Here is a 144,179-nt window from a genome sequence, read left to right on the forward strand (position 1 = left end):
TTAACTTCTTATTCAATTTTTTTACAATTTTAGCTAACATACAGTATAATACTGGTTTCAAGAGTAGAATTTAGTGATTCATCACTTACGCGAAATACCCAGTGCTCATCACAAGTAACCTGCTTAATACCCATCACCCATGTATCCCATCTCCCTCTCACCTCCCTCCATCAACCATCAGTTTGTTCTGTAGTTAAGAGTCTCTTACAGTTTGCTTCCCTTTTTCTTCCCCTTCCCCTATGTTCATCTGTTTTGTTTCTTAAATCCTACATATGAGTGAAAGCATATGCTATTTGTCTTTCTCTGACTTCTGTCACTTAGCATAATTATGTGAAAGATTTAAAGTCTGTGTATAGATTCATTTTATTTTTGCTTAGCCGTGAGTGCATAGTTGTACTAGTAGCAAATGCTGGATAGACTACTTCTTCTCCATTGAATTGCCTATGATTGGTAGGTTATTGTGTAGATCTATTTGTATTGTGTAGATCTATTTGTATTGTGTAGATCTATTTCTGAGTTCTCTATTCTGTCCCACTGATCTATCTATTCTTTTGCCAACATCACATTTGTCTTTTATTCGCGTAGTTTTATAGTAAGTCTTGATATTGAGTAGTGTCAGTCATCCAAGTTTCTTCTTCAGTATTGTGAGAGCTTTTCTGTGTCTTGGTTCAGTTTTTATCATGAATACTCCATTTGTTTCCAAAATTGCATTGTATATTTTCTAAATCACACTCTGTCAAATTTGAATATTTGCATGTTAACAATGAATTTTTCTCATAAGGTCATAGGATTGGATATTTGCAAAACTAATATACCTTTGCTCTGAATCACTGATAAAAATGCAAAAAAGGAAGGGATCTTATGCCCATCAGTGGATAAATAATTGTTGGCCCTTCCTCTAGAGAATAGTTCAATTCTCTATATTTAACATTTGTTGTCAATAGACTAGTCAGACAATGGAAATTATAGTCATCTATACATATTTGTGACATTTTTTGAAGATTTTATTTATTTCTTCATGAGAGACACAGAGAGAGAGGCAGAGACATAGGCAGAAAGAGAGGCAGGTTTTTTGGGGTGCCCGATGAGGGACTCAATCCCAGGACTATAGGTGAAGGCAGACAGTTAACCACTCAGGTGTCCCAGATTTGTGACATTTACCAAGAACAGTGTCACCCGCCTAAGATTCATGAAGCAGGGATCAGATGTGGTTTTGTCCATCACTCTACCGATAAGGCATAGTATAATTCATGGCATATAGTAAGTACTTGACGTTTGTTGAATAAGCAAATCATCATATAATTGAATTTTTCCCTCTAAACTGGGATATTAATGACTAATATCACAATAAAGTAAGTAGTGACTGGAGTTTATGAACATCTTTGTTGGTAGGAAGGCCTTCATGATAAACTATGCTTTTATTCAGTGCTGTATGTCATTTGAGTAACTTCTGGAAGACACTAAATCTGAGATTAGGTGGGTAAAAAAGAAAAATATAAGAAGCAAAAGACAAACCACTTGTCCTGGATTTTTTTTTTTTGTCAAAGCTTATGGGAAAATCTTATATATTAGTTACAAAGAATTGGAGTTTAAGAAGTTAACATGAGCAGAATATCAAAATATACATCAAGATATGCTATTCTTGGACCTAGGCAAATACATAAGCAAGCTACATGTGTCTAGAAAATAACATTGTTTAGTGGAAATAGTATGAGTTCAAGACGTTACTTGTAATTAATTAGCTGTGAGATCTCAACCTTTCCATCCTCTTCACACTTTGATCATATTATAAATTTCATGAATTTTTATAAAACTGAATAGGACAATGTATATGGAGTACATAGAGAAGTTTCTGAAAATTAGAAGCCATTCAACATGTACTTACAAGAGTCTCAAACTCTACTGACTGAGCCAGCCAGGCACTCCCAATTTATACTTGTAACTTTCTCATTGTTGGTCTCCAAAGTCAGATTTATGTCTCTCCAAATCAGATCTATGCCTTCCTTCACTCCATCACCCTACACAAGCATTCAAATTATTTCTGTTCTCTACCTTTCTAAACCTGAATAGTTATAATACTAGTTTACAGGAAAGTGAAACTTATTCATAATAACCACAGTTACAAGTAGTGTTCTAACTTAGTTCTGTTGACTCCCCAAAATATCCACAAGTGAATTATCCTCTTCCCCTGTGAAGTTTATATGGTCCTTTTTTTTTCTCCATTTTTCCCAATGTTAGTGATACCAATGAACTATGAAATGGGCTCTGAATCAGCAGGCTAAAGCAGATAGGAAGGACCTTAGTAATATAAAAAATAAATTATTTTCTGAGTCCTCAGAGGATATGAATTTTCCCAAAATAATATTTTATATCCTAATCTATTATACAAGCTTCTGAAAGTCCTGAAACTATTAAGTGATTAAAATCACTGATGTTAACATTTCAACTAATACGTAATAGTTGAAAAACATATACATAGTAACTGAAAAACTATTATGGTCACATAAAATAAATCACTCTTAATAGAAGTAAAGAGAAGAGAAAACATGTTCTTATTATGAAGAAGTTTCCATTTTACATTTTTTTTTTAATTTTTATTTATTTATGATAGTCACACAGAGAGAGAGAGAGAGAGGCAGAGACACAGGCAGAGGGAGAAGCAGGCTCCATGCACCGGGAGCCCGACGTGGGATTCGATCCCGGGTCTCCAGGATCGCGCCCTGGGCCAAAGGCAGGCGCCAAACCGCTGCGCCACCCAGGGATCCCCCCATTTTACATTTTTGATTAACAGATTAGGATAATTGATCTGAACCAATTATCAATTAAAAAAATTATGGCAAATGCATCAGTTCAAATTACAGATAAATCATAGTTGCTCTATTCAAAAGACAGTGTAGCTGAAACTTAGAGGAAAGAGCTCAGGTATTAAAGAAAGAAATACAGATTCTTAGACTATTCTAATTCTGCCACCATGTGCTGTGTGATATTGGATAAACTAGGTAACCTCTCTGAATAGCAGTTATAACATTCATGAAATGAGTACAGTCTCAACATGATCTCAACATGACCCCTGTAACTGCGATTTCCAAGTAATATTTTATTTATTTATTCATCTCTTTTAAAGCTTTTTATTTAAATTCCAATATATAAGTGATGAATCACTAAATTTTACACTTGAAACTAATACTACATTGTATCCAAGTATTTAAAAGTTTGTTTCCTCTTTAAAATCAGCTATAACACAATAATAATAATAATAATAATAATAAAATAAAATAAATCAACCATAACAAAGAAGGAGAAATAAAATCTGCATAATAGTCCTTCATTCACAAGGACATTGGAATTTAAGTAATGTTTGTAAAAATGTACTCTAAAATCTGTGACATTATTATTAATAAATCAGACTGGATTTTAAATATCTGTTCTTCACCAAGACTACAATGAATTTAATGGTTTATTGAAAGGCATACCCATTGGACTGAGATTTAATCTTTTTTTAAAGAAAATTGAGTAAAATATAATCTCATTTTATGTGTCTAACCAAGTTGTTGTTTTTTTTTTTAATTAAAATTTCCATGGAAGTGGAAAAGGAAAAGGAAAGGACAGAACTTAAATCACAGTTTCAAGCTGACCATGAATTTCTGTTTCTCTTGATTGTGTTTGTTCTTTTCATTTTGATTTGAATATTTACTAAAATGTTTCCTTTGAATCATTTTTACGGATTATAAACTCATCACAAACAATCTCAGTCTCTAATTCAGTGCCTGCTTCATTTCCCTTAATTGCATACTACGCTTTTATTAGGGCAGTTGGCTATGCCCTCTCTTGCGTTCTTTGAATCATTCCTGGAGAATTTCCAGATCATTCAGGCCGCCCTTCCCCAGAGCCTGTCTTAAGATTGCAGTTGTTCGCTGATGTGTGTTGGCACAAACTAACCTTTATTTTGGGAGCTTAGGCCAAGCCTATTTCTCATCCTTCTTTCAGGGATTTGTTGTCAGGATTGGTGTGGACTATAGAGCTTCCTTAACAAAGTTCAAAAAAGAGCCTGAACAAAAAAAAAAAAAAGAAAGAAAGAAAGAAAGAAAGAAAGAAACAAAATTGAACACTTCTTATGCAGGTGTCCCCCCCCCGCCATTTTGGTAAGTTTGGGGAAATCACGGTCAAACAAAAATTTAAGGTTTAGTCTGAGAATCAAGAACTCAGTTTCTTGATTTTTTATTACATGTACCTGACTTTTTCATTCCGGTGAGAGGATCGAAGCAGGTGAATTGCTTTGGTTTCATAGATCTTCAAGGAAACTTAAGATACGTCAGAGAACTAATAATGAAGCAGTAAAAATGGAAGGAGGGTATTATTCATCCTCATAATTTAAAATTCAGTGATATTTTTATTCAGGTGTTTTCAATGCACATTTAAATAAATGTAAGTAATATGACCTGAGGTATTTGAAGTGCATTTTCAGCTGGAAGCAGAGTGATTGACTATCAAAATTTGAAGTATCTTGTTTTACGATTCTCTGGCATTGTCATATTATTTTCATTTTGATATATCTTATACCACAAGATTTACATAGTTTAAACCTACTTAGAAAAAGAAGAGATATGTCTATGCTAGAGTATTTGACATTAACAGGATAACAGCCCATGCTCAGGTCAGGCTTATTATGGTCCAGGCAGTGTACGCCACGCTTATGCATATAGCAACTGTATACGGTGGCATGTATTCCAGATGCAGAAACTGAGACACATAGAATTTAAGTAACTTGACCAAACCATAGTCAAAAAAGTGGTCACAAAGCAGTTAAGTTCCTGATCACTTCCCAGCCTCACTTTTCATGACCACACACATACATACACAGAGCTGAGCATATATGTATGAAAAGGCTTATTATCTTCACATTTAATGCTTAAAATATAATTGTGACTGCAAAATGGTAGACACACACACACATTTTTCAATGACACACTTTCAATACCTATGGATCTTTCACATAACAATAGCATCTATGTGTGAGTATGTTTGTCCATACAAATGCATGTGTGTGTGTATGTATGATGGCTTAGAGCAATTGGTGGTGTTCTTTGGGGAGTTTACCCTTAATGAAATAACAAACATAATGTCCCCTGACAAATACATAGGCTCACACTCCTCTGGCTTTTATTCACTCTAAGTTTACCCCATGAGTCACTTTTCCTGCCATTCTTACATCACAGCTATTCTGGGATTTACTTGAGCCATAATGATACCTAGAGTTACACAAATTTGTTAAGGACTGAAGTAGATCAGTAAGGGGTCATTATGTTTGCTATATAAGAATTAAACTGCACTGTGCTGAGTAGTCATTTTGTTTTGTCTTCTGATTTGGTATATTATGCATTTTTATGAAAGAATTGCATTATTTTAAAGTTTCAGAACTTAATCTATTTTTGAAATAATAAACCTAGTACCTAGTGTGTAAAAATGACAGACATTCAAACCATTTTAATGAATACATTAATAAATAGAAATGAAAGTATGCTTAAGACAGTATTAAAAAGATGAATAAAACATAGCTTTATGTTTATAAGTACAGTCAATATCATTACTGGGCTAGGATGTACCTGGGCCAGAATCTTCCTTTGCTTATGTTCAGAAAGAAAGATCCAGACAAAAGCAGACATATGTAAACTCTGCTGTCTGTCTCCACTGGTGGAATGGAGTGACACTGGATGAATTAAGAGAAATCACTTACCAGGAAGACACAAAATCCAGGCTTGTGTATCTTCTGGTGGCCTACATAATCACATAAATAGTGAACAATGGCAATTCATTGCAGGTGAATACCAACCAATAAAGAATAATAGAATCACAAAGATACCACTTTTGTACCATCATAATTTTTCAGGCAAACGGTTTCAATGGACAGTGAAACAGGATAGTCACATAGTTTTGAATGTCTCCCCATAAAGTCACAACTAAGTATGGAGGGAAAGTGCAATGTTTCATTGAAGCAACTTGGTAGTCATTGCCAAAAGTGATCTATTGCAACACAAACAAAAATGCAATAAATTGTTATCTTGTATCCCCTGATGCAAAGTCCTAAGAAGAACATATTGGTTCTGTAATATCCTCCCAAACACAACTGCTTCCTCCAGTCATAAGAAAAAATCAGATAACAATAAGTAAGACATCTGGGCTACATTCTTCAAAAGTTACAACATAAGGCAATGAGTAAATAACTCCTCCAAATGAAGGAAAGACTCAAGAAACATGATCAATAATTAATATTTTATTCTCAAATAGGGGCAGGATCAGGCAAAAGCTTCAGCTCTACAATAAGTAAGTCATGGAGATGTAATGTATCCACAAAAACATAGGGAATTAGTCAATAATATCGTGACAACTTTGTATGGTGACAGAGGTCAACTAGAATGATCATGGGAGTCATTTCATAATGTATAAAAATATGGAATCACTATGATGCATCCCTGAAACTAACAAGATATTATGTCAATGATACTTCAAAGAAAAAGGATGAATTTGAGATAATTGAAGAAATAATGAGTTATATATTAAATAATATTACTGGGTAAAGGTTTAATGTGCTAAGTTAGATCATTTTATCACAGCTATAAAAGGAGTGTAATGTTGAATTATTTAGAGGAAAACACCGTGACATTTGAGATTAACTTTCAAATAGTTTAGGAAAATATAGTATGTACCTACAAATTAAAAAAGAAAAAAAAAACGAAATGTAATCTGGGTTATAGATGTTCTTTCTATTGTTATTGTTACTAATTTTTAAGCTTGTAGCTATTTAAAAATAAGTATTTTTGTTACAAATGAAGAGGTTATGATAAATATATATCATCTCAAAAGAGATGAAAGATAAGCATATTAGGGTACCAACGTTTAATTTAAAATGTATTGCTCATTTGTAATGAGATTTGATACAAAAAGATAATACCAATGTGGAATTGTCCAGAAATCCGTGACATGTTGAAATCCTTAACCTCCTGGCAAATGTGTTAGTAGTTTGCTTCTTTGGCTAGTCTTCATTGCAATGCCTTTCACTGTTATGACATTACATCATTTACATTTTAGTGCAGTCCACACATAAAGAACACTCAATAAATTATAGAAATGTGTAATTACCATAAAATTACTATAAATTCACATAGCACCAACTACCTTATACCAGATACCAGGAACTATGGAAAAAATGCCATAAAAATAAGCATTGTTTTTCTCCTAATTGTAGGAGATATTTGCAAGAGTACTTAAAAGCTTTTTTTTTTTTTTTTTTTTTTTTTTTTTTTTTTTTTTTTCCGGGTCTCTACTTAAATATCACCATTTCAAAGAGGACATTCCTAATCACTCCATCTCTATTGGCCACAAGTCTGGGTCCTTACCCACCTTTATTTTTTCTGAGCACACATCACCATTTGACCCATTAAGTATGCAATTCTTTGTATTTTTATCCTTCTTTTATATCCATTAGAATATAAGCTCTGTAGAGTAGGAATTCGTTTATTTTCTTTAACATTGTATCTTTGACACCAAGAATAATTGTCAGCAACATAGTAGAAAGTTTATGAGAAATATTTATTGAATGTATATTGAACAAATTAAATGTGTGGCAAGCAATTTAAATGTGCTATAGATTATTGTAGTTTAAAGTAGTCTTAAGATATAGTTGTTTGATAGCTATCGGAATCTATGTATGTACATATATATGTTTATATGTATATACATTTGTTTATATATTTGCTTATATATACATATATATATGTGTGTGTGTGTGTGTGTGTGTGTGTGTGTTTCTTGATATAGAGATAAAAACATAGACCAGAAATTATTTCCTTCATACCTCTGACTCTTCTCAAAAGTTTCTAGGAGGAGTGTCTGGTAGTTCAGTAGGTTAGGCAACCAACTCTTGATTTTGGCTTGATCTCAAGATGATAATCAAGCCTCCCGTGGGGCTCCATGCTGGAAACTGCTTAAGATTTTTCTCTCTCTCCCTATTCCCTCACCTTCATGCACAGGTACATGCATTCTCTCTTTCTCTTGGTCTCAAAAGAAGAAAAATAAGTTTCTAGGATTTTTTTTTCTTGTTTTCTCAAGCAGACTATATTATGCAAGAGAATAATAGAGAAGAACTAATATTCCTTGGCTGTCAGTCTAAAGAGGTATCTTGAGTTTCCATAAAAAAAAGTAAAAAAAAAGCATGGATGCAAACCATCTCAGTTTTGAGAACAGAGACAAATACTGACTACCTGATACATTCAGCAACAACTTAAATTTAAAAAAAAATGCTTAAATGTCACAATTCTTTAAAAAAAGTTTTTAAGTAATTATGAAATAGTTCTTTTAACTAAATTATGTGTATTTTACTTAATGCACTATACTGGCAGCTTTTTTTCCCCCCTAACCACTTCATAATTATATCACAGTACTTTCATCAAATTTCTAAGCATTCATTTTTCATTTATGAAAATCAACTTCTGTTATTTCTTAGTATTTCATATTCTCTGTGTTGATGCTTATTGAATTGGCAAAACTACATGATCTACTAATCCAGTTACTCCAGTAAAGAATAATGTTAAATAGAATGTTGACATGAAAAATATAGATTTGAAACAGAATTGAAAATAAATATTCTATCTGATACGGTAAGAAACACATGGCTCATGAAACTATTCCCCTAGCACTAAAATAAAGTTTTTTTACATTCTGCAGGGTGACAATATATTTTGAGGGTTAAAACTTAGTACAGAAGGCTGAGATCTGGAATTTTCTCTCTAAAATTACTTTCCCTTAAATGCTGACCTCTGTTTTATGGTATATACTAGTATTTTACATAAAGTGTCAAAGTTTTACATCAGTAAAACAACATATTAATCACATACACAGGCTGTTCAGAAACAGATCTTCATTCTACACTACTTATTTCAACTTTATAAAGTCTGGCTAATTTTTAAAAGATATTCTATTTAGATTAGTAGAGCAGATAATATCCATTTATATTGCTTTTCCTAGCTTCACAAATTCTATGTTTGAAGGGAATTCAGGAAGGCTATATCCATATCTTATGATGTTGTTCTGCTGGCTAAAATTTGATTAGAAAAAAAACTAGGGGGATCCCTGGGTGGCTCAGTGGTTTAGCGCCTGCCTTTGGCCCAAGGCGCTATTCTGGAGTCCCGGGATCAAGTCCCACGTCAGGCTCCCTGCATGGAGCCTGCTTCTCCCTCTGCCTGTGTCTCTTCCTCTCTCTCTCTCTCCCTGTCTATCATGAATAAATAAAAAAGAAAAAAAAAAGAAAAGAAAAAAAGAAAAAAAAAAACTAGGTTTACTTGAAAAATACTGTTTAATCCTCATATTCAACTGTATCTTCAAATGTGCATTGTATATTCTACTGTATATATTTTTTAAAATAAATGCATAGGTTTTTTATAATTTTCTTAATAATTATACACTTTAAAAATAATTAAATACTTGATAATTACATACATTAGTTGAATATCTAATACCAACCTGCAACAAATAAATTGATGTTTTTAATAAATGCTTGGGCTATCATTAACGGTCTGTGGTAGGTCACATTGCACTTTGAAAGTTCCATTGTGTGGAAAACCTTCCAGCACATTGCGTTATTTTGATTGTGTCATCATTAATTTAGCAAATGACTAAGTCATATGCTATGAGATAATGCTTGCTTTTAATATAGAAGGAAGGAAATAGCTATTTTCTTGTTTCAAATTATGTCAACACAAATTCAAAATGCATATACATATGTATACATGTTCTGAAGTACCCTGATGTTGGAAAACAAACAGCAAGTAAAATTACCCATTTTTTATAATGCCATTTCATATACTTACCAATAATCTTGTTACTCAAAAACAGTCATGTGTCATAAGTTTTATCTTCATTAAATAGAATTTGATGCTATGAAACAGGTTAGTTAGGCAATTTGACAAGTGTTCTAGACGGCACAACTGGACTTGACCCCAGGTCTTTTGAGGAAAATGTAATGACCACCTGTAATTCAACCAAAAATTTTGTTAGGTAGAAGACAAAAAATGAAAATATGTATAAGCAAAATGAAAGTGTTTATGTGTAATAGAAGCTGAATGTTAAGGATTGAACCCTAGTAGGCTCCAATTTGAGTTTATGCATGTTTCTGTAGGTATGGTGGGATAGGAAATTATTAAAATGAATACAAATGTTATTTTCTCCAAATTTTAATCACAATCAAGCTTCTCAAGGAACTTAAAGCATAATTCAAAAATTAATATAAAATAGAAAGAACAAGATACTCCAGCAGAACAACCAAATGAGAGGATTGTCCAGTTTATATCATAGCTACTTATAACATTATAGTAAAACAAATACTATTACAATGGTGCAGGAATGGACAACTTACCTATCCACAGAATCAGATCAGTACTTACTTATATGAAAAATTTGTACATATACAGCTGGCACTGCAGATTATCAGGGCAATAGTGGATTATTAAGTATATGGTGTTGGATCCATTTATTACACGTGGGGAAAAATAGGACACTCATTATAACATAATAATCAATTCTTATTGAATTACAATGATATATTTAAAAGGCAAAATTTGAAAACTTATGAATAAAATATAGAAGACAAGATTTATTAGTTCAGCAAATGAAAAGCTTTAAAGGTCCAAAAGCAATTAGGCAAAGAAAAAAACTGATAAATTAGGCAACTGCAAAATTAAGAAACTAAGAATGAGATTTGACAAGGAAAAAGTCTGGTCAATATATTAACAATATACATAATCAATACAAGATTTAAATACCAAAACTTTGAAGAATCTCTGCAAATCACTTACAGGAATAAACAGTTCAATATAAAACATAAACAAGAATCTTGAGGTGATTTTGACAAAAAAGGAAAAGCATATCATCAAAAAATATATGAAAACATCCTCAATCTCATGAAAACGATTGGGAATGAAAATTCAGATACTAGGTAGAAACCACACCCAATTGATTTGACAATATCAAAAGCAGAAAAGGTTGTGGAGCAATGGAAATTTCAGAGACTTCTGCTGAATGTTTAAATCTATGCAATAACTTTGGAAAACGATTTTCATTTTTCAGCACAACTGAACGTGCCTGCATTTATGGCACAGTATTGTACTTCTGGGTGTTAAACACATACTGAGATATTTTCCTGTGTGTACCAATTGTGATGTACATGGATTTTTGTTGCAAAATTGTTTTGCAAAATTGTCAAAGAAAATAATTGAAAACAAAATCCCCAAGCTATGACAAGTATGTAATACAAATATTCAGTGTCAAATCACAAACAGAGGCACCTGGGTGATACAGATGGTTAAGGGGACAGCTCTTGATTTTGGCTCAGGTGGTGATCTCAGGCTAGTGAGATGGAGCCTGGCATTTGGCTCTGGCTCTGTGTTCAATGTAGAGTCGGCTTGGATTTCTTTCTTCCTCTGCCTCCCATCCCCACTCATTCTCTCTCTATCTCAAACAAATCAATAAATCTTAAAAAAACAAAGAAAAGCAATTGAAAAGTGGTCTCTGAAACCCAACAGAATATATTATTTAGAGGTAAATAATCCAAAATGCAGGGGAATTTGAAGGAGAAAGCAAGATGCTTTTGAGATCACAAAGAAAACTAAATATTATTTTTTAGTGCCACATCATGAAACTTGAGTTTTTTGCTTTATTGATACATTTTGAACTTTAAAGTATGTCATATGAAGTATTTTGAATTTATAACATATTTCAAAGATAAAATGATTAAAACCTACGTATAGAGGGAGGGGAACAAGCAGACCCTGCTCTGAGCACAGAGCCTGACACAGGGATTGATCCCACAATCCTGTTATCATGACCTGAGCTGAAATCAAGAGTTAGAGGCCTAACCCACTGAGCCACCCAGGCACCCCTGTAACTCCTTTTTAAAAAGAAATGATGAGGAAGACATCAGCAGGAAGAGTAGGAAGCTCCTGACTTCCCCTCTTCTCACGGACACCCTGAGTAAACAGCTACACATGAATCAATTCCATCTGAGAGAAATCCAAAAACTAGTTGAGTGTTTCCTACACAAGGCGTGACTGGAAAAGTGCTCACATTCAAATGGGTTGGAAAAGCTGAGACACACTTCTACCTTAAACCCCATCCTTGGGTACAGAGCCTTATAAATTGAGAGGGAAACCTCAACCCCCAAGTTCTTCTGACAGAGCAAAGCATTTGGACTGCACAGTTAGCACCCTACCTTTCATGGCTGCCAGTCAAGGGACTGGTTACCAGTTCACCTGGCTCTGGGAGCTGATCAGGCTTTGTGTTTGCAAGTCCCCTGCAGATAATGGTAAACAGAGACAGTGTTAAACAGAATCCTCCAGCAGCACCGGGGCAGAAGAAGCAAGCAAAACGTCAAGGCTCCCAGTGTCTGCCTTGGATGGGGTTTGACTCTATGCTCTCCCAGAGGCTGTCTGAGAGTCAGGCTCCTAATAAGTCTGCACCTGGGAGCTGACTGGGATCCTCTAGGAGCCTGAATGGGTTTATAGTTACTTAGTCTGCCATCTTCTCCTTCCAGCTCACTCCAATAATAAAAGAGTCACCAGCTTCTCGTTAGAAGGAGACTGTCGCCCAGGGGAGAGCTCTCAACATCAATAGCTTCTGGAAGCTGATGGAGCTCTTTATTTTTGGGTCCCACAGAACACACTGCACAAAAAGGTGATTTTATATGAATGCACAAGTGGGTATTCCCCCTGGCTCAGCACAGGGCCAGTAGGAAAAACACCCAGCTCCTGGTTTCTCCCTGAAAGGAAGTAGGCTGTGTATCTGACATCTCACAACTGCTGCCAGAAACGCTTCCAATTAGCTCCTATCTAGGAGCTGACCGGGCAGGCAATTAGTTGTCCCCTGGAGGTCTAATGAGCTTGCAGGAATTTCCCTCTTCGGGGCACTGACTGCACTTGGTAAGCCACGGTCTCCTGGGGACCACTAAGAACAAAGGTTAGGATTTGGAAAAGAACAAAGGTTCTAGAAGCAACAGAATCCCATACCAGATTGAGGGATTTTGCATCTATATTCATCAGGGATATTGGCCTGCAGTTTTCTTTTCTTGTAATATCTTTACCTGGCTTTGGTGTCAGAATAATGCTGGCTTTGTATAGTAAGTTTGGAAATGTTCCTTCCTACTCAATTCTTTGGAAGAGTTTGAAGAGAATTAGCATTAGCTCTTTCTTAAAATATTTAGTAGAGGGACACCTGGGTGGCTCAGCAGTTGAGCATCTGCCTCTGGTTCCAAGGAGTGATCCCAGAGTCTCAGGATCGAGTCCCACATCGGGCTTCCTACATGGAGCTTGCTTCTCCCTCTGCCTTTGTCTCTGTCTCTTTCTGTGTCTCTCATGAATAAATAAATAGAATCTTTTTTTTTATTAGAAAATAGAAAATTTAGTAGAATTCGCCATCTGGTCCTGGATTTTCTTTGTTGGGAAACTTTTTAGTACTGCTTTATTCTCTTGATTTGTTTTTGATCTATACACATTTTCTATTTCTTCATGGTCCAGTGTTGGTAGGTTGTATGTTTCTAAAATTTGCCCCTTTCTTCTAGGTTATTCAATTTGTTGGTGTATGATGGTTCATAATAACCTCTCCTCGTCTTCTAAAGAGATTTCTGTAGTATAAGTTGAAAAGTTTCCTCTTTCGTTTCTGATTTTATTTGAATCTTCTCTTTTTTTCTTAGTCTAGCTAAAGACTTGTCAATTTTGTTTATCTTTTCAAAAACCAACTCTTAGTTTTTGTTGATTATTATCTTTTTAGTCTCTATTTCATTGGTTTCTGCTTTAACTTTGGTTTTAGTCTGCTCTCATTTTTCAGTTCCTTGATATATAAAGGTAGGTTGTCTATTGGAGATCTTTGGGGTTTTGTATTGTTTTGTTCTATAGACATTTACTGTTATAGATACTCAGAACTGCTTTTGCTGTTTTCCATTAGTTGTGATGTGTTTTACTATTTGTCTCAATATATATTTTGAATTTCTCTTTTGATATCTTCTTTGACCCATTAGTTGTTCAGGATTTAGAGTCCAAATACTCTCAAGAATCCATATTTGTCCCTGCAGTTCCATGAGACCAACCAAAGTTCTGTTAGGTTATTTTTCCTATTGGCAGTAGTCCTCTGCCTGGACCTAAATCAACGTTTTAAATTCTTGGCCAAGGTAAGAATCAGACAAACCTCCATGAAAAATAAATAAATAAATAAATAAATACCACCATTTAAACTCCAAGAGTTTCTACAATCATTGAAAATGTATGCCTTCTCTTCCTCCTATTCCTTTTGCAAATATCTTATGCCTTAAAAATGAATGGTTTTTATATTTTAAATTATTTTCCTGATTATTCTCAGTGTAATAATTAGCCTGTCACTGATTATACTATCTTATTTTGAAGAAGTCTCAAATCTGAATTTTAAAAACTCAACTCTGATAATATTTTTCTAGAACTGGATAATTTAGATCATTTACATTTATCACATATTTCTCATATATTAAAATGATTAATATGGATTAATTTCCATTACTTTTATGATTTTCTCTCTTATTCTGTGTTTAACCACTTTCTTGAATTGGTTTGTATTGCATCCTCTGTTTTTTGTTACACTATTTTCTTTCTCCTTATTCCTTTTTCTTTGGGAATTTCACACTTACTTATATTCATTAGTAAATTAAAAATTTAACACTCATATTAAACTTAAAATGTGGATGCTATTTGATAGGTGTTCTCAGTCCGAAGCAATATAATGAACTTCAGATTATTTTGTCTGAGTAATTTCTTAACATTCATACTTTGTTCTCTAATGTTTATTTTACATTGATTTATTCATGCCACAATTATTAGTATTAGTCAGTGGTCCTTTAAATTGTTTAGATTTTTTTTAATTGTTTAGATTTTTCAAACACTTTCTGTTTCCTTTGATCATGATTTTTCTCTCAGATTTCATGGATGAATTTTCTCTTCTTCTTAAATTCATTTTTCAATTTCCTACAGAGATACTTTGCTGGAACAAAAGTAGTAAGCTACTGTACATCTGGAAATATTTTCCCTTTTTTAATTAACTGTGCAATCTATTCATTATTGAATATGTTATTTTGTTGTTTATGCTTCCATTGTTACTGTTAAGGTATTAACAGTCTACTTTCTTTTTTCTCTAAGTAATCTATTACCCCCTCTTTTCTTTTTTTTTTTTCCTTTTTTCCAGGATGCTCTAAAGACCCTCCTGTCTAGAAAATATTTTTTAAGAAACCATTTTATTAGAAAAAGTTTAAAATGTATAGAAAAGCAACATCTACATGCACTTATCACTTGGATTTGATGTTTATTGATTTAGCCATCTTGTGTCATCTCTATCCACTTCCCATCTGCTATCCTCATCCATGTCCTTTTCATCTTCTGATTATTTTTCAGTTAATCTCAAATAATTTCACATAAATATTTTATATCCATGTCAAAAGCTAAATAATCTTCAGAAATATTTTAAAAATACCTTTGCCATCTAAAAATTTCACAATAGGGACACCAGAGTGGCTCCGCAGTTGAGCATCTGCCTTTGGTCAGGGAGTGATCCTGGAGCCCCAGGATAGAGTCGACAATGGGCTCCCTGCATGGAGCCTTCTTCTCCTCCTGTGTCTCTACCTCTTTCTCTGTGTCTCTCATGAATAAATAAATAAAATCTTTTTAAAAATCACAGTAATTCTTTAATAACACTCCTTAATTCCACAATAATTCCTTACTAACATCAGAAAAGTAGTCAGGGTATAAAATTTCCCCCAAATTCCCCATGACCATCTTTTTTGCTAACAGTTTGTTAATCCGTATCAAAATTCAAATTAGATCCAGAGATTGCAATCTTCACATTCAATGCAACCCCTATCAAAATATAAACACAACCTTCACAGAACTAGAAGAAATAACCCCAACATTTGTAAAGAACCTCAAAAGACCCCAAAGCCAAAGCAATTTTGAGAGATAAAAAAAGCTGGAGGCATCATAATTCCATATTTCAAGATATACTACAAAGCCTTATTAATCAAAACAGGATGGTGGTGGCACAAAAAAAATAGACATAGATCAATGGAACAGAACACAGAGCCTGGAAAGAAATCCATGCTCATATGGTCAATTAAGCTACACCACAGAGACAAGAATATACAATAGAGAAACAGTTGCTTCAATAAATGGCACTGGGAAAATTGGACAGCTACATGGAAAAGAATGAAACTGGACCACTTCCTAACACCGCACACAAAAATAAACTCGAAATGGATTAAAGACCTAAGTGTGAGATCTGAAGCCATAAAAATCCTAAAAGAAAATACAGATAATAATTTCTCTGACATCAATAATAGCAATATTTTCTTAAATATGTCTCCTCAGGCAAGGGAAACAAAAGCAAAAATAAACTATTGGGATTCCATCTAAATAAAAAGCTTTTTCATAAGTAAAAGAAACCATCATAAAAAAAAGTCAATCAACTGAATGGGAGAAAATATTTGTAAATGATATATCCAATAAGGAGTAAATATTGGAAATATATAAATAACTTATACAATTCAAAACTAAAAGACCCAAACGATCCAATTAAAAAGTGGGCAGCAATTTGAGTAGACATTTTTTTTTTCCAAAAAAAGAAAGACAAATGGCCAACAGACATATGAAAAGATGCTCAACATCACTAGTAATCAGGGAAATGTAAAACTAAAGATCCTTTCTTTATCTTTGGTCCCTTAAATATATCCGGATGTGGATGTCTTCTTTTTTTTTTTTTTTTTTTTATGATAGTCACAGAAAGAGAGGCAGAGACACAGGCAGAGGGAGAAACAGGCCCCATGCACCGGGAGCCCAACGTGGGATTCCATCCCACGTCTCCAGGATTGCGCTCTGGGCCAAAGACAGGCGCCAAACTGCTGCGCCACCCAGGGATCCTTTTTTTTTTTTTTTAATAATAAATTTATTTTTTTATTGGTGTTCAATTTGCCAACATACAGAATAACACCCAGTGCTCATCCTGTCAAGTGCCCGCCTCAGTGCCCATCACCCATTCACCCCCACCGCCAACCCTCCTCCCCTTCCACCACCCCTAGTTCGTTTCCCAGAGTTAGGAGTCTTCATGTTCTGTCTCCCTTTCTGATATTTCCCACCCATTTCGTCTCCCTTCCCTTCTATTCCCTTTCACTATTATTTATATTCCCCAAATGAATGAGACCATGTAATGTTTGTCCTTCTCCGATTGACTTACTTCACTCAGCATAATACCCTCCAGTTCCATCCACGTTGAAGCAAATGGTGGGTATTTGTCGTTTCTAATGGCTGAGGAATATTCCATTGTATACATAGACCACATCTTCTTTATCCACTCATCTTTTGATGGACACCGAGGCTCCTTCCACAGCTTGGTTATTGTGGCCATTGCTGCTAGACACATCGGGGTGCAGGTGTCCTGTCGTTTCACTGCATCTGTATCTTTGGGGTAAATCCCCAACAGTGCAATTGCTGGGTCGTAGGGCAGGTCTATTTTTAACTCTTTGAGGAACCTCCACACAGTTTTCCAGAGTGGCTGCACCAGTTCACATTCCCACCAACAGTGCAAGAGGGTTCCCCTTTCTCCACATCCTCTCCAACATTTGTTGTTTCCTGCCTTGTTAATTTTCCTCATTCTCACTGGTGTGAGGTGGGATCTCATTGTGGTTTTGATTTGTATTTCCCTGATGGCAAGTGATGTGGAGCATTTTCTCATGTGCATGTTGGCCATGTCTATGTCTTCCTCTGTGAGATTTCTGTTCATGTCTTTTGCCCATTTCATGATTGGATTGTTTGTTTCTTTGCTGTTGAGTTTAATAAATTCTTTGTAGATCTTGGAAACTAGCCCTTTATCTGATACGTCATTTGCAAGTATCTTCTCCCATTCTGTAGGTTGTCTTTGAGTTTTGTTGACTGTATCCATTGCTGTGCAAAAGCTTCTTATCTGGATGAAGTCCCAATAGTTCATTTTTGCTTTTGTTTCTTTTGCCTTCGTGGATGTATCTTGTAAGAAGTTACTGTGGCCGAGTTCAAAAAGGGTGTTGCCTGTGTTCTCCTCTAGGATTTTGCTGGAATCTTGTCTCACATTTAGATCTTTCATCCATTTTGAGTTTATCTTTGTGTCTGGTGCAAGAGAGTGGTCTAGTTTCATTCTTCTGCATGTGCATGTCCAATTTTCCCAGCACCATTCATTGAAGAGACTATCTTTCTTCCAGTGGCTAAGTGGATAGTCTTTCCTCCTTTATCGAATATTAGTCGGATGTGAATGCCTTCTTATTGACCATTCTTGGAAGTCAACTAGGCTAACAGATTGAGAGAATTGATATCATTCCATTTTGTATAAATCTTGGTCATTTTCTCATCAAATATTAACCTTAAATTAACTTTCTTTGAAAATCATGTTTGTTTGTTTTTTAGATTCAGTTAAGATTCAGGTTCATTGTAGTACATTTTTAGTATATGGAAAGTCCAAAAAATGCCTTTAAATATGACTCCAGGGACACCTGGGTGGCTCAGTGGTTGAGAGTCTGCCTTTAGCTCAAGGCATGATTCCAGAGTCCAGGGTGGAGTCCCACGTTGTGCTCCCTGCATGGAGCCTGCTTCTTCCTCTGCCTATGTCTCTGCCTATCTCTCTATGTCTCTCATGAATAAATAAATAAAATCTTCATCAATCAATATCCAAAAAATAATCACTGCTAACAGTTCAGTATATGAAACTATTTATGCTTTAATAACATTTTATAAAGAATGTCGTAACCAATGTAACACAAAATTATTTAGTAAACCACTTTCCAAAAGAATGTTAGTGACTTCATGATTTATATATCAAAACCAATTTAATCAGTTATCTATCTTTTAGAGATTTGTTTCCAATTTTCTATTCCTATGCTTTGTTATTAGGATATAATAGTGATAAAAACAAACAAAAATCTTTACCCTTATAGAACTTGCAATCTTGGTGAAAACCAACACAAATAACAGTATAGATGTAGTATTTTGTATTGTGCTAAATACTGAGAAAGGCAGATACAGATTATCAGGGTTTGCTGTGTGAAATAATAGAGTGATCAGGAAAAAAAAATAGAGTGATCAGGAAAAGTTTCTCTGAGAAAGTATTTTGATGAAGACATGAATCAGAAACCAGTCACATGAATATCTGGCAGAGCATTCCAGAAAGAGAGAACAGCAAGTACAAAGTCCCAAAGTGGCAGCATACCATGGGGATGAAGCCAAAGTGCTACATTGAAATAGACGTGAAAAACCATTTGAGGGTGACATCAGGAGATAGCAGAGGGTCAGGTCATGCTGAATGTTAGGGGTCATAGTTAGCAATTACCTTTTATTGGGAAAGAAATAATAATGCATTGGGGGATTTCGTAAAAATACAAACTAGTAGCACGATCTAAATAACTAGTGTTATTTTGGCTATCTAGTTAAGGATAGAGTAATACCTGGACAAACAGAGAAGCAATGAGATTAGTTAGGAGGTTGCTTCAATGCTCAAGGCTAAAAATGATGGACTTCTACTGGGGAGGCCACAGTGGGAATCATGAATTGTGTTCAAATTCTGGAGCATGAGGAAATATGAATTGCTGGCAGACTGGTTCTGAATAACTTAAGATTGCAGGAGAGTGTGAGGAGTGACCATGGTAGGAAAGCATTAGAAAAGACAATCAGGAGATCACATTTATTAGTACAAAAGATATGTACATTTTATATATTTTCCTATTATCAAAATAGGTAGTTTCATAGTTTATACCTTCCTGAACAGTGCAATGTAACTATTTTCTTTCATACTCCTGAATACTAATACTGCTATTTATAATTGCTGTACATTTTGTGAATAAAAGTGCATCTCAAATTGATTTAATGTGCTCTTTAATTGGAACAAATCAGATGGGTTTTAAACAAACAATTAAAAATACTTGAGCAAAAATACCATAAGATTCTGCCTGCTTCATATTTTATTCTCTATTATCACTAGCTATCCATGTCTTTAATTTGTGGAGTAAATATGGGTCCAAAATTTGTCACTTCTTGCCCATAGGGCATTTTAATATTCTCACAAGTTTTGGGAATTTTCTATTATTCCCTTTGGATATTATTCCTTTTTTTTTTTGTCAGACAAGACATTGATAGTTAGTCTAGCCTCTCCTGCCAACAACTTAGGTTCCTGATTGAGTGACTCATTTGGAAAGAGTGAGTAAAGTGTAGTACTCAAAGGTATTTAGCAAGGACAGCTACACCCATTGGCAGTGCTGATACACAGGAGTGGGTGAAATGCATTAACTGACTCCTTAATTTATTAACTTCCACAGTTTGTGCTAGAGGAAGCCCTACTTAAAACTGATTTCTCCAGCCTATTAGTGACTCATCCACATTCTCATACCTTTAAAATAATTCTAATTGTTTCTTTCAGCTAGAGTTGAATTCTATAGCATGTAACCAGTAACCCTGAGTGGTATTGACTGCAATACCCCACAAGACTCAAAGTGGTTCTTGCATATTATCATCTGATAAATATTTTAATGGGGCAAGGATATTTTTTATTCATTAGAATTTCTCTTGATGAGAGCATTGCATATACTGGGAAGAAATATTTTGTTAAGCCATTTGAAACTGACAATGAGATCTTCAGAAGATGATTTATCATCACACAAAAAGAGAACTGGGTTATTCCTGAGAAAGAGACAGAGAAAGTGATTGCATCCTGTGAGATGGCATAAGATTCTAGGCTGGACAATTTGATTTTTTTCTTATTAAAAGAAAGAAAAAAGGCACCTGGGTGGCTCAGTCAGTTAAGCCTCTGACTCATAATCTTGGCTCAGATCATGATCTCCCGGTTGTAAGATTAAGCCCTGTGTGCACTCCCCCACCCCCGGCTTGATGCAGAGTCTGCTTGTCTCCCTCTCCCCCTACAGCTCCCCCTGCTCATGTGAAGTCTCTTTTACTCTCTATCAAATAAATAAATAAATCTGAAAAAAAAGCAAAACAAAATAATAAGTAAAATATTAATATTGCCATCAAAATCGAAAACTTGAAGGAAATGGGAGTTGGAGTCTATTATAACAATGTAAAAATAAAATGACTCAAAATAATTATTCATAGTAGTATTATAACTATATTATTAATAAATACACAAGTCACCCTAAGAGAAATTAAAAAACTACAACATATTTAAAGGATAATTCTCAAAATTTTTGTCTTTGTCACTTATACTTTTTTCTATCACAAAAATAAATGAAGCATGCAAGAATCAAGCCTTTTCTTTTAGGAGGCTATTTTGTTTAAATTATTTGAATGCATTCCACTATCTTTTCAGTTACAATGTATTTATTTGAATCTTTATTTTGAGAAAAATGGCACATGTATACAAAAACTGAGCAGAAATTGGAATTGTGTGATAGGATTCCTCTGGATAAAACTATGGCATTCTGTTTTTAGAAAATATTTCTTTTTAGTATAAAAAAAAAATTATGTCCTCTATTGATAAGTACTACTTTGATCGCAAATGACTGAAATCAATCTTAATGCAAAACAAAAAAAGGGGGGGAAGTAGGAGTAAGGGAGATTTATGGTTGGGACATGAGGGTACTTCATGAAATGCAAAAGAGAGTTGAGCAAAAAGTGTCTGGTTGAGCAAACTTACTGGGAATTTGATAATTATAATTAGGGCTACAGAATTTGTTGGGTTTAGGGGTTTTCTATCTATTTGTGATCTCTATATTTTTCTGTAGCTCCATTTCATTTTCCTTTCTTTCTACACATGAACTTTATGTATGTTATGGAAAATCAGGTGACCAGTATCTATTTAGAGTTTTAGCCACTATGGGAAACACATAAAAACAACTAACCTTGGTACCCAAGTTCAAAAATCCTAAAGAAGGGACACTTTCTGCTAATCACTAAAAAAAAAAAAAACAAAAAAAAAACAAAAAATCATGAGTTATTAAAATATATTTTAATATCTTTTGGATTCAGAAATTATCTATAACTCTGTAATCCAGTAATTACTACAACGCAATCACTATTAACTCATAGTGTCTCTAACCACATCATGTGATGTGTCCTAGGTAGTACCCTAGTGTGGATTCTCCACTAGATTAATCACTAACAAAATTTTATGAAATAATGTATGCTTTAGTTTTTGAATCCTACAAATGCATAATGCAGTGTCTAGCACAGAGAAAACTCTCAATAAAAATGTATAAAATATTGAATGTTTCAGTAAGAATCAATAATCTAAGATTTAATTTCAATAATACTGAATATAAACTGCTTAGAGTTTATTCAAGGTTCAGCTGATTGTACATCTGCTTTATTTGAGCATCACTAGAGAGTTTCATCTCTCACACAGTTTTGCTTATCCTTATATTTTCTCTAGAACTCAACTTCTCTGTTCTTGGACTCTGTAAGATTACCCTGTAGACTTAACTTATCCCATTTGAAGCAGGAGTGTTCCATAAATTTGTTGGATCAAAGAAAACAGCACAGAAAATGGAAATAGAGATAGGCATCAAGTAAAATAATGGTGTCAGATGAAATTATCCAGAAAAAAAAATCATGTGTTTAACAGTTTAACTAAAAATACATTGTTGTCTTTAATTCCTCCAAGTTGAGTCATTTTATCTGTTTTGCAGTTTTAATAATATATGTATAATTGATAATACTAAATGTGCATGCTAAATCATTATCACAAATACACACTTGAATTATAGAACCCTTTAAATAGCCTGAAATTAGTCATAAGCTTAGCTAAAGCTTTTAACTATCAAAACACATCTCAAATATTAATATTTTTCCATCAAAACTCCATTTTATCTAAATAGTATTAGTAGAATAAAATGCCATCATTTCTTTAATTTTAAATGTCTAGTTCTGTAATATACAATTACAAATTCAAATAAGAGAACTATAACACTAAACTAAAATTCTGCATCTCCCTTAACATTTTTACATTTTGCTTTAAATTTAAGCCAAATAAATCAATACACATGTATTTTGTATATGTTTCTCATATAAACTTGTACAATAGCACTAATAAAAATTTAATTCCTGCCCTCCTGGTACTTTTTGACAAACAGGCTAGTTTCTGGGGAAACTCACATGATAAGTCATCTGGCTACGTTCTCATAAAAACACAGGCTATGAGAGGCACTAACTGATTTTAAAGAATGATCATGTTCACAATACATATTTTAGTGATTTTTTTTCCAACTGAGAATTATGTTCTATAAAATTCTTAGCACAGAAATAAGAAAAATAGTTTTCAGTGAATGTAGGTACCAAAATCCCTTCTTACAAGTCTTTTCAAAATTCTTAGGAAAGCTTCCAAAAAAAGGGAAAAAATATATTCTAACACTCAAAAAGAGAAACACACATCTCAGGTTCTAACAGAAATTCAATTTATATTTCCTGTTAATGGGTAGAAATTCAGTTTGCATGCAAACTTTCTCATACGCAAGTCCCAATTTCATTCTCCCAGGGTGAATAGGCTACGAAGTCACTTCTGTGGGTTCATCCCTGCTTCAGGCCTTCAGCATAAACTATCAGGATCCTCACACATTTGTTAAATTGTGTGCTTGTTCATTATGTATTTATGTACTTGTGTTCCAAGTGGTTAATGAAAATACAGAATTAAATCCTACAGGGGTAAAGGAGAGGAGCCCTATACCAGAAATGATCAAATTTAAAAGTAGAGATAAGATACATTCGTTATATTACTCCTTTCTGCTCCTGGGCACCGCCGAGTAAGCAACATTAAAATCTCCCCTCCCTCAGCCATCATGTCTAAGTCAGAGTCTTCCAAAGAGCCTGAGCAGCTGCGGAAGCTCTTCATTGGAGGTTTGAGCTTCTAAACAACTGATGAGAGTCTGAGGAGCCATTTTGAGCTACAATGTCCCCCCTACAATGGGGGACGCTTACAGACTGTGTGGTAATGAGAGACCCCAACACCAAGCCCTCCAGAGGCTTTGGGTTTGTCACCTCCACTGTGGAGGAGGTGGATGCAGCCATGAATCCAAGGCCGCACAAGGTAGATGGAAGAGTTGTGGAACCAAAGAGGACTGTCTCATGAGAAGATTCTCAAAGACCTGGTGCCCACTTAACTGTGAAAAAGATTTTTGTTGGTGGCATTAAAAAGACACTGAAGAACAACATCTAAGAGATTATTTTGAATAGTATGGGAAAACTGAAGTGATTGAGATCATAACTGACGGAGGCAGTGGCAAAAAGAGAGGTTTTGCTTTTGTGACTTTTGATGACAATGACTCTGTAGACGAGATTGTCATTCAAAAATCCCATGCTGTAAATGGCCACAACTGTGAAGTAAGGAAAGCCCTATGGAAGCAAGACATGGCTAGTGCTTCATCCAGCCAAAGAGGCCGAAGTGGTTCTGGAGACTTTGGTGGTGATCGTGGAGGTGGTTTTGGTGGGAATGATGACTTTGGTCATGGAGGGAACTTCAGTGGTAGAGGTGGCTTCGGTGGCAGCCGGAGTGGTGGTGGATATGGTGGCCGTGGGGACGACTATAATGATTTGGTAATGATGTGCTAGGAAGCAACTTTGGAGGTGGCGGAAGCTGTAACGATTTTGGCAATTACAACAATCAATCCTCAAATTTTGGATCCATGAAAAGAGGAAATTTTGGAGGCAGAAGCTCTGGTCCCTATGGTGGTGGAGGAAAATACTTTGCCAAACCACAAAACCAAGGTGGCTATGGCCATTCTGGCAGCAGCAGCAGCAGCTATGGCAGTGGCAGAAGGTTTTAATTACTGCCAGGAAACAAAGCTTAGCAGGAGAGGAGAGCCAGAGAAGTGACAGGGAAGCTACAGGTTACAACAGATCTGTGAACTCAACCAAGCACAGTGGTGGCAGGACCTAGCTGCTACAAAGACATATTTTAGACAATACTCATGTGTATGGGCAAAAAACTCAAGGACTGTATTTGTGACAAATTGTATAACAGGTTATTTTAGTTTATGTTCTGTGGAAAGTGTAAAGCATTCCAACAAAGGGTTTTAATGTAGATTTTTTTTTTTTTGCACCCATGATCTTGATTGCTAAATGTAATAGTCTGATCATGACACTGAATAAATGGTTCTTTTTTTTAATGTGCTGTGTAAAGTTAGTCTACTCTGAAGCCATCTTAGTAAACTACCCCAACAATGTGAAGTTAGAATTCCTTCAGGGTGATGCCAGGTTCCATTCGAAATTTATTTGCAACCTGCTTGGGCACAGAAGCCATTGTCTCCACATACCTTGGTGTGGTTGAACTGACAGCTAATGTGTTGCTGGAGTTCACCATTAAAAGGGTCAGCTTGGAGCTTATTTGGTTATTATGATTGTTGGCACATCCTATGCAATATATATAAATTGAATTATGGTATCAGGGGATCCTTGGGTGGCTCAGCGGTTTAACGCCTGCCTTTGGCCCAGGGCGCGATCCTGGAGTCCCGGGATCGAGTCCCACATCGGGCTCTTGGCGTGGAGCCTGCTTCTCCCTCCTCCTGTGTCTCTGCCTCTCTCTCTCTCTCTCTCTCTCACTGTGTGCCTATCATAAATAAATAAATACATAAATCTTTTAAAAATGAATTATGGTATCAGATAAAATTATAGATGGGATTAAAGCTTGTGTATCATCCATTATCATGTGTAATCAATGAACGACTTAATGTTCTCTTGAATGGAAAAAAAAATAAAAGTAGAGATAAACAAAACAAAACAACACAAACAACAATATCTTATAATTAGTATTTTTACTTGGAAAATAAAGAATCAGATGCATATTTATATTTAGAATTATATATTATTGCATTAGATTTAGAATTTATAATTCTAAAGGTACACAAAAGAAAACAAATTGTAAAAAGAAAACATTTGCTTCACTTAGGCTTAACAATTATGTTTTGTAACTCTTGGTGGCCCATTCAGGTGGTGCATGTAAAAAAAAAAATGATTTAAATTAAAACTTCAATAGATTGGATAGTAGAATTTCCTTGGTGACTCTCACAACCCTGTAATAGATCCTCTTCTCTCACAATGGAGAAAGGGAGAGAATTATTTTCAGTCTCACAATTAGTGTAGTCAAAACAGCTTTATGAAAAGAGCAAACAGAATTTGATGTTTGTCTGCTCATGTCTGCTTACAGAGCTAGAGGGTTAGTTCCAAGAGGACTTAATTGAGGACAGAATCTGGAGAGGCATCTTCCTAAGGACAGCTTCTAGAGTGTGTTGGAGCAAGGAAGGAATGCTTAGAATTATCTCTCAGGAGTAAGAAAAAAAGCTGGAGGGCAGTTATTTTTACATCTTTCTCAGTTGCCTGCATGAGGAGGCATGGACCATATCAAGAGAGTTAGGGGAAGAATTTTAAGTGGCCATCTGGTGGAAATACAAGTTCTCATAAGTGAAACACAGATGAGGGGTCCCCAGCAGAAGACAGTTTGAAAAGCCTACAAAGCTTTCCAGGAAAGACAGAGTGTGATTACCTAGAACTTAGAGAATGTCAGTGACAGATCATTGCTGTGCTAGTCAACTAAGACTGGCCTGGCCACTTCTCCAACATTGGAAGGATATTGACCAATATCCTTTGATTGATTTAATCAAAGTCTATTGATTCAAATGTTAATCTTATCTAAAAAATACCTTAATGGAAACATCTAGACATTTGGTTGTCATTTTGTTTTGTATTTTAAATTCCAACATAGTTACCATACAGTGTTGTGTTTGGTGTTTGACCAAAGACCTGAGTATCTTGGCCTAGCAAAGTTGACAAAATTAATCATTACAAATAGGTAGATATTTTAATCAATAAAATGAATTTATTTTAAACTAAAGAGACTGGAGAATTTTACTCTAAAGTAAAAAGAAAAGCAATGGGATTAACCTTCAATTGCATCAATGAAATTAGGCAAATTACTCTTAAATGCAATTAGGGGAAAAAAGATTTTGCTTCAATTAGATCTGAAAATATTACAACATAAGAATGGTAACAAAGGAAAGAGGAATCCCTCTGCCTCTCTCTCTCTCTCTCCTCTCTTTTTCTCAGCTATTATGGATTTAAACATAGGGAAAAAGATTCTATTTTCTCCAGTAAAAATAATGTTATATTCATTTTTAATATAAAAGTGTATAAAATTCCATTCAGTTGAGCCTATACAATGGTCAATTACAAGTCATGAGTATCAATTTTGCCATTCTTTTGCCTACCTTAATTCCTACTCTGGCTAACTCCAAAATATTACCTAATTTTACCTAATTCTAGATGGGTGTATATATTTGAAAATCTCAGAAACCCACACTGATTGCACTCACTTTATATTCGGGACCAAAAATATCCAATTTCTGAGTATTTTCCAATTTGTCTACCATGTTTTTCTACTCTGCTCTGTCACTTTCCAAGATGCCTTTTTCACAAATTTTCTCATCTCTTCAAGCTTCCAGAAATTCTTCTCCTACCCTTAAACTCTATTGATAAATATGCTACCTATTTATCAGTGGAAATAGGAGCAATTTAAAAAAGACATTTCACACATTCCTTTTACACATAAATGAATTTGCTTCCACATAAATTTCTTTAAGTATTGTTAAGATGGGTAAACTCTTATATGACAACCTCCTTTGTAAATTAAATTTCATCCCTTCTTGCACACCAAAGAACTGTTCCCACTGTTGTGATCTGAAGTCTGTGTCAGAGAGCCTTCAACAATCTTGTAAAATCAAGTCTAGGAAGCATCTTTGCCATCTGCCATGAAGTCATGATGTTTCTTTCCACTGTGAACTTATGAACTGCTATATACCACTTGGAAAATGTGGTGCATCAGAGCGTTCAAGTGCCAGTGATATGGGGTCCCAGGACATCACCTCTGTCTAGGTTAGAGAGAATATTTCTAGATGAGGAACTAGGAACTATATTCTTCCTCTTGATTAACATTCTGATGCTATAGGTATAATAGTAAAGGACATTATAAGATCTTCAAAAGATTTTAAAAAAGTATCTTCTTGATTTTGCTTTCTCCCTAAGCAACTACCTCATTTTCATTTCTCCTTGAAACCCGAACACTTAAATAAACATCATCACCGTCATTATTCCCATTTTTTCACCTCCAATTATTACTCAAATTTATTCTAGTCAGGCCATCCTGCCTGCTAGTTTAAGGAAACTTCTTGTCAAGGTCACAAGTGGCTTCTATATACCAAATCCAATGCAAAACCTTTAGCTTTTATCTTACTGGAACTATGAGGAGTGTTTGAAAAGTTCATCACATCCTCCTTCTTGAGAAATTTTCATGTGAATTCTGAAACACTATTCATTTTGGTTCTTTTCTTGTAGAAAGTGTGATTTCTACTCAGTTTCTTCTGTAGATTCTTAACCAACTTCAAAGATGTAGGCTTCTACATCTTAGAGGGCCCATTCTTTTTTTTTATTTGTACTCAACACTGTTTTTGAGTTTATGTCTGCAAATACCATTAACATGTTAAGATTTCAAACTCTGCATCTTCAAACTAGACTCTACCTTTAAACTCAAATCTGTGTGTCAACCTGCAAACATGAACTCTGCCTTTAGAAGTTATCTCAAACTTAATAAATCCAGGACAGAAGATATCCTTTCTGTTAAACTATTCTATCACAATCTTTTACTTCAGTTGACGGGTACTGCTTTAATTTGTTACTGTGGCACACACATTCATACACATAAACACACACACACACAAATATACTCACAATAATTGAAACTATCTTGGATTCCCTTCTCTTTTACCCTACATTCAAATCATCTTACTATCCAAAAACATCCTCCCTTCTCAAAATTTTCAAACACATATACACAGAGGTAAACACACAGTCTAATCACTCTTTTTATTCTGGTGCAAACTAGAGTAATCTGTTGCCTGGATTATTTCAATATTAACTTTCTTTCTCTTTATAACATGCGTCTCCACACAGCAGTCAAAGATCTTTTAAAGACAAAATAAAATCATATTAACAGTCTGTGAAAAGTACAATTGCTTCCCATTTCATTCAGATTATAAATCCAAGTCTTTATAATGCTCTGCAAAGCTATGTGTAGTCTTCCCCCTACCACATATCCAGTTCTCTGACTTCACTGTCAATTTTTTTTTCCCCGTGGCTTATTCTCTTCCAGTAATATTTGATTATTTTCTGGGCATGGAAAACACCAAGAAGGTTCCTATTTCAAGGCCTCTGCCCTCCCTCTTTTGTCTCCCGGAAACCCTCCTGATGCCACCACAGATGTTCACGTCTGTATTTCTTTTTATTAACTTGCTCCAATGTGACCTTGTCATAGAGATTCTTGCTAGTTACCTTCTATGAAATAGTCAGGCACACCTAAGGTCCCTTAGCCTTATCAACAGGCATCACATAACTATATGGCACATATAATTTATTTGGGTTTTTAATTTTTTTGTAAATTTTAATTCCAGGATAGCTGACATACAATGTTATATTAGTTTCAGGTGTACAATATAGTGATCCAAAAATTCCATATATCGCCCATTGCTCATCACAAGTGTACTCCTTAATCCCATAACCCATTTCACCCATCTTCCCATCCACCTCCCCTCTGGTAAACACCAGTTTGTTCTCTATAGTTAAGATTCTGGTTTTTTTGTTTGTTTGTTTGCCTTTTCCTTTCTTTTTTTCCATATGCTCATTTGTTTTGCTTCTTAAATTCAGCATTTGAGTGAAATCATATGATATTCGTTTTTCTCTGGCAGGCTGATTTCATTTAGTATTATATTTTCTAGCTCTATCCATGTCATTGCAAATGGCAGGATTTCTTTCTTTTTTTATGACTGAATAATCTTCTTTATCCATTCTACTCTTGATGGACACTTGGGCTGCCTTCTTAATTTAGCTAATGTAAATAATGCTGCTATAAACATAGGGGCACATACATCCCTTTGTATTAGAGTTTTTATATTCTTTGGGTAAATACCTAGTAGTTCAATTGCTGGATAGTAGGGTAGTTCTCTTTTTAAATTTTTGAGGAACTTCCATATTGTATTCCATAGTGGCTGCACCAGTTTGCATTCCCATTAACAGCAATAAGGTTCCTTTCTCTTCAGATCCTCACCAACACTTGTTTCTTGCATAGTTAATTTGTTTATTACTTATGCCACTTGAATGTGAGACTATGATGGCAAGAACTTTATCTGCTTTGTGTGATTATGTAGTCCCTGTACCAAGAACATTGCTTTCCACTTGGTAGATATCCAATAAATATTTTTAAAATAGTAGATCAATGGATCGGTGAATAGATGGATGAATACATGGATGGATGGAGGGGTAGACAAGAGTTATATTGTGATATCATAGACAGAAATATTTATATACTCCACAGACAAAACACCAAAGAGTAACTAAAACTTTTAGAAACACTTGTGCAATTTGAAACAGAGGATATCATTTCAATTATAAGAAACAGCTATAAGGATAAAGCAATATTCTAGGTAAAAAGGGGCTTACTCTGAATTTCTGAAGATTGATCCTAGCCTTGCAGTCTTACCAATGCTGGAACAGAAGAAAAATTGTTTTAACCATAAGGATAAGATGGGAATATCAAAGAGAGTTGGTGGACATGAAGTGATCAGAAGAATGATGATAAGAGGAATCCCACTGAGATCTGCCTGGGCACATAATGGAGGTGAAGTAGTGGAGGACATAAGAGATGATGACTTGCTCAGAGCCTCTCTTCAGTTGTTGATAGTATTAAGTAGAGCTGAACACCTTGCCCTTTGTGTTTATCACAATAAAAACAATTTATCCAGGATATATAGTGAAATGGCTAGCAACTGGCTTTACATATTTTCATTTCTTATTGTTAAATTTCACATTTTGTTAAGAGGCTTGACTGAAGGGAAAGTTTCTGATTTATATGATGGAAACCTCCAAAATACACTTGTGGATTTACTCAATGTTAACAGATTTTATAAAATCACAGAGTAGCAATTTAATACTCCTAGTTAATTTTTATCTCATGAAAACTAATATTTATCCATGATCTTCTCAACTTGGCTTTTGATACAGTTTGCTTAGGTCAATAATATTACCTCAATACTATTGAAGGATCTGCTATTTTCCTGTTTTTCTCCATCCTAAATCGCAATGATTTCCATAATGAATTTAGAATTATATAGCTATAGTTATTTTAAACACAATATTGAAGTTATGGTAACACTAAGGCACAAAATTCTCTACAGATCTGAATAAAAGACACTTGATCAGGTTATCCCAAAGATAAAGAAAAAAAAAAGTATTCAGGAGTTTAGAAGACAATCTACAATAAGTGTGGCCTGACAAATATTATATTTTCCTACTAGAAGGAAATTAATAGGTAGTTTTATTTAGCAAAGCAGCTAGACTATTTTACCCACACATACAAAGTTTATTTGATGGGAAACATCTCTATAATTTCACCAGAAATTTTTCAACATGATTAAGAATATGCAGTAGTACAATCCCTCTGCATTATAAATAGTAGTTTCTCAATTATACTGAAAAGAAAGGAATTATAAACACATCATATATTGGCTTCCAACACTCAGGCCATCTTTTAGGGATAATAAGCCTCCTGTCTTAAGCATTGAATAAGATTTTATTTCAAGTAGTTTGATATCATAACAGCATAGACACAAGGAACAACTTAATGAATGAAATCTGACTAAATAAATGAGCATATTCATCTTCAAATCTATGCAAACATCCCAGTCCACAGCAGACAAAAATTAAAAATTGTGTATGGGGGCAGGGGAGCTTATGATTCATTTCATTTTCATTGATTAATAGATTTTTCATTTTTGCCAGGAGATGGCTGCAAAATTTCAATCTACGTGAGTAATTAATTGGATAGTCTTGTTATTTTCCTATCTTTCAGGAATGAACAAGTGACACCTAAGTTTAGGTGAAATAAATAGGCTTCTTTTTATCATCTTGCTAACGTTTTTTCGCTATTGTTTTTCAATTAAGGTGTAAATGAAAGTAGCCTCCCTCATGCTACTATAAAACAGATTTTATAACAAAAGAGATTTAGAGTTTCTGGTGTGCATGAGAAACACTTTAACTTAACAATTTAGAGAAAATAAAGGTGATATTATATATTCCTCATTGTCATACAAAGACCTAAGAATAGAACAATAAAATTTGCTTACTTAGGTTAATTTAGAAATGCTATAACACAGAAATGTTCTATTATCTTTCATTGAATAGACTAATAGAGAATTTTAATCTAAAATATTTTCCTGAAAACTTTTTTGATGAGATGTTTTTAGAAAGTTGCTGTTACAATATACAATATATATATATACTGATACAATTAAAAGAGGACACTTCCTAAAAATACTTGTTGAGGTTTGATAGAAAATTAATTAGACTGTGCCTGGGTGAATCAATCAGTTGAGTTTCTGACTCTGGATTCAGATTCGGGCTCAGGTCATGATCTAAGGGTTCTAGGATTGAGCTCCGGGGCTCGGCACCCAGCAGGGAGAGTCTGGGGTCAGCTTGAGGATTTTCTCTCTCTAACTCCCTTTAACCCTCCCCTGCTTTCACATTCTTTATCTCTCTTTGTTTCTCTCTTTCTCTCTCTAAAAAAAAAAAAAAAAAAAAAAAAAAATTTAAAAAGGTAATTAGCTACAATCTAGTCATCTCTAATAGTTAATCCAATCATTTTCCATTAAAATATATCGAGCCTATTCATTCACATGTTTCATTGTAAATACTATTGTTGCTTTTTCACATTAAAAATATAGAAAAATAATATCTATAAATCATAGATATATATCCCATGTTATACTGAATTATCAGTATCTAGGGTTAATTGGTTAGACAGAGTTTAAAATCACCTGCCAAAGCTAAGGTTAGCCTTTAAATGGAAACTTTAAGAACTTTTTCTGTTTTTGAATTATTAACAGTTAAATATATATTTATAATAAATATTTCTGTTAGTTAAATGTGCCCAACAGATGAAACAAAAACTGATAATGGTTGATATTTTTGAGAATAAATCAATATGTTTTTTATTTTTAATATTTTCCAGGTTATATGATATTTACACAGTGATGTGTGTAGAAATTATAAAGCAAGTTTGGGCCAAATTTAGAAAGATGAAGCTGCAGAACGATGAATACTTATTAGCAACCAAAACTATTCATAATACAATCCTTTGCCAATAGATCAGAACCAATAATGGCTGTAAATACAGTAGCTGATCTTTTCTGATCAGAGTGCTAGATTAAAAATTGGAAAGCTGGGCCTCTGGATTTATTTTACTTCTGATTTACAAATAATAGATCCTAAATAAATATTTCAAAAGCATGCATAAATGAATAAATGACAGCTTACAAACTTATTTTTCTCATCTCTCAATGTAAAATAAAATTTCAAAATCATTGCATTTTATTCCTACCCTTTTTTCTTCTGTTAATAGTTGAGACCAAATAGAATATATATAGGATACATTTATAAATGTTGGAGATTAGATTCTATCTACAAACCATTTGCCTTATTCATTAAAACAAAGTGTGAATTATTCATTAAAAAGAAAAAGAAATTAACACTTTGAAGTTGATATATGCAACAGATTTACCATAAATATATTCTCATCCAGGTAGGCTATGTAAAAATATAAAAATAAATAATGTGAAAATGTTGTGTCACATATTGGACAAACTTTGAAGGGAATATTAGGACTGTGGGTAGGGACTCTGGAATTAAAATTCTTAAATATAAGTATAACCAAAAAGAGATCTAACCCATTACTTGCCTAAGAAGCATTCTGGGATTCTCATTCAGAAATAGCAAGAATTGAGATTTTTAGGAACTGTACCAGTTCCTAGTCAGGCCTTGAAGCTGTAAAAACCTTAATTCCATTTTGTCACCTTTTGATTTTGTACTTTTTTGATTTTATGTGTGTGTGTGTGTTCATGCATGTGTGTGTGTGTGTCTGTTTGACTTATACCCAATAGGTTTACTATAGTAGAGAATAACATGTTTGTCTGGGAGGCAATACTAAAAATAAGACAGGTAGCAATACACCTAGTAGTGGTGGCCTGAAAAATACATTTATGATTATGACCCCACCTAAAATTAAAGTAGTTTGGGACAATAAGGCATAAGGGAAAGGAAATCAAGAAGCCAGGCAAGCTTCCAGGATCAAAGAAAGAAAGCAAAGTTTCACAGTAAGGTTCTGTTACCAAAGAAAAGTAAAACATAAATCAGAAAAGTGAGACAATCAGGAAGTCTGGGTGGCTCAGTGGTTGAGCATCTCTGCCTTTGGCTCAGGTCATGATCCTGGGGTCCTGGGATCGAGTCCCACATCAGGCTTACCCTCAGGGAGCCTGCTTCTCCCTCTGCCTATGTCTCCTCTCTGCCTCTCTCTCCGTGTCTCTCATGAATAAATAAATAAAATCTTTAAAAATAAGTGAGACAAGCATACTGCATTGCTAAAATTAAACACAAAATGAAGACCAAACTTGTAAATTTCCTAAGTGGATAAAACCCTATAAATCATGTAAGCAAAACTAAATCTATCTTGTTTCATGAACATACGTGAAACTGAACCTAGGTAGTTGCTTTTTCTCTGAAAATCATGAATAAAACTTAAGCCCAAATTGGCATGAGGTGACCACTTTTTTCCATAGCAGCATGGCTTGGAAAATTCTTGTGCTATAACTAATTACTGTAATGAAAAATGGCCTCTGCCTTTTCACCATGTAAGCTGTCCTATAACAATGCACCTCTGAGCCTCATTCCACCGTTGGCTTGAGCTTCCAATTTATGAAATATCAATATACACACAATATACTGAATACTCTTACTACATACTATTTTATCTATCTTGTGGTCTTAATTTTGCTATCTATGGATTTTTGACACTTGACACATAGCAGGCTATAGCCTAGCCCGTCCCTGTGGTTATCCTGGGCATAGAAATGCCAGACCTGCTGAGATGCTAATACCACGGAAAAACCAAAATCACACCACAAAACTAGAAAGACACAGGTCTCAGCATAGTTCTCGACCAATTAGAATGATTTAAGCTACTCAGAATGGTTGAACCACATGGAAATTTTTCTGTTTTCCATCAATCCAGCTGATAGTCCCTAAAGATACATAATTTATTTATTTATTTTTTTCGTAGTTTGGTTTAGAGGGTAAATCAGCCTCTGAAATTCCCAGCAAGTTTCTGCATGATCTGTTAGAGTTTTGAGTTTATCTTTTCTCCCTTGAGTCATTTAGAAATATTATGAAGTAATTTTTATATTGCTTTTTGAATTTGTGATTAATAACAGATGGGGCAATGCTACCTGCATCAGCAATGACATTACCAATGACAGCATCAGCACAAGTCATGTGCAAACTCATTCTCAAGGAGAACCTTGCCATCGAGGGAAGAAACAGATCTTAGGGCTTCTCTCAATCGCCCTGTAATTACACATTATGTTTTATTTTATCATGACCACTTTCCAGTTTATAGAAACACAAATGGAAAATGTTTCAAGAGCTCAACTTACTTAGCAAAAAAAAAAAAAAAATAAGTGAATTTGCTTTCATGGAGGCTGTCTCACTTTTTTATTTTCATTTCCTACTGATAAAATGGAGTAGACTAATTACATTCTTGCATTAATCTCTGCGTGATAGCACTGTGAGAAGAATGCTAGCTCTAGGAGACAGAAGTAGTAACAGACAGTTGCCACAGCATGCTCAAAAAAGACCTGGATAACACCAATATGTAAGCAGACGCTGCCAAAAGGAAGCACTTGCCACCTGCCATGCTGGAATAGCAGTGTGTCAAGAAGGACCACTGTCCTGAGATTCTAAATATAAGACCTTCTAATTAGACATTAGATAGATTTCATTCAGTTGCAGAGTGACAACACCAACACTTAACTCTAGGCTGGAAGTAAAGAAAAAAATGATGACATTTATTTCTTCCCATAATTGAAAAATCTGGTCAGGATGACAATTTGAACACATACATATTTCCTTCCTTCTCTGAAATTTCTGGAGAAAATATCACAGATATTTTACAAATTTATAATTAAAAGTCATATAAAGAACTGAAAAATATTTGCCCTTTAGGAATAAAGAGAGGCAATAGGGTAAGACATTTCTTAAATGTCTAATATATATTGATAGACCATATCTTCGAGATACTGTCTTTCCTTCAGAGTCTGTCTTTCCCTTATGAGATCTGTTGTTTTAATACTCAAAACAAAATTGTATGTATTTTTTTAGGAATATGTACATATAAATAAATACTTCTTGAATGAGGAGGAAAGGGGTGATATCATGGGTAGTAGAAGCAGTGACTTTTATTTTTACCATAAGGATTTAGTCTTATTGATAGGTATGTGAGTGTTCATTATTTATTCCATGTATACTTTTGTATACTTAAAATAGTTTATAAAGTTTAAAAATTAAAGTCATACAATCTTGCTAAATAGCAGAGAATAATAAACTTGTTTAATAAAATATACCAAAATGACTTTAAGAACTTGGACGTAGGTGTCAAATGGTTAGGATTAGTAAATATCTGACCTGGCTGAGTTATTAAAATCCCCACAGTTGTTACTTAATCTATAAATTCGAAGTAATAACAGAATCTAGACAATAAGAGCAGTGGGGATTAAAATACAAATGCACGCAAAGTTATAAATGGTGCATGGTGCCCAGACCATAGTATTGTCTCAGTAAGTATAAAATATCATTGTCACTATTATCAATATGGGTTATAAATGTATATATAATTGTAAATCTTGATTCCTAGTAATATTAATGTAAATTGAGCAAATTAGGGGAAAAATAAGAATAAAAATGCTGTTTGGAAAAATTTAACAAAAATGTAAAAATATTAAAATATGGAAAGTAGATAAGGGATGTCATTCCCACATAGATGACCCTTTAAAATTAAAAGTTAAGGGGGCCCCTGGGTGGCTCAATCAGTTAAGTGTCTGTCTTTGTCTTAGGTCATGATCCCAGAGTCCTGGGATGGAAGCCCTCAGTGGGCACCCTGCTCAGCAGAGAGCCTTGCTTCTCCCTCTGTCCCTCTCACCCTCTCATGGTCTTCTCGCCAGCTCAAAATCCTCTCCCTTGCTGGTGTTCTCATTCTCTCTCCCTCAAATAAATGAATAAAATCTTTAAAAAAGTGTTAGGGATGCTTCTTTTGGAGTCAATTCCTAGTGTTGTGTTTATAAACTTATTTATTTTACTTTTATTTTAATCTCAGTACTTAAATTTAGTGTAGCAAGTTTCTGAACAAAATAAAAGATTTAAGCTATATGTACCAATAAAGCTGAAATAATATGGGATGATAGTAAATATATGGTTATATATTCTTTCTGAGATGACTTATTTGAAACATGTTATATCTGTGTATAATGCTTCACAATTAATTCTCTGACTCCATGGAATATTTTTGTTACAGCTTTTATCATCAACTTTTATATTTCTAGAAAGCAGTTTGGATGTATTTGACATCTGACACATGTAAAGACCTTAGAAATTTGGTAGTGCTTCAACAGATATTATTACGGAAATTTAAAGGCAACTTCCAAGCCAAGGGTTGGAACTTTTTCAGAGTGGCTGAAAGTATTTTATACATATTATATTTCATAAACAGCCTCTTATTTTGCATTATTTTACTTGAATTGGTTTAAAAGAATTGATTGCATGTCTAAAAGGAAAAATTCAGTGTCTTTGTAATTCAGCTGGAAGTAATTGTCAAAATGACATGAAAATGAGTATATTAATTACAATTAAGTCATTATGAGCTTCACCTATTTCACTAAAGAAAGAAAGTCTCACTGGAAGTATATTTCTTTTCAAGGAACCAAGTAGTTTAATAAAATTATACTTTTAAATATAACTAAAATATTTGTAGATTCTAAAATTGCTATTTAACATAGTTAAGTGTATATTTAACAAATTATTTTAAGCAATGGAGTTTAATTTTTGAGGCCTAGAATAAACAAAATTCATTGAAAAGAACAATAACTTCATAGATATATATATTTGAAATGATTGTGTATATGCTATGAAGTGGAAAACAAAAAAAAATCTGTAAAAAATGTTAATGTCATTTTATAGTTGGCCTTTTTTTAATGTAAAAAAAGCCTTTTCCCATAGGTTATTAATGAATTTACAATGTTTGAATATTTTTTTTAAAAATAAAGATAGATTAAACTAAGATCACTTTGAAATAATATAATTCTGCCTAATTCTTACCATGCTATAAAATTTTTTTAAAAGGAAATACTTTTACGGAAATGTTACTTCTTTTTCAACCTAGTTATTTAAAGTGATAAAAATAGTCTTTTTACTTTTATATTCACATCACATTTTCTCTCTTACTCCCACATTCCCTTTTTACCACATTTACTGATTGTGCTCATAGGAGTTTCATGGGTTTTAGAGAAAATTCCATTTGCTGACAATAAACTTTTAAATAATTCATTTTCTTAGAAGAGTCTACATGGCAAAAGTCTCTAATGAAATGATTGTTGTACCAATAGATCATTACCGTAAACTTTATAAAATTAGCATACATTAATGCCGTTGACAGACTTTTGTTTTAAATATAAATATAGTTGAATCCACTTGACTTTATTATAGTGACTATAATGTTATCCAGAAATTGCAAATATGATTTTCAAAATATTGATTATTTATGCCTCAAAAAAGAATGTCATGTAATTGGAGCTGCAATTCACCTTAATTGCAATAAAAAGATAATAACCTGAAAATAAGTGTCATATTTTAATTGGAAAAGGGAAAAATAGTTTGTGTTTGTAATCTTGAGAACGGATGAACATAATTAAATTTCACACTAATGCTAGTAGTGTCTTCTATAAAGGAATCATTTACCAATAATTCTTTAAAAATAATTTTAGGATTTATTCTATTTAAATCAGCCAGCTTATAATTTTGTGTAAATGTTGTGAGCAAGCACAGATCTGGAATGATTATAAGAGGGAGAGATTTGAATTAAAAATATATACTTATTTCTTTCATGAAACATTTATAAGCATGGTTGAGATCTGGATATAGAAGTACTTGTGAAGAGTGATTTATATTTATTAAGGGCCTATTATTTGTCAACCACCATTCAAAATACATGATGTATTTCAGGATGCCTGGATGGCTCAGTGGGTTAAGCCTCAGACTCTTGATTTTGGCTCAAGCCATGATTTCAGGGTCGTAAGATCGAGCCCCACCTTGAGTTCCTGGCTTGAGCATGGAGACTGCTTAAGATTCTCTCTCCCCTTCTCCCTCTGCCCTTCCCTCTACTCTTTCTATCTCTTTCTCTCTAAAACAATAACAACAACAACAACAACAAAAAACACCACAGAAATGTATGTGATGTATTTTATGTAAGGTGACCTTCACCATAACTGTACAACATACTTGTGAGAAACATGAGACTTTCAGAGGAATGGATATAAAATTAGTAAACAAAAAAGTCTTATAGTCCCAATCCCCGGACCTCTCTATCATATACTACATACCCTCCAGTTATGGCATTTGTTAAGACCTGATAAAAGGCTCCACATATTTCCATGTAAAGGACTGTATTGCAATATGAGAACTGCTTTAAGGAGAAAATCATCAGATAAATTGGAGGGAGAGTACATCATTGCTTACAGAATAAACAAAAATAAAATCTTACCAACTTGTGAAAATAAGCTTTATCACATATTTATGTTTATGTTCTCTAGTTTAAAAAAATTCTACAAAGATTGGCATTTCTAAAATTCTCAGAGTAGGACTTTTATCCACCTATGTAAGATTTGGCTTCAGAATGACAGTATCAAAGGGCCCAATATAGAATTTAGCATAACAAGCTTTAACTTGGAAATAGAGTATCTATAACAGCATGTGCTATATCATGTCTCTTTAATAGTCAATAAAACTGGCAAGAGTCATTGCTTACTACCTGATAGCTAGTAGGTTTTCAAATTATAGAATTCATTTGTCACACTCCACTTAGCATATCTACAACTTTCCAACAAGAAATGCCATCTTCAAGCAGTTATTTTAATGAGTGAAGGATTAAATGCTAAAATAAGAGGTGATAGAAGGGAAACGTGAAAAGCAATTATGTCCTGTCTCTTAAGACAGAAATGGGGATCACCTGGAGGTTCGTATCTTTTCTCAAAGAGTTTAAAGAAGATACATAAAACAGAAAAATGAATAGCACTACATTAAATGAGGACATGCTTTCAGATGCATCTGTGGATAAGATCTTTTAGTGGTTGTATTTATTGTAATTAATCTTAAAACAGCATGCAGGGATTAAAGAGGTGGTTGTTATGATTCACTGAAGCAAATCTACATCTATATGGAAATGTCACTCTTGCTGTTACATGTGTGTACTTAAAACAAATCTGCCAAAACTCTGGCTACATTAAATCCTACTAACATTTGTCTTTCCGTTCAATAATATTTGATTAAATTTTGAAATACTTCTTGAGATAATATTCAGTTTCTCAGAGTAATCTAGTCACTCACTGGACACAGAGTGGGATAGAAACAAATTACAGTCCATAACAAAACAAGGTTGAGGATATAATAAAATTAGTTAAGCACTAATAATACATTTTGTTCTAAGTGCCAGGAGATAACTCTCTGAGTTGCTGTACCATGACAAAGTCGTCACCTGGTGATGAAAAAGAATATAAAATGGAATGATTTAATGTTAAGGTAGGCATTGGCAGTGTGTTAGGCCTTCTTATCATTTTCAGACTGTAAATATTGCCCCAAACTAAAGATGGATGAGTTACTTAAAATAGATTGCTTCTCTATGATGTTTAAACATTTAACAGGCTTTTCTTCTTGTGTATTTCATTTAAATAAGTATGTAAGTTTATATTTTATTAAAATATTCTCTTTGCAATAATCCAATTCCTTCCCTTTATGTCATTTTGTTTAATTTACTTTTCAAAGCTATTACTCATATGCATGTTCTTTCCACAAAATTCCAGTATGCAGATGGTTTTGTGTTTATGGATCAGAACTTCAGAGGCTCTAAGCAGGACCCCTTCAGTGTCTGAAAAAGCCTTTCACAAATTGAAAAGTCTTTTACTGACAATTCACTAAGGACAAGAATTTGTTAACAAAAGTATGATTAGTAATGTATTGATTTGGTGTGATTTTGATCTTTTTTAATTCATCACATAAAACTGTGTCTGTGCCCTCAGTCTTAGCAAGGGAAAGAAGAGAGTTGAAATAATGGATAAATCAAAGAAGGTGACTAATGGAATATTCTTTATACTTTTTCATAAGGGATGGATAATATAACAAGTTGTCTGAGAGCCAGATAAATGGGTCGATTTCAAAGTTAACCACATTGAAGGAAAATTGAAGCTAGGTCTGTCCAAACATACCAAGGAAAGACATTCAGGTTACAGATGCTGTATTTATATTGATATTACTGAATTTAGTCCCAATTTTTCTTCTGATTTTGTAGTACAATTGTGTTGCTAGTCTATGATTTTAACACATATTCCAAATACAAGCAAAATTATTTCACTTCTCTGAAATTCCAATTTACCATAACCTATAACAAGAACATTTTCCTCCCACATTTGTAATTATCATTTAAAACCTGAAGTTTAAACTAGAGCAAAAAGATAAATGAACCTTTTAGTTTATGATAATTGTTTCTTTAACTATTTTGTTCTCTTAAGTGTTCCTACCAGGCTGATGGATTTTCAGATCCACCTACTGTTATAGATAATCTACAATCTTTAAACCATGTGAAAAAGAGCTATCTGATTTGCTTTAGGTTTCCTTTGACAACTGCATGAAATTTCTGTAGATTTAATACTTTATAAGGAAATCAAAATAAGACTTTACCAATGTTATTCATATGAGTGACTATGCCTATTGCGCTAATTTGTACAATACGTATTCTTTAAAACAAATCCATGTGTCTTCTGTGCTTTAGCTGAGTCTAATTATGTTCTCAAAGCTCTCAATGAAGAAAATGTATTTGTAATTCAAAGGACTTTAAAAAGCCCTTTAAATAAAGAAAATATAATTTTATAGCTTATCTCCACATAATGCAAAAACAAATTACACATTTCATGTTAAAATTGGATATTGTGAACAGGCCCAGAAGCAAGGTAACCTAAAGGGAAAGCTATTTCCATGCAGTTTTACAAATGACACAGATTTATAGTGGATTTTAACATTAACTCAACTATATATTCTAAAGCATTGTCGAGTAAATGTATTTTAGTATATTTAATTGAAATTAAACCATTTCAAATAATTGAAATTATTCAGAGATAACAAATGTTTTATCACTGCACCTTTAGGGCATATAAACACTTTAGGGGCTTATATTAAGAGCTAGTATATCAGGGTTCTATAAGAGGAGCTAAACCATTAGAAGGTATTTATGGATATAATATGGGATTTGTTAAGGGTTTTGATCTTACACAACTGTGGGAGCTATTCAGGCATTCTCTGTAAGGTTACTGTGTCCATGTATGGTACTGGAGCCTGGAGTCTACAAGGCAAGTTAGTTAGGGAAGAGGATGCATATGTATAATGCAGGATAAGTAAGTCAAGCAGGACCCTGTCAGGATGCACTGAAATGCATGCCAGTTTTTGCCACTTCTGATGCTATTGGTATAAGTATCCTGCAGAAGAACCTGGTACCTTCTCCAGGGAGCTAAGTGGCCCAAAAGCTGAAAAAGCTGAAAAATAATCCAAGAATGGTAGACCAACTGCAGTCCTATCTGTAGCCTCATGATAAGGAGATGAGTCTGTAGATTGGTGACCACATGTGTATACTATAACATTAACTGCTGCTCCATCTCAGTCCTCCAGATCTTGCACAGAGGCCTCTTATGTGGCCAGTCTTAAGTGGAAACATTCAGAGAGGAAATTTGGGAAATGCTGCTCAACATAATGAAAGTGAGACATTATAAAGCCACCACGGTCAATAAAATCTCTGATTCTACTTTTCAGTCCCTGAATTTTAATCCCCAAATCATCTACTGTCATTAGTGCTCATAAGTTTCTATTTTGTTTCCAATAGGAGATGTATGCAGTAACATATTTTGTTGCCATTACTCTAGGCAGTATGTAAGGATGACCATTTTTAACTGAGATTATCATTGAATAGAACTTTGCTAATATTTATTAGGTAAAGATTATTTCTATAATGTTTAGATAAGCATGAGAAGAAATGAAACCACAGTTTTCATTGATTGGAGGGAGAAGGTAAAGAAAACTATCTTTTTTTTTTTTTTTCTGGTACAAAGACCAAATTGAAATTTAAAAAAGACTGAAAAGTTATGCATAAAGTAGCAGAAGCTTTATTATGCATATTTTAAATGATCTGTAAAAGAAATTCTAAAATTGTATAATTTCCTAAATTCATAATTTTCTCTAAGTCATATAGGTCATAGCTACTTACCCTTTATTTTGTATGTTACCTATAACATTTACTGTATTTATTTTTATTTGCAAATGATGAAGTGACTATCATACATTTAAAAGTGAGAGAGAGTTTCTATTACAAGAAGGAAATATCTATTATTAACTGAGTACTTACTTTATGTGAAATACCTAATATACGTCATAGAAAGTTACTAATGAAATAGGAGCCCATTTCATTAAAAAAAAAAATAGGACCCTATCTTGTGTCTCTACATGTCTTACAAAGTTCCATCAAGACTGACATTCACAAAATTTCTCTACCGTACTTAAAGAAAATTTTTGACTTTATCAAAAAAAGATACAAAAGCCCATATTGTAATTTTTGTATTCTAGGCAACAAGATAATAATGAGATTTAATGAAATATATCAATATTGAAAATAACCAAATTTCTCATCATTGTGTGGGTAAACTTAACATCAAATGATATCTGAGCTTCAACATTAACCTCCATGGAGAATTCCCCAATGTATAACTGGGAATCCCCAGAGACAGTTTACGATGACCTCAGAAAGCAAACTTGGTTTCTGACTGGAGTAATCTCTGGCCTCAATTGCTTCTATTTTTGCCATTTCACCTCTTCCATGGCCTCTGCTATCCCAAGATACCTGTCAACACTCACCCTCAGCTCACTTCTCTGATCTCTTGCTCCCTCAAGGTAAAGATGTCCTCTCCTGTTCTCAATTAGAGACAAACTCAAATTGATACCTCTAATCTTTATGAAACCGAAAGACCAAGCAATCTTTCATGATCAGTCATAATTAGTTACAGAGACTCATGAGGCTTTCATAGAATTCATGAATTTATACAGATAAACTATCTAGGAAATGTAATATAATATATTTTAATCAATATCAATTATTTAATCAATAATCAATTATTTTGTATTCTTTGTATAAATAAATTTATTAAAAGAACAATTTGGCATCATTTTACAGTCAGAGCTATGAATTTGTGACATTATTTTGTTATTATGTGTGACCTCTAATATGAAAACTGCCTAGAAGTTGTACTCATTCATGTTTTTAAATTTTCTCATTGTTTAAAATATTATTTAAACAGAAAATGTGATAGATAAATAAATAAATACTCTTAGGATTCTATTTATTATGAATGAGGTACTACATGATTTCTAGTCAATAAATATCTAATTTTGTGACTGTCTTTCACTGAGTTGGATTTTAAGGCCTTCCAATAGTGAACTCAAGCTGGAAAACAATATTGAACCCACTAAGAATGTGAGACTCTGCAAATGGTTTTCTTTGGTGTACTTTTAATTTTAAATGCTGTAATAAATTATATATTTTTAGCATCTAGAATCTTTGCTTTCCAGCATGAGTCACCATAGTAATTTTTTTTCTTGAATCTTTACTTAGTAATAATGTTATAAACATTTTCTGTAAGAATGATGAACAAGTCATTAACCACTCTTTTATCATTTTAAAAGTGTGGAGGCCCAATTTTACAATTTGTTTAGATTTGAGAAATTGAAGCAGGTTAGAATTCTTTAATGAAAAAATATGGATTATGGTAACTAGCCAATTCCATTTATATCCAAAATATTAAAACTACTATCACTCAAGATTTCTCAGTCAAATAAAAGAACACTTTGAAAGAAGGGATAAATTCTGTTATTTTTTAGCTTTGAGTTGATGGAATATTTGATTATTATTTTTGGAAATCAATTTGTTGTTGTATGAAATGTTTTAACTTAAATGAAACCTAAATATAATTTTCTTAGAGACGAGATTCAGTTTGAGAGAATCAAAGACTATAGACATATAGTAGAGAGCTAAAAACTCACAGTGTACCTTTTTGTACTATTCTTATATGAAAAAGATATTACACTAACATGTAATAAGAGAGAATATATCTATCAGGATATAGTCATTTATTGAATGTTATGTATAAATGTCATTGTAGGTTCAAAGAATGATAGGAAAAACAATGTTAGTTTAATTACCATATCTGAAGTGCTATAGTACAACCCCAAAATGGCAACAAATATTCATATATAAATAAACAGGAAATGGTTTGATCTGAACCAGAATTCACCCCAGATAGTGCAAACAAAAGGATTACAAGAGGGATCCCTCTTATAGGTAGAGGCGGGCTTAAAGAAGCAAGCAGCAGATTGTAAGGTAATCAATAAGCAGCAGCAGCAGCAGCAAATGGCTGAATGGACCCAGGGCAGACCTCGTATCACTGGAGATCATTGAGAACGAGCTCTGTGGAGGAAGGGCTGCAGTATGGGAATGACACAGCTATTGCTGGAGGTGCTATAAAGAAATGGGAAGAGAGAAAAAAATTAATAAAAACCTCTCTCCTCTGTGTCTTCTATAACCTGTAAGTAACTCCCCACTGCCTGAACTGGTCAGGAAATCCTTTTCATGCTGTCCTTGGGATATAATCTCTTACATGCAGAGCAAGGCAAAGAAAGTCAGAGAATGAGCGCACAGGCCAAATGGAGAATAACTAGTAGAGCACCCTTGCTGGTTTCTGGTCTATCTACAGATTTCTCTCCCAAATTTTGTATTTTTGATGAAGTCACTTTGATGGTAATTTGGAAGGGACAGGAGCAACAAACATCAGCCTGTAGAATGAGGTGAATTCCTCTCTCCAACACATGTATTTTTCGTCATGGAAAAGAAATGCTCTTTCATATTCCTTAGACTTCTGCTATCTAATTGTTGATCAACATGGTTTTTATATGTCACAAACTCCACATTTTAAGCCTGTAGGGTTAATATATTAAAAAGGCTTATACATCGCATTCCCTTCTTTTTTATTTAAAAAAAAATACCTACTATTGTATTAAGTACATACTATGACCCAAATATCATATGAAAAGTTCATATACATTATTCAGTTTTACTAATTTCCACAAATCATTGATATTTTTGGTTTCTTATTATCCTAATTTTGTGGAAGAGGTAATTGAGGTTAATAAATTGTCAAGGACCCATTATCATCAAGGGGCCAGGTGTTTCTTAAACAGAATCAGACTAACACAAAATTCCATTTTCTTAGCAACTATTCTTTTGTTTTCTTTCTCTCTCTAAAAGTATCTACTTATTTAATTAGTGTCCATATAGTTTTATTTAATTCTGTAGCCCTAACCACATCTCTCTAAGATAGGTTTTTATTAATTTAAAGGCAAAAAAAGTATAGTCCCAGAGAGATGGCAATACATCTTCATGGAGTCTACCTATTATTGTCACTTTGTTTTACTATGTTCTGTGACCAAATATAAAACTTTTGCCTGACAACACAAAAAATCACTATAAGTGATGCATGTATATCTTAAGAATCAGTGATTTTCTGTGGTCTATGACAACAGTGCTGTGATAGGTCATATTCTGAGAGAAGCCAAATGTGAATCAGAATTTAGGGTCAGGATGTTTCTCAGAAACAAAATCCTTGCGGTCAACACCTATGGAAAAAAGAAAAAAGAAAACAAGCAAAGCCAGATAGGGCAGGTCCAATGACCTCAGCCAACTTCTGAGAAACTCTAGAGTTCAATGGTCTATCTAAGCTGTCCTGAATTGAACGGAGAATTATGAAGCTCGGACATCCTTCTTCCTCTCACTCCTGTGTCCTCAATTTCTACCAATCATTACTCTGGTCACTCCAGAAAGAACATGACCTTAAACAAGGTTGCCCTCTGCAGTTGAGACCATCCTGAAATTTCTGATAGCTGAAGGTTGTGGGAAGCTTAGATAATACATTCTTCCTTCAAGAGGAATTGGAGTTGTACTTCTCCATATCCACACATCTATTTCTCTACTGAGTCATACAAACTAACTTTGACAATAACAGTGGGCCTTAGCGTTCTTCTTCCTAAGTTGGAGTTGATTGTGACCTAGAAGTACCAGATCATACAATGTGGTACACATTTGGGTATATCCACTCAAACCTATGTCTCCTTTCCCTACTTAATTAATTATATATTAGGCATTTGGTCCGGCCATTTCAAATCAGATCTTGTTTCTTGAATTACTCAAATATGGCAATAGCTGGTTGTAGAAGTTCCTCTTTCCCCTCTGCTTTCATAAACTCTAGCAACAATCCAACCTCCAAATATCCTCTTAACCTTTTTGAAAATGCATGGTGGGTTTGTGGTAAATTGTGATTTTCAAGCAAAGCTTCATTTACTAACTACAGCAGTTGAGATTGCAGCAGTAGGCTGTTCTGATCATTGGAGCCTGAAAGGCCTATGCACCACCATGAAAACAACATGCTTTCTCTGCAAAAAAAGGTTTTCTCTTCCTCTCTATAACCAGCTAAAACAGAATGCAATTAGGAGAGAGAAAAGAAATCTGAAGCTCAAACAAAAGCTGTATTGTTATGAAGTTTAAAGGTGAGTTTGTACAAATATCAAAAACTAATTAAGCAGAACAGGTGATATTTAACTACTTTGAAACTTTGAAAAGGAAAAATTGATTTTTGTCTCATTGGATTAAATTACATTTTCATATTGATTGACACAAAGCGCTTCTGTTACTTCTCTTCCAGACAAGGTAAATACACTAGCTGCTATTTATTCATGAAACCCTGTCTTTCAAAATTTCAAAGAATGTTATTCTAGCATTTTATTATTAAACAAATATTTTGACAGGTGATGATATTTTAGAAGGTAAACAAAAATATACATCCATTCACTTCTACTATGTAATTTAGACCTAGAAAATACGACATAGAAGTGGCGGAGTGCTTTCACGGGTCAATTCTATCTGTGTTTGATGTAGATTAAGATCAATGGAATCAGTAAAGCTTAATTAAAACTTTGACCATTTAATATTTTTGTCAGTCACCAAACTAAAATGTTAAGAACTGCAAGCTAGTAATCATTTCATTTGCTTCCCCCAAAGTTATCAAATGGCTAAGAACAAAAACACATAAGCCCTGTAAAGACATTAAATTACCAGAAAGTTAAGTTTTCTAAGAAAGTGGGGCAGAGAGGAGGAGCATAAGAATACAGAAAAAAATCTTATTCTGTGCACCAAAAAATGCTCTCCCCTCACAGAAACATACCAGTTTTAACTGATTTGTTTGTTTTGTTTTATATCTCAGTTTTGGAAAGTAAATGACATGATGCAATATTTGGAAATACAAAGGAGATTTAGGGAAACAATCAAAAGCTAATCTTGAAAAACCATATAATTTCTATGATCTTAGTTTTAATCTTTCATTGTGCTTATGGGAAATTTTAGCTAAAACAGCACAGAATGTTTTGGACAGTAGAGAGGATTTGTAGGGAGGATTTGTTCAATGAAATAAGATCTAGAGAAAAAATGGAGAACATTGAGAATAATATATATATGTATATATATATATACATATATGTATATATATGTAATGAAAAAATGAGAGCTCTCTTATAGGGAATTTTATTACACTACTCAAACTAAAATCTCAAATAGTTATCCCTCTTACACTGAATGATATTTGAGATACTTAAAATCCTAAAAGCTAATACAATAACCTCCCTTATCTGTTGGGAATAAGTTCTGAGTTCCCCAGTAGGTGCCTAAAAACTAGTAGTTTGGCTAGTACTGAGCCATATTATGTATATAAATATATAATATATATATATTATATTTTTTCCTGTATTTGCATACTTATGATAAAGTTTAACTTGTAAATTAGCCACAGTAAGTGATTCTTTTAAGGTTCCTGGACCCAATTCCAACATAGGGGTCCCCCATAAACAACAAGTAATTCTTGGACACCAGCACAGTGTCTGAGAATTCAACTCCATTCTGATACTATCTATTTGGAGAGAGCATGAGATTCCATAGGTTAAGGATTCAGATCTGGAAGATCACCCCTCTATTTCTACTTCAAAGGCCAGTCCCAGGCTATTTACTTCTACCAAGCAGCTAGAGATTATAGGTTTACAAGGCCTCATCCTTAGGTTGTTTTAATTTGCTAGAGTGGCTCATGGAACTCACAGAACTCAGGGAAACACTATGTTCGATTACTAATTTCGTAAGAGATATGATAAAAGCGGCAAATCAATAGCCAGATGAAGAGCTACACATAGGACAAACTGAGGGGAAGGGCATGGAGTTTCCATTGAGGAGTTGGGGGGAGGCCCTCTCCACGCATACCACTCTTCCAATCTCCCCAGGGTTGATGTGTTCACCAACCTGGAAATTCTAAATCCTGTCCTTTTGTGTTTTTACAGAGACTTCATTGTACAGTCATGATTAACACAGTCATTGGTCATTGTCCGCTTCAACCTCCAACCCCTCCCCAGTGGTCAGAGTAACCTTCATTGACATAACGAAAACACCTTTATTGCCCAACACTTAGGAAATTCCATAGATTTTGAGAGCTGTGAGTCAGAAATGGTAGACAAAAGACCAAATACATATGAGAAATATATATTTGGTCATCTGAATGACCAAATATATGTTTCCTATAAATCACAGGGATTAACAGTAATAACTAATAATAAATAGAACGATTATAACAGTATATTGCAATAAAAGTTATATGAATATGGTTTCTCACTCTCAAAATATCTTACTGTACTATATCACTCTTCATCTTGTGGTGACTTGAGAAGATAAAATGCTCCACGATGGGATGAAATGAAGTGGATGAGGTATGCATTGTGACAGGATGGAGCACAGCGTTAGGCTACTAATGACCTTCTGGCAATTGTCAGAAGGAGGATCATCTGCTTCTGGGTGAAGGATGACAGCAGGGCACTGAAACTTTGGAAAGTAAAACCACAGGTAAGGGGGGCAGACTTCTGTAAATGACTTTGTTACCAACTTGGATTCCTGGGCCTTCCAAGCAATGGAAATACACTGGGGCCAAGGAAATATTCTAGGCAAGAATTTTATTGGCGTTTATGCTCAAGCACAGAGAGGCAGCAACAAAGGAGATTATCCTTCAGGCTGACTCTGTGAACAAAAGTCAAGGAAAACTTTTAAAGAGGCTAAGGCAGGAAAGGAGTGACATCTAAGCATGTAGTGTGGGGAGAGACACAGAAAGTTGGGTTCACAGGCACTGTGGACAAGTATCCCTTTAAAAAGGGAAGGAGTTTGGAAGCAAACTGTCAGACTCCTCAGACCTGACTTCTTTATGTCAGACCACCTAAAAAAGGCAACTATCACTAAAAGCCCTGCCAGATTGATCCTGGAAGAACTGAGATCCTTCACTGCTTGAACATAAGAAACAGTATGTGCTGAGAGCTGACCAGGACTTCAGACCAAGGCCTTATCTCAACTGTGGGACCACAGACTGACTTCCTGCACCTTCCTGTAATCCCGTTTGTTGGGTGGTTTGTCTTCTGTCCTGCTTTGTGTGCTGTATAAGAAACCAAGTTTAATCACATGGTGAATTGTCATTGAGTTTGGAATCCTGAACCTGCTTTACAACTTCGCTTTATGATTGAATAAAGCTGACATTGTGGAAAGGCACAACGGGTGCATGGGCCTTCACAGCATGCTCATGACAATCTTCATCAGTCCCTCCTTTGGTAAGCATCCTGCTTCCATTCTTGCAGGGCATGCTACTCAGGAGGTGTGGTGTTTCAGCTATCAAGGAATGCTGGCTTTCACAGTCAGGATTGTGGGGACCCGTGTCCAGTCCCTGTTCTGTCTCTCCTTTATCCCTAACTTTCTTTCTGATCTCATCTCCCACCATCCTCTGCAATGGTTTATATTGCTCTTAACCACACTGTAAACCACGTTGATAGTCCTATATGAAATTTCACCACCCTCTGTGCTCTCTCTCACTTTACTTTTTCATACTTATTATCACTTTTTGCAATATAATATTTATTTGTTCATTTGTTTGTTTATTGTTACTCTTTCTTCCCCCATAAAAATGTCTGTCATCTCCATGAAAGCATATAGCCTGTTTTGTCAACTCTTCTATCCTAACACCTGAAGGAGTTTCAGTAAGTATTGGCAAATGAACGAATGTATCTCCTTACCTCCCTACAGAATCTTTAGTATAAAACAAACATTCATATTGGTGTCCCAAAATTGGATGTCCCTTGGGAATAAAATGAAGCTTTAGTAGCGCCTTAAGATAAATGTAGGGCAGCATCAGCTCAGCCGCCTCAATGGTAATCACTGAACTAGTCAATTACCCTGGGAAAGCAGAAGAACAGCTCAAAGTGTTTATATTCTTGTACTGGGGAGGTAGAGGAAAAAGAAACTGAGAAATTCTGTGTACTCATTACTTATTAAAATGATGGCTATATACAATAAAAGAGTTTGGTTAAGTCCTACACTTTGGAAACCATATAATACTATTCAAGCATGTGGCTTTACGGTGATCTGATGTAACCGAAAGATAGAAACTAAGAGGACCAGATGGACTAATGTAGAACTGTTCATCAAAAATTTCCTTTCTCTCTGGTACACTTTTATCAGATGTCGAAAAACAAATGATCCGAGGTAGGAAATGCCACATAGCATGTGGAATTCTCTCTACGTATATTCAGAGAGCAATCATTTCTGGCTCATTCCAGTCTATTCTAAAAACTCTACAAATTGACTAAGACCAATATTTAATTCCCGACTACCTTTGCTACTTTTCTTTAGGACTCTTAAAAAGTTTAATTTTTTCCAGGATAATTATAATAAATCTGGTCAATATTTTCCTAACTGTAGAAGAGCAAATTTGCTAGTGGAAATACAGAAGACTGAGGGAATTCGATTTTCTCCTTCAAGCCACTAAAATGTCTGTCATTCAGTAAGAATGAAATGAGAACAACTAAAAAGGAAAAAAAAAAAGACACTTTGTTTAGGCCATTCCACTAAATCATTGGTTTTAAATAAAGTGCAAAAACGGTGGGCCTGGGTGGCTCAATTGGCTAAGTGGCTGCCTTCAGCTCAGGGTAGGATCCCAGGGTCCTGAGATCTAGGGAGCCCTATGTTCAGCTCCCTGCTCAGTGGGGAGTCTGCTTCTCCCTCTGCATATCCCCCTGCTCATGCTGTCTCTCACACTCAAATAAATAAGTAAAATCTTTCTTTAAAAATGCAAAAATGTCTAATTGCTCTAGACCATTAGATCTTAACTGGTATGGTATTTTAGAACAAATTTGAGAGAGCCCCTTAATTCACTTCTAAATCTAAAGCCTAAACCAAAGAAACTTTGACGTGTGAATTTTTCTATTTCTTATTCTATCCACATAGATAATAGCAAGATTTATCAATATCTAGTGCTTTAAACAGCATGTTGAATGTTGATTGAATGAGGAAAGTCAGTGCATGATTTAATGACTGCACATATTAAGAAAGGGATATATTTTAACCTGTATTCTACTTACATTGGTAGGAACATTAAAAAGTTAAGAAATTGATGATATCTTTTTAGATGAAACATCAAAGATACAACACATGAAAGAAATAATTGATAAGCAGACTTTATTAAAATTAAAAACTTTTGCTCTGCCAAAGACAGTATCAAGAGAATGAAAGGTACGCCACAGGCTGGGAGAAAATATTTGCAAAAGACACATCAGATAGAGGCTGTTTGCAGAATATACAAAGAACTCTTAAGTATCAATAATAAAAATCAAACAACCGATTAAAAAATGGACCAAAGACCTTCCTACAGACACCTCACCAAAGAAGAAATATAGGAGGCAAATAAACACGAAAAGACACTTCATATTGTATGTTATTAAGGAAATACAAAATAAAACAAACAAAACAACAATGAGGTATCGCTATACACTTATTAGATTGGCCAGAATCTATAAACTGACAGCTTTGAATTCTAGCCAGGATGTGGAGCAACAAGAATTCACTGCTGGTGGAAATGCAAAATATTACAGTCATAGTTTGGCAGTTTCTTATAAACCTAAATATAGGGCAGCCCAGGTAGCTCAGTGGTTTAGCGCTGCCTTCAGCCCAGGGCATGGTCCTGGAGACTCAGGATCAAATCCCATGTCGGACTCCCTGCATGGAGCCTGCTTCTCCCTCTGCCTGTGTCTCTGCCTCTCTCTCTGTGTCTCTCATAAATAAATAAATAAAATCTAAAAGTAAAAAAAAAAAAAAACTAAATATACTCTTGCCATATGATCTGATAATCACATTTATTGGTTTTAAGCCAAAGGAGGTGAGATGACCACCCAAAACCTTGCACATAGATGTTTACAGTAGTTTTGTTCACAATTGTCCAAAGTTGGAAGCTCCTCGTTGTTCTTCAGCAGTTGGATGGATAAACTGTGGTACCTCCAGACCATAGAATATTACTCAGTACTGAAAAGAGATGAGCTATCAAGCCATGAAAAAACATATAGAAATCTTTAATGTATATGACTGAGTAAAAAAAAGCCAATTTGAAAAAAACTACATACTACATGATTTCAACTACGTTTTATCTGGAAAAGGCAAAACTATGCAGACAACAAAAAGGTCACTGACTACCAGGGCTGAAATGATAAGGAGTGATGAATAGACAGAGCCCATTGGATTTTTAAGGCAATGAAAATACTCTGTATAATATCAGAATGCCATTTTGCATTTGTCCAAACCCTTAGAATGTACAACATCGAAAGTGAACTCTAAGGTAAACTATGGACTTCAGGTGACTTTAGTATGTCGGTGTAGGTTCATTCATCGCAAAAAAACACTTACCATTCTAGCTGATAATGGGGTAGGTCATGCATGTATAAGGTATGGGATATTTGGGAAATCTCTGTACCTTCCTCTCGATTTTGATGAAAACCTAAAACTGCTCTAAAACAAGAATAGTCTTTAAAAATATAAACTGAAATATGGTCTGAAAAAAAGCATTAAGAGAGCATTGGACTCATTTGAAAAACTGAAACTAAAACAAAAGTGAACATTTTGAATTTTATTGAATTTTATTGAGTTAAGTGAATAAAGAGATCTGACCTGATACTTCAACTGAGATCTCTAATATTTTTATAGGAGAACCTAAGTGCAAGTGGTTTTCAAATTTCAAGTTATCAAATTTCCATTATGATCATGTGTCATAAGAAAAAATTGAAAAATTTCAAGAGTGAACTGAATCAGTAATATTTCTTAAAAATGTGATCAATTGATCACATGTATAACTTATGAGGTAACACTTTCAAAAATGCTGACTTTTAGTCCAATTCTACTTCTCAATGTCCCTATTTTTTTTTAAGATTTATTTACCCATTTAGAGAGAGAGACAGAGATACAGAGAGAGAGAGAGAGAGAGCACCAGCAGGAGGACAGAGGGAGTGAGAATCCCAAGCAGATTCCATGCTGAGCATAGAGCCAGACTGAGGGGGGGCTCAATCTTACCACCCTGAGATCAGAAGTTGGACAGTCAACCAACTGTGCCACCCAGATGTCCCATGATGTCTCTGTTTATGTTAAAGGAACAGAAGTAAAACTATACTTCATAGTCCATAAAATTTAGCATGTACATCAATAAAGTATGGCACTCATTAATTTTTTCTCACAGTACCAATGGACTGCCTAAAAAAGATGAAGTAAAAAAAATAAGTGCCAGAGGAAGATCATTCCTGTTTATGAAGTTCCTGGAAAGTAAGTTATTTACACAGTAAATGACTATAGAATGGTCATCTTAACTACACAGAGAGTTAAGGATCTCATTACCCCCATTTTGAGACTTCTACATTTATATTTACAGAGTTGTCTCAGGAGTTGGAATTAATAAGAAAACAAAGTGCTTTGATTTGTTTTGCATATCTCTTAGACTTGAATACAAAAGCTAAACAGATCTGTCAAAAAATCTAAACTCAATAGTCATTAGGGCTCTTTGATAATTTAGTGCCTTCCATAAGATAGTATAATGGGTCTACTAATAAATAGGTAAAAGAAAAATGTGAAAAGCATCTAATTATGATCAAAATTAGCCTTATATAAATCTCCCATTATCTAATATCAGTAAGAGAAGAGGAAATTTGGAATGAAAACAGTTTTAGGGATCCCTGGGTGGCGCAGCAGTTTAGCGCCTGCCTTTGGCCCAGGGCGTGATCCTGGAGACCCGGGATCGAATCCCACATCGGGCTCCCGGTGCATGGAGCCTGCTTCTCCCTCTGCCTGTGTCTCTGCCTCTCTCTCTCTCTCTCTCTCTCACTGTGTGCCTATCATAAATAAATAAAATTTAAAAAAAAAATAAAAAGAAAAAAAAAGAAAACAGTTTTATGTAAATCACCAAAGGGTATTGTGAAACTTTATGACTTGAGGCATTTCTCTCAGTAAAAGGAGTAGCATATCATACTGATTTTTTGATTGAGCTATTTGACAGGCTAGATGGCAAGTCACAGCTGAAAAGACAGCTGGTGTTAGGCATTATCCATCATTCATATGACAAAAAATATTATGAGCTTAACTTTGCAATGCTCAAGCACATGCTGATCAGGTTCTGTATCTAACACTGTATCAGAAAATAGAAGAGGGTGTTTTCATGGAATAAAATAGTGTATGTCCACATCACAGATGGGATACTTTGAGTTAGATTGTCAGAATCAAGCTTTCTTCAATGACTTGACTAATGTTGACAACCAAACGAATAATTCAGCCACTATTTAATATGAATGAGGATATAATATTGAGATATCCAATTTAATTGATTTAATTAGCATGATGATTGTCAATTTTTCACCACAGTTTGTTACTTTATGTGGCAATGATGACTCTATGAACACTAATTTCTGAATCATGAAAATGAAAACATGTATAAAAGAGAGTTGTTGATATGTAATACCATTTTTACTAAAATTGATAATCATTTTTTTACACTTTCCTTGAGTTTTAATATTATATTCACTGATTAATTTTCTTCCTTTATTTCTAACAGATGTCAGAATGCAGAGAATATTTTAGGAAAAAAAATATTTTAAGGACTGTTAGGTATTTTTACCTAGAATAGAATGAAATCAGATCTATAACAGATACGAATGTTGTTTATAAAGTAAATTTAAAACAAAAAAATGCGGTGTATTATGTTTTTTTTTCTTTTCTTTCTGCAGGTTACCCTTAATGCAGTTTTCAAGCACAAACAAAGAGAAAAACAATTGACGGCCTTGTAAGTTGAGTTTTTTATAGATAGATAAGAAGCTGTCATGGATTGTCATATATTGTCAAAACTTAGAAAAAATAGAACCTTTTTTATGCCAGATGTGGTGATATAATTTGAATCACATATGGAAAAAAGGTAGTATGTAACATTTCAGTGGAAAAAAAAAAGCATTCATTTTGTAACTGAACTTTATTCACATTTTAGTCAATATTTAATACACTACTACTTGACATTAATTATAAATCTTTTCGTTATTTAAAAGCACTTGCAATCAATACATCTATACTTAGTATGTAAATATTATTGTTTACAAGTCTAAAGAGACTACCACTTAAGTGTGCAGATTAGATGATTGACAGATGTATGTAACTATGACAGAGAAATTAATATTTTTATAATTAGTAAGACTATGATAACACTAATTTCCAATTCCTAGGAATTGCTAGTGCACATTCAAAACATGGGTATTTGTGGTTGAATTATAGTTAGTTTTAGAGACTGTTAAATTAATCAAATCTATTTTTACACTAGAAGTCTGGGAGGTTTTGAAATAATATTAGAAATTGTTATTTAATTGTAACAGTCTTTATATTTCTTTCTTTCCTACAGTCTTAATATTTGCAATTCGCTTGTTTCATTTTCATGTGCATGGAGACAGTGTTCCCCTCTAATGAAAGTATCAGAGAACCAGTTTTGGGGCCTGTAGACAGATGTCAAAGTTCATTTGGACTGAAATGTGCACAGACCTCATTAATGACATCCTAATGAATTTTAGTGTGATGCAATTTCCTCTAGGCAAGCTGCACAACAGTAAAAGGGTTTTGGGAATCCTGAAAGACACATCCTTCATCTCACTGAATTCCACTTCTGTACTATATGAAACCTTATTGTTATTTTTTAATTCCTTTTCACTCTTCATAGACATCAGAAATGAGTAAAACATTCCAGTAATAAATGTGGCTTAACAATCAATAGTATTTATCTTAAATTATTCTACCAGTTGTTTGCTTAAAGTGTTATTCCTCTTTTGTAGTTGCTGTTTTTATTATTGTTGTTGAACTCATAAATTCCTTGCATTTCTTCTGTCATTATCAAACTGCACTAATTGAGTCTCAAAATTATAACACCTTGGAACTAAAGAGAGAAATAATTAATGAGGTTTTTAACTTCTTTAAAAGATTTTATTTATTTATTTATTTATTTATTTATTTATTTGAGACACAGACAGAGGCAGAGACATAGGCAGAGGGAAAAGCAGGCTCCGTGTGGGGAACCTGATGTGGGACTCAAACCCAGGACACTGGGATCAGGACCCGTGCTAAAGTCAGATGCTCAACTACTGAGCCATCCAGGTGCCCTGAAGTTTTTAACTTTCAAAATAATTTTAAATTAGTTTTAACTTAGAGAAAAGTAGTAGCAAGCATAGGACAAAGAATTCCTGAATACTTTTCAAGATTTACTTGTAAATACTTTGCTGTGAATTATTCTCAATCTATCGCTCTTTCTCTTCTCCCATATTATGTGCCCATGCACATATGTGTACGTATAGATACATATGTAAATTTTACCATTATTTTCAGAACCACTTGATAATAACTTGCAAACATCAGGACACTTTTTGTTTAAATATGTCAATATATATCCTATGATAAAAACAGGAAATTTGACATTGCTGCAATGCTATTATCCAACCTACAACTTTACTCATATTTTGCCAAATCTCCCCAAGAGTTTCCTCTTAGAATTTTTCTGGTCCAAGATCACACATCTCATTTTCTTTTCATGTCTCTTTTGTTTGCTTTAATCTGGGCTAATTCATCTATAAGTTTTTGTCTTTCAAAACTTTGATATTTTGAAGACCATAGGCCATTTATTTGCTTAATGTCCTTTAGTCTTTATCATTTAGTTTAGAAAATGCATTTTGGACAATGATATTATCTAAGTTCTCCTTCTTTAGTGCAACATATCAAGAGGCAGATATCAGTTTGTCCCATATTAGTGATGTAAAATTTGATCATTTGTTTAAGTAGTAACCTTCAGATCACTCTATTGTTAATTGTGTAACAAGTAAGAAATAGGAATGAAGTTCTACTTTAAGACAAAGTGAATATCTTGTTCAGCATCAAAATCTCATCCTTTAGTTTTAACATCCATTCTTCCATAATTCATTGTTTTGGGTGTTGCATAGTGATGATTATTCCCTTTACCTTTGTTAATATTTTACTGTAGGGAAGATATTTCCCTTCATTCCTATGTTTTTTTTTTTTTAATTTGGTATGGAGGACTCAAGGAATATTTGATGGATCGTAATCCATTACAATAATGTTGATTTCCAAATTATTTGGGTTCATTCCCAAATTATTCTGTTAGTAGATGTAAACCCATTTAAGCTAGCTTCCTTGAATTTTTGACACATTCTTATATATTTTTTTTAGTGCATCCTGACTTTTGGCCATAAAAAGAAAATCTAAATGTATGTATGGACTTTTTCTGCCATAGCCCTGGAATTACCACTTTCTCTAGGAATCATGATTCTATTTATTGGAGAATGCTACTTAGAAATTAAAATTATTTCAAATTAATCTAATTTTAAAACTACAATGAGATACCACCTCACACCTATCAGAATGGCTGAAATTAACAACACAGCAAATAACAGATATTCATGAGTATGTGGGGGAAAAGGGAACCCTCTTGCATTGTTGGTGGGAATGCAAACTGGCGCAGCCACTCTGGAAAGCAGTATGGAGTTTCCTCAAAAACTTAAAAATAGAACTATCTTATGATCCAACAATTGTACTGATAGGTGTTTACCCGAAGGAAACATAAATCCTGATTTGAGGAGTTACATACATCTGAATGTTTATAGCAGCATTATCGACGATAGCCAAATTATGGAAAGATCCTAAGTATCCATTAACTGATGAATGGATGAAGAAGATATATGTATATACGGCTGAGTTTCTCTCTCTCTGTCTGTCTCTTTCTACATATAGAGACAGAGAGAGAGACAGAGAGACAGAGAAAGAAACAGAGAATGAAATCAATGAAATCATGCCATTTGCAATGACATGCAGTGTCATGAGTGAATAATAAATTTTATTGAGTTAAGTCGTTAAGAATTGTGAGTTTATCTATTATGTCAACATATCCAGGAGTATCCTGGCTAATACAGAAATAGCTATCAGGCTAAGGGTGCTGTTTTTACTAAAGCCTAAAACACTTAGCATTGTTTAGCATTTCGGCAGTGGGTGCCTAAGAAATAAATACCAGAGGCTAGAAACTTTATGATCCGTGTTATACAATGGCAAAACATTTGCTGAAACTGTCATCTACAATAATTTCAGAGACAGAAAAATGTGCTTGCTTGCCTGACAGCTCTAAGAGAAGAGTTAGAAAATAGAAATTTTAAGTACTGTGTGCTGGCTACTAAAGTTTATTACTCACTCATGGCACTGTCCAAATAACAGTCATTTGCTCTCCACTCCCACTTCAAACATCCCTTCTGAAATTGATGACAAGCAGATCTGAGTACCTCATTATGGTCTTTCTGTGATCTTGCATTTCTTCTCTTCCAGAATTATGAATAAGATAGAGAGAGAAGAAATAGATTATATGGAGTCTTTCAGAGTCTAGCTTAAGGATTGGAGTACACCATTTCCTTTAATATCTCATTGAATAGAATTCTTCACATAAAAATATTTAGCAAGAGTGTGGGGAATATAGTGTTTAGGTATTTCCAAGAGAAAAGGAAAAACCGCTTGGTGAATAGGTATCATAGGTTTCTGTTACATAAAAGTAAGGGAAAATATACTTTAAAATCTGAGTATTTTAAACAGGAGAGCATTGCAAAGGAGAGATTTAAGATGGAAGAAACTAGAAATGACATCTGTTTGTGCCATTATACATATCTAGATAAAAAAAGAAATAAAGTTGAAATATGGAGAGTAAATACCAGGTATCAGAAATATCATCGAAGGATAATTATTATCTTAGAAGACTGAATGAAAAATGATGGAATTAGAAATACATTTTCAGATTTCTCACTTTGAAGACAAGGTGAGTAGTTTGCCATGGCCATATATATAATATTTTTTATTTATATATTAGTGAAAGCCTGAAAAATGGATGAAATCTACTTACTCTTTTTTCATTTATTTATTCATCAAATATATACTTAGCGTTGAGTTCCAGGTATGATACATGATACAAAAGATTAAAAAATACAAGAAACCGAATCCCCAACATGTAGAATCTCATCTCTACTATTACAATAACAATTGTTTAAAAATTAAAATCCAATATGATAAATAAACCTAGAAAGGCATTATTATTGCATTAACACTGGATGATTATACATCAGATTATTCTTAACGTTGGTTTTCACTATGAGATGATTATACATGGGTTTGATTTTTTTAAATTTATGTCTTCTATTATTTAAAGCTTATTTTTTTAAGATTTTATTTATTTATTCATGAGAGACACACAGAGAGAGGCAGAGACACAGGCAGAGGGAGAAGCAGGCTCCATGCAGGGAGCTCCATGTGGGACTTGATCCCGGGACTCCAGGATCACGCCCTGGACTGAAGGCAGGTGCTTAACCACTGAGCAACCCGGGCTGCCCAGTTTATGTCTTCTAAATTAACAACAGTGAAATATGTAACAAAATAAAGGCATCTGATAAAGTCAAATGGAGTTATTCGATTGCTGAGTACTTTGGGGTAACTTTAATTTTTTTTCTGACATTTTTCATGCAATAGAAACTAAGAGTAAAGAGATTTTTTTTTTCAAAGACAATTCAAGCAGTAAAGCTTACCAGATATAAAGCAAGGACCCTAGGAAACTCCAAGATTTATGAGTAGGAAAAAGAGATAAAGAAGGTGGAATCTACAAAAGTGATCAACAATTATATGTCCATTGATTGACTTTTGAAAGAACTGCACTCTAGTGAAACATAGACTAATCAGCTGAGGCCTAAGCTGAAAATGAGAAAGAGTTGCAGTTCATAAAGATTACTCAATTTGGTGGAAAAAATTAAATACATATGTAACTGTTTTTTTTATTGCAATGAATACTTAAAACAGGTAATGGTATAGGTAATGCATTTGCTTACTTATAACTTTTGTAATATAATATTCTGTTATTAAACATTACATAACATATTTTTGTGAAACAGTGTTAATCATTGTAAAATAATTAATGTTTTCATTAAAATTGTCCTGCATTCTTATTGTTGTTATTATTGATTTGCTGCTACTTTCTCAGCTTATAAACGAAGGTTATAAATTCCTTTGTTAATTCTAATTCAGCTTCTCTTAAATGAAGACATTCATTTTAAGGACTTTCAAGCACTTTTGACAATCTATGGAATAAAACTCTAAACTTCTAATCTGTAGCCTTTCCTTCTTTTGATCTCCCTAATGGAAAACCATGATGTATGTCACTGACACTCTGAAACTTATCAGAGTAAAATAGGGCAAAACACCTTCCCTATCAAATTAATGGTGTGCACTACACTGACATTGAGACAAGGTGTCTCTCAACAGATTCCTTATGTTTTCTTTCCACATCGAGGAGTTTATTTAGCAGATAAAAACCTGCCACAAAGTGTTAGTAAAAGAACAGTACACAAGAAACTCTGAAGAGGAGAAAATACTCTCAGATCATAGTGCTAGTATTCCATAAAAAGTATTTCCCTTTATAATTGAGAAGGAGTCAAATGCTTGAAAATAACTGAGCACACACTATAAGAGCCTTTCTTTAACAGTCAGAAAGATAGTAAGAAAGTAAATTGTAGGGATGCCTGGCTGGCTTGGTTGGCAGATCATGTGACTTGATCTTGGGGTCATTAGTTCAAGCCCCATATTGAGTGTAGACATTACTTTAAAAAAAAAAGAAAAAAGAAAGTGAATTCTAGTGAGTCTGGATTTGTCTTTGAAATAAATTTCTCTGATATAAAGAACAAAAAATTTATTGTTAAATAATTTATTATACAAAATGGAAGTTCACTAAATGGCTCAATCAACTCTATAATATGTTGCCTACTTTATTTTTTAGTTTTAATTTTGATTCCTATCATAAACCACCCTAAATTATATTTATTTTTCAGGAATTTTTATAAGGATATCTAATTTACTGATTAAAACCATAAAGTTAATTTTTTCTCTAATCCATTGAATAACAAATTAAGGTTTATATAAAATGTCATCAATTTTAGCCCATTTTAGTTTTATCATAAGTCATAAATTGAGCTTTTTATCTGATATAAAAGAGGAACTATATATTTTATGATGTAATGTGATAAATACAACCATTAATGAAACACTCAAAAGTAGTTTATTAGAAATTAAATTTGTGCTCTAACTTATCAGATTATATTGATAGAATGATTATTTTTTTAAAGATTTTGTTTATTTACTCATGAGAGACACACAGAGAGCGGCAGAGACATAGGTAGAGGGAGAAGCAGCCCGTGTGGGACTTGATCCCAGGACCACCAGGATTGCAACTTGAACCAAAGGCAGAAGCTCAACTATTGAGCCACCCAGGTGCTCCTGATAGTGTGATTTTTAAAGTCATCCCAGTTCCAGAATATGATTTATGAGTTAATTTACATACATCCTTAATACCAAGAAACAATACTTAATCCTCTGATCTCTACAAGGGCTATTGCATTTCCCATATAAAATTTATAGATTGGGGGGCGGGGAGGGTTGCCTGGATGTCTCAGTCAACTGAGCATGCAAATCTTGATCTCAGCTCAGGTCTTGATCTCAGGGTCATGAGTTCAAGTCCCATGTTGGGCACTACAAAAAGCAAAAGAGATTTCTATCCTCTACTAGATATCAGAAAGGGAGGGGTGTCAGAATGGAAAAGCTACAGTTATTGGAGCTGGTAAAACAGTAAAGTACAACTTTTTTGTACTAGTACTAAAGTAAAGCAATACTTTAAGCAAGCAAGTTGGACTCTCAATTAGTGTAAAAAATAGTGTCCTTCAAGAAATGGAAATTGAAAAAAACATTTAAAAAATTAATCAAGCATGATGGCCTTTTTTTCCCCAATTGCAAACCCTCCCTCAAAAATTCATAAGTGTTGTACTCAGGTTTTTCATTTATCACCAATATCATTTATAGTAGTTATACAAAGGTTATGTCCATGGAAACACCTTTCTGTGTTTTTTGGTCATTCATGCTGATCTACTTTTGGTAACCTTTTGGCAAGAGTCTGGGTCATTCTATGTGAAGAATGACTTACAAAAAAGCATACTATTTAAAAAATAATTACTCTAAACCTAATGCCCATTTTTAGTTCTCCTAGTCTTGTAGAGACATTGAAGTCAGTAAAACAAAAAACACATTTTGGTCAACAAAAGTGAAACATCCAGGCCTATCAGACCACTGAAGACCATATCCCACATCTAATCAATGTGTATTTGTGTATAATTCTCACTGAATGACTGTTAACATTTATTCCATGGAAAATTATTGCTTGTATGTACAAGGGAAGGATTACAGCATAAGGCAGTCAGATGTCTTGAGTTAACGCTCTTGCTCCGCCATTAGTAGTTGTGTAGTCTTGGATAATTTATCTTTTTCGTGCCTGCTACTCAATTTCTAAAATAGAGATTACAGCAATGCCTAATTCACTGAGTTCTTTTTTTTAATAAATTTATTTTTTATTGGTGTTCAATTTGTCAAAATACAGAATAACACCCAGTGCTCATCTCGTCAAGTGCCCACTTCAGTGCCCACCACCCAGCCACCCAGTCACCCTCCCCCCCCGCCCTCCTCCCCTTCCACAACCCCTAGTTCGTTTCCCAGAGTTAGGAGTCTTTATGTTCTGTCTCCCTTTCTGATATTTCCCACTTATTTTTTCTCCTTTCCCTTTTATTCCCTTTCACTATTTTTTATATTCCCCAAATGGATAATTTATCTTTTTCATGCCTGCTACTCAATTTCTAAGATAGAGATTACAGCAATGCCTAATTCAATGAGTTCTTTTGAAGATTAACTGAAATAATATAAATAGACTCTTAAAACTATTCCAAAGTTCAAAATAAGCATGCAGCAGATACTGTGGTATAATGTTAACTATTTATCATAATTACAGAGTAAAATTTGTCTTTTTTTTAAGATTTTATTTATTGATTGATTTATTTATGACAGACACACACACACAGGGAGAGATAGAGAGAGAGAGAGAGAGAGAGAGAGAGGCAGAGACACAGGCAGAGAGATAGGCAGAGAGAGAGAAGCAGGCTCCATGCAGGGAGCCCGACGTGGGACTCGATCCCTGGTCTCCAGGATCACACTCTGGGCTGAAGGCGGCACCAAACTGCTGGGCCACCGGGGTTGCCCTAGAATTTGTCTTTATGGTGAGATCTTCATTTGCCTACACAGTACTGTTTATAAATCACAAATTTGCCTTTATTCTCTTAGATAAGAAAGAGAAATTTGTAGGAGGATCCTTGGAAGAATTAGAATTGTCTTGTTTTGCTTTGTTTTTGATTGTCCTAGAAGAGCCAAAGTGTTCAGAAGATAAGTGTTTCTGGGGAGTGAAGAAAAATTTATCTAGATCCAATGACCTAAGGGATCCAAATGAAGTTGTAGCAGACTTTTGGATCTACCATAAGGTTAATTCATGAGATTAAAAAGGGAATGCCATAGACCTTAAAATCAGGTTAGTTACGATAGTATCAAAATCTTTATAAATGGAATGTTTGCAAAATTTTCACATTTTCCTTATTTTAACTTTTCTATCACTATATAATTAAGTCAAAATCTTAGCTTATTTTGTCTTACAAGTTAATTTTTAGTTTTGTTTGAATTATGAAATTGCTTTAGCTATGCTTAAAACGAAACAACAAAATAGATTTTACACCCTTTTACTTTTAAAAAATACTTTATTATTTATGGCATTATTGACATATAATCTACTCTTTTAAAGTACAACTCAGATTTTAGTATATTCACAGTTGTGTAAATATCACTAATATCTAATTTTTAAAGATTATTATCATCACAAAAAGAAACTTCATACCAGTTAGTAGTCACTGCCCATTTTACTCTCCCTTCACCCCTGGAAACCACTAGTCTACTTTCTGTTTTTATGGTTTTGCATATTCTGGACTTGTCACATAAGTGGAATCATAAAATGTGGTCTTTCATGACTAGCTTCTTTCACTTAGCACAATGGCTTAAAAGCTCATCCAATATTATAACATGCATCAGTACCTCATTCTTTTTTATTGCTCAATAATATTCTTTTGCATGACTTTTCTTTGTTTATTTATTGTTTACCCATTCATCATTCCATAGTCATTTGTTTTGTCTTATTTTTGGACACTATGACTAGTGCTGCTCTGAATATTCATGTACAAGTGTTGACCTATGTTTTCACTTCTCTTTGATCTATACCTAAGAGTGGAATTGCTGAGTCTCATGTTAACTATGTTTAACATTGTGAGGAAGGATAGTTTTCCACTGTGGCTACAGCTTACTTTACCAGCAGCAGTTTACAAGGATTCCAATTTCTCAACATTCTTGCCAACATTTATTACTATATGTCTTTTTGGTTACAGCTTTCCAAGTGTATATAAAATGGTATCTCATTGTGGTTTTCATTTGCATTCATCTAATAAGTAATGAAGCTGAACATCTTTTCATGTGCTTATTGATCTTTCATATATCTCCTTTGGAGAAAATGTCTATTGAAAACATTTGCTCATTTTTAAATTGGGTTATCTGTGTTTTAATTGTTGATTTGTAGTATCCTCCTCACTAACAATTTTAATTGGTGTTGGGAGGAACAAGTTTGGTACTAATAATGGAAGTGAAGTAAGAAATCATCTGTGAAGAAAAAGTAAAGTAACTACTACATATTTGACAAATAAATGTGGATAGGAATTAATTTTTTCAACATTTATGGACTACCTTCTAGTTCCGAGATATTGATATAGGCACTCAGCTGACAGTTGTAATTTGCCTTGCAGATCTTATACTGTAGACAAATAAGGAAATCAATTATTGGTATCTCATCTGTTACTGATAAGCACCTAGAAATAAACAAACAAAAAAGTTGTCATGAAAAGGAATATCTGAGTGAGCAGGGAAACTTTTTCTGATGAAATGGCACAGGCCTAGGACCTTAAAATAGCAGCCTTCAAAGGAGCCAACAGAGATGATTGTAGGCAATGGCAACAGTAAGAAAAGACATCAGGACAACAAAATGGTTGCGAGTTTGGGAAGAAAAATAAGAAGGCCAATGTAGCTGGAGTTTAGCGGGAAGTAAAGAAGTTAGGGATGTCTGGGTGGCTCAGTGTCTGGGCATGTGTCTTTGGCTCAGGACATGATCCCGGGGTCCTGGTATTGAATCATTCTTCAGGTTCCCTCACGGAGTCCGCTTCTCCCTCTACCTGTGTCTCTACCTATCTTTCTGTGTCTCTCATGAATAGATAAATAAAATCTTTTAAAAAGAAGTTTTAAAAAATGGTGGTAGAAGACCACATAGCACCTTGTGTGCTATGGTTAGAAATTTAGATTTTCTTCTAAATGTCATGAGAAACTATTAAAAGATTTTAAACAGGAGAGCAAAAGATTTAATTTTCTTTGTAATAAGATCATGTATGTGGTAAATGGTAATGGGAAGACAAAAGTAGAAGCATAGAGGTTGTGTAGGAGATTATATAGCAGTCAGGAGAGAAGATGTTGCCTTGAACTCTGGTGGTGATCACTGTGATGTAACAGTGTGGACAGATTTGGAAGCTATTTTGGAAATAGAGCTAATGGCATTGTTGGACTGGCTGATGAGGAGATTATGAGAATAGTGAAGAAAATGGCAGAATTCTTTCTAGTTGATTTCAATTTTTATGGCTTATAAAACTTCTATCTTTATAAAAAATATATTTTTTAATCTGGGTGAATCCCTACTCGTGCTATTTACTTAATCAGGAAAAGAAAGATCATTATTGTTGATAAATAGTAAGGAAAGTGATTTTCTTCTATGAAACATTTTTTTGACACAATCTTTCAATAAAAAGCCCAACAGGAATTCCAATTGGAAGCCTAGGGATATACAGTCTAGGTAAAAATATTCTAGGCTGGGCACTGGGTGGCTCAGTCAGTTACAGGTCTGCCTTCAGCTCAGGTCATGATCCCAGGGTTCTGGGATCCAGCCCCACATCAGGCACCCTGCTCAGAGGGGCGTTTGTTTCTTCCTCTGTCTCTGCCCCTCCCCTTGCTCACCGCTTTCTTTCCCTCTCTCTCTGTCAAATAAATATATAAAATCTCAAAAACACAGATTCTAGTCTGGAATCTTGGAGAAATTTTGACTTTGCTGTTCTTTTATGCCTCCAACCAACTATAGTTTACCCAAGAAAGTAAAGATGATTTTACCTTAGAACATGAGATATTCAGCAAGACTGTGTAAATGCTTGCATAAATAATAATTAAGAATTAGTCAGCAGCCAGGTTGATGTGTAGATTCTATTTCTGTAATCACTAGATGTTAAGGTACCTTGACTGGTTTTCTATCAAGACTACTACTGGAGAAATAGCACAATGAAAGACTAAGGACAAGGATGTACTGATGTCCCTTAACCCTTCTTTTCTTTGACAACAGCTAATCTAACAAATATCAACAACCAAGTTCAGATTGTCCCAGATGTCCTGAAGTAGCTAACCTCAGGAGAACCTACGTTTACTTGATTTTCATCATTCTCCTTGCTTGCTCGTGACTAGAAGAGAAATTTTATCATGTCAAAGTGTCAGAAATATTCTACAATGATTGCTGCAATCACTGGAAAAAAGAACTCTGGAACCTTGACTACTTTATCATCACACCAGCCACTGAACTCTTTTTCTTGGATATATTCCTGGTGACAAATACTTAAAACGTCATTTAATGATAGGAAGCAGGTTGTGCAACATTTGTACTGCATCTGCTAAATCTGCCCTAAACTGGAGCATGCGTTTGCTGATGTGTAGAAAGTGTGACCATTTTAACAAGTATCCTTTTATTAAAATTAGTTAGGTTCCTCAAGATTGTTTATTATTTTCCTATCAAATCTGTGAGAAGTAGAGCAAATCCCCATAGTCTGAATGGGGGGGGGGAGTTGATTAAATATAATATTTAGATCTAATCCTGAAACAGGTGGATCATAAATAGAGTATGGAATATTCAGAATAAAAGAGGGGAATTATACATGAGATTTGGTTCAAGTATTCTGGCATCATATTCTAATCTTACCCTACCCATGTGGTTTGATTAAATGACTGAATTTACCTAAATTGCCATTAAGCAATCTGCTTGATATATCATGATAGTTCTTTATTCTTCCTCAGATACTTTTACCCATTATGAATACTATAGACATCCCAGGTCTTATTTCTGGGTTGACCGGAGTTGAACTGAATTGTTATCAGGCCACTTGTTCAAAAACAGTTATTCAAGTATTTAAAAAAAAAAGATGAAAAAATAGGAAAATAGAAAGTTAGTTCTGTTTTCCTTCATACATGTTTTTATGTCCAGTTTATTTTACAAGTTTGATCCCCAGAAGTATAGTTTATTGGCCAGTACTTTTTTATCCTAAGCCATGGAAGCTAGGCAGTAAATACCTTAAGCCAAAAAAATATATATAATCTGTGTGTTTGAGGCTAGACTGTGTGACTGGGGCTTAGTGGTTCACCTAAATAAATTGCAGGAAAGGCAGTTGCCTGATATTCAAAAACTTGAATACCATCAGGATTCTATCTTCTGACCTTGTTTCTTTCTATACATTGGTTCTATTCACTTCTATTATAGTTTGATCTATGATCATAAGGAAAAATGAGATGAAAATGTAACAAGGGTGAGAGGAGCACATATGGCTATGGGAAATTTAACTACTACAATCCCACTATTTAATTATTAAAACTGAAGAAGTTATTTCTCTCAGCTCTACTTCAAAACAATCCTGAAATAGGATTTTAATTCACCCAGCTTGTTTGCAGCCCTTAGACCAATCTGGATGGCAAATGATTGCAATATCAAGATTGGATTTCCTTGGATCATGTTCCTACAAATTATACCACATTATAGGATGTGGAGAAAATGAATCATATAGGAAGATCTCAGCTCCCACTTGACAAAAGTAATAAAATAGGGTAAAGATAGTTTCTGCAAAAAAAGAGAAACTGGAGTTTCTGATACATAGGTCATTACTAGAGCTGCTATACTGTTACTAGAGCAATTAGAGTAACAAATATGCAGTACCCAAAGTGCTGGCTACTGGCAATAGTGAAGAAAACTCATAGAAGTTGAGTGCTTCAGGAGCATGGATTGCGAAACAAGAGAAAGAAGGGAGAAAGGAAGGAAGGAAGGAAGGAAGGAAGGAAGGAAGGAGAGAAGGAAGGAGGGAAGGAAGGAAGAGAGAGAAGAAAAAGAAAGAAGAAGAAAGAAAGAAAGAAAGAAAGAAAGAAAGAAAGAAAGAAGAAAGAAAGAAGAAAGAAAAAAAAGAAAGAAAGAAAGAAAGAAAGAAAGAAAGAAAGAAAGAAAGAAAGAAAGAAAGAAAGAGAAAGGGAAGGAAGGAAGGAAGGAAGGAAGGAAGGAAGGAAGGAAGGAAGGAAAAATGGACCAACTTAGAACCCTTCCTTGCAAGTATTAGTCATTTTTATTATTAGATAGTAAATATTGTTAAATTTCATGTATCTCTTAAAGTGTGAGGTGATTTAATTCACTTAGAAAAAACTATTTTGCTTCTGTAGTGTTCAAGATACCTAAAGAAATTAGGCAAAGGCAACAATATTTTTCAGACCTACACTTCATTTGAAGTTTCTAAATCTGGTGGACTATACTAATTAACTGCACTCTACAGCTTTTTTGAAAAGTGGAAGATAACTGTATTTTCTTTTACAGATGGGTGACCCAGAGGCAGAGAGCTTAAGTGACTTTGTAAAAAAACATATAGCATCATTCATGTGTAGAAGCAAGCATTGACGCTAAGGATGGACACTCAGCCTGTTTCTTTAACCACCCAGCTAACTGCTACTCCTTAAATAGAAAAGCTAGTGATTCATGTCCTCTGTTTCTTGCTATTTAATTACCTGGAATCAGAATGGGGTCTAAGAACAATTACCTTCTGAATTTATTTTTAAAAGCCTATATTTGAGATGCTTTACAGAAATCTGAATCAAATGTAAAAAGTTCTGTGCTGTGGTTGGGATAAATCTATGTCATTAAGAGAAATAAAGTTTCAGTAATATATGAAAGACAATTTGCACTTGGAAAATGTATGAATGTCCTGAAATTGATTTCACCCACAAAGTACAACCTGTTTCTAAGAAAAACGGTCTTGGAAGAAAAATGTTAGGCACATAAAAAGTGCATTAAAGGTATTTATACAAAAGTAAACTTTAAATGAACTCTTTATAAAACTACAACTACTAGAGCGGACTTGTAAATCAGACCAACATTAAACAACTGCAACAAATGTATGTGTCAATACCGCAGTGGTAGCACTTGGTTTACAGACCCTGAAGCTGTAAGATAGAGTAGAATTCAGGCTGTTGCAGGAACTGGAAACTAGAGGAAGCAGTGACACACAGTTGCAATGAAAATGCGTACAAAAGTTTTAAATCTTTTGTTCAGAATTAATTTTCCACTCCAAAATTTAAATGAAGGATCTTCATCTAAAAAGAGAGAAAGTTTACTCTATATGCCATTATTATGTCCTATTTTCTGATCATGAAGAATATTTTTGTTCATTTTTAACTAAGATGTTACTAATAATTCATAAAATTTATGTTTATGGAAATGCCCATAAACAGACACTGATATAAACATGCTAAACATGGCTTTACACTTTAGTGTCTTTCACTATATATACAATGGTAGCAATTACATATGAAAGTGTAAGTACAAAATTAAAATATAATTTTATTTCAATGTGACATAAGCACTATTTTTATATCACTGACTTCCAAAAATATTGATTTTGAATTTACAACCCAAAACTCCTGTGTTCAAATCCACAATCTGCCAATTTCTAGCTCTGCCATCTTGAGCAAAGTAGTGAACTTCCCTGAGACAAAATTTTCTCATAGGGAATATGAAAAAAAAAAAAGTTTCAAGGGATTTTCTTTAAAAAATGTGTAAGTAAATGTATATAAGTAGCTACCACAATGCATTGCATATAGTAAACATGTATTGCTCCTAATATGAGTCATGACGACTGTTTTTAGTTGGATTTTCTCATACTTAAATATATGCATTTAAGTACACTGTACTACCTCAATAAGTCCTCTAAATTGTTTTGTATGTGGTACTGGCACAAAAACAGACACATAGATCAATGGAACAGAATAGAGAATCCAGAAGTGGACCCTGAACTTTATGGTCACCTAATATTCGATAAAGGAGGAAAGACTATCCATTGGAAGAAAGACAGTCTCTTCAATAAATGGTGCTGGGAAAATTGGACATCCACATGCAGAAGAATGAAACTAGACCACTCTCTTGCACCACACACAAAGATAAACTCAAAATGGATGAAAGATCTAAATGTGAGACAAGATTCCATCAAAATCCTAGAGAAGAACACAGGCAACACCCTTTTTGAACTCGGCCACAGTAACTTCTTGCAAGATACATCCACGAAGGCAAAAGAAACAAAAGCAAAAATGAACTATTGGGACTTCATCAAGATAAGAAGCTTTTGCACAGCAAAGGATACAGTCAACAAAACTCAAAGACAACCTACAGAATGGGAGAAGATATTTGCAAATGACACATCAGATAAAGGGCTAGTTTCCAAGATCTATAAAGAACTTATTAAACTCAACACCAAAGAAACAAACAATCCAATCATGAAATGGGCAAAAGACATGAACAGAAATCTCACAGAGGAAGACATGGACATGGCCAACACGCACATGAGAAAATGCTCTGCATCACTTGCCATCAGGGAAATACAAATCAAAACCACAATGAGATCCCACCTCACACCAGTGAGAATGGTGAAAATTAACAAGGCAGGAAACCACCAATGTTGGGGAGGATGCGGAGAAAGGGGAACCCTCTTGCACTGTTGGTGGGAATGCGAACTGGTGCAGCCACTCTGAAAAACTGTGTGGAGTTTCCTCAACGAGTTGAAAATAGACCTGCCCTAGGACCCAGCAATTGCACTGTTGGGGATTTACCCCAAAGATACAGATGAAGTGAAACGGCAGGACACCTGCACCCCGATGTTTCTAGCAGCAATCACCACAATAGCCAAACTGTGGAAGGAGCCTCGGTGTCCATCGAAAGATCATTGGATAAAGAAGATGTGGTTTATGTATACAATGGAATATTCCTCAGCCATTAGAAACGACTAATACCCGCCATTTGGTTCAACGTGGATGGAACTGGAGGGTATTACACTGAGTGAAATAAGTCAATCAGAGAAGGACAAACATTATATGTTCTCATTCATTTGGGGAATATAGATAATAGTGAAAGGGAATTGAAGGGAAGGGAGAGGAAATGGGTAGGAAATATCAGAAAGGGAGACAGAACATAAAGACTCCTAACTCTGGGAAACGAACTAGGGGTGATGGGAGGAAAAGAGGGCGGGGGAGTGGGGGTGAATGGGTGACGGGCACTGAGGGGGGCACTTGACGGGATGAGCACTGGGTGTTATTCTGTACGTTGGCAAATTGAACACCATTAAAAAATAAATTTATTATTAAAAAAATGTTGAATAATAACTAATACCTCCTTTTTATTAAAAAAATAGACTCAGATATCTTTTTTCTAATCTCAAATTTGTAGGAACTAAAAATAAGAAGCTCCAAAAGATAGATTTTCTCACCCTTCTTTTAGGACAGAAGTTTTTGGTTGGGCTTCAGTTGCATGTGTTTGAATTCTATAAATGATGCTTCCCTGATGAAACTGCTTCCATTTAATGTTTCTTAATTTATTTGCATATGATCTTTATAATGAAGATAATAATAGCATCCATAAAGAGATGAGAACAGTTCCTGGCATGTCGACAGTTCCTAAAATAGTTTAGGTATATGTATGTACAACATGGGATAATAATGCTAATAGCATTCCATGATTCCTGTTAGAATGTGGTGGCTGTTATTTTCCTACATGCTTAATTTTATAAAGTAAATCTTAGAATTGCATAACATGAAGAAAGCATGAATTCTGGAGAAATAAAATTCTGAGTTTAGTACTTAGCCATTCCAGCTGTATGGTTTTAAAAATATTTAGTTATTTAGTGATACAAATCTCTGATCTCCAGAGGAATGATGGTGTTCATTATATCTAGTTTATGTTTCTTGCACAGAATAAGTGAAAATGGACCTTACTAATATAGTATTATCCAGTAATAAATATGATCCAGTAATTCCACTACTGGGTACTTACACAAAGAATATACAAACACTAATGAAAAAGACATACACACCCCATGTTTTCTTTTAAGATTTTATTATTTATTCATGAGAGACACAGAGTAAGAGAGAGGCAGAGACACAGGCAGAGGGAGAAGCAGACTCCATGCAGGGAGCCTGATGTGGGACTTGATTCTGGGACTCAAGAGTCATGCCCTGGGCCAAAGGCAGGCGCTAAACCACTGAGCCACCCAGGATCCCCACATCCAGTGTTTATTGCAATATTATTTACAATAGCCAGTTATGGAAGTAACCTAAATGTCCATTGATAGGTGAATGGATAAAGATATGGCATATATATACAATGGAATATTACTCAGTCATCACAAAGAATGAAATTTGCTATTTGCAACAACATAGATCTAGAGAGTACAACATGAAGCAAAATAAGTCAGAGAAAAACAAAACACCATATGACTTCATTCACCTGTGGATTTAAGAAACAAATGAACAAAATAAGAGATACCAACCACAAAACAGATTCTTAACGATAGAAAACGATAATTAACATATGATTTACAATAAAGTATCCATGACCTATCGTATTAGTATTTTGGGAACATCTGTATTTAAAAGAAAGTTTAAGGTGAGAAGGGAAATCACTAAAAATCTGGTTTAATGGAATTGGGACATTTTAATATTTAGGTTTTATGCCACAATCCATATCTCCCTGTACAAATCTAATCTATGTGTGAAGCTGGTTTTGGTTTATATGTGATGTATATCCCTTGAGATGTTTCCAAATCCATACAATTGGATAGGGCAATGTCATATAATAAACTTCAAAAATGTGTTACTTATTATTAAAAGTAAAGATTTTAAGATATTTTAAATATTTAAAAGTTTATCTGATTCAGCTCAAACTTGATAATAAGAAAAATCCCAAATAGAATTATTATAATTTCATGTTGACTACTGGAAACAGATGGTGACATTTTCTATCTGTCCAATTAAATAGAAAGAAAATTAGCTAGATGTTGTTTAATATTTTTCTAAAGAATTATACTATAAAATGATATAAAAGGTCAAAATCAGTCTGTGGTTAATATGTTCATTTCATCAGTGTTGTAATGAGAAACAGAACATTATCTGCTTTCAAAAAGAGGTTATTTTAGGAGGAAAAACAATTACTCAATAAATGATAAAGAAAAATATTTGCATAGTCCTTGAAAGTAGTTTAAAATCATCTAAACTGAAATTATAGTTTTAAAGCCTGCTCAGGTAAATGCTAGATTGGAGAGTTATTAATTTATAAATGATAATAATATAAAATAATAAATAGTATTTATCAATAGACTGATAGAGTATAATGTTTCCTAGACTAATCAATCATTGTCATCTGGATTTTAAGAACTTTTTTATTCAGGCAACCCTGGTTGCTCAGCGGTTTAGCGCCACCTTCAGCCCAGGGCGTGATTCTGGAGACCCAGAATTGAGTCCCACATTGGGCTCCCTGCATGGAGCCTGCTTCTCCCTCTGCCTGTGTCTCTGCCCCTCTCTCTCTGTGTATCTCTATGAATAAATAAATAAGATCTTTAAAAAAAAAGAACTTTTTTTTATTGATTAGTTGTTAAGATATTTTTATTTACATAGTTTCTATAAATTCTAATAAATTTGTCAAAGTAGGATTAAATAATATCTTTAATAAAATAAAAATCAATGAGGAATGAATAATTTGTTTATTTTTAAATGATTTTTAAAATGTATTGATGAATTAGGTTTGCTAATATTTTGTTGAGGATTTTTGCATCTGTGTTCATCAGAGATATTGGCTTGTAGTTTACTTTCTTGAATGAATAATTTTAATTGTACCTTCAGGTAATCAAACAATATTAATGAGGTACAACTCACAAAAGCTATGAGAGGATGGTTTTGAAATAAGATTTAATATGTGAAAATGTGTTTTGATTAATACGTAGAAAATATTTTGTTTCATTTCTGCACTCTGATTACAAGTTACACTCTTAATTGGTTTTAAAACTATAGATAAAGGGAGATATGACATGTCCATGCCCGCACTGAATAGAGACTAAGTCCAAATGTATATGGTAATCTTTTAAAAAGTAAAACTATAATTTGTGAGGTAAACAGTATGTAGCATTACTTCATTCACTCATCATGTGTTTATTGGGCTATTGTAATTTGCCATTATATCCTCTGAAAGTAGATAAATAAAACAGAGAAATGAAGAGATATTTGGTAAAATTTCATTTCATTCATTCACTTATTATTTCATTCATTAACAACAACAAAAAACAGTTGCATGACTATTACTTTCCAAACAACATTCTAGGCCCTGGGAGGGTGGATATAGAGAGTCATTTCAGTCACTGAACTTAAATTCTGGAGGCAAGGGAAGGGGCAGACAATAAGCACAATCAGTAAAATATATGTTATATGGCAATGATTTTCACAGAGACAAATAAATAGATAAAAATAGAAATGGGGATGGTGGCAGTTGTCAAAACATAAAAAATGGAGAAAGGAAGACCTTACTGAGAAATGACATTTACTACATATTGAAGGTGAGTATGCAAGTCACTTAGATATAGAATTATGGCATTCCAGGGAGAAGAGACAGAAAGTACGAACACCTTGAGAAGGAGAATATAGCTTCATGTTCAGGAGAGAAGTTTAAGGTGGCTTGTGTAGAGTAAGGCAGGGGGAAGCTAATAGATGTCAAAGATGCAAACAGATAACCAACATATGTACTGGTCTTGTGCTTTGATCCCAAGTGACATGATAAAATATTGGAGAGTTCAGAGGAGAGCAGTGAAATGAATTGACTTTTGGGACACTTGGGTGTCTCAGTGGTTGAGCATTTGCTTTTGGCTCAGGTTGTGACTGGGGTCCTAGAATCGAGTCCCACATCAGGCTCCCCACAGGAAGCCTTCTCCCTCTGCTTATGTCTCTGCCTCTCTCTCTCCCTGTGTCTCTCATGAATAAATAAATAAAATATTTTTTAAAATGAATTGACTTTCTACTTTACAAAGTTACTTAGACTTCTGCCTTTAGAACATATTGAAGGGAAGCATGGGTGAAAATAGAGAGATTATTAGGAGCTCTTACAATAATTTAGGCTACAGAAGTGTACTTGGACCAGCATGAAAGGTGTTGAAAAAATCAGAAGTGGTTAGATACGGAATATACTTTCAATGTAGAACTGCCAGGATTTGCTAATCCATCAGTTGTGAAATATGATAAAGAATGAAGAATGAGTGAGATTTTTGGCCAAGCAACTAAAAAGACAGAGTCACTGAAACTGAGATGAATCAGGCTGTGGGAGGAGGTTCTAGAGGTTGGAGTTGGGGTAGGAGAGAGATCTAGATTCAATATTCAATGTTGAGATATCTATTAGACATTTAAGATAGATGTTGAAGGGGTAGTTGGAAATAGCAATCTTTTGTTCAGGTGAGAGGGCCAAGAAAGTTCTACATTCAGGAATCATTCATAGTCTATCTCATTTCATGCACCTGCTGGTATCACACAGGAGAGGATCAACTAAAGAAAAAGAAAAAAAGTTTGAGGACTGATAACTCTAGTACTCCAACATTAACAGGTCCTGTGTAAGAAGATGAGCCTGCAAAGGAAACTCAAAATTAAATGAACAGTGAGGTAAGAGGAAGACAGGGGAATGTAGCCTTGGAACAGAAGGCAGTGCTTCAAAGATAAGACAGCAAAATGTGACAAATACTTTTTCAAGATGACTCAGATTTGATTACTGGATTTACCAAAGTCATGTTATCAGTGATTCTGACAAAGCTATTTTTATAGAGCAGTATGGGCAAAAGCCTGGTTGGAAAAGGTTTGAAGGGGTAAGAAAGAAAGCAATTTAAAAAAAGTGAACATGAACAAAATATTCAGAGTACGACTCTAAAGCACAAGTTCTTATTCTTTAAATAGTTCATATATAGGAAGAGGCTAGTGTTCTAATTTCAAAGTGATGATGAATATAAAAGATATCTCGTGATATTACAGTAATCTAACATGATAAAAAGTATTTCTTTGGAGCAAATGCTATGTGGTGGATGAAAAATGAAAAATTGAAGGACATTATGCTTTAGCCAGTTAAAATAAAGATCAATTTCTTTTCTTTCTTATCCATGTAGATTAACCTCCTGAACTCTAGCCACAGTCCTCTGGCAGCAGCTCTATATTGAGAATCTTGCTATAAAGGGAAATTAAGTGGTATCTGGAAGATGAAAACTCTAGGGAAGATGTGTTTTCCTTTTCTTCTTTTTCTTTTTTCTTTTTGAAGGGAATATTAACAGTGTTTGGGAAAGATAAAATTTAGAAAAATATCAAATTCAGAACAAAAATCTCTGATTTAGGAGGAGAACCATTGGAACTTTATCCTTGAGTAGAAAAGAGGAGTTAGGTGCTTACATAAAAAGTCAATTTAGTAAAGCATAGAGAATATGAATAAAAAATGGCAGAAAGTGTGGCCAAAGATGCAGACTAGAGCAGTTTCTAGAAATTTGCCTCTAATATAGTCAATTTTCTCTCTGAAGCAGGAACCAAGGCTTATAGTGAACGGTGGAGACTGGGGAGAAAGTGTTGGGAACTGGAAGAGGGAGGACAAAAAAGAATGTTCTAAAACAGTGGAAGAGTGAAAGGACTAAAAGAATGCCACGTGTCAGTATTAATTAATTTAAGTTGAGAAAAATCTTCAGCTTTCTATATTTTTCTTTAGCGAACTCAGGTTGCATGGAAGTCAATGTGGAGTAGTTGAAGAACTGGATTTAATCAGTGTTGTCTATTTTGCAACCATCATTCAGTCATTTATCCAAGAAATACGCATTAAATATCTATCACCTGCCGGTAATTCTTCCAGACACTGGGCACACTATTATGTATAAAATAATAAAGCCTTTGGTGTTACACAGCTTGTAAACTGTGGGGAAGAAAAATAATAAGGGGGTAACTTAAAAGTATGATGATAGGGATCCTGGCAAAATAGGTCTTTACCAGGGATCCCTGGGTGGCGCAGCGGTTTGGCGCCTGCCTTTGGCCCAGGGCAGGATCCTGGAGACCCGGGATCGAATCCCACGTCGGGCTCCCGGTGCATGGAGCCTGCTTCTCCCTCTGCCTGTGTCTCTGCCTCTCTCTCTCTCTCTGTGTGACTATCATAAATAAATAAAAAAAATTAAAAAAAAATAATAAAAGTTTAAAAAAAAAATAGGTCTTTACCTACTTTAGGAAGGTTAATCTCACCTGGGGTTAGGGAAAACATCCATGAGGATATTGTACCTTTTCTAAAACCAAAAGATTGTGTAGTCACATTTGATAAAAGATGAGATTAGGTAATCTCAAATAGGGAGAGGAACAATAAATTTCGTCCGTTTATTTTAAATTTCTGTCTGGAAGTTGCCCTACTGGATCTTTTAATCTAGCCAAATATGACATCTGATTTAATTATTTTGAGAATTTATGTAGAATATAGTAAATCCTTAATTTAGTATTCATTTCCATGCAATCACTCAAATGCACCATCAACTATTCACAATTACTTTTCAATTATCTCTTTGCTCTTCATATATTCTCTACCTTCCAAAAATTAAGCCTCTTAGTTAGGCTCTGGGGGGAGAGTGAAGCAAAATTTCTGCTCATGTGGAGTGTATGGTATTACAGAGTTACTTGTGATTTGGTCTCTATAGGAAATCTATCAGAGTTTCTATCTTATTTATATGGTGTTTTCCATATTTTTTTTAAATTTACTAGCCTACATATATTGCCTGCCTCCTCTCACTGAAATGGGAAGAACAAGAACCAGGTCTCTCTGTTTCTGTCTAGACCCTGATGGCTTAGAACTCTTCTCGACCTAGGGTCCTTAATATCTATTGAATGTATAGTAGAGTGAGAGAATGAATGAGTGAATATCACTGAAACTTCATGTTTGTGAATTCAGAATTGGTAAAATTGCCATTCATTGTCCAGTTAAGATAAGAAAAATATATTTTGTAGGAGAAAAAATAAGTGCATTAGGAAGGATAAAGACAAGTTTATATTGTCTGCAGGAGTGTATGTTAAAGTTATAGACTTCCAGTAGAAAAGGTCTGATACAGAAGTGTGTGGGTTTATGATACAAACAAGTTTGAGTGCCTACTGTATGTCTACAAGCATGGATAAGGCACATTCTTCAAGGATCTACATATCTACTCATTCCTACATGGCATTACTGATAATCTCTCATTTATAGAAATAATCTGTAGAATTTCACAGAATCAGGGCCATTAGCTTTTTCATATCAGGCCATTACTAATATTATATTTTTTTCCATGACTATATCTGGTATTGGTCAGCCTAATTTTGTTATTTTTTTATTTGTTGTTTGCATGCACCTTTTTCCTCAAAATGATTCAACTATACTCTGACTGTAGAATATACACACATATGTGGTTTTCTGGACCTATAAGATAAGATGCTTTCCTTGTTCCAGTCATTATGTCTTGTTATTATCCTATAAGCAACTACCCCACTGTACCACCTCTTAACACTCCCAAATCCATAAAGAAAAAGTGATCTCCTGTACATATATGCCTAGAGAGAGAAAGCAGTATGTCAGAATTCAAAGTGAATTAGTAAACCAAGTTACCTTCCTTGTTAGTCTTGCTAAGAGTGCTTCATAACAAATGCTATTTAAACTCTAAAAAAATTTAACATCCCTAACAAGTACAAATCTTGTAGCCACAGGGAAATTTGGACACTTCAGAAATTTTCAAGTCTAGAGAAATGAAATGCCCTTTTAATAATCTCATGAGAAACACTGTACAATGATGGGAAACCAATAGATTACAATTGATTGACACCAGAAGGGGGGAAATATGTGTGTGTGTGTGTGTGTGTATAGCACTTAACTGCTGTAGAATATCATGCCACAAGTCATGCACAAAATACTATCAATAAAAGAATTAAGATTCATTTGTCTATTGTGTTCTGAGATTTATATCATTTCAATCTATGCTGTAAAACATATATTAAATTTTGCATCATTATACAAAAATTCCTGCTATAGGAATCCTGGGCAAGCAGGAAATAATTAAAAGAATAACATCAGACCAGAAACGTAGGTGTTGCAGGATAACAATTGTCAACTTAAAAAAAAAACAAAAAAAAAACAAAAAAAAAAAAACAATTGTCAAGTTAACACTTAAATGCTTTGTACTTGAAGGCAAAATTTTAGTTTTACCTATAACAAAAATATTTTTGTGTATTTTGAACTAAATCATTGCTTGGAACACTGAATTTGCCTAAATAGGCTGAAATCTGTGGTAGTTTGTCAAGGCATGGTTTCTCCCAGAAAATTATTTATTCATTAAAAAATAATAATAAAACAAATAAGTAAGCTAATGAATGCTCAATCTTTGGTCTAATATATGTAAATAGTATTTCTTCCTTATATAGTTCTTTAATTAATTGATTAATTAATTAATCTATTTTCACAGGTTGCCAAAGCCACTTTTTTTTTTTTTTCTTTTCAATACCCTATTCCACAGCTTCCATGACCCTTTTTGCTCGGATTCCAAAAGGCTGAGTGTTGGTATGGGCCATGCAAAGACTGGCAAATCCCTGGAAGCTCTCCCCTGGAATGATTCTCTCTCCTTATAGACATTCTGTATGGGCATGACCTGTTCTGCCAGCTGCGTAGCCAACTTGAGTTCTTCAGCAGAGATGTCTCCCTTTTCAGGGGCCAAGGGCTTCAGAGGAAGAGGATGAACCTGTATAGGTACTTCTTCAGCCCCTCCACGTCAGCCTCCAGGGATTCTGTAGACTTGTTCTGCCTTCTTGGATCCACTGAGATCCCAATGATCCATGCCACCTTCTTGTAGATGCCAGCCACTTGTAACTCTTCCAAGCTGAAGCCCATGCCAGGTGGCACATCGCCCTCACCATAGGGCGCCTTACGATGAGCTGGAAGGGTCTGGATGGGTCTGGACAAGGGATGCAGGGCCATGTGGCTTGCCTTGGCTTGCCTGTCCTTGCATCTGCACGTGCAAGGGGGCTGGTTGAACCAAGTGGCCACAAAGGGCGCCAGTCCTTCTGTAAACTGGGTTCAGGATCACACCATTCTACCTCTGCTGCTGCCTATGGGTGGGCCCCAAGGGACAGTGACTCTTTATTTAAAAAACAAAAATAAGATCACCTGGGTGGCTCAGTGGTTGAGCGTCCTCTGCATTTGGCTCAGGTCTGATCCCAGGGTCCTGAGATGGAGTCCAGCAACTGGCTCCCTGAGGGGAGACTGCTTCTCCCTCTGCCTGTGTCTCTGCCTCTCTCTGTGTGTATCTCTCATGCAAAAATAAGTAAAATATTACACAAACCACAAAATTAGTAAATATATTCATCTAAATTAAATGAAAATAATTTATCATGTGTGGAGAAACCAAGAAAGAAAAAAAGGGGGGCTAGGAGCGCGGGAGGATTAGAGAAGGAAAAGAGGTAGAAACTAAAAATAAAGGAAAGAACACTTTGTTAGGAAAAGAGTAAAACTGTTCATGATGGAAACAAAAAGAAGGCAATATATAAAAGACAGCCCTATAAGCATTTTTACTACTGTAAAGAAAATTTTTTTAATCCCTATATGTTTGACTCTCCAGTTACAAAGGTGCTTTTTTTTCACATCTATACCACTTAGAACAAACCATTTTAGAAAAAAATGGAAAATCTAAGTAGAAAAATTACTCTTTTGGCCAAAATTAGTGTAAACCCCATTCCAAATAGCTGTCATACTGACCTCCCATACTGTTCCTATCTCTGTCTCTTCCTCTTATCCCTTAGGTGTATTTCTTTTTCAACTGCGAAATAAACTTGAGCATCGTGAAGCATTTTCTGGAATATTTCAGACTTATTTTGGTTATGCATCATGCTCCTCTCTATCCTGGCAAAAAAAAAAAAAAAAAAAAAATCACCATTACTGAAATGTCACTTCAGACATTTCAGTTCTTTCTCGAAGCCAGTAAGTAACTAATGACAAATAGTAAACCCTTTGCAAGCTGTCTCCACAGCTTCCCATAACTTTTGTTTGAAAGAAGCTTATAATTGTTCTGAATACTGTAAAACCAATAAAGGGCAAAATGCAATGGGACAATGTTTTGGATTGTACTGATGGGCTTTCCTTAGTACTTTGCTGACCACAAAGATGGAGAATCCCTAAAGCTACCCTCTTCTGCTCATGAAAAGATGGGGATACATGGTTCATTTTAAAAATAGTGATATTTTTCAAGCTTTGGGTGATCATACGCAGAAAATATGTGAAATTTTATACAATACATTGTAACAAATAGAACTGAATATTAGAGTATTACTTGAAGACATTGTCTTTGTAAATCAGTTTGCAAAATTTTATTTTTAATACCCTCTCTCCAATTTATAATGTTTCTATTGCCATTAGATAACCATACATTTTTATAATTATTTTTACCAATTTACCCCGTAAATTTCCGTTGTGAAGCAGGTTAAGTAGAACAGAGGTGGATGGCATTTTGCCGCTGGACCATCCCAAAGTGCTAGAGTAATGCTGACACCTAGTGGAAGAACAGCAACACTGATCAAATGTGTGGCTGTTCCATTTTTATAGATCCTCAGCTGCTATAATCTATGAGAAAATAATTAGGATAATAATTAAAAAGTTACATCACTGATGTACCTTAACGTATTAGATGGCCTGTCTTCTTTGCGATGTGTGTGTGTGTGTGTGTGTGTGTGCGCACGTGTGCATTTGCAAGCAAAACAAGTAGGGATGTGAGAATTATGTGTACTCATTGAGACAGTAGAGATTCAACTCAGTTTGTCAGGTAACAAATATTTCAAATAATAGATATATAAGACTAGAATACTTTTATTTTACTCTTGGTCTTTTCTATCTCTGTCAGGAGTGCAATCAGTTTAAGACCCTCAACCAAAAAAAAAAAAAAAAAAGAGACCCTCAACCAGTTAAGTTCAACATAGAAAATGGAAGACCCCTTCGGTCATCTTAATCATTAAACCTCCCTAGCTTCCTTCTAAAGGCAGTTTTGTTGAAGAAAAAAGATGTTTCTTCCAGAGTTTGAAAATGAATATGCAAGTGTGAAGCCAGATTCTCTGGTATAAACAGAAATGGTTTCTTTTTCTATATTTCCAGTGCCTAGAACTGGAAAGCAGTAAGCTGTTCGGCAAATTATTGGTATGCACCGTTGATATATGCATGTTTGAGATTAGTGCTCTTTAGAGGCTTTGTAAAATTGTAAAATATCACAATATCTGTACATTTTAAGCATACATAAATTATATGAAGTTATCTGTATTAGTGTGATATGTATAGAGGATTGCCAAAGACAACGTATTTTCATTCCTTTACAATCCTTTATCGGATTTCTGGAAATTTGTCTTATGTCAACTACATAATCTCATGATGTTATTTAATTATATGTTATAATGACATGATAATAAAACACCACAATTCTTATAGAATATAATAAATCGTTTTAAAGATTTTATTTGTTTATTCATGAGAGACACACAGAGAGAGGCAGAGATATAGGCAGAGGGAGAAGCAGGCTCCCTCTGGGGAGCCTGATGCAGGACTCCATCCCTGGACCCTGGGATCATGACCTGAGCCAAAGGCAGACACTTAATGCTGAGCCACCCAGGTACCTTTATAACAAATTTTATAACAATATTTTGAATCTTACCTGTTTTGTTATAAATAGACCTAAAAACTAAAGAAACCACATTCTAAGAAATTTTAAGGGTAAACTACTGGGGAATTTCTAATGTTATTTGGTATCAGCAATTAATTGTGAATTTTGGCTATTTATATCATCCATCTCTTTTATTATAGTATATAGTTATTTAAATGAAAAGAAAAATGGATTGCTACCTCTCCATTCTACCAACATACTAGATCTTCATGAAACCCCAGCTGGTTGGTTCCACTCCCCATCTGAGAGTCTTGAATGGCCTCTTTGTATAGGACTAAGGTTGAAGTCTTTGACAAACCTTATGTGAGGACTTGTATCACCTGGCCCTTACTTCTCCCCAACCTCCTGAAACACTCCAATACTATACATAGCACAATTCGACCCATAGAAAGCTCTGTTCTTCAGTCAAATAGTGCTCCATTTCCTTCTGTACATTTGTCCTATTGTTTTCTCTGTGCTTGGCATTTTTCTATGTGTTGGGCAAAACCCAGGATTTCTATGGTAGAGAGGGAAGCGGCATTGGTGTCAACTCAAAACAAAAGCAAGTTCCAACCCTAGTTCTTACTATTAATGGCTTTTGGTAAATAATGTATTATCATCATGTCTCAATTTCCTCATAATGTTTAGATTGCTGAACCAGAAATACTATATGTAAAGGGCTTGTCAAAAAATAAATGCTCTATAAATATACTAAATACTTTTATTCCTTGAAAAACTTGTTTCAAAGTAACTTTATTTGTAAAACCGTTCTTGAACTAGCCAGGCATGTTAAATAAATTGGCCACATATCTATTATGACACTTTCACATCATATCATGACCTATGGTTCTCATTTTATTTTTTTTTTTCTAGCCTAGATCTGAGTGTCTCCAATCAGTATGCACCATTCCATTAAGTACATCAAACTTAGTACTTCCAAAACTCAATTTTTCATATCTTCCTTCCAAAATATGCTAATTTCAAACTTTATCTGTTTAATAAATGGATTCATCATTCATTCTGTTGCCGAGGCCAAAATTCTATTTTCTTCTAAGCTCCTCAAGCATTCCAACACCAAATCTTTTATTATTTTTATCTCTAAGCTCACCTTCATAAGCTTTCTCCAAGTTGTCATCAGCTCTTGACCAGACTTCTGTACCAAACTCCTAACTCTTCTTTTTACCTACACATTTTCTTCCTTTAGTCCAAACAACTCACCCAAATGTCATGGCTATGCTTATGCATAAATCATAGGACACATATCAATATTTGGCCATTCACTAGAATAATATCCAGATTTCTTATTCTAGCAGGTAAGGTCAACATGATCTATCCTACCTCCTTTTTTGAACTTGTATCTTGTCAACTCTCCTTTATTCATCACAATCCATTCCAAACAGTCTCCTCAATGTCCTTTGGGTATGAGCTTAGTCTGTTCAGACTGCTGTAACAAAACAATAGAATGAATAGCTTAAACAGCAATTTATTTCCCATAGTTTTGAAGGCTGGGAAGTCCAAGTTCAAAGCATCAGCAGATTCTGTGCCTGGTAAAAAGCCTGCCTGCTTCCCAGGTCAGAGATGGCTGTCTTCCTACCATGTCCCCACATGGCTGTAGGAGAATGGGAGCTCTAAAAAGTCTTTCTCATGAGGGCACTAATCCCATTCCAGAGTGCTCTATCTTCCTGAATAAATCACCTCCAAAAGGCCCCATTTCCTAATATCGTCATTTTGGGGATTAGGATTTAATTTAAGAATTTGGGGGGAGGTAGCACAATATTCGGTCTGTAGTAGTAGTCAGTCTCATTCTCAATTTGGCCTTTCAATATGTTATTCCATCTGATTATCCTATTTTCCCACAAATATTCACCAAGTTTATTTCCTTATTTCTCTGCCCAAATGGAAACAGCAAATCATTCCCTATTATATCATCTTATCAACACTTAAACCTATTTCATTTACTTATTTACGATTTAAGTATTTTTAAGTATTCCTACTCTTAAAACACAACCTCCTTAAAGAAAGTGCCCTGAAAATTCACTTCACTACCATATTCCCAGTGGTTATCAGATATTAGGTGTTTAAAAGGATTAACTGTCCCCTCCTTTACTCTCTATCACTGGCACAGTGAGTGGAGTTAATACTCCACATTTTGCAGTATTAACAGTGGTAATGAACTGTACTTACAACAAAATGAATTCTAACAATAATATAAAAAAATGTTAATAGTGGATTATAATTGTAAAAAGGACCAAGGCTTTACTTTGCCTCTCACAGAGCTTAAAATAGATGAATCACAAAATAAGTCTACAGGAACTTTGAAACGTGCTTGGTAAACTCATTATCCACAGAGCTTCTGATTCTGTGTTGAATAACAAACACTCACTAGTCTTCTCACACATCATTCATTTATTTTTTCTACTATTCCCATTTGAGTCAGACACCTTTCACTTCCTGAGTCTTGGACCAGTATTTCCTAACATGACTGTGCTCCTATAGCTTTCAATCAGGTATTTACATCTGCTTTCTGTCTCCTATTGTTTAACTCCCCACTAAGAAATCCAAGTCATATGTTTGTCAGACTAGTTTTCCCCATTCCGATACACTTCTGGTGTGTTTGTTCCTCTTGAGACTAAAGATTCTCATCCTGACCCACTGTCAAGTAGTCTTTAAAGCAGCTCTTGTCATTTCAGGGGATGATGTGAAAAACAATACAATGTTTGTTATGTTTCTGTGAATATTTCTCTAGTTTAATGAAGAACACTGCAGGAAGTGTATAGCTAGAGTGGAGAAACAGCACATCACTGTGGTAAAAGCTTAAGCCCTGGCATAAAACACAACTGAATTGGAGTTTCAGATTTCATCCATTACCAGCTTGGTAATTACTTAAATCTTCTAGGCCCCAGTTTCCTCATTGGTAAAATGTAAATAGCAGACCAATAATGTTATAAATTAAATGAGAAAAACTCTACATTATCAATATTATAACATCAACATTGTATCTTGATGTTATAGATTAAATGTAAAAAATACATTGTTAAGTATATAGTACAATGTCTGGAATATACTATATGCACAACTAAAGTTGGAGAATATTATTATTTAAATTTCCCTGAGTATGATTTTACTTTTTATACTAGAAAATGCATTCAAATATATTTTTAAAATATAGCATCGAAGATAGTTCCATTATTTCACTTGTTTAATATTATAGAAGATAATAACACTTTCAGAATTTTAACAGGTTTCATGTTTGTTATATCACTCTATCTTAACCAACTCATGAGATAAGCAGGGTACATATTAACATGCTTTTATTTTTTTTAAGATTTTATTTATTTATGAGAGACACAGAGAGAGAGAGAGAGAGAGAGAGGCAGAGACACAGGCAGTGGGAGAAGGCAGCTCCATGCAGGGAACCTGACGTGGGACTCGATCCCGGGTCTCCAGGATCAGGCCCTGGGCTGAAGGTGGCGCTGAACTGCTAGGTTACCCGGGCTGCCCTTAACATGCTTTTAAAGTCAATGAGTATAAATATTATTAAATTCCACTTATGAGTGAAGCCTTATGTTTTTTGGTCTTTCTCAGTCTGAGTTATTTCTCTCAGCTTATTACTTTCCAATAGTTTCAAATGGCACAATTTCATCTTTTTTATGGCTGTGTAATATTTCATTCTGTATTTACACTACACATCCCTTATCCGTCTGCCTATTGATGGGCACTTAGGTTGTTTTAATATCTTGATTATTATAACTAATCTGGCAATAAACATGGAGTGTGTATATCTTTTTGAATTAGTATTTTCATTTTCTTTGGGAAAATATCATTAGTGGAATTATTGGATCGTATTGTATTCTTGTTTTAATTTTTGAGGAACCTCCATACTGTTTTCCACAGTGGCTATATCAATTTGCATTTTCACCAAGTTAATAAGAGTTCTCTTGACTATACATCCTTGTTAATACTTGTTATTTCTTATATTTATTTTTTATTTTAGCCATTGTGAGAGGTGTCAGGTGATATCTCATTGTGGTTTTGATTTGCACTTCCCTGATAATTAGTGGTATTGAGCATCTTTCATTTGTATGTTGATCATTTATATGTCTTCATTGGAAAAAAAGTCTACTCAGGCCCTCTGCCTATTTTTTAATTGGATTTATTTGGGGTTTTTTGGTGTTGAATTGTGTAAGTTCCTCATATCTTTTGAATATTAACTCCTTATTGGATACATCATTTCCAAATATCTTCTCCCATTCAGTAGATTGCTGTTTGTTTTGTTGATGGTTCCTTTCACTGTGAAAAAAGCTATTTATTTTGATGTAGTACCAATAGTCCATCCTCACTTTTGTTTCCCTTGCCTTAGGAGACATATCGAGAAAAATAATACTACAGCCAATATCAAAGAAACGACTTCTGTGTACTCTTCTAGGATTTTTATGGTGTCAGATCTCACATTTAGGTCTTTAATCCATTTTTAGTTTATTTTTATGTATGGTATTAGAAAGTGGTCCAGTTTTATTTTGTATATGTAGCTGTCCAGCTTTTCCAGCAACATTTATTGAAGAGACTGCTTTTTTTCCCATTGTATGTTCTTAATTTCTTTGCCATAGGTTAATTGACTATATAATTGTGGATTTATTTCTGAGTTCTCTATTCTGTTGCATACCTGAAACTAATGTAGCATTTTGTGTTAACTATACTCAAATTAAAATAATAATATTAATAAAAGATAATTAGTAAAACTGGACTAGATTAGGGGTTATTATTTAGAATACACTACACTCTACAAAGGAAAAAAATAAAGTCAACAAGTATAGAGAGGTTTAAAAAACCTGAGTATCTTATACAAAATCAAGGTCAAGACTAGAATCTAGATTATCAGCTTCTGTTATTAGGCTTTTACAGTATATCTCATTTTTTAAAAAATCTGTAACCTCTTTTGATTAATAAAATAATATTTATTACGCACTTATTCTTTTAAGGCATTGTTCAATATAATTACAATGTTTTAACTCACAAAACCTAACTTATGAAGTAGCTAGTTTTATTATTCCCATTTTATAGGTTGAGGCTCTCTAAAAGTTTAGTTAGTTTGCCCAAGGTCATAGAGCCAATATGAAGAAAATATGAGATTTGAGCCAAATAGTCCAACTGTGAACTCAGACTTTTAGGTATTATGCGCTATGGTTTATCATAAACCCATGGAAGTTTTATTTCCCACGCTAGCATTATTTGAAATTAAAAATTAAATAATAGGACTAAAACCAAAACATTCACTCATTTGGCAGTCTACAACAAAAACAAAGCAGTGATAATTTAAAATAAGCTTTCTAAAATTGCATGTGCAAACTATGAGTTTATGATTATGGCCCCCATTTGAGAATTGCTCATTTGCAGAGCTCTGGTAGGCTTAAATACAAGGCTATCTTTAAAAGCAGCTAAGCATTATCTGTATTTACATAGTGGCAATTACTAACTACAATAGTGTGCGGTAATTCAAATGCAACTGCAGGATTATCTCATGATAACAAAGCCGCTGACTCAGGTCTTCAGTCACACAGTGGCTTAGAAAACAAAAGAATTGAGTGGTACTCTGGAGGTGTCTTGCATGTGCTCTTGTCTAGAAAAGAAAAGATAGAGATGTTGCTGTATGAAGTACGGCCATTCTATAAATCAAATGATTTACCATTTGGGGTTTGAATTACGCAATTCATAAACGTGTTCTCTGAGTACAAACCTGACGGGAATGAAAATGTGCTTTAATCTGACAACCAGCAGCCCCAGCTCATATTATCCATGAGTACTAACAGGAATCAGAAAAAGATCACTGAATGTGTATGAAATGGCTATTAATTGAATTAATTTTCATTCAGTTTTGAGCGTTCTTAAAGTGTCATATATGCAGAATTTACTTTAATGCTCGCAACTACTCACTGGACTGTTATCTCTGTTTTCTGGAAAAAGGAATTTTGACTTGTAAAATAAGAAAATTTAACAAACAATGACAAAACTAAGGTCAGGTAGCTGGTAAGCAATATACATAAGACAGGACTCTGTCTCCCTCTGAGGGCTACCTTCTTTGTCAAAGCTAGATACTTTTCAACCCTTGAGCTGCTTTGATGCCCTAAAAAAGACATCCACAAGATGACCAAAAGTGACTGAAATGAGATAGCAGTGTAAATGGGACATGGGCCTTGAAGCCTTAAAAGTTTCTATTTTACTTGAATACAAGTTCAATAAGAGCTCAAAAAAATGTTTTTAACTTAATTGTTAGTTATTTTGCATTCCTGAATGTTTATGGTGTTTTATGCATTCAATTAATGAGAACATTCCAAGTACATAACAATCATAATTCCCAGAGTAACAATTTCAGAACAAATATTAGTTCCTGTGGGAATATTTATGGATTATATATATGTAATCTGAAATCCTAATATTTAGTAGGATAACTAGGAAAGCCACAAAACTATCCATGTAACAATCTACAGGCATTTTCTGGATTTTTAAGTTAAACGTAGTCAAAATCAGTAAAAAGAAAAAGAATGCGTTGTGTATGGAGATGAAATAGATCATGCATATTGTAGTTAGCACTTATGTGCATGAGGTGTGAAATGCTGATCTGATGGGGAAAAAAAAATGATACTATATCAAAGGAGAAAAAAAAAACTACTGCCTTGATGCAAGAAAATTTTCATACCAGTACAAGTAAAGTATAATTCTCTAATTTTCAAAAGCAGCAATTACAGCCAAAGAAATAAAGAAAGTCTTTGAGTGTTTCTCTGCATTCTTAAAGGTTGTAAAATATCAATGAAAGAAAAAATGCTTTGGAGACTGGCAAATAATTAACATTCAGGTTCTTTAACAAATGGGTTTTATGATATTGAGAAAATAATTAAAACTCTTTGAGCCTCAGTATCTTCACCCCTAAAATGGAGACCATATTAACTTTCATAGAGAGTTGCTATATGGATGAAAGGGGTTATGGTAAAACATCAATGTTTTTTTTCTGCTTCCTGTTCTAAGAGTTGAGTTGTCTGGATATAAAAAGGATTACAAAATGTTTCCTAGAAATTAATGAAATTTGACAGCATTCTTCACGGTGGAAGCTATGAGATTTCTAAATGGCCAAAATTAGACATAGTTTCTGAGTTCCTTTCTTTGAAGAAAATTCCTTTCTTCTCAACCCTTTTCTATGACTCCTCCCCACCCCAAAGGCTAAATAGAGCACTTGGAGCATTTGTGCTGAGATATAGAGGTTTTATGAATGGTAATATCCTTCAATAACATACTTCACAGATGCATCTGGGCAGCAATTACATTTTTGTACACCAAATGCATGAGAGCATTTCTAAAGAAAATAAAACAATAAAGATAATGAAAGAAACTAACATAAAGTTACAGAGTACTTATCATTTGCCTAGATTATATCATTTAATTCTTGAACCAGCCTTACAATGTTAATACTGCTAATACTGTAATTTTCAAAATGTTAAAAATAGAACCCTTATACAAATAAAGTTTTCTATGTATAAAATATTTCAATCAACTCATTCATACTGTAATCATCCTAGAATTTATACTGGGATAATATGGCAAGGCAAGTTCAAGATACATTTGAAGATCTAGGCATTTACAGTCATTTTAACAAAATATTAGAATAAGATTGATAGACTAGATATAAAACTGATTATGGTGATTATTATTTTATTAAGATAATGATCCATAAATTTTGAGGTTATATTTTTTTACTGGACAGAAATAATTCACATGTGGAGGATGAGAAAATTAAGGCCATTCCACTTTAAGTTCAACGCTAGCACAAGTACAGCCATCCCAGGCCCCTGTGACTAAGAGCTGAAATTTACATTATTTCAGTTACAGGAAAAAAAAAAAAAAAAAAAACAGTTTACAGCTTAACACCCTAGAAAGCCCCTATTAGAATGAGAACAGAGCCCAAGCTAGTGGTAGGAAGCCCCATATCAGAATGAGAACAGAGCTCAAAGCCCTTGAAAGCCCCATATCAGAATGTAAACAGAACTTGAGAAATTCCAACCCCCCTTCTGGAGGTCCCCTAGACCAGCCCATGAAACTAAGCTGGAACCCACCTCAGGGCCCAAGTCCCTGCTCTGCTGTGTGGGGTACATTTGGACCCAAGCTCGAGCTTGTAAATAAACCTTCATGTGTATGCATCGGTGTCGGCTCATCGGTGGTTTCTCGGATACATAATCTTGGGCACAACATTCCTATCTACTAGGTAAAAGTCTACAAGTGACATGTAATTTCGCTAGTTCTGGGACTTTTAATAATAGTGAGCAGGGAATGAACAAAGTACATTTCCTAAATAATTAGTCCTTAGGCCTGTGGTCCTACATAACCACTTACCTTTTATTTATTTATTTTTTAATCGTTTTTTTTTTTTTTTTAAGTTTTTGTTTACTTATTCATGACAGACACAGAGAAAGGCAGAGAGAGAGGCTGAGACAGGACAAACAAGCTCCCTGCAAGGAGCCTGATATCGGACTCGAGCCTGGGACCCTGGGATCAGCCGTGAGATGAAGGAAGACACTGAACTGCTGAGCCACCCAGGCGTCCGGACACTTACCTTTTAGTTTTATTTCCAAGTTGTTTTGTTTGTTTGTTTTGTTTTGTTTTTTTGTTTTGTTTTTGTTTTTTTTTTTAAGATTTTCTTTATTTGTTTGAGAAAGAGAGCACTCAAGTGGGCAAAGGGGGAGAAGTGGGAGAAACAGACTCCTCACTGAGTAGGGAGCCTGATGTGGGACTCCTTCCCAGGACCCTGGGATTGTGACCTGAGCCAAAGGCAGCAGTTTAACCCACTGAGCCACCCAGGTTCCTCATCTGTTTCCAAGTTTTGACAGCCTTTCTTAATGGTATTATTATGCCCATTTTCAAGTACTTAAACTGAATTATAGATAATTTAGATCAATTGTTCAAGGTCTTATGACTGATTAATGTTGAAGCCAATTTAAAACATAGTGTTTCTTGTTTCAGACCCTTAACAGTTAACTATCACACTTATTTTATGGTCTAGGTAGAATCAATTGACTGTATATTTTATTTTCCTCTATCACTTACACACATCCTTTTCTTTTCAGTCCCAAAGTGGCAATGCTACATTATATCTGCATCAGCAACTAGCTGAGAAAGATAGAAAGGCTGGTGTTTCCAAGCTATATTCAGTAAGCTCATACAGCTACAAGTTTTTCTATGATTTTTGGTGAAAAGCCTGTCCTGACCCAAATTACACGGCATTAAAATCTGACCTGAGCTGACATAAAGCTATTTAGAGGTTTCACTTAATTCACTAGCATGAGGTACTGCTATAGCTTAAGTACTGCTTATAGCAACACTGAACCTGTTATTTCCAAAAAAGAAATGTTTTTAAAAATTCTGAATTCAAGAACACATATAGTCTCAAGATTTTAGGTAAAGATCCATACTATAGTATGAATGTTCTCAAAAGGAGGAGGAAATTTCTCAGTGACTTGCTCCATGACTTTTTAATAATTCATGTTCTTAAAGAGGTTTTTGCTTGACAGCGCTACCTGAAATATTAGCTTCCCCTTCCCTAACCATGCCTGCACTCACTCTATCGTACACACCTACCTATCTATTGCTATGTATCATCTATCTATCATCATCATTTATTTTCTTTCTATTCTCTATCTCATTCATTGGAATACAATTTTTATAAAAATAGAACTTTATTTCCCTATTCTTCACTACATTAATCACATAAGCAAGAGACATATAATTGCCAAATAGTAATAATTGAAGGAGTGAATAAATGGATTTAAAGTCGCTTGCTTTGCTAATCCATTTGCATTTTTATAAATCAGCACTAGGACTTACAATTGTCGCTACTATCTGAAAAAAAAAATTACTTCAGAATTATCAGGGAAACATTTTTCAAATATCAGAACTTTACATTAATAGCCATTTCTTTTTTTTTTTAAGATTTTATTTATTTATTCATGAGAAGCACAGAGAGACAGAAGCAGAGACATAGGAAGAGGGAGAAGCAGGCTCCCTGCAGGGAGCCCGATGTGGGACTCGATCCCAGGACGCCAAGATGACAACCTGAGCCAAAGGCAGATGCTCAACCACTGAACCACCCAGGTGCCCCTCAAGTATGCTTTCTATTGCTTCTTTTCTTCCTTCTTTTTAATTCTCCAACTACAAATACATTAGGACACTTGAAACTTTCCCAGAGCTCATGAATGCTCTACTCATTTCCCCCCATCCTTTTGTCTGTTTATTTTGCAAGTTTCTCTTGTTAATGTATGTTTCAGGCTCGTATTCACAAATTTACTCAACTATTCTTTAGCAATTTCTAATTTGCTATTAACTCAATCCCATGTATATTCAGACATTACAGTTTTAATTTGAAATACTTCTATTCAGATTCTTTTTATATCTTCCATTTCTCTACTTACTATTATTTAGTTTCTTAAGCATATGAAATACAGTTGTAATAATCCTTTTAATGCTTCTATCACTATTTCTATGACCCCTATTATTTCTGGGTTGGTTTCAATTGGTTAATAGTGGGTCAAATTTTTCTGCTTTTTTTGTATAACTGAAAATTTTTACTAGGATACCAGCTATTTTCAATTACTCCCTAATGGGCACTGGACATTTTTGTATTCTAAAAAAATATTAGTAAGCTTCATTTGCAGACCCATTTAAAATTCTTTTGGATATTTTCTTTAACTTTTGTTATTAGAATACAGAGAAGTGGTTAATCTGGGATTAGAATTTCCCCAATACAGAATCAGAATACTTCTGGGAATTCTACTAAATGTCCTATGAATCATAAATTATGAGGTTTTTCATACTTGCTGATCAAAAAAGGAACTGCTCTTGGCTTGTTGAGCTCTAAATATTGTCTTTTCTATTCCTTTGGAAATATCAGATATCCTGCTTTAAAAATGAATGCATATTTATGCTAAATAATAATAAAGTATTGTGCAGGTTTTAGCATTTTCTTTGTGCATATCATTTTTCACCCTTATTTTACAGTGGAAGCAATTCTTGGATGAATGTAAAAATTTATATATTTAAAAAAAAAAAAAAAAAATTTATATATTTAAAGATTGACAAGAACAAATAATTGTAATTCATTTGCCATAAAATTAATTCATACTCAAGAGAAATTCTCTAGAAAGAGAGAGAATTTAAAATATTTGGTATTTAAATCCCACATTAATGGAGTATTCAAGGTCAAAAGTAAATAAAATTAGATGTTCATTATTTTGTCTAAAAATTAATTTTGCTACATGAATGAGGTATCTTAAGTATTTCTGCCCATAAATAAAAATCCTAATGAATCCTCTGTGCTACATAGCATTCTGTTCTACTGTCTGTGTGTTGTGTGTGTTTAATCCTAGGTAAAATGAAGAGTGAAGGTTCTGAAATTGTTAAAGATAGGTAATTAGAGCTTACTTTTTAAAAACCTGAATCTTGAGAGTTGAAAGAAAAAATTCCACAAGCTAATTTCCTTGTCTCTTTTGTCGTTGCTTCTATTCAATTTTCTTTTTCTTCCTTGTTCACATTTACTTTTGTTTCTTTGTTCCATTTTGTAATTTTCTATAATGCTTTAAACTTGTTTTGCTCTTTTTAGAATCATTCTTCTTTCTCTTTGTGTCCTTTTCTTAATTTGCCTTCGTCTTATCCAGTCTTGCAGATCCTCATCCGATATGTCTAATTGCTATGATTTCATCATAAAAATCAATGAACTTTTATCAGAAATAATGTACTGCATTAAGCATTACCTCCAAAAATTAAGAATCAGATTGAACTGTTTTAGTGATAAAAAACAGATACAGGAAGTACATTTGCCTTTATCACTTCTTGTTTGAGTTAATGAACCCTATGCTGAAGTACAACTTCAATTATTAGCTCTTTTAAGCATCTCTGAAATTACTAAATTAAAATAAGTTAGTAAAGGAATCTCTACTTAAAACAACAGACATTTATTTCCCACAGTTCTGGAGCTTGGCTGGTCCATGATCAAGTGTCAGCACTCCAGAGTGTCTGGTAAGAGCCCTCTTGCTGGATTGCAGGTGGTGGCCTTCTTGCTATATCCTTACATGGCCAAGTGGAAGAGATCATCTCACTTGCCTCTCTTCTTATAAATTCACCAACCCCATTCATGATGGCTTCACTCTCATTATTTGATTACCTTCTAAAAGCCAAACCTCTAAAAAACATCATATTGGGGATTAGAACTTCAACATATGAATTTTAATCTATATAGCAAGATCCAATTTAGTAGCAATTTCCCACAAAATACTTTACACTTAAAATACTTAATGAATATTTATTTGTAAAATGAATAAAGTTTGAGCTAATAAGTAGAAAACACAGAAAAAAAATCAAAATATTGTATTGTCTCATTATTCACATTTGTCATCTTGACCTTAGATGCAACAACAACAACAACAACAAAAAGATGTTTGTGTCCCAGGTATGAATTATTGGCATACATTTATGTTACCCCTCTGGTTCTTAAATTATCCTTATTTTGAGTATTTCTTCAAGGGCTCAAATGGAGAAATAGAATAAATAATTATTGCTTAAAGAGTTAAAATGTTTCAATCCATACAGCTAAAATCTTCATCTCATTTATACGTATTGCAAAGCTAAGCAATCACTCCTTTTTAGTCTCCAGGTGACCCATAGTAAATCTCATAGATACCACATAATAATAGCAGATAATACTTGAAACCTAACAGTGGATATTCCTTGTGTATAGTTTGAAAATCCTCTGTATTGGTTATTTTTCTTCTGGAAATACTCATTAGTCTGAATTTTCTTCATTTGAAATTGAAAACTGAATGGCTAATTTTTTTCCTGTGGTTAGTCTATAATCCCATAGGAGGTTATCCTCAGGCAATTCGCTGATGTTTCTATAGAGCACATCATGAGTATAAAGTACCATAATCCTGCACTATCCCTGGTAAAAGACTAGATGGGCATTATCCCTTTATTCCTCCCACCCATCCCTCTGGTAGTACAGCAAGTAAATTGAGAGTAGAGGATTTGCTGCCAGCTGGCTTATGCTAAAATCATGGTTCTACCAGCTTCTTGCTGTATGACCCTGGGCAAATTACTTAACCTTCCTATAATTCAGTTTTCTGATCTCAAAAATGTTGGAAATGTTATTCACTTTAGAAGATTATTTTAGGGATGTCTGGGTGGCTCAGTGGTTGAGCATCTGCCTTTGAGTCAGGCTGTAATCTCGGGGTCCTGGGATCAAGTCCCACATCAGGCTCCTTGCAGGGAGCATGCTTCTCCCTCTGTCTGTGTCTCTGCCTCTCTTTCTGTGTCTCTTATGAATCAATAAATAAAATCTTTTTAAAAGATTATTGTAAAAATTAAATCAGCTAATACATAAACAACTTAGAACAGTGCCTACTACAGCCATCTGAGCTTTTAATTATTATTGTTATTCTTATAGTATGATTTCTACTTTAATTTAATGTATGAGTTTGATTGTATATTATATACATTATACATTTCTATAATCCAGCCATGTGAAAACAAAGAGACCCATTACTTTTTCTCTAGGGTCTCATCACAAATTACACTAGGGACAAATACTTAAAGTAGCATAAATAAAATTGGACAATATTAAATCATCACCAACAACCTTATCTTTAGGTGAACTCTGGATTTCACTTTATCCTTTAGAAGTACCACCAAATAAGATACCCACACATGTAAACATTTTCCCTAGTCAATGTCAATTTGTAGAAAGGATATAGTCACCAGACATCTGGCATATTTCTTAACACACAGTATGTACTTAAACAAATAAGAAGTATTTCTTTTTATTTCCTATCTTAGACCCTGAGAATATATGAATGAAGATAATAGACACACAAGTTCCATTTAACCATACCTTTTTACTGTTATAAGACCACTAGGCAAAAAAAAAAAAAAAAAAAAAAAGACCACTAGGCATGATCTACTCATTTCTCAAAATAAAAACTCCAGTGTAAATGGTGATAAGCAAGATTCAAATATAAAAGTTAGTGCATTAGGAAGTTGGATAAAATATTGCACAGTGTTTGAGAAAAAAGAGAGGTCCCAGGGTCATGTGGGCTTTCTAGAAGGTGATTACCATGATATTGCACATCAAATGATGGAGGTCAGGGTTAAATGGTAGCAATGACAACCTTGAGTGAAAATTTGGAAGGGAACACTCCTCTCTCGGGACTGCTGTGGAACTAGACCAGGTAACATGAGAGATTCATGAGTCAAATTCCTGATCTGAGTGGGATAGCAGAGGATGTGACCAGACTGTTCTCTTATTCAAGGTGGTTCTGAAGTTTCAGAGTAGGGCATTTTGACAACTTAAAAATAAAATTGATGATCTGGTATATGTGGAGTTTTACATAATGCTTTGGTACTAAGCTAGAATTGTCTTCAAGGCAATTGGCTTGAAACTGGATTTAAAGTATAGAAGTAAAGATAATAACATAAAATTCATTATCTTTCCCAGGAATTGGCCAAGAAAAGGAAGAATCTATGAAGAAGTAGGTTTAGAATGAATGCACTGTGTAATTGTAAAATCCATCAACGTTTATTCTAAGAATGAAAGTACATTTAATAGTATGAGAGATGAAAAATAGAGAAATGGTGTGAGACAGTCTTGTACAAAAGATACATTGGTGAAGTTTTGTTGAGTTATGCGAAGTAAATCTACTTTATTTTGAAAGAGATTTCTCCAAATAAGGGTATGTAGCATACAAGGCTAGCACATGTTATCCACACCCACCCTTCTTAAGGAGACTAGATGTGTATTAACTAATATAAGGACTGAAAGTAAATCCACATAAAAAATACACAATACTTTATAAACAAATAGCTGCTTCCTTGAAACAACATGATATTCTGCTCATTTCCAGCCCTGGTGAAAGTGTTGAATGCTCACACTAACTATTAAGTTTAGTTCCCTGACTTTTTAAATGTATTACATAATGAGCTCTGATAGGGTCAGCGAGTTCCACAGTTCTGAGTGCCAATGTATCTAAAAGCATCACCTATAGGACTAAAGCATCATCATAATAAAAGGAAGAAAGAAAAAGGAGACAGAAGTGAAGTACACAGAGAAAAGAAAAAAAAAAAAAAAAGCAAAGGCCAGATCTACAGCCCAATGTTAGCCACAGCCTGTGGCCCAACCTCCGCCACCATAGTCTCAGGTAGCATCTAAGTCAACTAATCCTGCTCTATGGAAAAACAAATATTCTTCCTTTAACAGTGGCTAGCAAAAAAAAGACACAGAAATTGTGTTTTATCTTTCACCACATTGTTTTATTGGTTTCTAGTTCTAATGGACATAAGCTGTGCATATCATCACCAATATTCTTATCAGCAATAAAAGGAATGAAAACTGTCCCACATTATATGCATTAAAATTGAGTCAACTCTAAAAAAGTAACTGCAATTAAAACAGCAGGTCAAGGATGGATAACTCGATCTATACTATTTCACTGAGCAACTGAATTAAACTTCACAAGATTGTATCACACCACTTATTGTATTCGATAATTCTCAGAAAACCACATTAGCATTACAGTTCGTGTGAGTGCATAATTTTCAAAGCAGTTTAAAATCGTGATTTGATTTCTGTAACCAACGAGTTGGATTAACATTAGTCTGGAAACAATTATCCTAGGTCTTCAATGTGAAAAGGAAGAAATCAAATCAAGAAGTTCAAAAATACTTTTTAAAACAGTAGGCTTGGCAAATCTGTTTACTAGAACTATAGAAGTGATTTTGGCCCACATCTGATTAAATAAAAAATAAGTTGACTCACGGTTGAGTACATTGATAAAGTTTAGAGGACAACAAAATTTTAACTGTGGTGGACTTTGGCAACTCAAGTGTTTATGCTTATTTGACACCAGCTTGTCAATAAAGACAGTGGCAGATTGGCTGAAAATCATCTTGGTAACACCTGGGGGAAAAGGTGGCCTCTATATGGTTTTATATGGGAGGACTTATATTAGATAATTCTCAAAAGTTTGAATAAGATTGTTTTTAAAATTCCATTTAACATCAATTATTTTGTTATCAAAACAACTAAGGAATATATCATCATTTTACTTATTTTCCTGGCCATGCTTACATTAAGGCGGGCCTGGCTGGCTCAGTAAGTACAACACTCAACTCTTGTGAGTTCAAGCTCAAATTAAGCAAGGAACTTACTTTTAAAAAAATCTTATATTTAAAAAAAAAATTTCCCTTTACCACAGGTGGTATTAGAGTGGCCATGTATTGTTACAAGATGTTAAATAGTACTCTTGTATTTACTAACTTTAATACAGTAAAAATATTCCATGTTTGCAATAAAAGAAAAGAAATAGATGCCCGGGCTCCATTTTGGCTTTAGTGGGACTTTTTAAACCTCTATGTAGATAGATCATAACATATGGAATGTTTCTTTAACATTATTGACTATCTCAAATATATCATTTTTAACTTTGAAATAAGCATGTTATTCCCTGTCATGTATCAGCTACTTCCAGGAACATTTATCCATTCTTACCATGTGGTTATTAGGTTTAGCTTAACTTAACTTGGTGATTTCTCTATAAACAATGCATTTTAAAATACTGTTAGTTCAAAGTTTGCAATTCCTTCATTTACCAGTAACCCAATATTTCTCTTTATTTTTGTTGGTAATTTTCATAATGCCATTTAAATTACACTTTCAAGAATAGAATATCTTTTTATGTATATGGGTAGTACAAGTGTTATCAAATTCAACTCAAGATACAATAGCTTAAAATTTAAGAAAGCAACCTCATTTAATTAGCTTTAATTGGTCACTTTCAGATATTGATGTGTTATTAAATTTTGTCAAATATGTAACTCAGAACTTAGTTTTCAAGTATGAAATAAAATCACTCTTTCATATATAATAATTCTCAAATGTCCATATAGCTATCTATTATTCCTTTATAACACAATTTTTCTTAAGTGTTTTAAATTTTAAATTAGCTATAAATTAACAGCTTTTTCACAGCCCACAACAAAATGCTAAAATATTTTCTTTCAATTTTATATGGTCAATTCATTGTCCAATTTTATTTTCCTATATATTTATATTTAGCTATCTAGAAAAGGTAACTCTAAGAGAATTTTTAAAAATTATAATTATAATTTAGTTACCATTTTAAATTTAATACACTTTATAACTTCTGTAATATAATACTATTTATCACCTATATATTAATATTATCTTGTAAGGTAACTAAGAGAATGTTACACATAAAACAATCTAGTCATTGGAATTTTAAAAACTAATTATGCTATGTTAAATAAGTCGCTCAGAAAAAGACAAATATATCATTCATGCAGACTTTAAGAAACAAAACAGATGAACATAAGGGAAGGAAAATAAAGAAAAGTAGGCAAACCATAAAAGACTCTTAACAATAGAGAACAAACTGAGGCTTGCTGGAAGGGAGCTGGACAGGGGATGGGCTAAATGAGTGATGGGTATAAAGGAAGGCACTGGTGATGAGCACTGGGTGTTGTATGTAAGTGATGAATCACTAAATTCTGCTCCTGAAACCAATATTACCGAAATTACACTATAATTTTATTTTAGAATTTAAATAAAAACTTAAACAAAAAATGAGGAAAAGGAAAAAAAGGGAGAGAGACAGGCAAACCAAGAAACACACTCTTAACTATAGAGAACAAACTGATGGTTACCAAAGGGGATATGGGTGGGGAGTTAAGGGGGAGGAATGGGTGAAATAGGTGATGGGGATTAAGGAGGGCATTTGTTTTGATGAGCATTGGTGTTGTATGGAAGTTTGAATCACTATATTAATACCTGAAACTAATATCACGATGTATGTTAACTAACTGGAATTTAAATTAATTTTTTTAAATTTACTGAAATATTTAAATTTGAACTAAAATATTTTTTTGCATTAGTATTTGGGGAAAGTAAAATAGACATTATAAATTCAGAAGAAAAAAAGAAAATCTACAACTGTTACAGAGGGTATCAGTTATTCAAACTTTTAAAAAAGATATAATTATGGGGGCACCTAGGTGGCTCAATGGTTCAGCATCTGTCTTTAGCTAAGGTTGTGATTGCAGGGTCCTGAGATCGAGCCTTCTCCCTCTGCCTATGTCTCTGCCTCTCTCTTTGCGTCTCTCATGAATAAACAAATACAATTTTTAGAAAAATATATATATATAATTATGGAAATCATTGTGATCTTTAGATTTCATTAACACATATAAAATAATGAGATACAGGATTTTTGTGTCAATATTAATAATAAAGTCATAAATTTTTGCAACCATTTAAATTTAATGATGAAGCCTTTAGCTGTACACTTAAAAATATACCATCCCATGTTAAAATAGTTAATGTAAAACTTTGGAACTTAGATACCCTGGGGAAAATGAATCAAATATCTAGCTAATGATCCATCATTCTCCACAGAAAATTCAAAAATAATAATAATAAAATAAAAATTAACAAAAAAAACAAAAAAAAAAACCCTGGTTAGCTAATAAGAATACTGACTACAGAGAACTAGTAAGAAGACTTAATGCATGCTAACCTGAAACTTGAATATGTTGACTGACTCAAGTTCTTCAGCACAGAATGGGAGATCAATAAATATGTGTTGAAAGGAATGAAATAAAAGTGACAGGGCTGCAGGAGCTCCCATGAGTCCCTAGCTCCCTGCTTCAATGCTAGGGCATGTAAAATTCTGTCTTACTTGATAAAACCAGCTGATGACTTTTGTTTGTCCTAAATCAGGAAGGCCATGGAAAGAATGGCCCTTTTCTGGCATTATAAATAATAGTTGTACTAGTTTTTGTGTAATCTCAATTACTGCATACTTATATAAATACTATTCTCAGTCCCCCAAATTAAGCTCCTGTATTCTTCCTTTCTGATCAGCTTGAACCTTAAACTGATCTTTTTTAAAAGACTAGCCTAAATCAACACCTGGATTATAGCATTGTTCTAGAAATCTACATGAATTATACAGGTATAATTATGTGGCTGTGTATATGTGGAGATATTCTGTTAGATTATTAGCAATAGGGATCCCTGGGTGGCGCAACGGTTTGGCGCCTGCCTTTGGCCCAGGGCGCGATCCTGGAGACCCGGGATCTAGTCCCACATCGGGCTCCCAGTGCATGGAGCCTGCTTCTCCCTCTGCCTGTGTGTCTGCCTCTCTCTCTCTCTTTCTCTCTCTCTCTCTCTCTGTGACTATCATAAATAAATAAAAAATCTCAAAAAAAAAAATAAAAGTTTAAAAAAAAAAGATTATTAGCAATAGAATATCTTAAGTCAATATAATTAGTAAACTTCAAGAATATTAGCAGCAAAATATATGATAATGAAGCAGAAGTTATAGAATGTTTACATTCTTCTAACTAAAGTACATGAGATTGAATAGGAATAAAGCTGGTATTCCACAAGGTAGAGCATAGTTCGGCTAAATCAAAGCTACTAGCCAACACTCTCACTTTCTATGGTTGATAATTCTCTCCACACATGTGAGAACACATTGGAAGTAGCCCCACTTAAATAAAGAAAACAGTCACTGAGAACAGAATTTTGGGGGTTTTTATAGCTTTAAGGAGAAAAATTCTGTTTTGATTTTGGAGATTGAGTTGAGGACAAAGAATGAGATTACATGATGTTGGATACCACTTTCTACTTTCTCTACAAGTTTCTAGTCCCTCTATGCAGTCTACTCAATACCCATCTCAGACTTCTATGCTTTTTGGTCTATTTATCTCCATGCTCTTCCTCAAAGAGTTCTATGCTTCTCTTTACAGTTTTTAGTCCAAATATCCAAATGTCTGAAGCTCCTTTGAAAAACCTTTCCTGATGTCCCCATCTAAGTAAATATACGGTCCCTTTCCCATCCTTGGCCTGCTTAATTTTTATTCATAGATCTTCACTATTTTTACCTATCTAGTTTATCTATCTATCTATCTATCTATCTATCTATCTATTCATCTATCATCTATTTATCCAATCTATCTATATATCTACCTATCTATGTTACTCAAATTTCCTTCATAAAGACAGAAATTGTCTAGCTTGTTCACTCCTGTACTGATAAACCAAGTCCTTAAGACAGTTCCTCACATAGAGGGTTCTTGAAATTTGTTGAATGAAAGAATGAATATAGTGGTAAAGGTAACCTCTTAAATGACAACTACTAAGTCCAGTTCATAGTGGTTATGCAATAATTATTTGTTAAATGCTCTGATAAATGACCTTACATCATTGATCTGACAGTCACTGTTACACCTACAGTTTCCCAAATCAGGAAGAAATTTCAATAATACACTCAAAAGGATTTTCTGTTGACTCAAAGCCTCCATCAAATAAACAACAAGGAATTATATATATATAACAGAGGAAATTTTAGATTTAAGTGGATTAAGAGAAAACAAGATGAAGTAAAGATATCTTCAGTATTTTAAAAGCAAGATATTATACTTTTAAAGTTAAGATTATAGATTCAAGGGATGCCTGGGTGGCTCAGGGGTTGAGCGCCTGCCTTCAGGCCAGGGTGTGATCCTGGAATTCCGGAATCGAGTCCCACCTTGGGCTCCCCACAAGGAGCCCCATGTGGGACTCGATAACAGGACCCTGGGATCAGGCCCTGAGCCAAAGACAGACCCTCAACCACTGAGCCACCCAGGCACCCCTAAATTCATTTCTTAAATGAGAAGACTTTTAAATAAATGAACAAAAGAGATAACAAATGCAATTTTTATTTTAAAGATAATGCATATTATTTTTACTTGACCTATTTACTATTTATTTTTAATTAGCACGCAGAACTGTAATAATTATAGTTAACATCAATCATATTTTAGAATACTTGTGTTGAAACCCTATTGCATTCTAAAGGTAAAATTCACATATATATTTAGAAAAAACAGCTTCCAATCTTGGAAAAATAAATTTTCTAAAATTAAGCCTAAATACAATAGTAGGAGTTAGGCAAGATAAAACTTATGTTCATTTGTTATTTTCTTTGTGGGATTTCTTGAGTAGTGTATAAAAATGTTTTGCACTCTGAATTTGATATCAAATTACCTGTTGTAACTGACACCAAAACCTTTCACATTTGCTTTCTCCAACACTCATTCAGTATGAGAAACAATTTCAGCAATTTGTTGATATTAAATTCATGTCGGTAACATTTCTATTAAAGAAATAATTTTAAATGTAATGGATAAGTTTACTGAAAATGCAGTTATGCAAGGTGGAAATACTCAAACCAAGCTCTTAAAATAGATTGAATATGGAGTTCTGTTGCATTACTAAGTTATATTCTAAGTTACGTGTTGTATTAATTCCTATATAAATCAGTCAAGTCTCCATCTTCAAGATGGTTGCTGTTATTTCTCCTTTTCATCAACCACTCCCATAATACAAGTGTTCTCACCTCACTCTCTCTCTCACAACACACACACACACACACACACACACACATTCTCTCTCTCATAGTGATCAAATTATGCTATTAACTTCTAAGCAATTCTGATTTGTTCCATTTCTTTTTAGGTTCCACTTTAATTAAAATAAAGCTGGTAAACACACACACACATTTAAAAACAAAAGTTAAAAGCAGCATGAGAAAAGACATACATTTTGTAGTAGGGAACATGAAAAATGTCAGCTGATTCCCCTAAGAAAATAAACAAGGCCAGAAGATGATAAAACATATCTTTAAAGTGCTGAAATAAATTTAAAAACGGCAAACTAGAATTCCATAGTTAGTAAAAATGTTTTAAAAATATAAAATAAAAACATGTTTAGATAAACAAAATCAGAATGAAATTGATGTCAGAAAAATCAAACTACAAGAAAAAATAAAGGGAGCACTTCAGGTTAATGGAAATTTATACCAAGAATAGAAGCCTGAATCTACAGAAAAGAATTAAGAGCACCAGAAAGAATAAAGAAGTAGGTAAACATAAAATATTTTTATTTTTTTTTTTTATTTTTTTTTTTAATATTTTTTTTTAATTTTTATTTATTTATGATAGTCACACAGAGAGAGAGAGAGAGGCAGAGACATAGGCAGAGGGAGAAGCAGGCTCCATGCACCGGGAGCCCGACGTGGGATTCGATCCCGGGTCTCCAGGATCGCGCCCCGGGCCAAAGGCAGGCACCAAACCGCTGCGCCACCCAGGGATCCCCATAAAATATTTTTAAATCATATTTAATTTTGTTAAATAATGTTGCTTCTTTTCAGTTAAAATAATGAATGTATATATACAAGGTCTATTATATATATATATATATATATATATATATATATATATATACATGAATGAAATATATACCAACAAGAGCAAATATGCCAAAAGAGAATAAGTGTAATTAATGCTGGAATGCTTAGTTGTGGTTTATGTGACATAATATTTTTTAGCATAAATAGATACTTTAAAGATGCAATTGTATCTAGAGAAAAGGCAAATAAGTGCGTAGAGTTATGTAGCTAAAAAACGCAAAATACCAATTAATCCAAAAAGAATCAGGAAAGAAAGAATAGTAGACAAAAAGAAAAGATGGGACAAGCTGCAAACAGATGAATGATAAATATCATTAAACTTGATTTTTAAAAATATATCAATTGCACACTGCTTATAAAAATAACTCTCCTTAAACATAAAGACACACAAAAATTGAAAGCAAAAGGGTGAAAAACAAATGTACCATACAGAGAATGAACATAGGATAGCTGCCATGGCTTTATTAAAATATTCAAAGTCCCAGAGTTAAAGATGTGTATATTTCTTAGTGATAAAGGCCAATTGATCGAAAACATATGTATAGCAATCATGAAAATGCATTCAAATAATGATAGGCCCTCAAAAATATAGGAAAAATTAAGAGTCAAGAAACAGACAAATCCAAGATCATATTTGAAATTTCAACAACTATCCCCTGGGAATTGATAGAAGAAGTAGAACAAGATATTAAAATATTTGGATGACAACATTAATCAGCTTTACCTAACTGCTCTTTATTTGTAAGTTCACATAATATGTTCATGAGATAAGTTACCTCAACTTGACTAAGACACAATGGCAATTTTAATGGAGAAAAGATCTTCAACAAATGATTCTTGAACAAGTGGTATGCAAAATAAGAAAGAAAATATAAACACAGATCTCACAGACTTTATACCTTTCACAATAGCTAATTCAAAATGGATCACAGACTTAAAGCCATTTGTATGTTGAATAATGTGGGAGAAAAATCTGAAATACTTGTTTTTAAGTAAGTTTTGGGTGCTTTAAATAAGAAGTTCAAAAGGGGGCACCTGGGTGGCTCAGTCCGTTAAGTGGCCAAGTCTTGATTTTAGCTCAAGTCATGATCTCAGGGTCCTTGGAATAGAGCCCCAAATCAGGCTCTGCACTAAATGAGGAGTCTGCCTCAGGATTTTCTCTCTCCCTCTCTTTCTATCCCTCTCCTTGCTCTCTCTCTCTCTCTCTCAAACAAGTAAATAAATATTTTAAAAAAGTTCAAAAGATAATATCACTAAGAATTTATTGAAAAGCAGGCTCACACAATCGTATATTTAACCCAACACCAAACTTAAATCGTTATTAAGAAAGGTTATAAGCAAAAATCAAATGTAAATATAGCAACATTAATCTTTGGAAGACACTCAAGCAATAAGATGTAGATTCAAAAAAAATAAAAGAAAAGAAGGAAAAAGAAATGCATCTTTTTTCTGTACTAGCACATGTTTTGATTTTGGAGCAATCAATGTAAGAGGACTAAGTGCGCATCACATTAGCTAAGAGGAAATCATTTAATTTCGAGCTTCTTAGTTTTTATACTTCATTAAGCATGTGGGTAGAGAGTCTATGTGTATAATTCCATTCTCCAGCTAGCTGCATCCAATAAATTCAAGTTAATTTACCATAAGCAATTTAAAGACAACCATCTAAAGAGATCTGCTAAAACATTCTTAGGTAAAGACTTCCTAGGTCACCTACTTATTAACCATTACCTGAAAGAATTTTGCCAAGGCCATCTTCAAGTATTTTTCCTTCTGTGGATATTGAGTACAGTTCTTTGCACATTAGTGGCTTCACCTGGTGAAAAGATAAAGGCTTGTTGTTTGCTCTCTCTATACAAGCATTGAACAAGCCCACATTTGTCATTTCATGAATCAACTTCATTAATTTTAGAGATCTGAATGAAGCATGTTATTAGCATTCCAGTCCTCATCTAAACCAGCAAAGGGTCTTTATGGTGGGCATGTAATTGACAAGTATCCTCACTCTTTCTCTAAATTTCCCTAGAGACTTCTTTAACTTAGTACCCTGTATGTGAATCTTTTATCATCACACCATCTAGATCCATTTGCCTGAACATACCATAAAGTCATTAGATGGAGTCCAATGGTATATCAATATCCAAATATGTTCCTTGGGGGGCACCTGGGTGGCTCATTCGATTAAGGGTCTGCTTTTGGCCCAGGTAATGATCCCAGAGTTCTGGAATAAAGCCCTGCATCAGGCTCCCTGATCCACTGGGAGCCTGTTTCTCCCTCTCTCCCTGCCTGCCACTCCTGCTTGTGCGCTCTCTCTCTCTCTCTCTCTCAAATAAATACAAAATAAAATCTGAAAAAATATCGAAACAACAACAACAAAAACCCAAAACAAATATGTTCCTTGGGCCAGAGATAAATTCTTAAGTACACTCATGACTTTCAGCTCTACCCATTGTGTATATTTAGTCTCATTATCATCTATAATTATGTTCATCAGAATTCACAACTTTCATTTTATGAATTACTATCAGTCAACCTAGTAGCATGTTCGGGTTGGCTGAGAGAAATTCATAGGGTTCACACCTTACAGCAAAGGGAGTAGGCTGACCATCAAAGTGCTCTTTCATTGACCACACAGGCAGTGAGTCAGTCTATATTATACAGTAGTCCTCCCTTATTCCATTTGCGTGTGTGTGTGTGTGTGTGTGTGTGTGGTTTCAGTTACACACATTCAGCTGATGTCTGGGAGCAAAAGATCCTCCTTCTGTCATATTATCAGAAGGTCATTAGTATCCTAACACAATGCTATATAATACCTACCTCATTCACCTCACTTCATCTCATCACGTAGGCATTCTATCTTCGCAGATTGTCACAAGAAGGATGAACACGGTACAAGAAGATATTTCGAGAGAGAGAGAAACCACATTCACATAACTTTTATTACACTATATTATTATTATTCTATTTTATTATTAGTTATTGTTCTCTTACTGTGCCTTGTTTATAAATTGAAACTTATCATAGGTATAGGGGGAAAAAACAGTATATTCAGGGTTTGGTACTCTCTGTGACTTCAGGTATGCACTGAGGGTCTTGGAACATATCCCCTGTGCATAATGGGGACTACTGTATATGTGGTGAACTGCTCCTGAAATTAATTCTCCCTTTGAAATACCCTTGAATATGTGATGGCATTTCTGATTTATTAATAAACTCTGCTGAACTACTCTGTCTCCACTCAACTTTTTATTTACTTACCCAGGATTGTATGCCTTTCCTCGATAGCAATCTCTTTCCACACTCAATAACCAGCTAGTGATTTTCTTCTCAGTAGGTATATATCAAGCAGCTGCATCAAGCAGCTTTGAGTCTAAAACCCCAGAAGTCTCCATTAAATAACCTTATTTGATTGCCTGAGATCAAAGGTTTGTGTTCTAGATTCAGACACTTAAAATAATTTAAGCAAACAGGTTGTAAGGCTGAGGGACTTTGGCCTGAGACACAGATTTCTGGATAGAGTTTCTGCTTAAGACTCTATCAAATTCAGATTTCTTTTTGGTGAGACTTTAGAATGCAACTAAATAGCATTCTTATTTGGGAATAGAATTCATCCAAATCGCATAATATTACCAAACTCTGAGCTTTCTACTTAGTTACAGAGTCAGAAAAAGAGTCTTTATTTCTCACAGTTTTAGGAGTGATTAGGAAAGAATAAATTAAAAAAAATTACTGTGAGGGGAAAATGAAAATGAAGAAGTTTTATGAAACACCAGTCTAAGGTTTGTGGTTTTGTTTTTCCGTATGGATAGCCATCATTTTCCTGTGTCATTTATCGAAGAGACTATCATTTCATCATTGAATAAATTCAGTACCTTTTTCAAAAGATCATTTAATGCATTTATTTATGCACCATTTTTTGTCTCTCTTCTGTTCCACTGAACTATATTTTTATAGCTGTGTCAGTACCTGGCAATATTTCCAGCTTTGTACTTTTTCAGAAGCACTTAGCTATTCTGGATCCTTTGAATTTCCTCATGGATAGTTTAATATGCTTGTGATTTTTTATTAAAATACCTTTTTCATAAAAAGCTAGCGGGGTAATTTTTGAAAGGTTCCTCAGTCTTTGATATTATATGGAATATTACTCTTAGGAATAGGCCAAGAAAAGATAACATTCAGTAGGCAATAATTGATTGGCTAATTCTGTTGTTTCCATGCCTGAAACTAACCAATGGGAAAAAGATTTGTACAAACTAAAATATTGATGGCTTTACCAGGAAATGGAAAATATTGGTTCTCTTGCTCCCTTCCATGTCTGATTCCCATGAAGAATTAGGGCAGGTGAGAGTCATGCCTACCTCCCCGAATTTACCGATACATAAATCACTCTCTTCTCCAGGAAAGTAATGGATAAAGGGGTAAAAAGAATGAAGGCATGTGAATTAAGGGAAGAATTTTCCCCTTTGGAAATCAGGAGATAGGAAAAAAAATAATTTTCTATCTCTCAATAATTCAAAACTTCGTGGTGGTTTGCCTCATGGCAAAGGAATTGTTGTTTTTGGTTTAGTTAATTTACTTTCCTAATTATGAATTAAGTTAAAAGTTATTCTGCAATAGGGAAATACTGCAAGTGATGTGTGTACAATGATGGTGAAGTAAACATGACTGGTTCTTAAAATAGTGGGGAGATCAATGTACTCAAGCAAATGTTTCTGTGGGCTCAATTGGGAAACTAGAAGGTTAAAAAGAGCTATGTACAGAATATTGATATTCAAGGAAATTGACTTACTGACTTAATTTGCTATCAGAAGAGGTAGGGGCTTATGCAAGATTTCTATTAAACGAAAGCTCCATCCAGTAGAATTTTTTACAGCGATGGAAGTGTTACATAATCTCGGCTCTCCAACATGAAAGCCACTAGTCATATTAAACTATGAGCACTTGAAATATAAACAGTGTGACTGAAAATTGAATTTTTATTTTCTTTAATTTCAATTCTTTGAAAATTAACTTAAAATAGATCTGGATGGATTTCGGTTATTATATGTATCTATTTTTTGTGATAACATGCAGTATTGTGTTATATGTCCAAAAATGGTCATGACTACAGTTCTCTCAGGAAAGTATATTGTCATTTTCATGTTATTTCATATTGTTTTCAATTTCACTTTGCTTTTCATAGACATTCCACAGATCAGGGCTTGTAAGAAATGTTTTCCTTTTATATTAAAATCTACTGAACTAATATACAGAAAAGATTTTATGCAACAATTGCATAAAATATAATTTCACAATAAATATTTTATTTTACTTCTTCAAAATAAATATAGTTTAATCATTATATAAAATTTAGTTATGGATATGGAGAAAGACTAGAAAAGAATAGACTAAATTAAAATCATTTTTCTTGTTGGAGTGATAGGCATACGGCTATTTTTTCTTGTTTCATAAATGTTTCTCATATTGTTTCAAGGTTGCTTGTGCAAATATTTTCACAAAAGCAGCTTTCAACATTCTAGAATTCATTTAAGGTCAAGATGATAGGCAAAACATGTTTTAAATATATGGGTTTAAAATTATTTTGTCATCACTATGTAGAGAAGACCATGATTCATGTTTAATAGGATAGAAAGTGCACAGAGCAACAGTTAAAACAATCTGATAGGGTAAGCATAAAATACTCTCTGGGAAAATAATGATAAATTTTTGGCTCAAGCAAAACTTGCAAAGGTTACAAGACATTTTATATGCCATGAAAAGTAATTTGGAGCATAAAAGCCATACAGGAGAACAAAATTGGAGGTTTTTCTCTAAATATCATATGCTAAACAATAAAGTGAAATACATAGCAGGGAAATAAATTCAGAACATACAACTCAAGCCAGCCTCAAGTTAGTTTTTAAAATATATTTAGAAAATAAATTGTAGATTTATGAATTATGAATTAGATTTATGAAATTCATCAGATATTTTTAGCTAAGTAAATTAAAAAAAAGATTAAAAAAGATAAAAAAAGATTAAAAAAGATATTTAAAACACATTACTGACACAAGAAGGCTTGTTATTTAGTACTGTGCCTAACATTTATACTATAGTCATAAAATGAGGCATGAGTTTATGTAGGTGAAACTTTAAATTTAACTTGGGGAACAAACTTATGGCTTCTCTTTTTACTTCTACTCTGAGGAGATGTACATATTTAGCCTTATAGACCAAAGAAACGCCATATTCATAAGAAAAATTGTGTGACTTACTAGTGCTTCTATGACCAGTTAAACAGTGTTAGAGAAAGAGAATAGTACTATAATTTCCTAAATAAGTGAGATTGTAATTATATTGCATTATGAAGTTTTGATGAGCTTTCTTGATTTGAGTTTAAAACAAGTTATTAAGCACAACCATATACAATGCATTGGAATATATGAGATATTGGTTTGATATTTAGACCAGATTCTGATTTCAAACACTAATTTTAAAATATAAATAGTTTTATTTTGCCACCAATTATCTTTGTGATCTAAGGCAGATTACCGAAATTCTCTAAGAAAATATGAGTGTTGCAATAAAATTTTACACAAGGAATTATATTGGCGAAGAGCAAGGAGAAATCATCATTGGTCCAGTTTTTCTACTTACACTACTTATACTACGTAGTCCTGGGTGAGTTCTCATTGCCTCTGTATGCTCATTCTTAATTAGAAAAAATATTTGACAATAACTAAAGCCATTTAGAATTTATTTAGAAATTCTAAGACTCTAATATTAAGTCAGGATATGAGGGCATAAAATTGGCCAAAGCAACATATTAAAGCAGAGGTAAATATAAAAAAAAAAATGTAAGCAAACCAAATGAAAATATTTCTATTGACATTCAGATACATTAATATATTCAAAATCAGACAACTATTTAGTTAATCATTCATTGTTTTAATCATCTCAGTCTTCATTTATATATTCTTAGGTTTATTCATTTAATATACATTCTCACAAATCCCCTTGATCCTGCACTAAGATAGGCACTAGATTGGCAAAACCATGGGAGTCATCATATGCACTTTGGAAGACATGCTGGTATTGTAAGAGAGCTAGGCAAATGAATGAGTATTGTGAAAAATAATGTGAAAGTAACGTTTTAATATACAAAGAAGAAATGTCTTGCTGGCCCCTGGAAGATTTGACCAAAATGTTCACAAAAGAGGAAATATTTGAGTTGGATATTGAAGAGTGATTCCTATAACTTGAACATTTGTATCCCATCACCACTGATCTTGTTGAAAACTGAGCGCCCTATGTGAGGATAGTAAAAAGTGAGCCTTTGGGATGTGATTAAGCCATGAGGATACAGTCTCATGAATGAATTAAGTACCCTTATAAAGGAGGTCACAGAAAGATCTCTGATCCTTTCACCATGTGAGGACACAGCAAAAAGCTGGCAATTTGCAACTTAGAAGAGTACTTTCACTAGAACCAGATATACAGGCATCCTGCCCCCAGATCTGTGAGAAATAAATTCCTTTTTTTTTTTTTTTTTAAGATTTATTTATTTGAGAGAGGGAGAGAGAGCACACACGAGCAGCGTGAGGCACAGAGGGAGGAGAGAAAGAACCCTTAAGCAGACTCTCCACTGAGCACAGAGCCCCCCGCAGGACAGGATCCCACCACCCCAAAATCATAACTTGAGCTGCAATCAAGAGTCCAATGCTTAACCGATTGAGCCACCTAAGGACCTCCAAAATGAATTTCTATGTATATAAGGCATTCCAGTCGGTGGTATTTTGTTACAATAACCTCAACCAGATTAAAACAGTGATGCTCCATCTCATATTGCTGCATAAGAGACACTTCAAAACAGTACCTTAAAGCAAAAGTTAACAATTATCAGCAAAAAAAACAATAATCAATAATTAATACCTTGAACTTACCATTTGGGAAGTATTCAGCAGGGAAGCTTCATTTTGGCTTCTTTTGGCCTGAGCTGGAGCAGCTTGATTGGGAATTGGAAGAATCAACATGATTCTCTCAAGTGGCTTTTGCAAGCTCTTCCTGCCTAACCTTCGGCACGGTGGCTAGAATTCAAAAGTGAGCATTTCAAGACAGCCAGGTGGATGGTATTGCATCTCATGATATGACTTTGGGAAGTTATAAAATATACTTTAGCTGTAGGTGCAGGCCTGCCTAGATATTAGTGGAATGCAATAGACCCATCTCTCCACAGGAGAAGCATGACATCTCATTGTGAGAACAGCCTATGGAATGTGAGAATTGGTTTGTGGCGATTGAGAAAATAAATCTGCCACAGAGGATTAGTTGGAGAGGATAAGAGAAGTAAGAAATTTCAAACAAAAAAATGCAGGGACAAAAGCATAGACTAGAGGAATATTTGGGAAACTGAATTTATCAACGAATATTTTTATTTTTTTCAAAGAATATTTTTAATGTTTTCAACCATTCTTCATACATAGTCATAGTTTTTTGTTTTTCTAATAACACTTCGTATAGCAAATGGAATTATAAGGGAAAATGCATAAATATTACAAAATAAATTTTTATTTTGTGATAACCTCGCCTCCTTTAACAGTAAATATACACTTAATAAAATTAATCTTATTTTGCAAAGCAATTGTATTAAGAAGAGGAATGTCATTTTTATGGAAACTCTAAAGGAGAAATTAAAGAAAGCAAAACAACTCTTATTTAATCTGATTCCAGCAGGGCTTAACTATAAAACAGAACACAAAATGGTTAATTAAGTGGAATATTTGAAACTTAGAGAAAGTATAATTGGACTTAGAAAGAAAGCAGAAATGATATTGCCTTCTTCAGTTTATGTAGGAAGCATTTGTCTCTAGAATACATGGTGTTATTTGTAGCTGCACATTCCCCAGGTAATCAATATGTGTAGGAGGCATTTTGATCTTATTGTTGACCATTTTTATTCAATCTATAGTTTTGAAAGCATGTAGATAACAAATTTCAGGGGTCAGCCAATTAATGGCAATTTTATAACATTTTCCTTATTTACAACATGATAAAGTGTTGAAAATAAATAAAATGTTATGTTAGTGTTTTGGCTTTATTTTCTTTTCTAACATATTTTATCTTCCCTACTAAGTTCTCTGTTTTCTAATTTTTATGTTTAAAACATCTGAAATGTTTTAATTGATTAAATTACAATAGCTTGAAGCTTTATTTTTATTTGGCAGCCATGTTAAATGGTTGACCTTTCAAAAGAAGAGTGGATTTTACACAAGTGATATAAATTTTAATAGCACTACCACTGTTACAGGTATGTGCAGCAGAGCTTTGGTTTGGATCCTCTAAGAAACAGATGCCATGAGGGGGTAGGATTGTGGGAGCTCTATTTCAGGAAACTCCTGTGGAGAATAAAGGGTAAAGAAGGAGTAGGTAAGATAGCCTTCATACTCTAAAGCAGTCTGACATGTGTAATGGAAAAGGATGAAAGTATGAGAATTGGATAGAAAGAGTCTCAAATTTCCCCATAATTCTGAAAATTTCAGCTAGGCTAATGCAGAGACCAGAGCCAAAGTTACCCATTATTCAAGTCTTCTGACCCATCAGAATGAGTCAATGCTAGTCCTGCAGCTGTGCAAAATTACTGGCTGGGAATAACCCAGGGACTATGCAGGCTTAGGGTGAATGCCACTGTGGGTCTAGAGGGGCAGCAGCTGGTGCTGCCAGTCATCTAAGCTGCACAGCAGGCAGTCACAGCAGGGCCTGTTCACGGCTGCCACAGGAAGACATAATAAATAGGTAAATGGTAAAAGTGACACTAGAAAGAAATTTCCCTCAAAGTAACATCATGAGTCCTTTGGTTTCCTACCTCAAGTTCAGAGTCAGCTGTTTTTTTGAACCCTGCTCCAGTAAAGGCAGCAAAATATCTGAAAATAATAATGATCAATTCATGAAAAAAGGAAGAAGCAGAAAATATTCTCATGTAGTTATTCATAATAATTGAGTTCCAGAAACATTAGCAAATCCCACGAAGATGCTGCTAATACAGACAGGGCAGATGGTCAATGTGAGTAGGAGAGGAGGACTAAGCATCATGAGTTGGAGTAAAGATGGTTAGAGTCATTAGGCGCAGTGTTACATCTATAGTTCAGAAAGCTGCACCTTGCAAAACTGGTAGTAATGTGTGTCCACTCATAGTTCCTTTCAGTCACTTTTTCCCGGCTCTAAACTGGCCTTAGAAAGAAGAAGAAGAAGGGATCCCTGGGTGGCGCAGCGGTTTGGCGCCTGCCTTTGGCCCAGGGCGCGATTCTGGAGACCCCGGATCGAATCCCATATCGGGCTCCCGGTGCATGGAGCCTGCTTCTCCCTCTGCCTGTGTCTCTGCCTCTCTCTCTCTCTCTGTGACTATCATAAGTAAATAAATAAAAAAAAAAAAAATTAAAAAAAAAAAAGAAAGAAGAAGAAGAAGAAGGAGAGGGAGAAGGAGAAGGAGAAGGAGAAGGAAAAAAAATAATAATGTATTTCCCTGATTCCATGGACCGTACTACACAGAAGAGTCTTGAATTTCAGAATGGCAACCACTTTTGCAGGGAGAGTACCTTAGCAAGGCTGCATCCTGACTTTACTGGAATTTCGGAGTTTTGTTAACCTTGAGGCATAGCAGGGCTTATGTTGGGACAAATTTTAAATATTTCCTTCTTTTTGAAATGCATATAGTATCCTTCATGAAGTGGGCATTTTAAAAATTTGGTTGTGGAATGCCTGCGTGGCTCAGTCATTTAAGCATCTGACTTCAGCTCAGGTCATGGTCTCAGGGTCCTGGGATTGAGCCTGGTGTCCAGTTCCATACTTGATGGGGAGTCTGCTTGACCCTCTCCCTCTGCCCTTCCCTCTGTTCATGCTCACTATCTCTCTCTCTCAAATAAATACATAAAATTTTTAAAATAAATAAATAAAAATCTGGTTGCTATATCTTTCTAAAAATGTGTTAATGTGTAATTGACATGCAATGTTATATTAGTTTAAGATGTACAGTGTAGTGATTCAACATTTGTATGCATTGTGGAATGGTCACAACAATTAGTCTAGCTACCGTGTGTCACCTTAGAAAGTTCATAGAATACTGGGGTGCCTGGGTGGCTCAATCAGTTAAGCATCTGACTCTTGATTTCGGTTCAGGTCATAATCTCAGCGTCATGATCTCAGGGTTGTGAGATTGAACCCTGTGACAGGATTTGTGCTTAGTGGGGAGTCTGCTGGATTTTCTGTTTCCCTCTCTCTCTCTGACCCTCCCCCACTCATGTGTTCTCTGTCTCTAAAATGAATAATAAATCTTTAAGAAGAAAAAAGTTAATATCATATTATTGACTACATTCCCCATGCTATACATTATATTCCCATGATTTAATTATTTTTAACTCAAAAGTTTGTCTTAATACCCTTTACCCATTTTGGATATCTTCCCAAACCCCTATCCTCTGGCAATCACTAATCTGTTCTCTATACCTTTCAGTTAGGTTTTGTTTTGTTTGTTTAATTTTTTTAGATTCCACATATGGTATAGCCATAAAAACAGACACATCGATAAATGGAACAGAATAGAAAGCTCAGAAATAAATCCACACATATATAATGTACTGATTTATGGTGAAGGAGGCAAGAATATACAATGGGAGAAGAGAGTCTCTTCAACTAATGGTATTTGGAGAACTTCATAGATACATACAAAAGAATGGAATTAGACAACTCTCTTAGACCATGAACAAAAAGTAAATCAAAATGGATTAAGGAACTTGAATGCAAGACCTGAAACCATATAACGCTTAGAAGAAAATGTAGATGGTAAGATCCTTAACATTGGTCTTAGCAATGTTTTTTTTGGGGGGGGGGGAGGAATCTGACACCAATGGTAAGAAAACAAAAGCAAAAAGAAACAGATGGGACTAAATGAAACAAAACTTTTTACAGTGAAGGAAACCATCAACAAGAGAAAAAAAAAAACCTACTGAAGAGCAGAAGATATTTGCAAATCTTACGTCCGGCAAAAAGTTAATATCCAAAATATAGAGAGAGTTCATACCTCTCAATTACAGAACAAAACAAAAAATAGTCTAATTAAAAAATGGGCAGAGAATCTGAATAGACCTTCTGCCTAAAAAGACATACAGGTGGCCAATAGGCACATAAAAGGATGCTCAACATCACTAATCATCAGGGAAATACAAATCAAAACTACAAAATGTTACCTCATACTTATGGGAATGACTGTTACTAAAAAGACAGCAAATAACAAGTGTTGATGAGGATGTGAAGAAAAAGGGAACCCTCATGTCCTGTTGGGGGGAATGTAAATTAGTGCAGATACTATAGAAAACAGTATGGAGATTCCTTAAAAATATAAAAATAGAACTGCCATGTGATCCAACAATTTTACTGCTGGGTATCTATCCAAAGAAAATGAAAACACTAATTCAAAAATATATACACACCCATGTTCATTGCAGAATTATTTACAATGGTCAAGATATGGAAACAATTTAATTGTCTATCAATAGATAAATGAATAAAGAAAATGAGATCTATGAATACATACACACACATGAGGTCTTTCCATTTGCAACAGTGTGGATAATCCTAGAGGGTATAATGCTAAGTGAAATAAGGCAGACAGAGAAAGACACATACCACATAAAATATATCTCTTTATACAAAGGGTTTTGAAATGTTGGCAAGTACACATATATGTGGTTCTGCATCCTTAGTAACATCTCCTTTTCCTTTGAAATTTGATCTTCCTCCCTCCTTCTTATAAAGACACTGATCATCATGATATTGGGCTACCAGGATAAGCCAGGACATCCTCACCATCACAGGATCCTTAACTCAATCACACTTGCAAAGTCCCTTCTGCTGTATAAAATAATATATTCACAGATTAGGGAGATTAGGGCATTAATATTTGTGGGGCGAGCCAATATTTTCCCTTCAGAATTCTCAAGTGACTTATGTAAACACTAGTACAAAGTTCAAGAATATTTATATGAATACAAAAATATTTAGCAATCAACAAAGAAGAACTACAATGGCTTACATCCAATATGAAATCATTAGGCATAATGAAACAAGAAAATATGACCCATTATTTTATTCTTTCAATCAAATGAAATAGATTCAGAAACAATTGACATGTTAGAATTATTAGAAAATAAATGTAAGTTTTTATAAGAACAATATGTTCAAGAAGTTGGATGAAACTGAGCATGTTTAGCAAAGAGAAGTTATAAAAAACCCCAAACTGAAATTCACGAGATAAAATCTCTAATGTCTGAGAAGGAAAATACACTGAATGAGATTAATTATAGATTAGACCTTTTAGAAAAAGATTAGTGGTATTGAAGACACAGTATTGTAAATTATCAAACATAAAGCAAAGATAAAAACTGAAAAAAAAAAATAAAAAGCATCACTGATTCATTGAAACAAGATAAAAACACTGTTTCGGAAAAAGGAAGATGAGGGTAGGCATGATGAACTTGATACCGGGATGGCTACCAAGTCACCATTGTCAGGCATAAGATGATAACTCCACTGATGTCAGTTAATGAAGATAAAAGTAACCAATGGACTTTAGGAATGCACACCCAATTCCTGAGGAGTTGGCTCATTAGATGCATAAGAAAACGCTAAATAAGATACAAGCTAAACATATATTGCCTTGATTATTGTTATCTCTAATAGCTAAAAAAAGAAACTAAAGGACATTATCAGGGCAAATCCTGGCACTGTGCTGAGCTCAGAATTCCATCAGCCCAAACTATGGCCACTAAGCTTCAGAGCTCCCATCAAAGGGGGAAATTAAATTGGAACATCACCTAGCATCTCTATGACCTCTTGTCACAAGAAGATATCCCAGGTGGTGGGGCTAGGAGAAACCAGGAAACTTTATACTATTATAAAGCTGTCTTATTGTGTGAGTAAATGTTATCAGCTTCTTGAAGAACATCATTTAATGGATTTTAAGAGTAACTAACTCTAGAGCAGTTTCATTGGTTTTGAATGCTGCCAAATGGAAATATATGTTCGGGTTGATGTGGAACACACAAATTACTATTGGAAAATCATAGATAAAAAAAAAAAAAAAAGGAAAATCATAGATGTCTATACATGATCCAGACATATAGCACCTTGTTCCCTAGGTGACAGTAGCGTGAAAGAGTAGATAACTTATATAAGTTGTTTTGTTTGTTTGTTTTTGTTTTTTAATCTTGAGATTAATCTTGAGAAGGGAAATTTGCCTTAGATCCTTTAAAGGTCAAGTGGAGGGTGGCTGCGTGGCTCAATTGGCTCAGCAACTGCCTTGGGTTCACGTCATGATTCCAGTGTTCCAGGATGGAGCCCTGTGTTGGGCTCCCTACTAAACTGGGAGTCTGCTTCTCCCTCTGCCCTTCACCCTGCTTGTGCGCTCTCTCTCTCTCTCTCTCTCTCTCTCTCTCGCCTTCAAATAAATAAAAAAAATATATTAAAAAAAAATAAAAGTCAAGTGGAAGTTTCCAGATGAAATAGCTAACATGTTATATATGCTGGATTGACTTTATGGTGATCAAAATATTCACCTACTTAGGATCTTTATTCAGATCATGGAAAATCCTGTGATTAAGGATATCCCTTTGCGTGGAGACTCTATGTGCATTAGTTTGCAAGGGTATTATAATAAACTACCACAGACTCCTTGCCTTTGAACAAAAGAAATTTATTGTCTCACAATTCAAGAGGCTAGAAGTCCAAAATCAAAGTTTTAGTAGGGCTGGTTCCTTTTGAGGTGTGTGGAGGAATGATCTATTCCAGATCTCTCTCCTTGGCTTGTAGATGGCCATTTTCTCCCTTCTGTCTTCATATATAATCTTCCCTCTATGTGTGTCTCTGTATCCACATTTCCTCCTTTTTAAGGTCATCAGTCATATTGGATTAAGATCCACACTAACGACCTCATTTTAACTGGGTTACTTCTATAAAGACCCTATCTCCAATAAGATCACCTTCTGAGGTATTGGGTGTTAAGATTTAAACATATGAGTTTGGGGGGAGATATAATTTAACTCATAACATTATGTAACTTAACTACAGCAAAATCCAGCCATGATTTAAGAATCCACAGCATGATTGTTGTCTCTTTTTCCCCTTTGGGTTACTGTAGATGCTAAGAAAGGTAAAATGATTTATAAGAGAATGAGGAAAGCCAAAGTGGATAGTCCTGAGTTTTTTTTTCCCATCAGGGTAGGAATCATTAAATGGTTGTTAAGAAATGGAACGAATAACGTGGACATTGATGGGGTTGAAACAAAAGTCTGATGTAACACGGTTAGGGGTTTCCTGGGTCAATGGGATCCCCTGATGGTCCCTGAATATGAAAAGACACTAACTGAATCCACCGTATACACCCTACATTGAAAGATTTTAAAAAGCTAGAAGGCAAAGAGAGCAATGAGAAACTTGACCTCAAATTGCTGGGGGCAGTAGATCAGTAAATTAATTAGGATAAGGATTGAGAAAAGGGACAGGATTTCTTGACTGGATCCCAGACCATTTGCATGTGTATGGATAAAATGGCCAGGGAGTGGAGAATAAATTGCTTGGGGATCCACAACATGGGACCCCAAAGCACTGAGACCCCAAAACCTGTTGGTGAGAACCTAATATGGGCTACAGTCAAATTGGGAGGATATGGGCTGTAACAATTGATGGGATTGGGGAGAAAGTTTGAACAGACTTTATGTGAAGTGCTTGCATCTCCTTTACTTGAATACAATACAATACCTGACTAGGGAACACACTCCTTAACAAGTATTATAAAACAAAAGATGTGTAAGTTTACCTTTTGGCAACTATTAATTGGACATGCTAAATAGGAACCAATAGAAATGTCCAGACCCGCACAGGCTGTTAAATTGAAACAGTACAGAATACCTGCTGTACTAGATAAAAGGAGATTGACATTTTAATTAATAGCATGATAGAAGCTAGAGTGATAGTACCAACAAATCACCTGCAGTAGCCCCAGGTGACACATGAAAGAGGTGGATGGCTCAAAGATACCGAACAGGAGCCTATTGAGCTGTGAGTAAAGCATATTAAAGGAGTCCAGCTCCTGTTCAAAAACCTGTATGTGATTTTTTTGGCATGACCATAGGCAATTACCTGGCCGGCCTCACAGAAGAAAGCTGCCCTTTCTACACCAGATTTGGTGCACAGTCAGTGCATTCCCAGTCTCTGAAGGAAGCTGTACATGGACTCAGATCCCCTTGGCTAGTCGAGCTTTTCACATGTTTACGTTCCCAGCCTTGATGGTGATATCATTCCTAGATCTTTTTATCTGAGACCTTAGGCAGAGAGCTTCTTCAGGTGCCTATTCTGAGACCTCCTTGTGGATGATAGAAGGGAGGAAACCTTGAAGACACTTTCCCCCATTCTGACTCAGTACCCAAAGCGTTTCCACTCCTTCCCCTGTCCCTGTTCTACTCCAGAGACCAGGTCTTTTGGTCAGGGTTTTCCCAACAATGAGATGACCTCCACATCTGTGCTGATCCACTTCGCATTCAAATGGTGCACCATTCCATGGGAAAAAATGGTACAGAGGGAGCTGGCACCTTCTTGAGTTTTAGACTCTTACTTCTACCATCACAGTACATGATTAATGGTTTAACTCATGCATATATATATATATATATATATATATATATATATATGGTCAATAAGCACATCAAAAAATGTTCAACATCATTAGCTATCAAATAAATGAAAATTATGACAAATACCAACCAGACAACGACCATTAAAATTAAAAAGTTTCATAGTATTAAGCCCTGGTAAGGATTTATTTTTATTTATTTATTTTTTAAGATTTATTTATTCATGATAGACAGAGAGAGAGAGAATGGCAGAGACACAGGCAGAGGGAGAAGCAGGCCCCACGCGGGAAGCCCGACGCAGGACCTGATCCCAGGACTCCAGGCCGGTGCCCTGGGTCAAAGGCAGGCGCTAAACTGCTGGGCTACCCAGGGATCCCCCCTGGTAAGGATTTAGAAAGACAAACTCTCATACATTTCTGTTGAGTATTTTAAATGATAAAACTATTTTAGAACAATTTAGCACGTTCTTTTTTAAGTTCTTTACAAATTTATTTATTTGAGAGAGAGAGAAAATGAGGGGGATGGCAGAGGGAGAGAGAGTCTTAAGCAGACCACGCTGAATGCAGAGCCGGACACTGGGCTCAATCTCATGACCCTGAGATCAGATGAAATCATGAGTCAGATGATAAACCAACCATGCCACCCACACATCACTGGTATAGTCTTATAAATTAAAAATTCACCTAAAACACAACCCAGTTATTCTAAGCTGTGTATTTAGTCAAAATAAGTGAAAATATATATCCACACAGAAATCTGAATGCCAATGTCTATATCACTTTTATGACAGAAAACTTGAAGACAATTTAATTACCCAGTAATGCAGAAAAGATCAAATAAATATAATACACTCATATAATGAAATATTACTCAGTAATTTAAGAACTAAACAGCACAACTATTGATTGATGCAGGAAAATGGGTTACTGTCGAAATTTTTATGTGGAATAAAAGATGCCAGAAACAGACTATATAATTCCACTTTTTTTTTATGAATTTTTTTTTATTGGTGTTCAATTTACTAACATACAGAATAACCCCCAGTGCCCGTCACCCATTCACTCCCACCCCCCGCCCTCCTCCCCTTCCAACACCCCTAGTTCGTTTCCCAGAGTTAGCAGTCTTTACGTTCTGTCTCCCTTTCTGATATTTCCCACACATTTCTTCCCCCTTCCCTTATATTCCCTTTCACTATTATTTATATTCCCCAAATGAATGAGAACATATAATGTTTGTCCTTCTCCGACTGACTTACTTCACTCAGCATGATACCCTCCATTTTTTATAAGGTTCAAGAAAATGCAAACTCATAAAGAGACATGAGGGAAATTTGGGGAGGAATAAAAACATTCTGTGTCATGATTATGTAATTTGAAGATTTTGGCACAATTATAGGTCAAAACTCATCAAATTCTAAATTTTGAAATGAATGAAGTTTACTAAAATAAATTATCATGAAACAAAATGCATTTTAAAATACCTGCCCTGATGATGTGCAGTGATCAGGCTGAAAACTTGCTAATGCAACTTGGATTCAGATATTATGTGCAAAATGTTCGCTGACCACATGGGCCAATGCAAATACCCAGCAGAGTACAATGTAGACAGAGAAATTATGTAAAAAATTAACAGAGGGTCTACTGGTCTTTCTTTACCACTTACAAGACATGTATTTTATCTATAGATCTAACGTAATAAACCTATTGGGCAGAACGAAAACAGAGTAAATGCTAGGAAGGAACAAACCACCAAGGTTTTCATTTTAAATGGCAATTTTTATTTAATATTCATCTGATCATCTCAACGTCTTTTATCAGTTCTCTTATCATCGGAACCAAACTTTTCTCAAATTTCTTAGGCTCAAAGTTTTGAGCTATCTTTTAATTTATATTTCTTGCACATTCTACATTCCATCTCATGAAATATTGCTATTATCTCAAAAATACTTCTCTACATTCTAATTTTAAAGTATTTAACATACAGATAGGCCTAGAAACCTCTTAAACAGTGTTCTTCCAGCTTGTTCTCTGCATTTAATTTATTGGGCATATTGTCCTAGAAGACCACTTTAATCTTATCATCATCAGTAATGACACCCTAGTAGGGGCAAGATCAAGTCTAAATAACTCTGTTTACCCAGATACAGTCTATATACCTATGCACTCGTTTAACTCATGACCCAAATTTACTTCAAGAAACATAGCACTGAGGCAAGTTTAGGCATGGGCTATGAATGAGAAAATAAGTATATATATATATATGAATATATATATGAATATATATATTCATTATAACTAGTGAGATACAAATGGGAAATCAGAAAAATCAACTCAAATCTTGAGCAGCGTCACTTCGAATCCACTCTGAGGTCCTACCACTTAGAGAATCCACAATTTTTAGATAGCTCCAATAATAGGTCTTCTGATAATTTTGACTACTAAGGACAGTGTCATTTCAATAATTAAAATGTTCAGTCAGCATCTTTGCAAAGTAATTCCATGCACTGATCTCGTGTAAAACTTTCTTTGTTCTCCTGCTGTGACCTGCTTTAGGCAGGAAAACTGGCAGTACAGATGCGGATGTGGACAGATTTTTTATTTTCCCAGCAGGTACACGCTTCTTTCTCCTTTACTGTAACAACAGGGTCTGCTTCTGGCTCCTCTGGGCTAGGAAGAAGGAAGGTAAACGATAGGAAAGAAATCAATTGCTAGCGATCTGTAGGTATCCTAGTATGATTGCCTTTGGGTGAAACAGATTCTCAACACTACCTCCTTTCCCTTCAGAGTGACTTCATGGGCTCCTCTGGGTACCCGGCTCTGGGGCCTCCAGAAGTGGCTTTTTGATATGAGCAAGTCTGCCCTTGAGCTGGCTTCCTTAAACATCCCCCTCAGCTTTTGCATCAGATACTTGTTGCCAACCTCCTCCTGGTGGGAAGCCCTCTGGATAGACTGCTTTTCTAAAAAGGAAATGAGGGATCCCTGGGAGGCTCAGCAGTCTAGCGCCTGCCTTTGGCCCAGGGCTTGATCCTGGAGTCCTGATATCCAGTCCCACCTCGGGCTTCCTGCATGGAGTCTGCTTCTCCCTCTGTCTATGTCTCTGCCTCTCTCTCTCTCTGGGTCTCTCATGAATAAATAAAATAAAAATCTTAAATAAAAATAAAAATAAAAAATAAAAAGGAAATGAACTCAGGGAAGCTGCATCCTCACTCTAATACTCAATGGAAATATATTCTCAGAGTGCCAGGCGAGGCAACTAAGCCACAGCATTTTACTTTTAATCCTTTCAGGCCCTTTGTTAATACCAGCCGCTAAGCTGCCTTAAAATTTTGGAGCACATACAAAGATTTCCAATATCCTCTCACTTGGTTTGAGTTGAAGGAGAATTGGGGCCCCTGGCTGGCTCAGTCAGTAGAGCATGCAACTCTTGATCTTGGGTTGTAGGCTCGAGCCCCACATTGGGTGTAGAGATTACAATTACTTAAAAATAAAATCTTTTAAAAAATAAGGCAGAGAACCTTATGAACTGTCTCCAAATAAATCCTCTTCCTTCACCTCTTTAAATTACACAATTTTATTTTTTTATTTTATTTTTTTAAATTACACAATTTTAATGTTTAAACATGAACTTGAACTGTGAGTCACAGACTCTCTTTACTATCGCATACCCTTCAGTATGGTGGTGCATGACTCTATTGTTTTATGCAGAGCATTGGAAAATCAGGCATAATTAATATATAAAAAGTTCCATTTCAATATTGTGTCATGCAATGATTGCCTTGGAGTTGCATTTTAGGACAAGAGGTCCTTAAGTCCTCATAAGAAGTGAAAATTCATCAGAGGAAAAATTACACTTAAGATACTATTATACCATCCACAAAGTATCTTCCATATAGGTTACTCTAATTTTTCTATAATGGAAGTTTCCTCATAGATCTCATTAATTTTTCAACTTTTTCATTAAGAATGTCAATGAAGCTATTTTTTTTTTTTTTAAGATTTTATTTATTCATGAGAGACTGAGAGACACAGAGAGAGAGAGAGGCAGAGACACAGGCAGAGGGAGAAGCAGGCTCCAGAGGATCCTGCAGGGAGCCCGATGTAGGACTGGATCCTGGGTCTCCAGGATAACACCCTGGGCCAAAGGCAGGTGCCAAACCACTGAGCCTCCCAGGGATTCCCCCAATGAAGCTATCTTTAACCAGCAATCTTAATTACTTAAGCAAATCTTTTATTTTTTCAGTAATTTGCAAACTCTTCAAAATGCTCTTTCCAGGGGATCCCTGGGTGGCGCAGCGGTTTGGCGCCTGCCTTTGGCCCAGGGCGCGATCCTGGAGACCCGGGATCGAATCCCACATCGGGCTCCCAGTGCATGGAGCCTGCTTCTCCCTCTGCCTGTGTCTCTGCCTCTCTCTCTCTCACTGTGTGCCTATCATAAATACATAAATAAATAAATTAATTAAAAAAAATGCTCTTTCCAAATGTTTTAATCAGTGAGCATTGACAGTTTCAAGCTTGATTATATCTAATGTAGGTTTCCATGGCCAAGGAGTATAACAGTCTGCAGGGTCACCATCACCATGATTTGCCTCTCTCTTTTAATGGAAATAATTGAATATAAAAATATATTCAAAGCAGTCTCATGATAACGTTCTGTTTCAATGTTGCCCATTGCCAACATAAAATCCCAACTTTTTACTTTCATTATAATGTTCACTATAAAGGTGCCTGGGTGGCTCAGTCAGTTAAGCTTTTCCCTTCTACTCAGGTCATGATCCCAGCGTCCTGGGATCAAGCCCTGTGCATCTGGGCTCCCTGCTTTGTGGAGAGCCTACCTTTCCCTCTTTCCCCACCACCCTCATTCATACTGTCCGTGTTCTTTCTCTCTCTCTCATAAATAAATAAATAAATAAATAAATAAATAAATAAATAAATAAAAATATTGTGCACTATGGGCTCCTCCTAACCTCACTAAGCATGTTCCATTCTTCATCATACATGGAATATGCTGGTCAACATATGTCTTTCTCTCTCTCTCTCTCTCTCTCTCTCTCTTTTTCCAAACATACTCCCATAAAAGCTTTGTACACAGTGTCCTCTTTCTAGGACAATGTAACTACTCACCACCAACCTCCAGATTTTACTTATAGCTCTATCTGGTCATTCAAGTCCTAAAATTGTCCTTGAATTTTCTTGACTATTTATTATAATAAGCTTCTTATCATTCTCTATTTCATTAGCTTTCTCTCAAATTAGATTCTTTTCTTTGCGTATATATATATTCATTTTCTTTCACTCCCTTACCCACTTGTAGGTAAGATTATTTGGGATAGAAAACTTGTCTGCTTTTTTTTCCCCCTACAAAATACCTAATACCAAGGAGTAACTATTTAAACTGAAATTTAAAATATTTTTCATAAATAATAGTATTTTTTGGTATATGTTTACACTTACATTTTTTGCAAGTTAATGTTTTTATCCTGACTAAATCCCAACAGAATGCAAAAGTTGTAATTGTTTTTATTTTTCAGTTTAGAAGAGAAAAGGTAAGATAAATATAGGAATAAAATAATTACCTTAGATTTAAGCACAACTTGATTTGGAGTTAACATTATAATAAAAAAAATAAAAGAATAATGATATGAAAAGCGTATTATTCTTCCATTTTACTTATTAGATATGCTTACCAATTTTAAATAGTAAATACTTAGTGTGTATGCTTTAGGTACTTAGAATGCATTCCCAATATTCCCAATAACATTTATTTGGATATTCATTTTACCTGTTCTTGTAACTGAAAGCTTAAGTAAGGCCCCAAACTCTGATTCCAGGGGAAGAAAAAACATGGTCCTGTTCCGAGCCAAATGTTTTTGAAATCTCCTGACCTTAAAAATTGGTAAAATTTTAGTTATCCACCTTATTGAAAGCCTTTTAATACGTTTTGCAATACATTTTTCTTCCCTGTGAAACATGTAAAGCATAGCACTGAACTCTGTCTTCCAGCTCTAAATGAGAGAGAATGTGGTTATTGGACTCAACATTATCTCATCCACTTTTAGTTCAAGAATTGACCAAGCGCTGAAGAAGTAGAGCAAAGAAGTGAGAGAAGTGATATGATTTGACATCTATATTGTACTTGAGGCTAAACAGAACCCTGTAGTTAAAGCATATGAGACAATAGATTCTCTTTTCCTTGCTTAAACTAATTTGAATTTCATTTTTCATTCCTACAACAGAAAATAGCTAATCAATATTATGATAATGATAATTATAATATTTCTTTTATAAGAAATAAAAAAAGATAAGATCGCTGTACCAATCATCTTCACTTGTGCAAATGTCTTGTTAAAAAAAGTAACTAATTAGTTCTGAGAGCTTACCATGCAATAAATAATAACTATCTTAAGTGCATTTCACTGAATTTTGGCAAAAAAAATTCTATGATGAAGACATTAATATTATCTATACATTACAAATGAAGAAATTAATGTTTAGAAACTTTAACCTGACAAGTCCATAATGAGTAAATAGCTGTACTTGTTCTAATATTTAGAAATATTTAGTACAAAGATCTTGTTCTTAACCACTATTACAGAGCACTTGGGTGGCTCATTGGTTGAGCATCTGCCTTTGGCTCAGGTCGTGATCCCAGGGTCCTGGGATCAAGTCCCACATCAGACTCCCCACAGGGACCCTGCTTCTGCCTCCTTCTGCCTCTACCTATGTGTCTCTCTGTTTATCTCTCATGAATAAATAAATAAAATCCTAAAAAAGGAAAACACTATTACATAGCTCTTTGGATATCAAGAATATTTGGTAGCTTTATTTTTGCTTTTTTGATTTTTAAATTCTGCATCAGTTAATAATTGAATACTCTAAAGTAAAAAATTAATAGCACAATTTCCTTATGATGGAGTGGAAATTAAGTGATGAGATAAACATGATTGTCTCATAAAATAAATCATTTAAAATACAACTAAGCATTTAATTCATTCTTCATTAATTTTACTGTATGTTAAAAACATGAAAGTCACATTACTTGGCATTATTGGGAACCTGGAGATAAATAAAGTTTTATTCCATTCTAAGGGAATTAAGATTATCGTAATACAGGTCTAGAAGTAACAGTGACTCTAAGCATGTACTTACCTTAAATACATTATATTTTTATTATGATTATAACATTTATTATATTTATAGGCTTATTATGGAAGAAAGTACAAAGTAATAAATAAATAAATGGTACTTACTTTGAGAGCTTAAAAATGTTGTCATTTAAGAGATTTATAAATACCCTATAAAGCAAATTTGTTGTGAGTCTCCCAGAGAGCATTTACATATGTTTTCTGTACCGATGATGTCTCTAAGACTGAGCAACATAAAGGTGAGAGGCTATAGTATTGATTCAAGTCAACAGATCAGAGTAGTGAAAATTTTAAGGTCAGAGGTAGAGTCTGGGTTAAAAAAGTCAAACTGAATTCATCTTAAAAGTTTCCACTCAAGAAAGCTCTTGCCAGGAGGGCTAGGCTGCCCATACCTAAAGACTGTGTGCAGTGAACTGCTAGAAAGGCAAAAGTCTACTTAAAAGTTTGACTAGCCAGCTAAAGAGGAGTTACTCTCCGGGTGACAAGACCCTCCAGCAATTAGGGTCAGCAAATAAGAACAAAATGCACTCATCCACAAGAGAGCATGGTAACTTTCAATAAAACAATTGTCAAGGCTAGAGAGAATGTGAAACCATCTTAGATGAATGTATATCACATAAGATTATTTCTGTCCTAAAGTTCCCTTAATCCCTTCATCTTTCCTTTTGATCTAGACTTGAGGGGACCATGAATTGCAGTATGAGCCAAATGTCAAATGGCTACCATGGAGCCAGGCTTCATCTGGGAAAGGAGAAAGAAATTTGCCTTTGTTGTTTTTCATAGTTTCTATGCTTTTCTCATATGGCCAATCTTATTTTTTTTATTTAAATAAACATAACAAGAATATAACTTACATATCCTTTACCATGTGCCAGGTATTGTAGATGTGCTATATTAATAAATTTAATTAATCCTCATAACACACTCATGAGATAGGTTAATGACTGATTTATCCACGATAAAGCAGAGGTTCTGACGATTAAAGGGAAAAAAACGAAAGGGACAAACTAAGACACAGACTCTTAACTATAAAGATCAAATTAATGGTTATGGGGATGAGGAGAAGGTGTGTGAGGGGATGCATGAAAAAGGAGATTGGGGATTAGGGAGGGCACTTGTGATGTGCACCTGGTGTTGCATGGAAATGTTGAATCAATATATTGTACAGTTGAAATTAATATTACTTTGTATGTTAAGTAACTGGAATTTAAATAAAACTTTCAGAACTGCTAATTTAAAAATTATAAAAGAAAAGGTTTTCAGTAAAAAAAAAAAAAAGAAAAAAAGAAAAAAATTTTCCTGATGCCAGGCTCATTTGAAATGCTACAATGTTACAATACCACCCTCTGGTGGACATAAGTAGGATTTTCCTTCTTTCTACTCAGTTGAAAAAGTAATTTTTTAAATTGAAGTTGTGTTTTCTTTTTATTGACTTGAATTCTATCAAAATCAAGTTTTTTTCTTTTTTTCTTTAATATCTAAAATGGTACACGTATGTACATGCATATATATTTTTATTTCATTGATTAATTTGTGTAAATGTAATAAATGATCATCTCAGAGTTTTAATCTATGTGTACACATTTCTGCTCCCACCATCTCACTCTTATTCCACATATTTGCCATTCTAACTGCCAAAAACCTGAAGCTATAAATGTCTGGTTGCTGTATTAGGAATATACTATTAAGAGACAACTTTATGGAAACTCAGTTCATGAAATATTACCTGCATTTCATTTTCTCAGAACTTTGCTATTTGATATAGACATAATTATTAAACCATTACTTAATGGTTTTAATGTGTGCTGCTTCAGAAGGGAGACATTTCTATTTTAATAATTATCCCTTAAGTGAATTTAATTTAAAAAAAATCAAGCCTCGGAGTATGACAATTTAAATAGAATGCAATATGCCTAGAATATATAAATTAAATACATTTATAAAGAGGAATGTCTTTAAAGAAGATAATTTATGAACACACAGACACGTTCATAGTCTTAGACATGTTCTTAAAGGCTTAGAGCAGTAAAGACACGTTTTGCTACTTTCTAACTGAATGGTCTTGGATAAGTTACTTCACCACTGCATTTCTGTTGTGTTTTCACTGATGACAATGTTGATAGTATTAATCTTACAGAATAGCTATGAGGCTTCAATAACATAATATATACAAACCATCTAGTTTAGTGCCTCATACAATTCCCTTCTTCTTGAGCAAAACTGAGATTGCTCCCAAAATAAAATAAATCTAGTCACTCTAGGTGGTCCACAAAAACCTTGAACTCTAATTCCATAAGTCTGAGAAATGAGCTTAACTCTTTTTTATTTTTTTGAGATTTTATTTATTTATTCATGAGAGACACATAGAGAGAGGCAGAGACACAGGCAGAGAGAGAAGAAGGACCCAGGGAGCCTGATGTGGGACTCGATCCCGGGACTCCAGGGTCACACCCTGGGCCAAAGGCAGACGCTCAATCGCTGAGCCACCCAGGGATCCCAATGAGCTTAACTCTTAACATCTTAGAAAGAGGATATGCACTGTAATCATTCTTGCAGATTCATATCTAATATGTTCAGGGGCCCTTGGGTGGTACAGCAGGTTGGGCAGCCAATGCTTGGTTTTGGCTCCAGTCCTATTCTCAAGGGGATGGATGGAGCCCCACGCTCAAGCCCTGTGTGGTGCTCTGCGTTCAGCCTGCTTAGGATTCACTCTCCCCTCTTCCTCTGTTCTGCCCTCCTACTCTCTCTTACTCTCTGAAGTAAATAAATAAATGTTTTTTTAAAATAATACGATGTTCAGTAATGTGTTGGTCCATTTGGGCTGCTGTAACCACATATCACAAACTGGGTAGCATCGTAAACAACAGAAATGTATTTCTCAAGGTTCTGGAGATGAGGGAGTTGAAGATCAATGTTTGGGGATATTTTCCTGTTTCACAGTGGCAGCCCTTTGCAGTGTCCTCACATGATGCAAGTGTCTAGGGATCTCTGTATAATCTCTTTATAAGGCATTAAAATCCATTCTTGAGAGCTCTTCCCTCATGACTTAAGCACCTCTCCAAGCCCTACCTCCTGATTCCACCATCTTTAAGGATTAGGATTTCAATATATGTATCTTGTGGGGCACAAAAATATTCAGACCATAATAAGTAATATACCAGAATTTGGAGGGAAAAAAAAGATAATGTAAATAAATAATATATGCTGAAGCTTTTAGTGTATTTTAGAATTGTATAGATTAGAGTTACTATTGTTTATTTTCATGTTTAATAAAATATGGGAAATAATTTTAATGACTTCCCCAAGTAGAATGAATATGGACAAATTACTGAAATGCCAGATTTTTAAAAAATAATTATTATTTTCAAAATTAAGATGGTGCTTTTTCTCTTTTCTCCATAGAGATACAGGTACAATTAATATAATTGTGTTTTTTAAGTGCTGAACTCTTTTCAGGGAAAAAATTTCTCTAAAATTATGATAATAATACCACTGGTTTAAAAAGCAATTTAATTACAAATAACTCAAAACTTCTCAACTAGTGTTCATTAGTCTGACAGCATGATTTGTAGCGTGAGACTATAGCAAAATAAGATATATTTTTAGGGCCATATCTAAAAAGATTAAACTATTTCCAAACTATTTCCAGTGTAACTACACAGGATATATATTTTCTTGTAAAAAATATCTGTAAATCAACCCTCATCATATATTGACCAAGGCCAATAATTTTTGTCAATAAATACTGATAGTTCAAGGCAGGGTTCTAAGAAGTATATTGTAAATGAATACACTCATCCTCATTACAGATCTTCGAAGTAGGTAGCATTAGTCCCATTTTCCAAATGAGGAAACTGAAGCATAAAAGGTTTAAGTTAAAAAAAACAAATAGATATTAAGTTATATTATGTGATTGAGCTAGGAAGTTCTGCTTGCAAAGCATCTATAGCAGATCTGGTTTATGGCTCACTTCTAAAGTTAGATTATCAGCTCCCTATCATTAATAACTCTTGCCCTGGGCCTCTATTTTTTTTTAAGATTTTATTTATTTATTCATGAGAGACACAGAGAGACATAGGCAAAGGGAGAAGCAGGCCCCTCAAGCCCAATGCGGGACTCGATCCCCAGACCTTGGGATCACACCCTGAGCCAAAGGTAGACACTCAACCACTGAGCTACCCAGGCATCCCTGAACTGAGCCTTTAAATGAAACAGATTGAATGCATTGGGTATTTATACAATATAGACACCTGCATCAGAGCAATTAAGTTAGACAAACAAATGAGAAGAAAACCTGCATGTAATCTACGATGTGTGTGATTCAACAACACAAATTATTTTTTAAAATAAGAACTTATTTTAAAAGTATAAAACATATTTCATGATTATTTTTCTTGCTGTTTTATGCATAGATTTTACTAACAAGTTTATCTATATATGCTTGTCTTAATATTTATTCTGATTTTAATAAGATGAGGAATTATAACTAATTTAAATTATACCTAGTACTATAGTATTCTTTCTATTAAGGAACCATCTGTAAATGTTAACATATAACCACATTCTCATTGTGATGAAATGCTTCTTCACTGGCAATCTAACCCTTGCTGGAATTGGTGAACTTCATAATATTCTCCTTAATTAAATAGTGCTATGACTACATTTTTGGCTGGTAAAGCATAGTATCTGTATTTTAAAGTTGTCCAAGTCAGGGTAGCTGGGGTGGCTCAGCTGTTTAGCACTGCCTTCAGCCCAGGGTATGATCCTGGAGACCTGGGATCGAGTCCCATGTCAGGCTCCCTGCATGGGGCCTGCTTCTCCTTTTGCCTATGTCTCTGCCTCTCTCTCTCTCTCTCTCTCTCTCTCTCTCTCTACCTTTCATGAATAAATAAATAAAATCTTTAAAAAAATAATAAAGTTGTCCAAGTTTAAACTAATAATTTTGAGAAATTGCATGAAATAATACATGAGAAGATATTGTGTATAGATCATTCAAACAGTATATATGTCACCTTCAAAAATATGTAAATAGATTGACCTTTATAAATAAGCTATAAGGTATAATTACATTTGTAAATAAATAAATATATAATATTATAATATATGCCCTTAAAGACAACTATTAAAAATAAATCTTATAGACACTTGTCTTAAAAATTAGAAATGAAAAAAAATTAGAAATGCATTGATTTGAGAAAAAGTAAATCTTACACCAATATTATAAAAATTTAGAATGTAACAATTATTTAACGTTTTTCATGTATAAAAAATTGATACTTTCCTGAAATGCTTCAGTTATACCCATAACAAAACAAAAATAATAAATTCCTCAGGTTATGTTATGGTTAGTGTGATTCAAGATCTCAACTGTTATTTCCCAGTTGTTTATTTAATCACTTTTTCCTGTCCGCATTTTCCTTTAAAATTTTGGCAGTTCTATTAGTTTTCTGGTCTCTGGTAGTATAACAGATTTATATAACAGAAGATTGGATTTGACTGTAGTATAGAGTATATTGGATGGGGACCAACATTGAAAACCAGGTGAAATACAAGCTATGAGACTGTTGCAATAATCCTATCGTGATCATTCTTCTCCCAAAAAAGAAAGAAATTGAAAATATTTGAAATGAATTTGCTGAAGTAAATAGTAAAACTAAGAAAAAGTATTGTTTCTGTCTTGAGCAACTGGATATTTGAGGATAGAAACATAGAAGAAAATTTTAGATGTAGAAAAGAGGTTTTGTCATTTAATTTTTTAATAAAAATATTTGTATTTAAGGTTATAACATGATTTAATATATATTTCCACAGTGAAATGGTTACTTGATATAGACAGTCAAGCTAATTAACATATCCATCAGCTCACATAGCTACCATTTTTTGTGTGTGTGATGAGAGCCCCTGAAATCTACTTTTTTAGCCAATTGCCAGTATTCAGTATAGTATTAGCAACTGTATCATTAACTGTATCATTCTGTGCACTAGATCTTTAGATTTATTCATCCTATATAGCTGCAACTTTGTATGATTTGACTAACATCTCTTGATTTCACCCACCTCTCTGCCCCTGATATCAAATTCTAATCTCTGATTCTATGTAGTCAACTTTTTAGATTCCACATGTTAGTGAGATAATGCAGGGTTTTGTTTGCTTTTTGTGTCTGGTTTATTTCACTTTGCATAAGGACCTTGCCAACAATTTGGGGGGGTGGGCTGGGTAATGAGTCCAAAAGCTTAGAAAACCAATGAAAATAAACAAATGGGACTATTTCAAACAAAAAAGCCTCTGCATAGCAAACAACAAAATGAAAAGGCAAGGTGCAAATTGGGAGAATATATTTCCAAACCATATATCTGATAAAAGATTTTATCCAAAATATTTAAGAATACAAATAATACAAGTCAACTGCAAATAATAATAATAATAACCCAATAAAATGAACAAATGGCACAAATAGACATTTTTCCAAAGAAGACTTACAAACGGCCAACAGCTCTGTTAAAAGGTGCTAAACAGGGATCCCTGGGTGGCGCAGCGGTTTGGCGCCTGCCTTTGGCCCAGGGCGCGATCCTGGAGACCCGGGATCGAATCCCACATCGGGCCCCCGGTGCGTGGAGCCTGCTTCTCCCTCTGCCTGTGTCTCTGCCTCTCTCTCTCTCTCTCTGTGACTATCATGAATAAATAAATAAAAAAAAAAATCTAAAAAAAAAAAAAAGGTGCTAAACATCACTAATAATCAGGGGAATGTAAATAAAAACCACAATAAGATATCACCTCACCCCTGTTAGGATAGCTATTATCAAAAGATAAAAGAGTTTAGTTTTGTTGTACAAACTTTTCATCAGGCAGTTAAAGGTACAAATCTAGCACTCAAGAAAAAGATCCTGGTTAGAGTAACTAATTTGGTGTTACTCTCCATAGAGATCAAAATGAAAATGTAGAAATTAAATAATATCGCCCATGGAGTTTATAGCAAACAAGAAAAGAAGAACGCTTTTCAAGAGGTGTCCCTTCCAATGAAAAGCATTTATGAAGGCTCTGCTTGCCTCCCACTGGATTTGTCTCATTTAGCCAAAGATAATCACAGAGCCAAACTCAGAGTCAATGTGAAGGAAACCAGTCAGAAATGTGAATATTAAGAACTGTTGGCCATTAGAGGCCATGGATATAACAATCTTCCTTACAAAAAGCAGTTATAGTGCAAATGACAAATCACTGCTGTAGGACTCATTGTTGTTAGTTAATAAGGCTGATATTGCCCTAACTCCTTTCTTTGACAGTCCATTCTGTTTTCCTTGTTCTTGTTTTGAAGAAAAGATTCACAGCAGCTATACTCTTGGTTTGGAAGCAGAGAAAAATTACTTTATTGATATTATAAAAATCTAATAGAAAGAAAGAAGGGGAAATCTGCACATAGATGAGGGCAATAGTAAGCAGTAAAGGAGAATACGAGTTACATCAAATCGGGTACTTACAGCATCCAACCTCATTAGCTGGGGAAGCCCCCTAGAGAAACCCCAGCTGGAGTCCCAATGGAGAGGTATCCCCTCAAGTGAGACTCTCACCTGATCATCTTCTTAAGGACGATATTTATAGGGCAGATAACCAAGTCTGAAGTTAAACATTTGTTTGCCAACGTGCAGTTTGGAACCAGCTGCATTTCTATGTTATCATGTCTTTATGTCTTCAATGAGCCTGGGCTAGGTGTGCTTGCCTCCCCTCCCAGATTCCATTCTGAGAGGCCAGCCCAGCCTGAAGCTGGAGGGGCTGAAGGCAAGATTTATAACTCTTGGCATTCAGACCAAAAGGGCCAGTTCTGACATGGAGGCCAGCTAATGTCAACTAACCAGGCTCCCAAGGTCACTATGCAGCACGAGTGTCACAAGCAACGTTCTTTAGCCTGCCTGGGGATGTGCAGGTTGGGGTGGTTGGTTTTGCAGGATGAATCATAGAAACCACCCATAAAAAACAGTTCTCAGACAGGAACTCTATTGGTCCCCCTTCTAATCAGGGAGTCTGCAAATTTTGTTATTGAAATCTCTGAATCCTCCGTGGTCCTGTTTGGTTTTTGTTTGTTTGTTTGTTTGTTTGTTTGCTGTTATTTTCCCTTAACTTAGACTATTGGAAATGTAATTAATGAATGGAAGTCCAGAAAATCCCTTGAAATTCATACTTGGTCCTTCCTGACCCTATTAATAGCAGCCACCATATTTCTCTTTGCTGATTAGAATCAAATATTCTGGAGAGCATAATAACCTCCTTCTTTACTTCTTGATTCAATGTAACAAAAGCATAAAATGGCATGGTGGCAGTTTCAACTTCCAGTTTAGCAGGATTTTATATTGTGGTCTCTGATTGAGGTGTACTTCCCCTTAGAAACCGAGATCTCCTAATGAGAAGAACTCAAAAATTTTGAGGGCAAGAAGCAGCAATTCTGTAGGTGGTTATTGAGTGTAATCGTGAGAGGGTTTCCTCTTCTCTTAATACCTTGACTCACAGATTTATGTATTCTCACTATGGGTTAGATAGTATATTGGTTTCTCACGAGAAGCATCTACTTTACCTTTTAAGATAAAACTCTGTACCTTCATGGAATTTCTTCTGAACTGGTGATGTAAGTGTAGTCCATTTCAGTGTTTTATAGGCCATTCCACCAATCTATTAGGCTGGCTACTTCTGAGAAGTAACTTCTAGTCTAAAAGGAAATTTATGTAGTTCATGAAGCCACTGGCTACACGGAAGCAGGAAAGGAGAACAATTGAAAACAGAGCTGGAAGTGAAGATACTTGTGGACACAGTGAGGAAGAGAATTGCATACTGTGAGTAGTGAGCTACAGGCAACTTTTCTAGAGTGGAGAAAGATACTTGCCTTCACCCATTAGGGATAAGTGGAAAAAAACAAAACTAAGTAAGGTAGAAAATCACTTATATATCTTCCTCTTCTTTTTTTTTTTAAGATTTTATTTATTTATTCATGAAAGACACACAGAGAGAGAGAGAGAGGCACAGACACAGGCAGAGGAAGAAGCAGGTTCCATGCAGGGAGCCTGATGTGGGACTCGATCCCGGGTCTCCAGGATCAGGCCCTGGGCCAAAGGCAGGTGCTAAACCACTGAGCCACCCAGGGATCCCCCCAAAATCACTTATATATCTTCAATAAAAGTTAATGCCATATGGGCTACTAAAGGCAGCTGAAGACTTAAAATTTACTATTTGAAAGTAGGTCATTATACACAGTTACACTTAAAGAATAAGAGTTACGCTCTAACTTTCTGAGAAGAGAGTATTTATATAAATTACTTGGAATTTTTCTGAATAGGATATTTATGTTATCTCCATCCATTTATTTCTCACATTTTTCATTTATATAAACTCATGGATATGTATTTTATAGTTTGAGTTATAATTCACTGTTATATTATTTATTCATTTGTTTCTCAAATTTCCCTAATTCTTGCCATTGGAAATACTTTCACTGGGCTCCTGTTTTCCTTTTATGTGCACTATTTTTATTTATTTATTTATTTATTTATTTATTTATTTATTTATTTTAGCCTTTCCTTATTCTATGGTAGCTCAAGATATCCTAGGCTTATCTTATATGTTCCCTGCCCAACTCTAGAATCAACTACTTTTCTAAGCAGCTTTAGATATTTTTTTAGGGGGAATGGTATTAGAATTGAAGATCTGAATACTGAGTATGCTTCTTACAGAGTAGTGTATTAATGCACCTTGGCCTCCAGTGGACAGAATTTACTAAAATATATACACGTACATATAATTATTTGTGTATCTCTTAGTCTGTACTTATATATCTACATCAAGCTATATAGGAACTCACACTAATTCAATACCACAATTCACTAATTCAATTCTAATTCAATACCCATAGTCCACTGTGCATTTGCCTCTTGGTTATTTGTAACTTTCTTCTGTAAAAGTGAATAAACTGGCTCGCAATATTTGCCATCCATTTACTCGCATGTTTGATACCAGCATATAGATGGCAGTTTAAGTTTTGGCCTTTATTCTTGTGATAAAAACTTTACCTATCAGTGTTATGTGTAGTTTCTTTTATTTTCTGACATACAGTTTCCAGATGAAACGCAATGTTCCATAGTTACTTAAGTCAGCACTTTCCTCTTCACTCTTTTTTGGTGATGTAATGATGTATTTTTTTAATAATGTTAGCCTCCTTTTTTTCTCAGTCAGCATTCGATCTTGGGACCTCCTGATCTCCCGGTTGATTTTTTAATTTACATATATTAAGGTTTTATTGTTCACACTTAATGCTGTAAAGTTCTGTGGGTCTTGAAAATGCATAGTATTATTTATACACCATGAATTCATTTCAAGTACAGATTTACATGTCTTATAATGGAACCAATAACTTAACTGTAACACATACTAAAAAGAAACAATTGAAAACACTATGAAGAGAAATAGACAGGGACATCTGGGTGACTCAGTCATTGAGTGTCTGCCTTCAGCTCAAGGTGTGATCCCAGAACCCTGGGATCTGAGTCAGAGTTCCCTCTGGGAGCCTGCTTCTCCCTCTGCCTATGTCTCTGCCTCTCTGTGTCTCTCATGAATAAATAAATAATATCTTCAAAAAAAAAAAAAGAGAGAAATAGACAAATTTATGATCATAGAGATACTTCAACAGTCTCAAAATAGTTGATTGAAGAAGCAGGTATAACATTACCATGATAAAAATATCTGATGAATACAATGAAAAACTTGGCCTAATTGATAGATATCAAGTTACACTTAAGAATAACAGATTTACATTTATTTCAAATGCACATGGAACAATTACCATAGGAAACTACATATTGGGACATTCAAATTTCTCAACAAATTTCAAAATATTGAATTATTTCAGAAAATAGTCAACAGAATAAAATTAAGCTACAAATATACAACAACTTTTATTTTTCCTTAAATTCTAGTATAGTTATCACACGGTGTTAGGTTAGTCTCAGGTGTACAACTCCATACATTACCCGGTGTTCATCATGACAGGTAAAGCAACTTTTAATTTATAACCAGACAATCTCCAAATTCTTGCTAATAGTAACATATTTCTAAATGACCTATGAGTCAAAAAAATAAAAATAACATTTTAAAGAAATTTTAAGTAGGCAGTGAATGTATGTAGAAGTAAAACTTTTGAAATAAAGATAAAGCAGTACATAAAAGACTAGTCATAGCATTAAGTGATATCTATTAGAACAGATTATAGGCCATAAAGCTTTTATCTCCATAGGTTAAAAATAAAAAAGAAAAGAAAAACAAGATGAGAATTAAAGTAATATTAAAGACATAAAGAGTAGAGAGAAATCAGTAAAACAGAAAATGAATATACAACAGCAAAAACTGACAAGGCCAAGTTGGTTCATTGAAAAGCTTGAATAGATAAAAACCTAGAAAATCTGATTTCAAGAAAGAGCAAAAGATAGGGTTCTGGAAGAGAGACAGTGATAGAGACAGACTGAGACAAAGAGACTAGGAATTATCAGGGTAAAAAAAGGGACAGACATTTATATGCATGTAATTTATAACAAGAAAATATTCTGTATGGTCTACTAACATTTTTGGAATCCTGATTATATGGACAAATAATTTTTTTAAAAAGCCACTTACTAAATGTTACAAAAGAAAAAAAATGTAAAAACTAGGAAAATATGCTAGCAATTAAATTAATTTGCTTATTTATTGGAAAATAATTTTAATTATTTATTGAAAAAGAACACATTTTAAAACATGTTTAGCAGGTTTCTGTAGCGAACATTTTCAATGTTATCGGTGGGAGTTAAAAAATCACCTAAATATATGAGAAGATATATCATGTTAATGAATCAAACAACTAATATTTAAATAAGTCAATTATCCCCCAATTGACAGATTAAATGCAATGCAAACAAACACACCAGCACTACTTTGTACATTATACAATGTTTGTGTGAAAAAATAAATAAATACATAAAAATAAAATAAAATGTGTGTGTGTGTTTCAAAATTGATGAGATCCTGCAGCTACCCTGCAAAACAGTATGGAGCTTCCTTGAGAAGTTGAAAATAGAGCTACCCTACAACCCAGCAATTGCACCACTGGGTATTTACCCCAAAGATACAAACGTATTGATCTGAAGGGACAGCTGCTCCCCAATATTTATAGCAGCAATGTCCACAATAACCAAACTATGGAAAGAGCCCAGATGTCCATCAGCAGATGAACTAATAAAGAAGATGTGTTATATATGTACAATAGTCTACTACTCAGACATTAAAAAAAAAAAAAAAGAAGTCTTGTCATTTGCCGCAATGTGGATGAAACTAGAGGACATTATGCTAAGCAGAATAAGTCAATCAGAGAAAGACAATTATCTTATGACCTCACTCATATGTGGAATTTAAGAAACAAAACAGAGGATCATAGGGGAAGAAAGGAAAATATAAAACAAGACGAAATCAGAGACGGAGAGAAACCATAAGAGACTCTTAATCATAAGAAACAAACTGAGGGTCGCTGAAGGGGAGGGGGGTGGGGGATGGGTCACTAGGTGATGGACATTAAGAAGGACATGTGATGTAATGAGCGCTGGGTATTATATAAGACTGATGAATCACTCTCTACCTCTGAAATCAATAATATATTCTATCTTAATTGGTTGAATTTAAAGAAAATTTAAAAACAAATTTTAAAGTGAGATGGAAAAAATAACTATAGTAAATTGTTTTCAAAGATAAGCTTATCAGTTCCTCCCATCTTCATTTGATAAGTGGCTTTGCCCTTTTCTTATATAGTAGGTCTGTTTTCCTTCCTATTAGTTTGGACTGTCTTCTTCACTTTCTTTGAACAATAAAAAGAGATGGAAGTAAGAAACTCAGCTTTAAGGAATCTGGAAACTTCCATTTTTGGCTTCATGGGATGCTACCCCAAATTTGTTATTGTGAAGAACTCCAGGATAAATGGGAGGCCAAGCTGTCCTAGGCCTTCCTGTTGAGTGCAGCACCTAGTCTATCCAATAGCATAATTTAACCCAAACAAAATCAGCTGAGAAACACTTCAGGCAATACACAAAATCACAAGAAATAACAATTTATTGCCATTTTAAGCAGCTGAATAAGAAAGATATAAGAAGGAGATTTGTGCTTATAGTTGCATACCACTAAGTTTCCAAGTGATTTATTGTATAGCATTACTGTGAATATATCTGATTTTACAGAAGTTGTCACAAATGTAATAAATATCAAAACTAATGTGATACTGACATTAAGAACCAGTGGTATTGGGGCACCTGGGTGACTCAGCTGGTTGAGCATCCAATTCTTGGTTTCAGATCAGGTCATGATCTCATAGGTTATAGAATCAAGGCCCATACCAGGCTTTGCATTCAGCAGGGAGTC

General features: G+C 34.4%; 1 long non-coding RNA gene across 1 annotated transcript; it reads left to right on the top strand.

The window, feature by feature from the left end:
* The first annotated feature begins 12,859 nt into the window (after window positions 1–12,859).
* On the top strand, window positions 12,860–76,167 carry LOC112652302 (uncharacterized). Its single transcript, XR_003131345.3, has 3 exons — window positions 12,860–12,965; window positions 56,505–56,560; window positions 68,177–76,167. It is a non-coding gene; the product is annotated as an uncharacterized LOC112652302 (long non-coding RNA).
* Window positions 76,168–144,179: the final 68,012 nt, after the last annotated feature.

Source organism: Canis lupus, chromosome 13 (genome assembly GCF_003254725.2).
Source record: "Canis lupus dingo isolate Sandy chromosome 13, ASM325472v2, whole genome shotgun sequence".
Taxonomy (NCBI): Eukaryota; Metazoa; Chordata; class Mammalia; order Carnivora; family Canidae; genus Canis; species Canis lupus.